The 128,562-nt window shown below is 30.7% G+C and overlaps 10 protein-coding genes and 2 long non-coding RNA genes across 16 annotated transcripts; 5 read left to right on the top strand and 7 right to left on the bottom strand.

Annotated features, from left to right (window-relative positions):
- Positions 1–1,297: 1,297 nt before the first annotated feature.
- Positions 1,298–2,847, bottom strand: LOC101213057 (dof zinc finger protein DOF1.7). The gene has a single exon (XM_031881752.1). It carries the CDS (start codon positions 2,352–2,354, stop codon positions 1,746–1,748), a length of 609 nt encoding a protein of 202 aa, XP_031737612.1. The 5' UTR covers positions 2,355–2,847; the 3' UTR covers positions 1,298–1,745.
- A 12,340-nt stretch (positions 2,848–15,187) lies between these two features.
- On the bottom strand, positions 15,188–22,389 carry LOC101212816 (serine/threonine protein phosphatase 2A 55 kDa regulatory subunit B beta isoform). Its single transcript, XM_011654057.2, has 14 exons — positions 21,811–22,389; positions 20,930–21,033; positions 20,730–20,828; positions 20,508–20,627; positions 19,426–19,614; positions 18,676–18,767; positions 18,405–18,523; positions 17,497–17,620; positions 17,244–17,367; positions 16,633–16,701; positions 16,447–16,538; positions 16,266–16,343; positions 16,100–16,170; positions 15,188–15,962 (listed from the first exon to the last, which is right to left on the bottom strand). Exons 1-14 carry the CDS (start codon positions 21,920–21,922, stop codon positions 15,823–15,825), a joined length of 1,533 nt encoding a protein of 510 aa, XP_011652359.1. The 5' UTR covers positions 21,923–22,389; the 3' UTR covers positions 15,188–15,822.
- A 1,649-nt stretch (positions 22,390–24,038) lies between these two features.
- LOC116402603 lies at positions 24,039–26,034 on the bottom strand. Its single transcript, XR_004215050.1, has 2 exons — positions 24,691–26,034; positions 24,039–24,624 (listed from the first exon to the last, which is right to left on the bottom strand). It is a non-coding gene; the product is annotated as an uncharacterized LOC116402603 (long non-coding RNA).
- A 13,305-nt stretch (positions 26,035–39,339) lies between these two features.
- LOC101206876 (inactive protein kinase SELMODRAFT_444075) lies at positions 39,340–45,601 on the top strand. 2 transcript variants are annotated; one of them, XM_011654055.2, is made up of 11 exons: positions 39,341–40,189; positions 40,392–40,633; positions 40,939–41,211; positions 41,603–41,757; positions 41,858–41,952; positions 42,061–43,103; positions 43,433–43,593; positions 43,932–44,008; positions 44,095–44,242; positions 44,387–44,536; positions 45,062–45,601. In XM_011654055.2, exons 3-11 carry the CDS (start codon positions 41,031–41,033, stop codon positions 45,305–45,307), a joined length of 2,256 nt encoding a protein of 751 aa, XP_011652357.1. In that variant the 5' UTR covers positions 39,341–40,189; positions 40,392–40,633; positions 40,939–41,030; the 3' UTR covers positions 45,308–45,601. The 2 variants fall into 2 exon arrangements, with proteins under 2 accessions (XP_004146828.1, XP_011652357.1); XM_004146780.3 differs by lacking the exon at positions 40,392–40,633 and having other exon boundaries at positions 39,340–40,189.
- Positions 45,602–47,626: 2,025 nt separating this feature from the next.
- Positions 47,627–48,666, bottom strand: LOC105435017 (PRA1 family protein F2). Its single transcript, XM_011654054.2, has one exon. The coding sequence runs from the start codon at positions 48,521–48,523 to the stop codon at positions 47,978–47,980; it is 546 nt and encodes a 181-aa protein (XP_011652356.1). The 5' UTR covers positions 48,524–48,666; the 3' UTR covers positions 47,627–47,977.
- Positions 48,667–52,289: 3,623 nt separating this feature from the next.
- LOC116402796 lies at positions 52,290–56,897 on the bottom strand. 2 transcript variants are annotated; one of them, XR_004215443.1, is made up of 3 exons: positions 56,769–56,897; positions 54,360–54,469; positions 52,290–52,555 (listed from the first exon to the last, which is right to left on the bottom strand). It is a non-coding gene; the product is annotated as an uncharacterized LOC116402796 (long non-coding RNA). The 2 variants fall into 2 exon arrangements; XR_004215442.1 differs by lacking the exon at positions 52,290–52,555 and having other exon boundaries at positions 54,192–54,469.
- Positions 54,473–57,412, top strand: LOC101206396 (phospholipase D alpha 4). The gene is made up of 4 exons (XM_004146778.3): positions 54,473–54,677; positions 54,795–55,355; positions 55,439–56,633; positions 56,793–57,412. The coding sequence occupies exons 1-4, from the start codon at positions 54,585–54,587 to the stop codon at positions 57,227–57,229; spliced, it is 2,286 nt and encodes a 761-aa protein (XP_004146826.1). The 5' UTR covers positions 54,473–54,584; the 3' UTR covers positions 57,230–57,412.
- Positions 57,413–58,685: 1,273 nt separating this feature from the next.
- On the top strand, positions 58,686–59,968 carry LOC101206630. 3 transcript variants are annotated; one of them, XM_011654053.2, is made up of 4 exons: positions 58,686–58,839; positions 59,169–59,309; positions 59,474–59,547; positions 59,628–59,968. In XM_011654053.2, exons 1-4 carry the CDS (start codon positions 58,758–58,760, stop codon positions 59,853–59,855), a joined length of 525 nt encoding a protein of 174 aa, XP_011652355.1. In that variant the 5' UTR covers positions 58,686–58,757; the 3' UTR covers positions 59,856–59,968. The 3 variants fall into 3 exon arrangements, with proteins under 3 accessions (XP_011652355.1, XP_011652354.1, XP_004146827.2); XM_011654052.2 differs by having other exon boundaries at positions 58,686–59,094; positions 59,637–59,968; XM_004146779.3 differs by having other exon boundaries at positions 58,686–59,094.
- A 3,020-nt stretch (positions 59,969–62,988) lies between these two features.
- Positions 62,989–68,136, bottom strand: LOC101212581 (3-epi-6-deoxocathasterone 23-monooxygenase CYP90D1). The gene is made up of 8 exons (XM_011654574.2): positions 67,789–68,136; positions 67,232–67,565; positions 66,700–66,849; positions 65,910–66,203; positions 65,129–65,218; positions 64,816–65,001; positions 64,599–64,720; positions 62,989–63,245 (listed from the first exon to the last, which is right to left on the bottom strand). Exons 1-8 carry the CDS (start codon positions 68,037–68,039, stop codon positions 63,155–63,157), a joined length of 1,518 nt encoding a protein of 505 aa, XP_011652876.1. The 5' UTR covers positions 68,040–68,136; the 3' UTR covers positions 62,989–63,154.
- A 4,368-nt stretch (positions 68,137–72,504) lies between these two features.
- LOC101206160 (DEAD-box ATP-dependent RNA helicase 20) lies at positions 72,505–80,748 on the bottom strand. Its single transcript, XM_004146777.3, has 10 exons — positions 80,526–80,748; positions 77,048–77,313; positions 76,680–76,859; positions 76,426–76,587; positions 76,094–76,248; positions 75,314–75,406; positions 74,874–74,959; positions 74,546–74,772; positions 73,118–73,351; positions 72,505–72,902 (listed from the first exon to the last, which is right to left on the bottom strand). Exons 1-10 carry the CDS (start codon positions 80,579–80,581, stop codon positions 72,844–72,846), a joined length of 1,518 nt encoding a protein of 505 aa, XP_004146825.1. The 5' UTR covers positions 80,582–80,748; the 3' UTR covers positions 72,505–72,843.
- A 1,742-nt stretch (positions 80,749–82,490) lies between these two features.
- Positions 82,491–89,329, top strand: LOC101205919. Its single transcript, XM_004146776.3, has 7 exons — positions 82,491–82,751; positions 83,161–83,294; positions 83,475–83,564; positions 87,847–87,899; positions 88,086–88,191; positions 88,289–88,393; positions 88,868–89,329. The coding sequence occupies exons 1-7, from the start codon at positions 82,523–82,525 to the stop codon at positions 88,886–88,888; spliced, it is 738 nt and encodes a 245-aa protein (XP_004146824.1). The 5' UTR covers positions 82,491–82,522; the 3' UTR covers positions 88,889–89,329.
- A 14,547-nt stretch (positions 89,330–103,876) lies between these two features.
- Positions 103,877–110,125, top strand: LOC101205690 (beta-galactosidase 1). The gene is made up of 19 exons (XM_004146775.3): positions 103,877–104,444; positions 104,659–104,754; positions 104,850–104,962; positions 105,079–105,145; positions 105,260–105,352; positions 105,497–105,640; positions 106,053–106,141; positions 106,272–106,377; positions 106,468–106,555; positions 106,958–107,076; positions 107,155–107,319; positions 107,470–107,648; positions 107,760–107,869; positions 108,083–108,192; positions 108,329–108,439; positions 108,537–108,647; positions 108,794–108,999; positions 109,101–109,437; positions 109,521–110,125. The coding sequence occupies exons 1-19, from the start codon at positions 104,274–104,276 to the stop codon at positions 109,629–109,631; spliced, it is 2,526 nt and encodes an 841-aa protein (XP_004146823.1). The 5' UTR covers positions 103,877–104,273; the 3' UTR covers positions 109,632–110,125.
- The last annotated feature ends 18,437 nt before the right edge of the window (positions 110,126–128,562 follow it).

The following is a 128,562-nucleotide window of genomic DNA, read 5'->3' as shown; positions in this document are numbered from 1 at the left end:
AGCTTTTAAAACTAAGCCTCTTTCATGGCAACTTTCCAAGTTTAAGTTGTCTAGTGTCTTGATGATAGTTTTCACCTAACATACTTAGAATCTCTACTTTTGAAAATTATTTTAAGCTAATTTGACCACCATTTTATTTTTTAAAAAAACTTAAAAGGCTATAAACACTTCTTTCAAGTCTAAATTTCTTATTTTTGTTTTAAAAGTGGTTTACTAAAAAAGGTCTGTTGTTGAGATTTGGGTAAGAATTCAACTTTTTACCATTAAGATAGAGGAAAATAATAGTTTGTTCAAATTATCATAGTTATGTTTGAAGTACACTCCCTTCCCTCAAATGAAGTTGAAATAGTGACAAGTGTGAGTTATAAAGCTTAGGGGTACAATTTGTGAGCCACGATGTAAATATGGTAACAAAGAAGGTCAATTCTTTGGACCAACGAGAGCCTTGAGTTAAAAACTTCAACTTCTACTTTTCAATTCCTTGGACTAAAGACACATATTGAAGGTGCACGAAAATCGAAAAATTGAAAGAAAATAAACATATACTTTTATTATACCAAACCCAAAGTTTTTTTTTTTTACAAAAAATCTAAAACTCAATTGAATTGTAAGCACAAAATGGATAAATGAACCAAAAAGAAAAGCAACCAACTTTTTAAAAATTGAAAGAAAACAAAGAAACATTGCATTTGTAGCTTTTAGAACCCTTCTCCATCAAAAGAATGAATGCCAACACCACTTATCACCTTATCTGTCCAACTCTCATTGGTCACTCTTTGCCACCTCATTTTGTACTACTATTTATCCATCAAAACAAACTCTTCTCATTTAATGATTTTATTTTTGGGACCATTTCACATTCATTTTTAAAACTCTTATCCATCTTTCATTCTCTTTTTCACATCTCTAATATTCACTACTTTTTTCTTTATCACTCTTCCTAATCTTTTACCACAATAACCATACTATTTATTATAACTTAACACCAAAAAAAAATCTATATGATTTGCAAACATTCACTATATTTATCTATATTTGTCTTTTACTACATTAGGTAAACTATACTCTTATGTATAAGGGTACTTTTTAAACTATTCTTGAAATAGCTAGAATTTCTAAAATAGAAATTAGACCACCTACCAAGAAAAAAAAACACACACACACACACACATACAAGGATAAGACTAAAAGAAGAAACTTTAGAGTAATGAAAACATAAAACATACTTTGTCTTTTTTTTTTTTTTTAAATGTTGGTTTTATAAAATTTGAATTTGGAAAAAAAAATACATTTTGAGTTTAGAAAGAATATTATACATAATATTATCAAATCTAAAATCCCAACATTTCCACACTTGCCAAAGTTTTGGATCTATCTGATAATGGTGGCAAGTAAAAATATTAACAAATTCTAGTTTATAGGTCTGTCTCTCTCTTTTTGGTTGTTCTCTATTTTCTCATTCATACAAGTTCCAAACACATCAAATTAAAATAATAATAATAATAAATATAAAAAAAAGAAAAGAAAAAGAAAAAGAACAAGAACACACAAGAACAAGAAAATTTCTTTCTTTTTTTTTCTTTTTACCTATAGAATTGTCTAATGGTTGTGGTTGGTCTTGTAATGTGTCTGTGCCACCATCTTATTCTTCTTCCTTCTCTAATCTCATCTTTCTAATTTTCCATGATCATCTTCATCACATTGAAAAGCTTAAATTCCATAAAACAATGGATTCTCTTCTCTGCTTATTGATAACTTGACCCTGGTGTGAAAATCGCAAGATCAGGCCACCCATTACTACCCCCGCCATTCCAACAATTAGAATCACCATTTTGTAAAACACCCAAATAATTCTCTGGCACGCCGGCGCTCTGTTCCTCCGCCGCAGATTTCCTCCCAGACCCAGAAAATTCCCCCAATTCCACCATTTTCACCTCCGATTGATTCGGATCAACACCCTCCAAAAGATTCCCGAATTGCCCATTTGAAGCCAGCAACGAACTGAAGCTCCCAGGAATATCCAGCCCACCGCCGTAACCCCGGATCGGGTTATGATCCGGCACCGTGATCGTGTTCGGATGCGTCGAAGATGTGGAAGACGGCGGGCGTTTGACGGTGGCAGCCACCGCACGCTTGGAGTTTTTCCGGGTGCCACCGCCGACGGGGATGTTGCGAAGAGCGCCGCCTTTAGTCCAATAGCGGCGGCAATTCTTACAGAAATGACGAGGCTGAGAAAGATTATAGTTATTGTAATAGCAAAATTTGGTGTTTGTAGAATCACAACGAGGACACTTAAGTTGTTCTTGTTCCGGAAATTGTGGTTTAATTGGCTGAAACGTTGATGGGTCTTGCATTGTTTAAAAAAACAGAGCAAAAATTAGAAAAAAAAATCTCTCTATTGTTTGTTTTTCTGAGAAAAATTGGGTTGGGTTTTCAATAAGAAATTTGGGTGATCTAAGATGGGGAACCGAGAAAGGGTTTGGAGATTTTGAAGACAAAAAAGGGTTTTTTGATGTAAGAAAAAAACAGAGACCAAATAGAGTAAAAAAAACAAACGACAAAAGTTAAAGGAAAAGCTTCAAGCCGTAGCTTTCATGGCTTCCAAAAAGCAAATCAATGGAAAAGCATGCGATTTTACAGAAGAAAAGCACAAAAATCTCAACTGCCACTTTTTTTTTTTTTGTTTTGTTTGTGTGTGTGATTTTGGATGTGGGAAAGAGGGAGAATTACCGGGGACGACGACGGGGAAGGGAAAGGGTGATATTCCGGGGAGGAGGAAATTTGTTGAGATATCCGCGTGAAAGAGACGAGTAGTCGACATATATAAAGAAATGAAGAATTTGAAGATCTTTTTATTTATTTATTTTAAATTTTATTATATTCGAATCTCTTTCTCTCTATAAGCTTTGTTTGTTGTCTTCTTGACACTCCAACTGACTCCCATAATTGTTTATTAAAAAGTAATCCAACAATGCTTTCTTTCTTTCTCTCTCTCTCTCTATATATATGTATATAAATATGATTTTAGTGAATTCAATTTTTTTAACCATACACTTTTGACATTTATTAATTAGGAAGGATTATATTTGAAGATCATCTATTTACTCACTTCTTCACCTCAAAGCTTACACTTTCAATTCATTACTTTACCAAACTTCATGCCTTCAACTTATATAATTGAATATATATAGATAATTTTAAAACTTATTATAGACCTGTATAATTGAATCGCTTTATATTTTTTGTCTAATTTTTTTTCTTTTCTTAAAATCAATTCAAAACAAATTACAATATCATTTTTCTAAAATTCTCGTTTCATATTATCATTCTTGTTTTTTCTTCTGTCAGGACAAGAAATTTCAAACTATTCTCATTTCTTGTTTCCTAGAAAAAGAAATAGAAATAGAAATTTGGTTGAAAATCATTTTGGCTTCTTATTTGTATTATTTTTCTAACATTTTCAGTTATATTTTAAATTTAAATAAAATTTAATTAGATAATATATATATAATTTAGTAAATATAAAACATTAACAATATCAGCTGCACATAGATTCAATTACAAAATTAACAACTATAATGCACTAAATTTTATTATTCATACATTTTTTTATTTAATTTAAAATATTATTTTCCATTCAAATTATTTGTTTAGATTAATTGTTTAAATTTGATTAATCAAATTAAATGATTTTTTAAAAGATTATTTACGGTTTAAATTTGGCTATCCAATATCAAACAACTTTCTTTCACAATCTTTTATATAGTATAATAATTATTTGACTTTTTTTAAAAAAATAATATATTTGACACGATCTTGAACCAAATAATAGTTTTAAAAAACAAAATAAGAAAAATAAATAATGGAAAGATAAAAAATTGGCGACAGTAGAATATCGAATAGAAAAGATAATAGAGAATGATGGAGATAAAAAATATATAAAAGAGGACAGAATAAATAGGAAGGAAGATAAAAAAAAGAAAAAGAAGAGAAAGAATTACAAGTATAAAATGGTTATAATAAAATGATTGGATGAATAGTAAATATTTGGTGGATTTGTTCATCTTATTTTAAACCGTTTAAAGATTGATAAGCAGAGGAGGTGTGAGAGGGGAAAGGTTATTGGAGTTAAGGAGAGGGATAGAAGAATAGAAGGTCGGGTGGTGAAGGCATCATTTACATATGAGTCTCAAAATGAATACCGTCCATTTGTTTAGAGTGGAAAAATCTGGAGTGTTGAAAGTGTGAAAGAAAGAGAGATATGAGAATCTTGGGGGTAATGAGAGAGGAACCACGTGTCTGAACCTCATATCATGATGCCGCATCCAGCTCACCTTTCCAACATGGATATTATTCTCATTAGTTTTTTCTTTTTTGGCTAAAATCATCCTGGAATCCTTTTTAAATAAGTAAACAAAATGGAAGAAGCTCACCAAACCAAAAATCCTTCAACTTTCACCAACCTAATCCTTCCAATCTTTTTTTTCTTTTACACTTTTCAAATAAAATTCAAACAGTTTTTTAAATGGCCTTCAATCTTGTGAATAGCGTGGGTTGCTCACTATTTGCTATTTTATCCAGAGGGAAACATATACATGTCCAATCAAGTTTGATGCAAACAAATTAGTGGAAGAAACAACTTTGACTTGTGACAAAATACAAGTCAAGGATGTGTTGATACGATATGCGTTATGCAAATGTAAGTTAAGCGATGGTGGTGGTCTAGTGTATGTAGCCAACAAGTGATCAAGAGGTTAAAAAATAGAGTATTTGTGATATGAACTAGAATGCCTTTATGTTACTTCTAGAACTAATCACATGCTCAAGAGCCAATAAGTTATAATTAACATTAAATTCTCATATTGAAATCTCATCACTAGTCTTAGGTTCAAAGCTGCATGCCAAAAACATTTAAGGAAAGTTTGATCTACTGCTTATGTGGAGTTTCACAAATTTGTACATGGAACTTTTATAATATACTATATACCAAGTAGATGGAAGTTGCACTATAAAATTCAAACAGATTTTATATACTATATACTATATATCTTTAAGACATTTTTCTTGTTTCCCCTAAAATTTCATATTATAATTTTATTTATTTATTGTATTTATCACTCTAAATTTTTAAAGATAGAAAGTTAATTATATATGTAGAAATTTCCAAGGTAAAATTCTAACCCCCACTGTTAAGTTTGGATAAGTGTGAACCACATTTTTGTTTGCTATGCGGTGATGGTTAGATATTAAAAATGCATACCTAACTTTAATTGGGTTATCTTTTAGCGTTTAACATCACTAATTTAAAGCAGTGTGTAGATTGATGTTCTTCAAAAATATAAAATTTAAACAAAAAGAAAAGTTTATCGTCTAAATATAAATTCAAAACTTTTAAAATATTAGGTTATAGAAATGAAAAACTTCAAGAATTAAAGGGTAATAACGATAAACTTCGTTAATTAATAATGCTAATAAAAAGGTATATATATTTGATGTAAATTTTTACCTTGTTTAAAATTATTGTTAGTGTATGCTTCAATCCTTCAGTTTTGTACATTTCCTTATTTTTTTTTTTACTTCGACCTTCTTTACTTTTAGGAATTTGTTTTTGGAAAATGAGATAACCAAAATATTGAGATGATTGAAATTATATATGTGAGGTATTTTTAGATAACCATGTTCGTTCTTAGAAATATTTTTGGAGATATGTGAGAGTACATGAATATATTTATGTTTGTTTTGTGAGATTTCTATCAATCTCATTTACCTATTGTTTAAAAAATGCATGAAGAATGCTAATTAATTAATTAATTAATTAATTAATAGAAGTTGACCGTTCTTTTCTCATTTCTTTTCTTAATCAAATAATTTTTGTGTTTTATTTGTTAATTTTTACAACAAAATAATATCTTAGTTTAAGATATTTATAAAAAAATATATATTAATTTAGATTTAAATTTGAATTGAAAAAAAAAAACGAAAACATTAATGAAAATGAATTACATGGTAAACAAATATTTCTTTAAATTATAAAATTAAAAGAGGGAAGAGATGAAATTGAAATTTATATGAAAAAAATAATGTTAAAAAAAAGTTAAAAATAGATATCAGGAATCTAAATAACAAAATGTTGTAAGAGGGCATCTAAAACTGTGGAAGTATCCAAACCTCATATATTATTACAAAATAAAACAAATGTGACACTCCAGATGTCAAGTGGTAGACTTCTAGAAAACATAGGAATTCATTTAAGGTGTGATATGTGATTAGTTGAGGTATATAATTAAGATGTAAGTTAATTATGGTATTGTAAAAGTCAAAGAAAGTTTAAATAATGATGAATATGAAGAAGGAGATAAATAGATACAATGTACTATGCAAACACATGGGGATTCCAATGTAGAAAGTCAAAGATTTCATGGGAGTGGTGTGACAGTGCAACACATCATCCAATTCATCCCATTCTAATCTTTCCTTGAGGATAAAAATGATAATATCAAATTTGCCAACTCAAATCTTAGCTATCATATTATTTATCAAATCAAATGTTCAATCTTCAATCTCCAACCATGCATGTTGTTCTTACCTAAAAAAGATTCACTCAAATGATAATAGGATACATCAAATTACAATCTTTATCGAGAATGAGGGAGACGATAAAGTGAAGGTAATACATTGATATTGATGGACATTGATAAGACTATTAATACGTTGATAGATATTGATAGCAATGTATTGACTATTAGTAAATATCTATATGTATCTATTATTGATAGAATGTAAAGTTTTTATTTGTCACATCATTGTCAACTATAGAATAATTCTACTAGTTTAATTAGTGTATATTACTTATTCTAGATTAAAATGTTTTTCTTAAGTACAAAAATTGAAACAGTGAAAAATCAAATTTCTGAAAAACTGCATGTGAATTACTATCGAATTGAACTAACATGTCAAAGATTTTGATTCTCTTCCTCCATGTACATATTGACTTAAAATATTAGTATGTCATTCAAAAGAATACACGTTATCAATATTTTGAAGTCTTTGATTAAATCTCAAGAACAAATATAATATTAGTTTTGATGGTGTAAAAGTCTATGCATATGACAAACTTTAATTTAGAAATTCTTTAGACTAAACCTAAACTAGATATTTAAAATTATCTAGTACAAAAGAGCAAATCGCTTAACTAAAAGTTTTGCCTTTTCATGTTTATTTAATCTTTATACTATATAGTTAATGAAATTCAATGAGTCAACTAACTTTTTATGATTATATCTATATAATTTGGAGGTTTAAATTTTTTAATTTTGAATCTAATAAACCAATATTATCAACTTCATTAGTTTAGCAATAATTTAGCACAAGAGAGTGAGTATTATATTTTGAAATTATGGTCTAAATTATATTGATCGAAAGTAACACATAAAGTAGTGAACTCAATAAACATACGGTAATTACAGATATCAACGATTATAAGAAGTGATATGGTAAAATTTGGTGATTGTTAATTTGAGTTGAGAAATATTTAGATGTATAAGAAGTAGAATAGTGTTGGAGTAAATAGTAATGAAGAAGAAAATGGGAGAAGGGGGGAAGGGGCAGCATTAATGGGGAGTATAAGGTGGGAGTTATGAAGAAGTTGGAAGGCAATAAGGGCAAAAATAAATGGAAGGCGTGAATGAAGGCAGAGCGGAGAGTAGACAGAGGCAATTGTGTTTGTCCCTTTTTTTCAAGGATTGCAATGCCCCACCCCACACTTAATCATATCTCTTTTATCATCACTTCCTCCTCCACCTGGACCCTCACCATCTTTCTTTCACCACATCAACTTATAAACCCACCCCCCACTAACTCTCTACCCTTTTTCTTTTTAATTTTTGTTAATCATATGTTTTTCAATATTAGACAATCAAATTACTATTTTCTTTTCAAAATAATAATAAAAATAAAGAGAGAGAGAGAATAAAATCACTATCAATTGAGATCTTGATTGATCAAATATGTTTGTTTGTGACATTTTGATTTAAGCCAAACCCATATCTGCACTTAGATTTTGTTGTTTCATTCAATAAATAGTTCATAGTCAAAATATTTCATTATCCATATATTATTCAATATTCTTCTTCTTTTTTGCTTTTTCTAATTATAACAATTTTCAATCACTAATATTCTCCCCTTTGGCCGACTTGATTCCCTATTTAACTTTAAATAAATAAATATTTCATTTTCCTGAATTACAAATTTACCATTTTTAAGCTTTTGTATTTATTTCTCATTTCAACGTAAAAATAATTCTCCAATAAACCTTCAATCATTCTCCTACGTCTCTTTATATTTTTGTTTAATATGTCTTTAAATTTTTAAGTTTGAATATCTATACTAGACACCACATTAAAAGTTTAAAGACTTATTAGTTAGATTTTATATCTCGAGTAATTACTTTTTTTCAAAATTTTAAATAGATAAAAAAATTGTTTGTTATAAAATTAAAATTTTGAGAATTTATTAGATACGTTTATGAACTAAAATTATACTTTCTTTAGAATAAAGTATTGCAATTTTCAATTTAATATAATTTGATATTTGTTGAAGTGTAGTATAGGAAGAAGATTACTAAGAGACAATATCATCATTTACATAGATTTTTCAAGTGACACGACAGTTTATGTCAAAAGTAGACAATATAAGTTCATTTTTTTTAATATAGGAAAATTTTCATTGATGAAAGAATAAAAAATATCAAGTCTAATTGTGTGGTGTTAAAATTTTAATTTCATTCAATTTAGTCTCAAAACTTAAAATAATAATAATAAGTAATGACCCACCAAATAGCTTCATTAAAACGTTAACGTTGATATGAGTAATCATAAAAAGAAAAAAGAAAAATTATATCGAAACAGTACTATCGCATCGAATAAAATTTGTTCTACTTTTCAAGTCAATTATACATAAATGTGAGATAAAGTTAGTTTGTTTATGTTGGATCGAATTGAGTTATGTTGGTATTGGTTCAAAACGGACCAATATGATAGAGAGAGAATATGAGTGGGAAACATGAGTGGAATTGAGAAGGCTTCAAACAGAAGAAAAGAAAAAGATGAACATTATTAGAATTGAAACAAAAGCCATTGTATGAGTACCTTATTATATCCATAAATCTTAGCAATAATATAATACTATTTAGTTCCATATTTTTAATTTTTAAGTTTCGTCTCATTTTAATTTTTGTATAAGCTACGTGTCTAAATTTAACTCAGGCACGATGAGAAAACGTTTATGTATATACTATTTTCATCAACATTTAACTGTTTTTTTGGCAAGCATTGAACGGAAGGAAGAATTTCATACTATTTTAGTATTAAAAAATTTCTCCGTAGTTAACTTTATTTTAATTTTTTTAAAATTAAAATTAATAGTTTTGATATCGTTCACGTGTTTTCATCATTTTCCCTTTAACTAGTAATTATGAAAATTACGATCTAATTATTTTAATGTGTGCCTCTCTTTTTATGTGTTAGATTCAAACAACGGAACAAAATTAGCTACTAATATACAATGTTAAACATTTAAGTCCAAATGTTTCTCATTGGTTTCATCATTATTTTTCTTCTTACTAGTTGAAAGCAGAGAACTTGTCGAGGGTTCTCACAATCAAATAATATATATAGCTATTGATCAATACAACTACTATCACTAGCTAGGTAGTATTAACGATAAGATTGAGTCGATGAGTAGGGAAGTCCGATAATTGCTTCACTATGCTTTAATTTCCTAATTAAATGGTAAATGGGACCTTGTGTAGATAGGGAAACGTGAAAGAAAAAAAATATAATATTATGTGTAAAAGTAAAGATAGTGGGTAAATGTAGTTTAAATTTAATTATGAACGCATAAATGGTAATCCGATGTAATTGGATTATTTAATCTCAAAATTAAGATATAATCAAGCATTAACCAACTTATAAACCTCAACCAACGTGTTTAAACTACCAGCTAAGCGTATCCTGATTATTAATTAAGACTATATACCTTAATTAAAATAAATGGTGTCGTCCTATTAGGTTTATTATACCATATATATATATATATGATCTTCAAACATTTTCGTTGAGAGTAAGGGTCCATAGTGACAATTAATAACCTAAATAACCTAAGTTAGTTTCCTGATTTCTTTTTTAATGTAGATAATGCTATGCATGATTGATCTAATTAAGGCCAGTATATACATCTCAAACATGCATGAATTCAATCCTACTACTTTCGCGATTCAAACAAAACAAAATGTGGAGATAACCTTCCGACTCAAATCTATGACAAAAGAAGTCCATTGGTAACTAGAGTGTCAATTCATTTCACAGACAAAAATCTAATTACACTGAAGGTTCAAAATGCAAGAAATCAAATGTAATCGAACAATAAAGATTCAATTTTCACAAATTTATATTATAATTTCTACTCATAAGCTAGGAAACTAACCTCAACGACACGTCGTGATGAATCTGGACAAAATTAACCATCATACAAAGTAAAATCATAGAGTTTATGTATGCATATGCAACCCTTCAAAAGTATTTTTGTAATTTGTTGATTCATTTTAACCTGTTTTGCACGCACTCAAGATGTCTTGATGGTTTCCTAATTAAACTCATTATCATGCATATAAGCACATTTAAACATTAATTTTTTATGAACTAGCTCGATTTAGGTTGAAAAAATAGGCCTCTTAGAGACCAGTTATCACTGGTTTATAACCTTAACTAAAGTAGATAGTTTTAAAGAAGAAAAAATAGGAAAATATTAGGTCATAAATTGAAGTGAGAGAGAGATAATGTAAAACAAAGGTGATGAGATGTAGAGAAACAACTTTCAACATGCTTAACAATAAGACACTTTTTAGCTTTTCTTTAAATAAATCTAAGGATATTGGCAGAACCGAAAGTGTGTTATCTAATCCCTCTTAATTCTGGATCATTTTATTGATCTCACCTTTCTATTTTGACTATTTTATAGGTTTCCAACAAATCGAGAGTAGGCTTTGGTGTCGTGCGTTTTGGAGCTTAAATGAGCAAAAACGAAGTCAAGGAGCATCGAGCATAGTAGAACATGAAGAAAAGAAGTCAAGTTGGTTTCTGCCTTGCACTATAAGGCAGTAGATACCTTTATTTATGAAAAGCGCACAGGACTGCGATTCTCTAAAGACGATTCGCATGAAATTTTTCGTGAGCACCACTGCGCTTATGTGCTTTTATAAAATCTCTTTTTCGCTGCCTAGGTTTGTATACCATTAATTCCAATCACCAAATTGGACAAATTTTTCTCCACTTTCGAAGTACTTTTCACTAGTTTTATGTACGTTGTCATTCCTTCATCACCCGATATGTGGATGAGAGGCTAAAGTACCATTTTCTAGCCTAGATTTCTAGGGTTTCAATCTATTTTATGGCATTTGTGAGAATTTGAACTAGGACACTGTAACGTTGAGATTTAATTCTATTTTAAATTATTCTAATTCATATTGTGGAGTACTGTATAACGATAGCTTGATTGTAGTGTAATTTTTGTTGCTGGGTGCATGGCAATTGCATGAAGCATATAGTTAGATTAGCTTGCTAGTAATTTAATTAGACATTGTTCTAATCAACCATAAATTAATCCATCCAAATAATTAACTACACACATGGAAGTCGATTGTTCAATCTAGCAGCTTTCTTTTCATATTAATGCAGTTAGGTTGATTCGAATATGCATGAAAATTCATGATCTATTCGAATTAGACCTAGTTTGATTGTTAGGACGATTTAGTTAGTTTTATGCAATAAATGTATCTAGTAATGAAAATTCCATAAACATACGTTTTGAATGGATTGAACTTGGTTAACTTAAGTTGGGTTTCTTTTTTATATTGAATGTCTCCAATTTACTTCTTTCGCAACTTACTATTTCTTAACAATTAAAACCATCAACTCCCTTGGTTACCACGGGTTAGGAACAATTTGTTTGAGAAATTTACTTGCTCCCTAGGAGTGTAAATGGGTTGGCTTGGAATGGTTGGAGAGATTTTTTTGGACTAACCCGAATTTTCGAGTTGGTCAAATTGACAACTCAAATCACTAAAATCAAGATCTTCAACCCAACTTAACCCTTAAAAGGTTGTCGGGTTATTTATTTATTTTTAAGTATATTATTTATTAACTTAAAATACTTAAGTTTCTATACGACACATTTTAATAACTAAAATTTCATAAAACTTAAATGTTAAATATCAAAATTCAACCTATCTATTACAAACTTTAAAAAAAAACTTCATAATAATATTTATAATTTATAATATATATTTTAATAATATTAAAAATTCAGATTGGGTTGAGTCAACCCTAAGTTTAAAATGTAACCCGAACCCAATCGAACCTGAAAAACATTAAAAATTAAAAATCAATTCAACTCAACCCTTACAATTTGGATTGAGTAATCTGGGTTGTTCAGGTTGTTTGGTTATTTTAACACATTCAGTGTTCCTTATGTTCAGTTCGATCTTGCCACTAATACTACTTTTTGTGAATAATTCGATTAATTATTTGATTCGAATTTGAACGTTAAAATCTACTTGATCAAATGTCAACAAAACTTTTAAAGTTCAAAGCATCATTCAAAATCAAAAGATAAGGTTATTTTTAAAGTTTCGTTTGAAAGTTCAAAAATTATTATTAACATTTTAGCTCGAAAACACAATGATAAATTTGAAACAGAATAGAAAGTTAAAGAATTTTCTTTAAATGCTAAAATAAAATACAAATATAAGAATCAAAATAATTTATTAACCTCTAAAGAAAGATGCCATTTTGCTCTGTTTGTAGTGTTGAAATGTGGAGAGACAATTGCAACAAAAAAAGTCTCTTTCTGTCTCACACTCTCACCTTCTTCAACAGTTCCTTCCATTTTCTTCTTCCCATATATTCCATCTTTTCTTCAATCATTTTTGTCCCACTTTCATCCTCACATGGGTAGGTAATGTAATTTCATACGTCGACCCAGCTCGAGATGGAGATTCAAATATTTGACATAACAGGCAAATTTATACTACTTTCATACCAACTACCCCAACTTATTATACTTTAATTTTCCTGGACCTAACATCATTCTTAAATGATCTTTGCATAGTCAATAACGAATGATAAAGTACGCATATACTATTTTAACATACCAAAATTTCCTTTTTAACTATATAATAAAAGTTAGAGGTTGAAATAATTTCAACCTTAATTCTTTCCACTCAACTACTACTATTACAATTAATAAATTTTGGATTTAAATATGAACATGACCCTTAAATTTGTTTTCCTTTGATCCCCTAAGCTATTTTAGAATTTCTTTTTTTATCCCAAATAATGATAACAATGACATGAGTTGAAAAATGTTAGGATTATATCCTTGAAAGAAAAGTTCACATTTCTTTGTTTAAAAAAAAAACTTTTAATGAAAATCAATCAATCTATTAATATTTTTTATACTTTGATTATAAGATAGGTATTGTTATCATTTTTTTTTTACTTACTTATTTGTTATTTTATCCATCCATAGAAATTTGAAAGTTTTAGAATTAAAGTCGAAAGAAACTAACTAAAATATTCAAAATTTTATTATTATTTTTCAAACGAAGATTCAATTATATTTAAATTTGTGTGATTTTTAACATATTCTTTTAAAAGATTAAATTGTTTATAACTCACATACTTACAACTTTGATATGTACATTAAATAAAAGATCTAATAGATTTTGGTAATCCATGCCAACTTCAACCAAACAAAAGTAGTTTTAAAAATAAACACCATTGGCTGTTTTCTAACCCAAAAGAGAATAAAAGATTTGGAGAACTATTTGTTCATCACCAACAAATATTTTTTAAAATACTTAAATATATATATATATATATATTCCACACTTCAAAATATAATATTTAATTATTATTATTTATAAAATGTATATGAAGACAACCATAATTGATGGATAATAGAATAGTCCAAGCTTGGTCCAAATCATCAAGGTGCTTTGCAGCATTGAAAACCACTTTACAAATATTCCCATTTTAAAAAGTAAAATATAATAATTATTATGACTTCATATTTTATTTCTTTTTAGACGGATATTTCGTTTTCTGAGATACCAATATCTCAGATTCAAATTTGAAATGTCTAATTTCGAATTTTTTTTAATACAATATTTAATTTTCTGAAAATTAGTAGATTATACTTACCACAAGCCATCACCAATTGGCATGTACTTAATTTATCAAAATTGGTAATTCCAATATTTATATACCCATCAAAGTATGTATATATATATATATATATCTGTTAAAGGTATGTTTAGGTCAACTACGATCTTTTTCCCTAAAAGTTGCAATTTCAATATCTCACAAAATTTCAAAAAATACATTTTTTTTAAAAGGGAATTTAATATCTCTTTGAATTTATATCAATTTTACACAATAATATTTATGTTTTATTTAATAATACATTTTTTCAGGAATTTTCAAATGAAAACTTATAAGAGGGCAAGAATGACGATGCAAATTTAAACGTGGAGAGCAATTTGTTGGAATTGAAGGTTTTAAGATAAAAATTGTAAGAGTATAACAAGCTTCCCAGTAAAAGTTGAACTTTTTTTCAAAAAAGAAAAAAAAGAAGAAATCATTTTGTAAATATTTACAAATATAACAAAATATCACAATTTATCGGTAATAAGTTATAATTCGTAAATAGCCAAAAAGAATATATATATATATAGACAAACATCACATGGTGGTTCCTAAAAAGAGTCATACAAGGTTAAGATGTTCGTGCTCTTCCTGAACATTCAACAAGTCATTCAAAGTTATCAATCTATGAGACCGACATGAAACGGCTTCCTTCAATGGTGACAATATATGACTACTGAAATTACACAATGTTGTGTGTGTGTGAGCGAGAGAGAAATCAACAAACCAAAGTCGGCTCCACCGTGTCAGAAAGACAGCATCTTACTACAAACTAGAATTGAGTGAAGAACTTTTTCTCAGAAATGAAGGATGTAACAGAAAGACGACTATTTTTCAGATGAAGATACCAAAAGAAGTCTCCAATCAGCAAGTTAGAAACAGCAAATCTACATAGAATTTAAAGAAAGGGGCAAGGAGGGTGTATATGTGCATGCAAAAATATTCATAGCTATATATGCTACATTCAATATAACTGTTCTTTACATAAAACTACAGTAATAAATTATGAAGAGAAAAAAAACATCCCGATGTTGTAATTTCTGAGTGACAATGAATCAATTGAAAAAAATAATTTGATGTACTGCAAGATTTAACAGCTTCTTCCCACCGAAACTTTTAGAAGTTAACTAAATGAACTACATTTGTTAATCTCGAACCTAGTGGAAGAAGATATTGAGCAACAACACTTCAGTAGTTTTGTTGCAGGAGAGCTACAATCAGGATTCCCTAACTTCAACCCAACAAAATATGGAACAGAACTAAATCTCTTCTCTTTTAGAGCAAAGAAAGGATTATGAAGGAAATAAAAAGATAATTATAGGGTTGAAAGAAGAGAAGAAAAAGGAATGTTGCCCACCTGAGGAACATAAACAATGTTTTTTTTTCTTGTGGAAATTTTGACCCCTGCAGTAATAGAAGTATGCACCAAATATTGGAGGCATATGGAACTTGATAAATATAGCTTCGGTGATGAAGGGTTGATGAGAACGGATAGTACTTTTACCGACAAAAGTCAAAAACAGTTAAGCAGATGATGTCATTTGATGCTTGGCTCCTCTTCTTATGCATAATACATGTACAAGCTGTTTGCGGCAGCACAGGCGATTGAATTTTCAGCCGGATGCCATGCTAGATGCAGCAGCTTAGTTGTGAAATCAAATGGGTTGCCATTTGCATCAACCCCTGGGCTCTCAGATCCTCCTGACATCAGTGTGTTTCACAATGTAAAAACGTAAGAAAATACTACAAAAAGAGAGGTGAGCCTCTAACTATTGTCGGGAGCAAAATAATCAAGCGATCAGAAAAAGAAAAGGATAACTAAAGTGTGGAGCAGCTACCTCGTCTCACAACTCTTGTAAAGCTACTACTAAGTGATCTTGAAGGTCTTGAAGGGGTCTGTACTTGTCTCCTACCAGCCAACACCAGTAATTATATACTTAATATAAGCTTTACAAAAATCTCATAGAACTCTAAGTTTGTGAATATGCCAATTGATTGAAATACCTAGTTGGGTTTTTGCTAGCTTCCAAAGTTGTTGCCTCAGTGCTTCCCGGAGAGCAACCAAATACTCGGAATAAATTGCTGGGATCACATAAATAACACACAGATTCATGGCAAGATTTTGAGAAGGGAAAAAAGTCTGAATGCACATAAATGAATAGATAACAGTGGAAATTATACAGACCTGTAGGAACCCGTAGTTACACGCAACCCATCGCCACTCAAACAACACTCAAACTTATCAAAGATTGAATCATTTTCATACAAATCACAAAGCTGCATATGATAATAAGAAACATCATTTAGTCAAAGTCCAAGTTTTCTAAATTTTAGCAACATGTTATACCTGAACAAAGAGATCTCATCTCACCTTGGGTCTTAAATATTCATGAACTTGGAACGTTGCAACGGGACCAGAATCCATGTTGATATCCCATAACTGAAAAGAGAAAAAGAACAGGTCAGACTTGCAAGGAACATGTCATACGAAAAGGCAATAAAAAATTAGAAGAAAAGCAACAAAAATGAGTCAAAGAGCTAAAAGAAAAAAAAACTGCTATTTATTTCGTTTTGTTAAAAGAAGAATCCTTGTTGACGTTCCAGTAACACCAAAGTAAGAAAATCAGGAGACTGGGGTTGCCAGGTACATGTTACCAAAGAAAGTCAAATTTGAGAAACTATAAGAATAACAGCACATTACTAGGAGCTACATGCCTTGTAAAAATGTGAAAATTTCCAGAGTTTGCTTTATCTGTTTAGGAGCATAGCTTTCCTAGACCCATTCTATGTTTACCTGATGGTCAAACTTTGTCTTATCCATGGGTACTGATATATTATTGTTTATCTACATAAAGATAACAAGAACCATCGCTATGGCACTTCACATCCAAATCTTAGGATGACACTATCAAATACTTCATGGCCTCATAATTGAAAGAATCAAACTATAGTTATAATACACACACATACACACACACAAACCTTAAGAGTCATGTAATCACGACTTAATATATGTCTTCCATTTGTCCCAAATTTAATGTCTGAGATTGAAGCAATTATCTCTGTGAAGAATGATCTAGAACCAGGTGCCTCAGGCTCCTCAAATCTGAAAGCAAAAGATATCATTTAATCACTAGAAGCTCATGAAAGTATAATTACCACATTCCACCCCAGAAGAAAAGAAAAGGACAAATTCGTTGGAGGGTGGGAATTTAGTCAAATTCATGACACCTACAATTTGGCATGAGAGTCACATAATGCTGATTGCCGCAGATCAACAAGGCGGATTGATCCCTTTGAACTGCTATATGCTAGCATGTTACAATGTGTAGGGTGAAACTCGGCAGATGTAATCACCTCTGTGAAAAAGATACATTTGAATAAAATGTTAAAATAAAGATTAAGAAAAGTTAATCCCAAGTAACTATATGGAATAGACCAAATTAACATGGACATTATTGAAGAAAATTTTCCACTGGTTCTCCGGCATGCTATATGGTGAAACTATGGACTCCATTCGAAGATGTATCCATGATTTTTGCTTCCCCTCCCCCCGAATTGGTGTATTGTGATATAAAGAGGCCTAAAGAGAACTGTTTTAAGAGTCGAGATTGTTGCTTTGGAGTTTCCATATTGTGAGAAATTGGGGAGCCAATTTTTGGACGTGATTAACAGCTTGAGAGAAATACAAGAACTTGGACACAGAAATCTTGGAAGAAAATTTATAGAACTCCGCACATTCCAATGTTTCTTACTACGTGTTCACGTCGTAAGTGTTCTGGAATTATCCACTTATTATGATTATTATCAATTAGAGCAGTCTCTTGTAAATTTGTGTTAAAGTTCTGTTTCTTTTTTCCTTTATTTAGATTTCTCCTTGATGTGAGCTGTTCTTCTGTGTAGGCCCTAGAAAAACAGCACAATGTACCGTGAAATTGAAAAACTGGCATAAGACATAAGAGCTTCCAAATGGCCCTTCCTCTAAACGTTCTTCTAAGGATATATCGCATTTGTATCATCCACCAACACCACCCATCAGTAAAAGAAAGGAAGTACAATGAATTCTAAATGATAAATCCAATACAAAATGTCATAATATCATTAAATGGAAACAAGCCACAAGTAAAACAGTAATGAGCCTACCAGTTAAATCCTCCATGTTAGCAGGCTTCACATCAACAATGTTGAAACTTTGATTGCTAATTTCCAGGTTCCATAGATTTATCCGCAGGTCATCCGCCGATATAAAAGTTTCACCATCACTATATAATAGAACAATAGATATACATGTAATTATTAAAATGCCAAATACCAAAAAAAAGAAGTAGCAGGAGCAAAATCCGACTGCTACCGTGATACTTTATAACCTTAAAATCCTTTGATAATTGGAGCGAGTCCAAACTTTTGGTATTACCTGTTATTTGAGATAGAGTTGATATGATAATCATGAGCATGGGCGTATACCCTACGACATCTAGCAAGAAGGCTTGACTCGTGGCTAGTTACCTAATTTCATCAAGAATAAAAATAATAGTTCATAAAATTTCCAAGGAAAATGAAAATGAATAACAATCACAATCACAAGTGTCTAAAATAATGTGACAACTATCACAAGTAGGAAAAAGGATAATGAAATCTTCCCACAGCTTTAACACTTCACAAAAAGCAAACAAATAAACCTTGGATTCTCAAAATGGCAATCAATCTTATTGCATGGTTGTAAACTAGACGTCCAGTTGGTGTAAAAAATAAAAAAGTTTTCAGATATCAAATCATAAAACTTTTGCAGATGGGGTGAGGTTGAGGAAGGGAATGCTCTGTCCCTGAAACGTTGGGAGAAATTTTCCATTTCCCCCACCCTGTCCACCTCTTGTACAAAGATTTCCCACCATGATCAAGGCAGGTGTGTGGGATCATATCCAGCTTTCCACTGGTATTCTTGGTGAGATGTCTATTACCGGATGTCCTCAAAGGGGCTTGGTGAGACATCTATTAGAGGGAACCATAAAATTAATTGAAAAATGGAAAATAGTAAAATGCACAGTTTTTACTTTTTGTCCTTTCAGCTATCTTTTGCCACTAAGAAAATTATACAAGAGGTTAAAATTCACAACTCAATATGTGAAATTGTTCAGTTAGAAACCAAGAGAGCACAAGCAACTACCACTTGTAGACGTAGTGATGAAATAGCCCCCAATAAGTCATTGCTTGGATGGTTATAACCTCCATCACAGGATCCTCCATTTGGAAGATGTGTTGTAGAACTACTTGAACTAGCTATACATCCATTGCCAACAGCTTTAGACGTGTCCACATTCATGTTGGATATTTTCTTGATCTTCTTTTCTTGCACCTGGTCAAACCTCAAAGAACAAAGCCAGATTGAATAACACATGAAATATATAATGGCATACAGAAACCTTCTACTACTCCAATGACTTCATGCAAGAGCTAAAAAATAAAATATTAAAAATTACTGCAGTCTACACCCTTTTTCCACTTCGGATGTGGTTGGTATAAGAGAAATATTCCTACTAAAAAAACTACAAAAACACTAGAAAACAAATATAATATATGTAGTGTTTCTATTATTAGCTTTTCTTTTAGTTTCTGGGTTACAAGTTATTATATATGAGCTCTTGGTTAGAAACTAATTCCTGTTTTGGAAGTCCTACATTGGCATTAGTGCTTGCTCAGAAGCCAAAACTTTGACACTTGTGAGAAAATAGTTCAATATCATTTTTTTATGAAAATAACTTTCATTGTGTAAGAATGAAAGAATACAATAAAGAAGCATACACAAGAAACAAGTCAACAAAAACAACCACCTAAAGAAAGGGTTTCGAGCTAAAGCTATGCAAGATGTTACCAAATGAATAGTTACAAAAAAGCTTCAAAACTGAAACCCGAAGAGAAACATGAATCCTCATTAAGAACCAAACCTCGCTAGGGTCCTTATCCAACCCCCTAACCACCCTATTGTTTAAACAACATAAATCTATTTGATTAGATCTTGAAAAATAAATAAAATAACAGCCACGGAGGCACACAAAAAAAATTCCACAGTAAATCAAACATATTTCATCATCATATAGTTATTAAAAGACAGATTAAACTAGGCTATCACCCACTGTATCTAGAACCTTTTTTTTTAAGACAAGATCTAGCAAATATCTTTGGAGTCTATTGGAAAATCAGTAGCTGAAGTTAAAATATTGGAAATATCATACAATGTCACTTTCCTACCTTCCAAAATTTAATGGTTTTGTCATTAGTAGATAATAGAAAGAGAGCACCATTGGCTGTTTGACACCATCTGATTTTGTTAATTTTCTCCTCTATTTCCAAGCTCTTGAGATAGTCAAACTAAAAAAAAAATGTGGGCACAGAGTGAGTACTAGAATAACATCAAAACCATTAATCTGAAAAATAAAGAATTCTGCAGATATAGGCAAAGAAAAAGATTGCCTCAGGTTCATGGCTCTGGAACTCTGTTTTATAACGAAACTCAGGATGCCTAGTCACTGAATGGTCCATTTTCTCCAAGTCCTTTCTCGTCCCTCCATTCTATAAAGACGACATAGGTAACTTCCATAACCAAGAAACCAGAACTAATTCTGTATAGTGAAAAAAGAAACAAAATCCACAGAGCACAAAAAAGAACTAACATCTTTTCTATCTGTCCTCTCAAAAAGAACCACTCGACCACCTCGATCACCAGTAGCAAGATGGTCGCCGGTTTTGTCAAATTCAATTGCTGAAATAATATCAACTGCAGAGAAGCAAAGCAACCATGTAGGGAAGATTAAGACCCAGGTGGCTCTTAAAATACTACAAGAGCTAAAGCGCAATGCTGTATCTGTGTGTTTATGCTATCAAACAGACTCTACTTCAAAGCTCATGACTAACTAATTATAAATTCAATCGGTCTCGTTCTATCATTTCCCGATTGTCAGATACAATGCACAAAATCAGCAATATGTATGAGTTCATAAGCACCATCCTCAACCGACGTAAACCAAATTCTAACTGGAATGACCATGCCTTGTAAATGGCCCAATTCTAGTTTTCAAGGTGGCCGGAGGGCCATAAAAAGATTATTTCCATCAATCACCCCGTGAATAAACGTACTTTTATACTAGAAGAGCTGAGGACGACGATACTTCAATGCATGCAATATAAATACGAACATTGAATGCAGCTGCAAGCGCGACTTACGGTATAAAAATTTCATATTACTTAAATCAACCGACAAAAGACTAATGCTACATATCTCCAAGGAAGGGTACAAACTTCATATAGAACTCTAAACTATTCAGCAACTTAAACCCGCTTATCTCCCATTTCGAGCCAAAACAAAGCACAACAAATTAGAGTACCAACTCGACAATCCACAAGATGGAAAATAAATTACTCGGAAATAATCTGGAACAGATCGAAGATGAGAAGACAAACCCTAATTGCAACTGATGCAGAGTATAGCGATTGGATCCAACAAATAAAGCATAATGGGATGCTCCAGAACAGTAGAATGTGTAAAAAAAAATACCTTCCTGTACTTCCTCGCCGGCGGTACGTTCACCAAAGACCTGAGAGAATTTCCAGTCGAGAGGCTGGGAGGAGGGGAGGGGAGGTGCGATAGCTTCATCGCCACCTTTCATATCTCCGGGAAACTAATCCAAGTGAACCCAGATAATAAAAGGGGTTGAAGAAAAAGAAAAAGAAAAAGAAAGGGAGAAAAAGAAGAGAAACCCAGGAAATCCAATCAGAGGAAGAAGCGATCGGGGAGTGGGTTTTACATAAGAGGAGCTGAAAAAATGGAAAAGAAAAGAAAAGGGGGGGAAAGGAATCTGCTAGATTCTGGATTCAGCCATGTTAGAGGCATGAGAATGAGCAGAATCTGTGGAAGAAACTTGAAAGAGGTGTGGGGGGGGAATTGGTTGTGGGTTGAAGATGAGAATCTAGGAACATGAAGTTGGAAGAGAATGAGAAAGGAACAAATATGGGGATTGAAAGAGAGTGAAGAGCAAACCGTTCGTTCTGTTTGTAGAACCAAAGAAAACACTCTCTCTGTAGCTTCTCTCGATGCCAAACAAAAATTATGGTTTCATTTTTCTCTTTTCCTTTTTCTTTTTCTTTTTCTTTATATATATATTTTAATAAACTTTTGTTCTTAGTATTATAATAATTTTCGGGAGTTCATCGTAAAAGTGACTTGCACGTGTGAAATGCCTCCTTTCAACGCATATATATACATATATATATATATATATATATATACATACATTTATATTTGGTCCAATTTAATGCTATTTTGGTTGGTTATCTTAATTCAAAAAATTAAAACATAAAACTAATTGAGGGGTTTTTTGGAATTTCGTATTTTTATATGGACGATCTTTCCAAAAATAGCTTAAAATTGAAAAACGCTAAAACATGACAATGACATCTACATGAAAAGTATAAATTTATCTTCTAAGAAAGAAGACGTGACTGACACTCTCATATATTCTTGTTTGTTTTTCTCGATCTTCATCATATTCAACTAAAATTTTTGCTCTTCGAATTTCTTTTATTAGTTTGTTTTCTTCCTCTTACTTTAAAAATGTATAAAGATAAAAATGAACGTTATGAAAGTATATTAATCCAAATGAACAAAAATTGAAATTATAGAAACCAACATGAATCAACGTTAAAATTACAGGAATCAAAATGCATGATATTTAAACTTAATATTTTCAATTTGATTATTGCACTTTTTATAAACTAATCAAAACTAGGTGCATTGCATCTGTTTCATAAAGTTGAAAATTGTTTAAGTTCAAAATAAAAGTCTTCTAATTAATAATCATTCCTTTATATTTAGAAAATTCTACATTAGTCAAAATAAATAACATGTTTCTATTATATTTATTTTAAACATGGTTGTGGTATATTTAAAATACAAAAGCATGTAAAATTAATAAAGTATTATAAACTATTCATTGGTGGGTTAACAAATTTTTTTTTTAAAAAAAGCATAAATAGTGAATCACTCTCTTCATTGTCACTTTGTCATTCTTTAAATTGGTTGAACCTTTAATAAATTTATTGAACCTCAAAAGCAATGTTTACCTTTTCACCTCTAAGTATTTGAGTAATTAATTAAGTAATGAATTGTACGGGGAAAAATCTACAAAAACATTAAAAATTTATAGTAATGTTAAATTATTTGTTCCAACCTGAAAATATAATCTTCTTTATATATTAAAAAAAATTTGTTTCCTTATAATTATAAATTTAAATTAAGGACTAACTAAAAACTAACATGGATTCCAAAATTGAAAATAAGATAAGATTGGCGTGTTTTTATCATAACTATTAGATCAAATAAGCTAATTGAGACCAAAGTCGAATTGTTGTTGCACTTCGATCTTCAACTCACGTTTTGATCGATGCAATAGTAAAGAAGATCAGTACTTGGAACAAATGCTGCAAAACATATACAGTTGAGTCGTAGAACAAGCTCTCTTAAAGGTTATTACATACCTTTTACTGTTCCTAGTTAATGTGTCATCAAATTCACATAAGTTATAATGAATTAATTCTAAAGGTTGTGTTACTCTAGTTACAGGCTTATGCAAGGTCTTTGTTACCTTAGCTTGACTACAATGTGAACATTTCTCAAATTCGTGCATAGATAACTTAGGTATAAGATTTAATCTACTCATGTTGCTAATTAGTCTTTTATTAACATGACAAAGTCTAGTATGTCAAACATTAAAAGAAGACAACATGTAAGCAGAAGATAAATTCTTATTAATTATCAAATTCAACTTAAACATGTCATCAGTAGTGTAACTCTTTCTCACAAATACATTAATTTTTGTTAAGGTAAACAAGTCTGATCCTATGGTTTGAGTGAAGCCAACCTTGTTGAGGAGATATCTGGAGACCAAATTCTTTCAAATTTCTGGAGTGTGCAGAACTTCCTTCAGCACGAGCATCTTGCCAGATGTGAATTTCAGTTCTACTTCTCCAACACCAGCCACCTTGGTTGTGTGATGATCTACCGGGTTCGTCTGTGCAGCAAGACGATTCCTATTTCTACAATTCCTAGCTAAGTGTCCAGACTTATTACAATTATAACAACAATTTGTATTATACTTATGCACTAAGGGTTGTTCTGTTTGTTGGATCCACACTTCATCTTATTTCATTTTGGCTTCAGATCCGGTATTAGCACCAGTAGACTTCTTTATGGGAATCACATTCACCTCCTCCTTTTGATCATGTTTTCTCGGCTCCTCCTATATCCTTAATCTTGTGATAAGACTTTCCAGTGAGAACTCCTTGGTTTTGTGCCTTAGAGCGTTCTTGAAATCTTTCCATAGATGAGGTAATTAGGCAATTATAATCGCAACTTGAAATTGATCATCTAGCGTCATACCTTCGCTGATGATTTAGGTGCTATCTTTTGGATTTCATGCTATTGAGCCTCCATGAATCTGCCACCTATCATTTTGTATCGTAGGTATCGACTCACTGCATACTTTTATAGTCCATAAGTGATAGAGTTTATCGTTTAGGGGTTGTTTAGGACAAAAACTAGAAGTTGGCACAACGATTTATTCTTATTATAGCTCACTTCATGTTTGAGCACCAATAATTTCAAATATTTATATCCCACCATTTAAGTATAGTAAATACTATTTTAATATTCAATTTGCTATCGTATTTACTACTTTTAATTAGTCTTTCTCTTTTATTATTTGCTAAATGTTTACTAAATTATACCCAAATAATAATAATAATAATTTACACACTAATTACAAACTATTTTAATCTATACTAAAATAGTTTACATCCCAAACACTACTTATTATAACTATTAACTATAATAACCACTTGCTATAATAATCAACTCAACATCCCAAAACACTCAAATAGTCATTTCAATTCTGGTTCTAACAGTGATATCCATTGCTACAGAGTTGAATATAAACATCAACAAAACTTGGGAATGAAAAGGTGAAAGTGGTTTGTTGAATTGAAAAAGTAGAAACTGGATGGGCCCTTTGGGCCTTTTGTCAGAGTTCCTTTCTAAATGGGCTCTCTATTAGAAGGCCTGCAGCCCATTAACAATTTAAATCCAGTTAGATTTCTTCCTAAGTTTTTTTTCCGCTGGTTTTAAAAAATAATACTAAAAAATGGTTTACATGAAAAAAAGAAAAATTAACAAAAACATTTTTTAAAAAATAGCTCATAATAACAATTTTTTTTACATATTACGAATATTTTAAATTTGCTACTTTTGTAAATTTATAAAATGTCGTAACATAAACCCTATTATCATAGTTTTTTTTTCTTTTTTTGCAAAAGCTCCGAAAAATCACTGAAGTAAATAAAAAATCTATTATACTTAATTTATTTTGTAAAAAATAAATATTTTGTTTATTTTGCTATTTTTAATAATTTCTCTTCCTTTTTTCTTGCGTCAAATATTTTTTTAGTCCTCAAACTTAAAGTATAGTTTCTATTTTGTCTATAAATTTGGATGTAACACATGTTTTAGCTTAATTTCCGTTTTGGGTTGATAGTTAGATATATAGATTTTATAATTTTATTTTCATCAACTATCGAGTCTTTTGGCATTAACTTTTGATTGATTAATTTAAATTTATTATGATGTAAACAATGTGATTAGTTTCTAACAAATCATTTAATTTTAATAGACATTCAAGTGAAAACTGAATAGTAAAAATATAAAATTTTGGAATTTGGTGAACCAAATGAAAACTAAGCTGAACATTTTAAAAACAAAAAAAAAATGTAATATATAAAAATCTATAAATCAAATACAAACTAAATTCAAAAGTTAGAGTAAGAATTTAAGATTTTAAAGCTCAGTTAACAAATCAAAACCAAAAATACTATTTTAAAGAGAAAAAAGAAAAAGAAGAAAGAAGAAAGAAGAAAGAAGTTAAAATAATTTTGAAAAAAATAAAGGAAGAGAAACCAAGGGAACAGACATACTCTGGCATAGAGTTGCATTTGAACTTAGGAGATTCTATGTCTTTGTCTATGCAACTCAGGATGATGAACAAATGATGAACAAATAATGCTTCAAAAAGAATCTTCAATTGACAGTTTCTTTTTCCCTTTTCTGCCATGGAATCAATCTTTTCTATCCCCAAACACACTATAAAAAAACACATCCAACCATGCAAATAAAAAAAAAAGGGCCCTCTCTATCATTCACTCAAATAAATCCACCAATACACAAAATAATAGCTATCACTCATGTATAAATTTATGCAAACAAAAATCGTACGTAGCAAAGTTGAAAAGGGATCGAGAGCTTTTAGACCTATATTAAATTTGCTTTATATTTAAATTGATTATTATATTTTTTTAAAAAGTTTGAAATAAACGAATTATTATTATATATGTATTGACTAGATCGAGTCTCTCGAAATGAGGTAGCACATTATTGAGGAGGGAGAAACTTGAATTATTTGAGAAACATGAATAGAGGGTAGCTTGAGGGTGTTTCCAATTAGGTCAATGCCCTACATTAATGGAGTTTGCTTCTTGTCTTCTTGTCTCCACTTTTCTTCTTCTTTCATCTCTGGATTCATGTCCATTCTTAGCATTGGACTCTTTTTTTTTTTCTCCAATAAATAAAAAGTGTTCATCGTTCATGGTAGCTTAAAATCATCCAAAGAAAAGTTTGCATGACTTTATGATTTTATTCTTTTATAAATTTATGATAAATTATTAGAATATTTAGAGTTTGAGAAACATGAAATGTTCTTTATTATATAAAAGAAGAAAAAGAATAACATGAAATATTGTTCACAATATATTTTTTGTGTGCCACAAATCCAAATATAATTAAAAGATCAAATAGAATTTTATTAAATGCATTTGAATCAGTGAATTTGAAAACAAGGTCAATTATAGATCCCAAAAATAAAAAACTCTTTATATATTTGTACTATAATAATAATAACATAATGTTGAAAATTAAAACTTTGATAATCTCTAAGAAGAGATCATTATTGCACACACACACATATATTTCACATTCTTCCACCTTATTTCTAATGAATATAGAAGTACATTTGCATTGGCAACCTGATATAAATTTATGGTTTGTATTTTTCTGAAGAAGCATACTTATATGATGATGTTTTTGTAAATCCAACTAAAGTTTCACATCGATTAGACAAGAGAATGATTTTAGGTATATAATTAGTAATGACAACTATCTCTATTGGTATAAGGTCTTTTGGAATGATACCAAAGACAACATCATAAAAGTGTATATCCATTGGAAATATTGGATGGGTTGTTGTCCAAACAGTTCTTTCTTTTGTTTCTAAATTTTACACAAGTTTTTTTTCTAAAAAAAAAGAGTTTAATTTAAAAAAGTTATTTTAAATGATAATACTTTTGAAATTATTTACAAATATAGCAAAATATTAATATGTGTGTGTCTGATAGATCACTATATACGAAGATAGATTATTATATGTGTCTATCGCAATAAAGATGAACTACTTTGATTTATCATAATATTTTGCTATATTTGAAGAGAGTTTCTAAATTTCGTTTTCCTTCCTTTATATTTATATATATGGTTTTAGATTATTTTATTCTTTCATATTTATATATCATGAAAAGTCGATCTAAGTTTGACATCATTTAACGCGAATAGTTTGAGTGACATATAACATTGCATATTGAATTTTGAGAACATTTGAAATATAGAAGCAATCATATATGATTTAGTTAATTTTGCATTGGACTTATTTTTTCTTAGATAATATAAACTTTTGATAATTCTTTCATATATATTTTAATGTAAGTTATAAAATAATCATCTATACATACAACTAAATTAGATTTAAAATAGAACAAGGAAAAAAGACCAAAAAAGTAAGGAAAAAGGATAGAACGTATGAGATTTTTATTATGTCTTCTCTTTAAAGAAACAAGAATTAAAGAAAAAAATATAGTTATTGTTGATAATATTCTTTCATGGCAAATTAATAAATTTGAAGAAGAAAAACGATATACAAAGCAAAAAAGAAAAGATTTGTGTGGTGTTTGTCACAAAACCTTTAATGCTTAGTCAATATTTAGAAAAGAGTCGAAGTAAACTAGAAATGGATAGAAGAAGCTACCTTAGGTATTGCCTACAACCCCTTAGTTATTCCGAGATGGACTTCGGGTTTTGAGTTCCAATTAAATGGATCAAGAGAATGGTAATTTAGGGCGAGGAAGGAATTTGGGTTGGTGGCATATGCCCCCCCCCGTGGCAAGTGAGAGGTTGAAGTGTAGAAGTTGAGCCCTTTTTGCCCAATGTCTCTCCTTTCCCTACTCTTTCTTCTCCCTCGGCTTATTGGTTCGTTTCCTACATTAATTTCTCATCATGCCTTTGCATGACTCTTATTGTACTATTTCACTCTTATCAGGCTTGTCTTAAAGACCTAAATTAACTATTAATTTGGATGAAAATGCTAATAATTAATTACTTTATTTTGGTATATCTATATTTGGTTAAATTAGTATTTAAATCGAATGAAAAATGATTACAGTGACTTCCTTTTCTATATATATATGAAAAAAATCCAATAAAGTATTTAAAATGTTAAACGACAAATATGGTACATTTGGGTAAAGGGAAAGTTGGAATTTACTTCGCATATTTATAATTATAATTTAGTGTTTGTGGTTTGATAAAATTTTCATAAATAATGCATTGTGTCACAAAACTTAGAGTCATGAAAGATTTTATCAAACAAAAAGTAGGTGACATTTGTTACCTAGGTTTGGAATGTTAAGCGTGAAAGAATATATTGAGAAAATGTAAAGTCTCATCAGGGTGGAAAGTTTAATTAGCGTAGGAATGTGAAAACTATGTTTGGAGTGTAAGATTAGGAAACTTGAGAATGAGGTGCAAATTTTTAAATATTAAATTTGTGAAATATCCATTTTTTATTTAATCTTTGGTATTAGATTTTAAATTCTTGATTTTGGTAAATAGTTTGTTTATTTTGTCCCTTTTTACCATCTTTACAATTTTCCTCGTTGTCTCATTATATTACTTTAAATATGTTAAATTTAAAATAAACTAAAAAAATTAAATTTCTAAGAATATATTTGTTAGTTTCTTTATTTCGAAATTGGGATTTCACTTTAATTATAATTTTATTTGATTTATTTTTATTAATATGATATTTTTATTTTACTAGATTTGCTTACTTCAAATTAAAATAAATAAGTCATTAAAGTCAATTATTGAAAAATTATAAAATTTTTATCAAACTATATTCTAGAAATATATGAGTAATCATAATTCGAAAGTTGGTCAATCACATGAGAATACAAAAGGAAGGCTTCGATACCAAACAAGAGTTGGGATACAGTCATCTCTAAGTTCCAATCTTTAAATTTATAAAAATTAAATTCTTAACATTTTCTCAAGTTTATAATTAAACATATTTTTTTTAGAAAAAAATGTTCTACTAAACTTTAGAAACCCCCACTAACCTAATTAACCAAAGATCTAACTTACTAATTCCAAAACGTTAATGATTTAAATTAACTCAATGTTTATTCTGTCCACACACCTACATCTGTTATAAATGTCACTTACAATATATAAATAGTTTTGAGAGTGACTAAAGCTATTGAAAATGCTCAAAACATATTTAATGTCTTTACATACTCTCTAAGTCAAATAGACACATTATCAATAAATAGTTGTTTATCACATGTTTGTATTATATTGTGTATATATATATATATATGTGTGTGTGTGTAAAAGACTTGAAATTATTTGATTATATAATATGGAAGATATTTTTAAAAGGAAAGAACAATGAGAAAGCTAAAAGATAAGAGAGGAAATTAATTGAATTATTTTGGGACGTAGGGTATAGGAGAATGGAAAATGACTATTGAACTTCACATGCAAATTAAATTATATCCTCTCCTACACCTACTTTGTTCATTTCAATATAGAAACCTTTTTGAGCAAAAACCTTATCTTTTTTTCTTTTTCTTTTTCTTGATAGTTTATTTTCCATTCTAGAGTTTGATTAAATAAAATGTTCCACTGATATAATAATAATGAATGTCCATATGGTTTTCTATTGTGGTAATTGGCCAAACTTGAAAAGGACCACAAAGAAGGAATCTATAGCTATCCTTCAATGCCAAATGACAACTGTGTTAGTAAAGAGGTACAACAACTTAATGATTGAGTATGGTGTATGATCCCCATTGCCCTCCATTTATTCTCATTTTTAAACATTATTTCTCCTTCTATCTATATATCTATCTATTTTAACATAATAGCTTTTATAATTGAACGAGAAATATGTGAGAAGCGGGAGAGAGTTAAGTAGATCTTGTATTTTTCAAAAATGACTTGTTACATTTTTTGTGATGATTTAATTATTGTATGCACTTCCTTATGCGAAAAGAATTATGAACAAATATTTCGAAAAGAACTTTCACAGGTTCTAATAAACTTCACCTAATGATTATGGTCCGTGAGACTTATGTCACATTATAAAAAGAATGGTTATTAAAGTAGGTAGGCATTTATGTTTAATAAAAATTAATTTTGGTCTATTTTTTAACAATTAATATAATTTAGTCGTATGTGAACAACGGGAATATTAAAAAACATCCTATGAAACTAAAATCAATAGATAAGTAGAGTTGACTAAGTCAAATGAATTTATGATTCATAACTTTCTAATTAAACGAAGAAATCAGAAATTTGAAGACTTTTTTTTTGTTTCGAAAATTACCACATAGTGCAAATAAAAATAAAAAAGAAGAAGAAGAAAGTAAATCATTTGATTCTTCAATTGTGAGTAAACCAAATAAATGGGGGTGGGACAAAAAAAATAATATTCGAAGCAGTTTCTTATTGTTATTATTCTACCCTCTCTCGTGTATATTTGAATTTAAAATTTTGTTATATATATATATATATTTAAATATTTTACCTCATTTTAGTATAATTAAAAGTAATGTAGGTAATAAAAAAAAAACTAGGTTTTATTAGTCTTTTTTAAAAAATAACAATAATAAAATAATTTTGGAAATAGTTTCTTCAAATAAATAAATTAGTGTATAAATGCTTAAAATATGTTTTTGCATACATTTGTTAAATTAATTAGAATTATTAACCTCGAAGAACACGTGTACTTTGCAGTGTCATTAGGAATCTAAATTGATTTTTTTAAAAAAATATTGAAATATTATTTTGATCTAAATAAATATTTTTTAGTTTTTTTAATATTAGGCTTATATGTGTATAAATGTTTAATAATAGTTTTTGTAATTTTATTAAATTTTAAATTTATTCTCTTAAATTATTATTTAGCAAAACTAGTTAATCAATTATAATCTTAGGAGATCAAAAAAATTAGACATTTTGATGTATACATGTTAAATTGACGAAGCCTTAAATATAAAGGTTAAAATAATATTTACATTTTTTCAAAAATCAAATTATTCATTTTCTTTTAAAAATTACCCTTTTTTTTTCTTAGTATATAAATACATATTAGTTTGTGTTTGGTAAAGTAAGTATAGCTCGACAATAATTGACATATGGTAGCAACGAAAGAGGTATTGACTTAGCTTAAAATATATAGATATACACGTCATAACTATTTAAAAATAATAATATTTGTCTCATTTGTTGTGTTAAAAGAATTCTCCCTCTTTAGGATTATAATTTTTTTTTAAATATACACGATAATATTAACAGTTTATTTTAAAATGTTGAGTATAATTTTTAAAATTTTAAAATTTATTTTATATGCTTTATTTAAGTAATTCATTAATATATTAAAATTAATTTAATTTCAATCAACCTCATCTTAAAAAAAATTTATATGTCATGTCATTCTATTAAGTTATGTCACTTTGATACGTGGTCATATCAATCTATAGGTATACATATTCTTACTTATGTTATTGTAATATGATTGACTGATTTTACAAATTGTAAAGCTTGAATAACATGTTTTTCAATACGTAGGTTTTATTTTTTCTTACATATATGTGTAGGACAACTTTGATGATATGTTTTTCTATCTTTGGCAAACATGTTAGGTGTGATGTCAAACATATATCGCAAATTTGGTAGTCTGCTTTTCCATTATTTTATAAAATATTCTTTACCTTCATTGAAGATCTTCTCACGGTTTAGCTCTATATTTTATACTCTTGTTTACTTCTTAGGGTTAACCTCTTTAAATAAAAGCTTAGACGAGTTTTTCCGAAACACTTAAGCTGAAATGTAATTCATTGTAACCATTAATAAAATATTTTTCCACTTGACACACAACCATTGAGACAGCCCGGTGATATTACACCAAACTAAGTCAATAATTTTTGTGTCATCTCATTATCTTTATTTGATATTAAATTATTAGGTTTGTCAGCTATCTTGTTACAAACACTTTGCTTGAGTATTCTTGTATTTTGTGTTTCAAGTTGATGGACAAACAATAAAAAAAAATGTTAATTTTTAAAAGTTGGAAGATTAAAATGAAATAAACTTTTTTAATTAAAAAAACTTCACTAATATATAATATAATCAAAGTTGTTGAATTGATTTAGGAACAACATCTTCATAAATGCAAGAAGATCTTTGGATTGAAATCAAAAGCAAAACCTTAATCAACTAATATCTACAATGATAAAAATACAAACAAATGATTACTCAGTAACCATACGTGAGAACAAATCTTCGAGCCTACAAACAACAATAGAACTTGAAGATTCAAACGTGTGAATTATGGCTATTGAAAGTACCCGCTTAAGTAGTGGAGCTATTTTGAGGTTGCAAGCAGGGGGGGAAAGGGGAGAGTTGAAGAAATTGAAGGAAAGGTGTGGTGTGGTTGGCATGGGCATGCCCTACATAGGTTGAAGGTTGGGGAATGTGGAAAGTGTGTGTAAGAAAGTTTAGTAAAAAATAGAGAGAGCACAAAGCACAGAGATTTGATTCCAATCAATGCCTCTAGAAATGGGAACAAAGCCAATTCCCCAAATCCTGAATTTCCCAAACATTGCTCTTTGTACTTATTACCTAAAACTATGCTACCAATACCCACAATTCCTTCACATTTAAGAACACACCAACCTAATTAATTCATTTCATATATACTAAATTACAAATTTTCACATCCCCCAAGAACATCTCTACTCTCGATAAATTCCAAAAATTTTCCTCCTTTTGTTTGAATAGCTTGGGTTAATTTTATTGTTATTTGGAATATATATGTTATTTAATATCTTTTATTTTACTTAAAATTAGAGTTCAATAATTGGGATTGTTTCGTCCAAGTTTATTTTATTTGGGATTTTGGTTCTAAAAATGTGGTTTTACCATTTTCTTTTGTTTGCCATAACCAGACCTTATAATCTTTAACTTAGGGGTTGTGATTAGGGATAATAAGTAAACGTAGCAAAATTGATCAAATAATTATCAAACGAAATCGTGTGGATATATGTTTTGTTTTTTTTTTAAAAAAATCATTTTTTTAATTGTAAAAAATGGTAGAGGGAAGTTGACCAAATATTTAAACGGTTGGAATTTATGTTCTAAAATTGGTAGTTTGTAGTTTAAAAACATATTTGATTCAACAAAGGTGGTTATTGAGGAGTTATCAGTGAAATTGAATACTATAATATTGAATCCAATAAACTAAGGTCATGAGGTTATCTCAAGTAAACTTGAACTTTATATAGATACATAAACATGGATCAAAGCTCGAGTGTCTAGCCTAAACGATCTATATTATATGAATAAGGTTGGACACCTCCTTATTATGGGAACACTGTGAATACGTCCCGTTTTGTAGTTAGTACAGACGATGTGGTCCTGAATTATTCATGTATAAACATGAAAGTGAGAGTAACCTATATAAAGAGTTTACACGTAAGACTAAAACTATGAAATAATCACTTTACGTTAAACGATGTAGTCGAGAAATTAGTTAAGAATGATAAAATGGTAAAATAGTCAAAATGTTGCTTTTGACTTTGACTAAAAGGGTAAAAAACCATTTTGTCTTTTGACTAAAGTTAGTGAAAAAATTCAGCATTTCGTTCGATAATCTCACTAACTTCTAGTAGACTATGCGAGATGCATAAGATGTTGACACCAAGCCCACTAAGTGCTTAAGTTATTGGACTTTGGCATGTAATTAGTTTATAAAATGAGTTATTTTTTAATTGAAAAAGAATTTTTGGCTATTTAATTTTGTGATGCATTTTTTGTTTAGTAAATTAATACATTAACCCATGTTTGTGAGTTGAAACATAATTTAAGTTGGGTTTAAATATTGTTGTACATATTCATATTTCCTACCCCTTGAAAGTTGAATAAAGTAAAAAGTCCCATCAATTCCTTTGTAATAAGGATGACGAGAACTAAAATAATTTTGTTTAGTAAATTGGAATTTTAGGTGAAATTAAATTACAAGTCTATTTATTAGTCTCATAAGTTGTTAAAGCTTCCCTTTCAATTAAATTTGATTATACACACTACTAATTAATTAAATATAAAGAAAAGGAATTAGAAGCTTAAAAATAGTAATTTTGAAGGTAAAATATTGGATTTAAATTTATAATCGTAGTATTATTATTTTGGTAGGTTAAAGGTAGAGAGTCAAGAGATTAGGCAATGGAAGAAGAGATTGAGATTATAAGAAAAGGGTTGGAGAAGGGGATCCCAAGGCTAGGATGAAGGATGAAGGATGGAGGATGTGTCGCAGCTGGATTGGCATCCCTATGTGAAACTCAAACTATATCTTAATTCAAATAGGAAAATAAAAATTCAAAGAATTGTCACTATTAATTTAATCATTATTTTTTAAAGGTCTCTCTAAAATATAAAATTATATTAGAAAAATGAAGCAATGGTAATATAGCATTTGGATGTAAACAATTTTAAAAATATTGAAATTATCACCATAGACATTAGCTTAATTGTAGATTAAAAAAACAACCATTTAATTGTTTAAGGAGAATAGATTTTTTTTTTTTATATATATGGGCTATTAAACATATATCTAAAATAATTAAATACAACCTTTTCATTTTAATGGAATCACATTCATTTTTGTTTTTAAATTACGTACTAAATAAGTCATATTTCCAAAAGTTATAGAGTAATCTCATATTTTAGAGTTCATTAATGAGGTGTAATGATTACGGCATTTAATTAGATGAGTACACCACACTTTAATACGGTGTTTAAACAAACAGATTACTTTTCTTCTCTAACTTATTGTCTAATGGTTAATAAGAATAATTAGGAAATTTTTCTCTTTTTAGTTTAAATTATATCATTTACTTTTTGTGTTTATAAAAATAAATTATATCTATTGGTTAGTTTTTGAGTTTTCTACAATATATTGTGAAAAATATTTCCCAAACGCCAAACTTTGTTTTATTTGATTTTCTTTTCTGTTGGCTTACTTAATTTTTCAAATTTCTCATTCCATCATCTCAATCATAAGGTCAACATTAAGAACGTAAATTTATTAAAATCAAAATAAAAAGACAAATATATATATATATATATATATAAAAACCTCTAAATTCAATTATTTATTTTATCTGTGTTTCTGCCACTAAATGTGGAAACTTTTTATAAAAAGAAAAATGGGAAACCCGTAATTAAATGAGACCATTTTATAGCTACCTTGGCTGTTAACTTTACAAATTGAGGAATATACTTTTTGCACATTAAAGAAGTTTTCTTGCTTTGTTTTTCAGTTGTTTTATCATTATTCATTTTGAACTTCAAGGTTCAGAATTACCCTTTTTTTACGCCATAAAAGCCCTCCCCTCTGGAATATAAATTTCATTTTCTTATCCCAAATTTTTAAATGATATTATCTACTGCATATACTTGTATCAATTCATACTATTATACTAATATTTACATTCATTTAAATATTAAACTTTTATAAATGTATCCATTAATATTGTAAATTAAGAATTACACATGTATGTAAGACTTTTTTAATTATTAGATTGATAAAAAGAACATTGGAATTAATACATAGAATTATTAATTTATGTTTTAAAGTGATTCAGCTCCAAAAGAGTAAATTTGTACACTGATATTTTTTTTTGTATAAGTTAGATGAACATTAATAAGAAAATATATAATTGATAAAATCTAAAATATTGTTAAATATTATAAATATTAATTTAGATATTGAGGTATTAAAATAGAAGTTGTAGAATAAAAAGAAATGGTTAATAAATCTAAATTTGTCTTATAGGGAAGTTGGAGATTAAATGATGTAATTGAAAGTTGGATAATAGAGGTTTGATAATAGTTGGAGGTGGTGTGAAATCAATATCTGCGCATCACCATAAAAATAAATAAATAAATCCACCGAACTTCGTTGAAGAAATAAAATACATTGAATTTTTAACTTTATGCTAATAATAGTTATTAAATAAATAAAAAAACAAAATAAGCAGACAGCAAGTAGAGTAAACAATAATGGATTAAGAAAATACAAAAACATGCATGAAAACGTGGCCTCTAAACTCCCTATTTTTCTTAATAAAAGTATTGGGTTATGGTTTATGGATGGGTAATCAACATTAACCACACACTAAATATGATTAATTTATTTGTGCTTTTGTCCAAATGATCAAAATAAGACGAAATGAAATAAAAAAAGAAAAGAAAAGAAAAGAAAAGTAAATAGTTTAGGAGGTTCGAAAAGTGCGACAGGATCCGGGAGAGGTGGCAGGGAAGCCGAGGACGTCAGCCGCCAAAAACGCCGTCGTCTGGTGAGGTAAATCTGTCACGGTTATGTGAGTTGAAGGTGATCGGAGGGCAGTAAGTGACTCACGCGCTAAACCCTAAAGAGTTAACGGCGTGTGATAGGTGATGAATGGTGGGTGATGGGACAGTGAGGGTGATGGGTAACGGCGAGTGGATCCCACGTGGGGCCCTGCGAATGGGAGAGTGTTGGAGGGTGAACATTTCTTAATAATGATATTTATTGGTAATGTTAAAAAAAAATGTTATTGTTGTTTGTTGTTATAAATGCATAGTTGGGAATGTGGTTGAGTTCACGTTTTTGCATTAATGAGAAAGGTTTCATTCAAAATTCAGATATGGGTTTTCAAATTTCTTGGACTAAGTGCCACTCCTTTTGCTTTTATTTACCATTTTGGGTTTTTTCTTCTTCTTCTTCTTCTAAACTTTCAAGGAAGAAACTTAACTTCTTTTTTCTTTTTTCTTTTTTTCTTTTTCTAATTAAATTAAATCTATCAATCTAAAATCAATATGAAGGGATGATTGAAAAGCAAGAAACAAACTATATATATAGAGAGAGAGAGAACAAAAATAAAATAAAATAACCAACGACTCTTCTTATTTTGAATAATGGTGTCAAAAGGCAAAAAGAATAGCATAAAGCTTTCAAAAATAAGGATAAACAAAAACTTGCTATCTATATTTAAAATAAATACAATAACTTTATTGTTTTGAATATTACCCAAATGTGTCAATCATTGATGCAAATATGAAAGCTCTCGTTTACTCAAATTACCAATAAAATAAAAATGCCTCTATTTATTATTAATATTATATAAATAATGATATCTTGTTTCTTGTAAAACTGTGGATATATTTGACTCGAGTTTAATATTATAATTGCTACGAAAGAGTCGTAAACACAAATACAATGGCATAAACCTAGATCCACCGTTTGGAGATAATAGTTGGGCTCATATTCATTTATTATTTATTTGAACACACTTTGGGACCAATCATTTCTTAGTGTGTGATGAGAATCCTTTGAATCCAACGACACTAAACAACACCCACTCTTACACAAACCTATACCTACTCTTCTTATGGTGGGGAAAGCTACAAGGTGTTAAAAACATTTCATCTACACTTTATTTCAACAGACTTTAATTAGAACTCAGATCTTCTTAGAGACTTTATGACACCAAGTCATAGAATGTCCTAACACCAAATAAGACTCATATATTTTAGACGTGTTAGGGATAATTCAAATGTACACCATAATGCACATTAAAAACACATATCCACCTTTTTATAATTTAAGAGAGGACCATTAACACCCGTTTCTATGTAGATATGAGCTAAAGACAAATATCTTCTCTTCTTTGATGGTCTTATCAAGCATGAAAGGACATTTTAATACAAAAATTTGATCATTAACGTCCTTTAAATTTATTAATTTTAGTAAGTGGTTATTGAAAGAAGTAAGATCATGAATTTTAGATTTTTATATACTTTTAACATAGTTTCATTCACAATCATTTATAAATTATCTAGGAAAGAAAAAAAAGTAAATTGAAGATCACTAAACCAATATTTTTTTTACCCTTTCTTCTTTTAAAACTCCAAAGCACTTTGGCTCAAAAATTTAGGGAAAGCTTTATATATATATATTAATAATGAAAGGCACACTTTTCCCAATATACCTAATAGTGTTACATAATGGTACGGTCACATGAAAAGTGCATCCATTCAAATTAGATGATTCCATTCACCTTTTTTTCCCCCAAAAACCATACTCCTCATATTTTTGTTTTTATCAACCAAACCTTTAATTCAAATCAAATATTTAAAAAATAACTTTAATGGGTCCCGTTGATTTCTTCCAAGTATATTCCAAAAATAACTCCTTCAATCTCTCTCTCTCACAAGAGGCAGAGGCAGAAGAGGCAAATAAGAGAAATGAACTCAAAATTGGGGCCTTGGGGTGTTAGTTTTGTAATTACAATCAAATAGGAGGGCCTTGTGAAAATTTAAGAAGCTAAAAACTTCATTGGGCAAAAATGGCAGAAGAAAGTGATTGAGGTGCAGGCTGAGACATGCTTGCATTTGCACAGTGTGAGATAATCTTTGTATTTATTCTACCCTCCCTTCTTCCTTTGTTTCCCTCTAAATTTCACTTTTTGAATTTAACACACTACTCTACCTTTTGTTTTTACTTAATTGGATTCTATAAACTTGAGGTTTCCAGATATTACAATAAAAAATCAAACTAGCGATAGATTCTATTGTTCATAGATTTACTACCAACGATATGATTTATTATTATCGATAGATATCATATTTTTAATCCAGTTGTTATATTGTCTAAGTAGATGATTATCATAGATTGAAGTTATAAAACACAATTCAAGTAGACGGGTGGCAGTAGAAGTAGATTTGAATTTTGAGAGAGTATTATTGTTAACATAAAGTTAGAATGATAGGAAGGATTATGATAAAATGTAATAAAAGTTTGAGAGGGTTATGATTGTGATACTGATTATGATGTTATCTTCCCTTGTGAATGACCCAACTTCTGAAGAGAGGTAGTTTCAAAATTTCTTTATCCTCAACCTCCTCTCTCTCTCTCTCTATCTCTCTCTTAACAGACACACACACACCACAAAGCTGATTGATTGTTCTTTTCACACAACATTTTCTCTCTCTTCAATCTCTCAAAAAAAAGTTTTGTACTTATTATCTCAAAAGGTTTTTCTGGGCTCAGGGTTGGGTGGAGGTGGTTGGCATTGGCACAAATACAAGAGAGAAGAAGAAAAAAAAACCCAATTTATGTTTTGGGTTTTCATTACTCTGTTTTCCTTTTCCCTTACAAAATTTCAATCTATCCTCTCTTTTCGGACCCATTTTGGCTTCTTTCTGTGACTCTGCTGGCTTGACGTGAAAGAAGGAGACCCATCAGAGGGAAGAGGAGGGAAAAAGTTATCCCTCGCTAAGATTTGGATAACAAGTTGTTTCTGGGTTTTGTTTTGTGTTTGTTGTGAGCAGCTTTTTTTTGGGTTCTGTTTCGATTCAAGATTTATTTGGGGGGTTTTCAATCGGATGGTGGATTTGAGCGGTGAGTTTAAAATTATTACTGTGTGCATTTTGACGAATGTTGAATGGTTTTGCTGAAAATGGTTCTTTATTTCTTTCTTGCTTGATTTTTATTCCCCCTACATTTTTTTTTCTTCTATCCCTAGTTTTCTGGCTTTGATCAGATTTAATGAAGCTTTTGTACAACAGCTTTGTTGTTTGAGCTGATTGAGTTTGTTTTCCAGCTGGGTTCTGTGTGAAGTGATTCGCCTCTCATTCATTGTACATCAACGAGAGGTGGCTTCTGTCACGTCACTGCATCGTTCCTATTTTGGTTGGACCTTAGAAGTGAAACATATTGTTGTCTGAAGCATCTTTTTTACTGAATTCCCTCAAATCCCTGTTGAGTGGGAGAGCCATTTTTGGTGATTTGAAAGCTCAGAGGAAGGTGCTTAGTTCAAAATGAATAGAGAAATCAATTCTGCATGTGGGTTTGCTTTCCTTTTTTTGTTTGTAGTTTGTTCCCAATTATCTTCTGATTCTCTCTGTTTTTAAGTTGCACAAGTGTTAAAGACAATTTTGAATATCAGAATGTTCAAAATTATGCTATGAAATACTGAGTAAGATATAATGAAAGTGTGGTAATGTATGTAGATTGGTGTGAAAAAGGTCGTGTCATTGTAGGCTCAAGTTTTACTGGCCTGAATTGTGAGCATGTCGGTCGTGAACATAACTTGAATCCAACATTGTGGGGCATATCAATAATGTACATGTTTCTGGTTTGGTCCTCAGCCATGTCTTTGAGCAGCAGTGGCGATATCTGCTTCTTGAGGTGTAAGAATTGACTTTCTAAAGTGTAATAATTTCAAAGAAACGACGAGGTAATGAGTCGGGATCTGAAGCGAGGAAAGCAGGACAAAGGTTCTGATGATGTCCAGAAGGTGATTGTCGCAGTGAAGGCTTCCAAAGAAATTCCTAAAACTGCACTGGTTTGGGCGTTGACTCATGTTGTTCAAATTGGAGATTGCATAACTCTGTTGGTTGTTGTCCCTTCTCAAAGCTCTGGTACATTTCTCCCTTTCCCTCATTTTGATTTATGCAAATGCTAGCATTTAGTGATGATCCAACCTTGGTTTCCTCTTATATTCTTCATTTCCCTGTTCTTGGTCAATCATTTGTTCATCTTCCTCTGCCTGTTGCTCTGCCTTTAACTGTTCTCTGGCAATCTTGTCACATACTTTCTGCTTCTTATCAAACACGTTTCCAGATCTTAGATTAGAAGGTGTTCCAGTATTATTGGATCTTCTTTCTCATTAATGTAGTGGTTCGACATGTTCCAATGGTTGTTCAGAAAGAAAAAAAAGAAAGTTCTATTTAGGAAAATGGGATCTGGCCACTCCAATAGTTTATTATGCTTAATTAGTAGATGGATTAATAACAGCATCATATCCTTCAGGTAGAAAATTCTGGGGTTTTCCGAGATTTGCTGGGGATTGTGCAAGTGGTCACAAGAAAGCTCATTCTGGAACAAGCTCGGAGCTGAAATGTGATATTACTGATTCCTGTTCACAGATGATTCTTCAGCTTCATGATGTTTATGATCCAAATAAGGTTATGACCTTGGCTTCCTTTTACTGCTTTTCCCATGTCTAAAGATTAAATACTCCTATTAGATGACATGCTTCTTGAAATGAAACCTTTTCTTTTGAAGATAAATGTGAAAATTAAAATTGTTTCGGGTTCACCGAGTGGGGCTGTAGCTGCTGAGGCCAAGAGAGCTCAAGCTAGCTGGGTTGTATTAGACAAGTAATTCTCTCTTCTGCTCTCTTCTCAGTTCTCTCAATTCTAATATTTGCTTCCATGTTTGTGGATTCTCTCCCTACAAGGCATAATACTATTTTCTAATTGTTTCAGACAGCTCAAACACGAGGAGAAATGTTGCATGGAAGAGTTACAGTGCAACATTGTGGTAATGAAACGATCACAACCAAAAGTTCTTCGTTTGAACCTGGTTGGGTCTCCAAAGAAGGAACCAGAAGTTCCCTCTCCGTCACCTTCTGATATATATGAAGGGTCTGAAAGCCATCAAAAAGAAAATAATGACCCTCTAGATTTTATACGGGGACCAGTTGTGACTCCCAGTAGCAGTCCAGAATTGGGCACACCTTTTACTGCTACTGAAGCTGGAACATCATCAGTGTCAAGCTCAGATCCTGGAACTTCACCATTTTTCAACTCTGAAATGAATGGAGACACAAAGAAGGAGGAATTGTTTGTTATAAAGGAAAATAAAGAACTTGATGCTGCTAGTTCAGACTCTGATATTGAGAATTTATCTGTGTCGTCTGCAAGTTTAAGATTCCAACCATGGATGACAGAGTTTCTAAGTTCTCATCTTCAATCCTCACAACACATTAGTGGAAGGTCACAGAGATGCGATGATAGGAATCAAGCGTCAACAAGAAATTCTTTTCTACTGAAGTCTTCTAAACTTGACAGAGAATCAAGTATTGGAATGTCAAGCCATAGAAGTGACAATGATTTTCACGGGGATGTACGAGATGCAGTTTCATTATCCAGGAACACGCCACCAGGCCCTCCTCCATTATGTTCAATATGCCAACACAAGGCACCAGTTTTTGGAAAGCCTCCAAGGTGGTTCAGCTATGCTGAACTGGAGCTTGCTACTGGTGGATTTTCACAAGCTAACTTTTTGGCTGAAGGAGGATATGGATCTGTCCACAGAGGGGTACTCCCAGATGGACAGGTGGTCGCTGTCAAGCAGCACAAACTAGCTAGTTCTCAGGGAGACCTTGAATTTTGTTCAGAAGTCGAAGTTCTTAGCTGTGCACAGCATCGAAACGTTGTTATGTTGATTGGCTTTTGTATAGAGGAGAAGAGAAGGTTGTTGGTGTATGAATACATCTGCAATGGTTCATTGGATTCTCATTTATATGGTAATATTTTGACTTTGACCCCTTGAAAAATACACATCTAGTAACTACATGCACATTTCAAATACAAAGTCCCACTTATATTGAAATAGGTTACATTTCAAAATTTTAGATTTCCTTTCTAGGGTTTTATACGACATAGGTGCAATTGAAGAATCCTCACACTTCCTCCCACACTTGGTTTTTTTTCCCTACGCAACAGTTCATTTTTCATGTGAATCAGTGATCTAATATAAATTCGATGAATTGCCCATGTTTGTAATTATTATATTTTTTATTTCGGTTTTTGGTTAAATGCTTTTGTGAGTAAGTTTCAATGTGTGCATTTTCAGGACGCCAACAAGAGCCACTTGAATGGTCTGCACGGCAAAAAATTGCCGTGGGAGCTGCAAGGGGGTTACGATATCTCCACGAAGAATGTAGAGTTGGTTGCATTGTTCATCGGGATATGCGGCCAAACAACATTCTTATCACACATGATTTTGAACCACTAGTATGAAAACTTCCAATCTTCAAACTGCTTTATGTGTATTCGATCTTCCATCACAAACAGCGACCATTTCAGATATCTATCAAACTGTTTCATACTGCCTTTCCCTCTATATATCAGTAACTCAATCAAGAATAAACAATGTGGATACCAATTTCTTTTTCAAATTCTGGGTGCCAGTGTTGTCAAATATATTTGCCGCTGAATGCATAAACAATTACATTACAGATAGACAGTAGTCCATGGAAATTTGTGTTCTTTTACATCTTAGGATGCTAGAATTGATCAAGGTTTTACATTTCTTCTGGGACACTGCCTAAGTTTCGTTCTTTTTCTACCAGGTTGGAGATTTTGGCCTTGCAAGGTGGCAGCCTGATGGAGATACCGGTGTTGAAACAAGAGTTATCGGAACATTTGGGTAGACATCAAATCATATCTTGTACCTTTTCTCTATTATGTATCTTTCACATATTGTATTGAACACAATTATTTTCTGTGGTTAAGGTATTTGGCTCCAGAGTATGCTCAAAGTGGCCAAATCACAGAAAAAGCTGATGTTTATTCCTTTGGGGTTGTACTGGTGGAGCTAATTACTGGAAGAAAAGCAGTAGACCTTAGTCGGCCGAAAGGTCAACAGTGTCTCACTGAATGGGTATGGTTATTGAGTGAATATAGTTCTGGAAAAAGCTTAGCATCCTACTTTAATTTTCATTTCTAACGTTCAATTTCTTCCTAGTTTAACAATATTTCAAAAGGTACCATTGGTAACTGCTTGTCCTTTGTTTTCCCAAATCAGGCCCGCCCCCTGCTGGATGAATTTCTCATTGATGAACTGATTGATCCAAGGTTGGTAAATAGCTTTGCAGAGCATGAAGTATACTGTATGCTGCATGCTGCATCATTATGCATCCGAAGAGATCCCAACGCAAGGCCTCGTATGTCACAGGTGAGATACCAAGTCTAAAACAGTCTGATTAAAAACAACTTTGACTCATCGTAGCACTTCTCTATTTCATTATACATCGGCCAATCGGTCCATGAATGGTAGGCAGGCCACTGGGTATGTTTTTTGAAGGTGAAGAACCTTGTGTAAGTAGATTTGATCACTACTTTTTCACTCGCCTCCCCAAAACCAAAAATTCTAACTTCTGAAAGATATCATGTTGCTAATTAGGGAAGAATTTCTAGAATAAGAATGTTGATTTCAATTAGGTAGAATGCAAAATGTCTAAAAGTTAGTGAAGGAGTACTGGTCCCTTCATGACAACTAATAGAGTGGCCAATTTAGATGCAATGCAACCCATCTCTTACTCAAATTCCAACCCCCTATTTTGTATTATTTCAAAAGAAGAAAAAGATGAGGGACTACTGAAACAAACTTTATCAGTATCTTGATTTGGAGGCATCAAATATGATGGACCACCATTTTCTCTAGATTTGACAATTCATTTTTCTATTTTCAACTGTCAAGGTTTTACGAATTCTGGAAGGCGACCTCGTCATGGATGCTAATTACTTTTCCACTCCCGGATATGATGTGGGAAACCGGAGTGGTCGGATGTGGACTGAGCAACAGCAGCAGCCACAAAACTACAGTGGCTTGTTATCGGATGAGACTGTAGAAAGGTTCAATGAAAAGGTCTGTGTTGAAAGTTTAAGACCAGGTTACTGGGAAAGAGACAAGACAAGGAGGACTTCCAGTGGAAGTGAATTGTAAAGTGGCTCAGCATTCTTAAGATATACATTGCACCCTTTAGTCTGCTGAATTTGTACTTCCCCAATTAATTTTTTTGGGTAATTATTTTTTTCTCATTATAAACTTTTGGTTTGTGTATAGTAGTATTAGTAAGTGGAAAATATGGTGGGAGTTTTTTTTGTAAGTTTTGTAGGGAAAAATAGTGTAGTAGTAGTAAGAGCCTATATGGCCATTTTCTAACTTCACATGTGAAGATGCTTTTTTTTTTTTTTTTTTTACCAAATCAATGAAGTTTGTTTCTGTCAAATAACTTTACCCCCCTCCATTGCCCATTCTCACTCTGATCTCTTTTGTGGGTGTTGATAGAAATGAATCCTAGCCATCAAAGCTTTATATCAACTAGATTTCTGTTGGTTGAACCACTACTAGTACATTCTTGTTTTTAGTTCTTGTGCTTGTTCGATTGTGTTTGGGTGCATGAATGTATATTATTCCAGGTAGAGATGGATCTTTTTTTTCTTCTTGAAATTCCAACGATTACCTTTTCTATATATACTAAACAGTAAAATAAAATAGATAAAATTACAATGGAGGGTAGAGAAAAAACTTAAATGATTGACAACCATACAAATAAATCAACCTTTTTGTAATGAATAAAATCAAACTTCGATTATTGTGAAGATTCATTTAGTTGCTGTGGTTTGTAATATGATCAGACTTCTTATTTATTTTGAAAAAAAAGTATTATTTTTGGAGTTAAATAAGGAAAGTATGGTGTTCTTTTTAGAAACGATGCCCCCTTTTTCACTCATAATTTAGAAAGACTGGACATATAGCATGTTACTATAGTTTTAATGAATGATGCAACTTTTTATAGAGAAGCCTCATGCTACAATTATTGCTTTCTAAATTTTAGGCAACCTATAAAATTTACTCTTTCAATCTATTTATCTTCGATCCTAAAGTGTGTATTAGATTTTGAAGTCTAATTTTAGGTTTAATAGGTCTTCAAACATTAAAAAAAAAAAAAAGTGTATTGAATGTCTAAACTTTCAATTTTGTCACTAACAATCAATTACATATTCAACTCTTAATACTTAAACAATCTATGTAATATAAAATTCTATTTTATTTCTAATAAATCATACTAGGTTGGTGAATTTTTAAAATAGATAAAGAAAACCTTTAAATTTTCTTTTGAAGTACACTCATTGATGAGATATAGGAATTTGAACATTTGACTGTTAATTATAAATTTTAAAACGAAAGATAGTTCTATTAATTTTTAAAACTTTTAATTTCTTATTTAATTTGAATTACTTATAGTTTTAAGTATGTTAATGTTTGTTAATGGATAACTAAGGTTAATTAGGAGTTAAATTGTTTCATTTTTTTTAAAAAAAACAAGAGAGGGTACCAATGGATGTTTGGAGAGGGCCAATTGGACCCAATCATATCTAGACAACAACTATATACATACATACACACATATATATATATAACTGTTTTAATATTATATACACTACAAATACAAAATTCTAATTCTTATCTAAAGAGGAGATGGCAAGTTTAGACATAATGTTGATATATGTTTAATATTAATGTTGTGCAAAGGAGAAATAGTTTTAATTAATATATATCCCATTGTTATTTCCACCATTGATTGATTAATTTATCCTATCTTTTTCTTTGGATGTATTGTTTTGGAATTACATACACTTTTCTCTCTAAGATTTGGCCAACATATATCGTTTTTTCTTCTACCTTCATTTCTTAAAAGAAAAAAAAATTCAAAATGATAATGATAAAAGCTAATACTTTTACAAAAGATTTTAAACTTTTAACAAAAAGAATTAATATAGGCATATGTTTATCTTTGTAAAAATTAATTAAAATTTTGAATGAAAATTAGAATGTGGTAGAAATAATGTGATTTGTTTGAGTTGAAATTGTGTTGTAGTCAATTCTTAGTTGAAGCAATTTACAAAGCAATGTTACAAAGTTTTTAAAGAATGAGATTGTCTTTGAACACAGAAAAAAGTTCAGCAATACATTTTATAATTTATCAATTTGTTAATTTGCTATCTAATCAAAATCCAAAATGTATCTTTTTGCAAAGTTGACCCATGCATATATATATATATATACACATAAATAGAAATATAAAAAATTTAATGTTGTAGGATCTAAATAAGGGTAAGAATATTTGAAGAATGTAAAATTTAAATCCAAGGGAGGCGATAGCATTGATATTTTTTGAGGTGTGAAACCCACAATTCAAACTTGTTAGGTCAAACACACCCAAAATGTAATATAAGAGAATGAACATAAAAAGGCTCATTGCATAACAACTCAACTTCATAAAAACAACTAAATAAAGAACATAATTCTAATTAGACTAAGGAAAAAGACATTCTTGAGTTTTCCAATTTAGAATCAAGCACAAAAAAATGTCAAGAATTACAAACCTAACAGATTAAATTACAACACAAAACAAAAAATAAAAAAAAACAAGAGGAGGAAGAAGAAACGAATGCAAAATGAAGAATTAAGTGGAATTTGAGAACGGAAATGGAATAGCATAATTTCATCAAATTTTCAATTGGCAAAAAAAAAAAAAAAACAGAGGTGGATGATCATAAGAAGAGGATGGAATTAACCTCTACAATTAACAACAGTAATGAGTTGCGATCAGGATCCAGGCGCAATCAATCCAGTAGCTTCTTCTTCATCCAAGTAAAGATTATCGGTCTTTCTAACAGCGGCGTGAGCCAAAACAAGGGCAGCGCCAACGAGCAAAGCGATGAGAATGTTGAGAGTAGCGTTAGTCAAGAACAAGAATCCGAGGGTGAAAAGGGAGAGGAGGAGGAGAATGATCCAATCTTCAAGAACGCGGCCGGCGAGAATGAGAGGCTGATCGCGGAGGAAGTAGAGGAAAAGCCAGAGAGATAACATGAGGAAGAGGACGAGGAGAGAAATGGGATGCCAGAGGAGAGCGAGGAAGAGGACAACGAGGACGACAATGGCGTAGTTCATACGGAAGTAAGTGAGGTTGATTTTGATGCGAGAGAGGGTGTCATGGAGGTTAGAAGGGAGAGTAAAGGAGTGGTAGTCGGCGATTAGACGCCATGGACGGCGGTGACCGAGGCCGTCTTTGAAACGCTGTTTGGCGCGAGAGATGTATTCGAGGTTGGCGGCGGCGGCGGAAGAGGTCGGAATGGTGCCGTAATTGGTCATAGTTTTATTGTTTTTGATTTTGATGGTGGCCGGAGATTGAAATTGGGGGATTGGAAGAGATGAAGAAAATGAATTGGGGGATCTGAAAGAAATGGAAACTTTGAAGGCCCCAATAAATTAAATTCCCCCAATTCTCCCTTTCCTTTTCTTTTCTTTTTTAAATATCAAAATATCATTTTTAATTCTTATTTTATGACAAATTCAACTTTCTTTTTCTTTTAAAAATCATTTCTTTATTACATATACCATCCAATTTTGCTACAAACATTAACATATAAACAGCACTACAACATCACATATGATTAAACACATCTTTCAATTTTTACACAAATTTCAACCTTCAACATTTAAAACATACAAGTTTTAAACTCTAACACTAAAATTGAAATCTACAATCTATTTAAAATTTTTAATGATAAATGTTAAATTATTTATAAAAACGGAAAAAGAGAAAAATAATATCTATAGACTTCTATCTAGTATCAATGATAGACTTATAGCAGTTTTAGACATCTATTCGATAACTAACAGACAATGATAGACTTCTATCAATTTCTATCCATTTATATAATTGACAAGCTTGTATCAAATTCTATCACTAATAGCGGTAAGAAGTGTATAAAATTTTGAACTTTTAAATAGTTGAATCATTTTTCTATATTTAAAAATTTCGCCAATGGTTATTTTAGTTTTATATAATTTAACCACACATTAAACCCTAAACATTAGCTTGGAATCTGTGGAGATACCTTGAATTTGTTGTCTCACGTCATGAAAGAAATATGAAATGAATTCTTATACCTAAACTAATAACCATAGGAATATGTTTCTATTTCTAAAAGGGTAAGAAAGTAATATGATTCTAGTAGTATAGTATAAAATAAATGAAATTGATTCTCCCCTTCTTGAATATAACTAACACATTGTTAATGAATCACTTGAATCTACATATTGATTTTTTCTTATTTTCTATTCTTTTTCTGTCGTTACATCTAATGTCATAACAGTGAGTATTAACGATCGATCTAAAAAACTTGTTTAATAAATAGTCGATTTGTTTTTTTAACTAATTAGATGAATTAAACCATAAATGTCAGGTAGTGATAGGATATTTGTGGAATTATTATCTGAAATGAATGGCTTTTAAAAGAAGATGGGTTGCTTAAAGTTTGTGAACAACTTAAGGAATAAGGAATCCTTCAATACAAAATGTCAAAGAACTAAAATTATCATTAAAATTTGGGATTTTATTTTACACAAATTGCTTTATATGATATACTTTTTGTAAGGTGTGAATTTTGTTTCATTTACGTGTGTCATTATTTAATAATTTATCATGATAACTATATATATTAAAGTATTTAGAATAATAGGAATTTGATCGTTTGAATGCTATTCATACTTTATATTATATATTTTTTAGTATTTAGAATCTACTAATTTAATAATTTTTATAACTCATATTGTTTTAAAAATAAAGCTTATAAATAGTAAGTACTACTTTTACAAATAAAATTTTATATTATGTAGCATCCTTTTTTCATTATTTTTTGAAAAATCAACCTATGTTCAGAAAAACAAAATAATTAACTTGAACGATATATTAATAAGAAACACATATTCTTAATCTAAAATATGAAATCATTAATTGATCCAAACATTTTCATGGGTAAAAGTAAATTGGAAATTAACCACTCATGAATTGATTACTATATTATATTATATTAATTATATATATATATATATATATTAATTTCTCTATGTTTGAATTAAAAATCAAAATTTTTATCTACCAAACTCAACTTGGATTACTACTAAATACATCAAGGTAAGAGTAATGAAAAGTAGAATATGGAATTAATGAGAAGTGATGAGCATTTATGGTAATGAATAAATGATGAAAAGATGGTTTAATAGTTAAAAACTTGTATTATGCTAATAAAAAAGGTGATTGCAATTTGCATAACATCCTTGCACGTTGGATCCCCATCCCCATCGCCTACCACCCTTTTTAGATTTGTGTTTTGATAGAATTATAATTTTAAATGTTTCATTTTCTAAGTTGTTGCACTTCGTCCTCTAACTCCCTTAATCTACTATTCTTCACGTAGTTAAATCGGATACCGATTAAGTTAACAAAACGCCTTGTGGTTAGAATGCAAAACTTTAAAACAAAAATTAGTTAGAAGATAACTGAGTTGCAAATCACACTTTCTTTAACACGTTTTGTGTCTCAATAATAATTAATCAAACAAACCTAACTTATACTTTAATTTTAAAACCAAATTAATTATGTAGAAGAGCATAGTTGGATTTGGAAACCAACCAAAATTAAAAATAATAATAAAAAAAGAATTGGGCATCTTCCTAATTTGGCCTTAAAAAGCAAAAAAAAAGGCAAAATTTGGAGATGTTAGAAAAAGTGGAGAAGGTTTGAGTTGAGGGAAGAAAGAGAGTGCATAGAGGGTTTGATGGAGATGGGCATAGGTGATTATTCCCAAAGATATGGGTTGGAATGTAGTGTGGAGAAGGGTACACTAAGATCAATGGGGACAGCAAAACCCAATTATAATAAGAAGACGGCAAAGAAGAGCCCAACAAACCCTTCTTTTCTCTATCCTTTATCTTCCCATCTTTTATTATTCTTTGTTTTCAACCCTAACTTATTTCGAGGGGTTAGAATCCGCGTCCAATTAGAATGGGAACAATGGAAAAGAGAGTTTTTATTGAAAACTATGAGAACAAAATAAATTAGTTTATTTGTTACACATTAAGCCCACCCAAAATGTTCACGATCTCATTTTGGTTTTGGATAGATTGATTACATGGTAGCCATGAAACAATATGAGCTGTGATGCAACAAATTTAGCCTACTTTGGTGTAGAGAGGAAATGGAAGGATGGATGGATGGATGGATGGAAGAGTTAAGATGAGTGAGTGATGGTCAAAAAGGAAAGTGCCATTTGTACAAAAACAAATTTAGTTGGCACTTTTGTGAAAATGTCGCCATGTGCTTGCGGGCATATGTTTTTTGGAAATATAGTCCTTGTTGTTTTTCCATTTTCAAATAATTAAATGCAACATAAATGCAAAATATCAAAAGGAAACAAACAATTTGTCCAAATTCCTACCCTCTATCCTTCCTGTTTTCTTTCCATTATTACATTATCTCAACAAATAAATAAAAGTACTTTTCTATAAAAAAATATTTGTAAGAATAAATCCCTTTACAAACTATTTGCAAAAATGAAGTTTCTTATTTGTTCTATTCATTTCACCCCTTTTAAAAAAATTGGAATAACTCAACTTCCACCGTTTCAGGGAATCTTTTTTAAAAATAGACCAAAACGCTAAAACATTTACATCGTATAGAATAATTTCAAAAACGAAAAAAGTCTCCGCATTGAAAAATTCCAAAAAATGTTCCAAGATTAATTTGCATCCGATGTATAATATATTTGGGAAACTATCCTTTGATATTTGGAGAATGATCGTTTAGGATTTGATTGAAGTCAAATCTAAATCTAAACGATTTTTTAATAATTTTTTTCTACAAGGTCGTTTAAATTAATCTAAATATTTTTTTTAGATTCTTTGTACGATTGTTTAAATTGGGCTATTTTTGTAATTGTTTAAATTTGGACAGCCAAATCTAAACTATTTTTTTTAAAATTCTTTTTACTATCCTTTTAAATTTGGCTGCTTTTCTAGCGGATCATTTAGATTTGATCATTTAAATTCATCATAACATAAATTACACATAAAGTTTTCAAAAAAACGTAATTTTTACTTCAGCACATAACTTTCAACATTAAATCTATTCTATTCAATTTCAAATTCATAAAGTCCTTATGATAACAATTTGAAACTTAGTCCTTCGAACCGTTGACTATTGAGCTCTAATTTTTCTTCCATTGGCTGCGAATCCAAATTTTGTTTAAAGGGTAACCTCATTATCTTTGATGATTGATTTCCTCTCCTCAAGCTTCTCCTCACACCTTGATTGTAAGCAAAAATTTCTCTTTCTCTTGCCTGATTATTCATGTCAATCTTATAATGGTATATAAAACATAATATGTTATATATTTAAAACATTTATGTTATACATACATTAATTGTATTGTTTTTTTTTTTTCAGCTTCTCTTTGCTGATTATGATTATGTATATATAACTATGGAACAAATAATATACATATAAAACATCAATACAGTAACATTTTACAACAATTAATATTAAATATACCTTCACGTCATCAATAATGATTGGATCATGTTTATTTTATCTAATCTTCCTATTCTTCAACCCAAAACATTTTTCAATTTAGGTCATATTAATTAAAATACCCTTAAATAAATCAGCAAGAACAATAGATATCATTAATAAGACATCAAATATATCTTCAACAAAAAAGTAAAACAACAATTGATCGTATTGAAGGCTAATATTAAGTATGAAATGCAATGGTTTATTAATAAAAAAAAATGAAAAGAAATATATTGATAATTCAATGTATCTTAAAAAATAAAATCAACAACCATATTGATAAAAGAATGTGCGTTCTAATTATTATTACATAAACATATAATCAAACTTTAAAAGAAAAAGTAAATTTAAAAACGTGTATTTTACACGTTGAATAATAACTTAAGTGTAAATATAAACCAAAATCTATTACGTATGTTTGGATTGATTTGGAAAAAAAAAAGTTTTCACCAAGTGATTCACTTAAATGCTTTTTGTCAAAAACTGCTTAGCATCAAAATACTCACAGGTTTAACAATTCTTTCTGCATACAAAATTATTTGATTTGTTTATAGTTAAAAGCATATTTATGCATTAAAAAGTTTTTTTTCTATTAATGACAAATTACTGTGATGAATGATTGTAAAATACGACGATATTATTACAACAATATTAATTTAAAATAACGATTAGAGTTGGTTGCCAAAGATGGCCAATTGGGATTGGTTACTTAGGAAGATCGTCAAAGATTGTGGTCTAAAGTTTCACCGAAATATCGATAAAGGGTTGTGATAGAAACAACAAAATAATGAATTAAGGTATTAGGAACAAATTAACATCAATACTAAAAAAACATTCTTTTATAAAAAAATTGATTTTAAGTGCATCTCCCAAAATCAACTTTTTTTTCAAAATGGCTTTTTTTCTTTTCCCTTCAAAATTAAATAAAACACATCTTCAATTAATTTTTTTTACATTTTTAAATATGTCAATAACCCAAATTAAAAAGTAGAATGACTTACTTTAGATAAAATAGTCACAAATTTAAAATTTTACATACTAAACTTGTAATTTGACCAGAACTACCTTTGTATAACAATGAAAGTTTTAAATTTTAAGGTATATATATTCTTTAACAAGAAACATGGATTTATAGTATATTATTAACATGAAAGACAATACAAAATCCAACCACTTTGTCTTAAGAAGGATACTCCAAATTGTTTATACAAATACCAGCTTGGTAATGTGATATCATAGGAAAGAATTTATTAGAATCCCACTACTAAATTGTTAATTCTTGAATGAAGCAAAAAAAAGGTCAGAAAGAAATGATCAAAGCAAACAATGCACCACAAGCAATGAAGTCAATTTAAAATTATTGATAGGATAGGAGCTTTAAACTTTTCTTCAAAACAGAGGGAAAGAACACAAATTCTCCTTCATTATAAAAATGTGAGAATAAGATTAAAATGGTTTTAAGGCAGAGCATTATTTATAATTCTCATGTTTTTCAGGGGAAGAAATGAAAAAATGTGATTGGAGTTTAAGAGACTTGGGCTTGAAGCATAAAATAGTGGACTAAAAGATTACCTCTAAGATTGAGATGGAAAATTCCACAAGTTTTTCCAACTGCCAAACAGACCCTTTGCATTGAATTCCAAGCTAGCTTTCCCTCTCCTTGATGATGTAAATTGCAACACCTGATATATAATAGCAGCTGACTTACCCATTCTTATATAAGAGACTGTATTACACAACATATTCTTCAATAAAACTTTGTCATTTTCTCCCTTTGTAAGAAAATTGTTTGAAGTTATGGCAATGGAGGTGAAGCAAAAGTTCTTCCATGGAACGCTTGAGGTTACTGTCTTTCATGCAACGGCATACGCGCCCTCTTCACCTTTGGATGTATGTTATGGATCATAAAAATTCAAATATATAATTTCAGTAAATAGTAGGCGTTTCTAAACATCCATTACAGAAATAGTTTATTTTTTTCTTTGTTTTCGTGGCTCTTTTGTGCAGTGCCTATTTGCTGGTGGCAAGTGTAGCTATGTGACAATTAAGATAGACAACAAGGAGGTTGCCCAGACAAGCCATGAACAGGACCGTGTTTGGAACCAGACATTCCGAGTTCTATGTGCACATCCATTGACTTCTACCGTCACCATTACATTGAAAACATCTCGTTCTGTCTTGGGTAAATTCTATATCCAAGCTCAACAGATTTTGAAAGAAGCAAGTTTTATCAATGGTTTCTTTCCGCTTCTTATGGAAAATGGGAAGCCAAGTCCGGAGCTCAAACTTCGATTCATGTTGTGGTTTAAACCAGCAGTATATGAATTAAGCTGGAAAAAGATGCTGGGAAATGGAGAATACAAGGGGCTGAGAAATGCAACGTTTCCTTTAAGGTCCAACTGTCATGTGACACTATATCAAGATGCTCACCACCTCCCTACTTTTCAACCTCCATTTCATGGTTCAAGTACACCAAGAAGGCTATGGGAAGATGTATACAAGGCCATAGATAATGCAAAGCATTTGGTTTACATTGCAGGCTGGTCCTTCAATCCAAAGATGGTGCTGGTAAATCAAAGCAATCAACCTACCTGTTTTGTTTCTTTCTGTTTCTTCCGGTTGGAGATGGCTAATACACTTTCAATGATCAGGTGAGGGACTCTCAGACCGATATACCCTATGCTTTAGGAGTAAAGCTTGGAGAGTTGTTGAAGCAGAAGGCAGACGAAGGAGTAGCTGTGAGAATACTGATTTGGGATGATGAAACATCTCTTCCCATCATCAAGAATGCCGGGATAATGAACACACATGATGAAGATGCTCGGGCATATTTCTTGCACTCAAAAGTCATATGTAGGTTGTGCCCCAAATTGCATCCTATGTCTCCACCAATTTTCTCTCATCATCAGAAAACCATAATCGTAGATGCTCAAACTCACATCAATGCACAAAACAGGGAAATTATGAGTTTCATTGGTGGTTTAGATCTTTGTGATGGTCGCTACGATACAGAACAACATTCATTGTTCCATACTTTGAACACAGAATCCCACTGTCGTGATTTCTATCAGACGAGTATATCGGGTGCCAAACTTCAAAAAGGAGGGCCAAGAGAGCCATGGCATGATGTTCACGCTTGTGTAACAGGTGAAGCTGCTTGGGATATATTAACAAACTTTGAGCAACGATGGACTAAGCAATCGGATGCTTCGTTGTTAGTACCGACAAGCATCTTATTAAAATTGATGCCCCAACTCGAATCAAACACAAACCCACAAAAGGATTGGAATGTGCAAGTTTTTCGATCAATTGACCATTTGTCTGCCAGTCAAATGTTCAGAAACATGACCATTGAACGAACCATCCACGAAGCTTATGTTGAAGCTATCAGGCGAGCTGAGAGATTTATTTACATCGAAAACCAATACTTTATTGGAGGGTGTCACTTTTGGGACAGAGATCAACACTGTGGGTGCACAAATTTGATACCGATCGAGATTGCGCTCAAGGTGGCTAATAAGATCAAGGCAAGGGAGAGGTTCGCAGTTTACATAGTGATTCCAATGTGGCCAGAAGGATCACCAGAGAGTGAATCAGTTGAGGATATGCTACATTGGACAAGGCAGACAATGACAATGATGTATAGACTGATTGGAGAGGCAATCCAAGAAACTGGGGAAAAGGCCCATCCAAGAGATTACTTGAATTTCTTTTGCCTTGCAAACAGAGAGGAAGAGAGAAAGTGGGACTTCATTCCCCCACACAGTCCCCAACATGCAACACAGTACTGGAATGCCCAACAGCATCGGAGGTTCATGATCTATGTCCATTCCAAGGTCATGATAGGTAAGAACACTTCATATGTTCTGAATCTCATTTTTAAGCGGCATTTTTAACAAACAGGTAGAGAGCATTTGAAAAGACACAAATATCGAATGTGAAACTCACTACCAATTAAGTTGCAAAGAAATAGAAACTAACCATGAACATGTCGGTATTTTCCAGTGGACGATCTGTACATTCTGATTGGATCCGCAAACGTGAATCAAAGGTCCATGGACGGAGAGCGAGATACAGAGATAGCAATGGGATGCTACCAAATAGAAAACGAGGGAGAAGAATTACCCAATGGAAGAGACATTTCAAAATTCCGATTGTCGCTTTGGTACGAACATACAGGAGGATTCGAAGAAGTGTTCTTAAACCCAGAAAGTTTGAAATGCGTTGAAAGGGTTCGATCGATAGGGGATAAATCGTGGAAAATTTACAGCGGAGAAGAAGTTGAAGATATGAAAGGGGTTCACATGGTAACGTACCCAGTGAAGGTGAAAGAAGATGGAAGGATGGAGGATTTGGAAGAAAATGGAGGGCATTTTCCTGATACGAAATGCCCAATTAAAGGAAGAAGATCAATGATGTTGCCACCCATTTTCACAACCTAGTATTAGTTTCAATGGGGATGAGCTAACTCTGAAATTGTGTTGAACCTCCATGAATGAGAATTTCCAACTGCTGAATTGTGGATTGAAGGAATCCTTTTCCATTTTCCATTTATACGTTTGGTAACTCAATTATTTGTAACTTCTAATTCTTTATTATTATAAAATGAATATTATCCTTTTAAACTCAAATAATAATAAAAAAATTAAAAATTACATCTTTTTTCAAACTATTTACCGAATATATTATACATAATTGAATACATTTTTGCTATATTTAATACTTCCAAATGGTAATGACTTTAGAAATAATAATTACTTTTTTTTTTTACTCAAACAACATTCAGATACTAAAAAAAATTATAAGATATTAAATATTAGGTATGTGATCACCATAAATTAAAATTATTTATTATATCCACAACTTGTATAGACACTAGTCCAAACAACGACGGTTTGATTATACATAAATTCGAACTTTGAACCTTGAATGTACATAAAAAGACCAAATATCTCTTAAACTTAAAAATAATCGTTTAAAGGTATTTCAAAGGATATATAGTCTAAATCATTGGGGTCATACTATACAACGGAATGAATTAACCTAAGAAAATTGAAAAAATTAAATTGAGGCTCATACCTATATACAATAAAGATATTAAATTGGAACCTACGCACATGATTGATTAAAAAAATTACATTAGTGGTTTCGTACACCTTAGATATTGACCCAAGTTTTAAAACATAATGCTTATGTTTTTCAACCCGGGAAATCTTGGAACAAAAATGAACCATGATTTTGAAAACAATGCTTTTATTTCAAAAACTTAGGGAATCTCGAGGCCAAAGTGAATCGAGATTTCGAAAATAATGCTTATGTTTTTCAACTTGGGGAGTGATCGAGGATTGGTGGCCTGAGATTGATAAAACAATGCTTATGTTTTTTAACTCAAAGGTTCTTGAGCATCTGACCAAGGATCATTGACATAAGTGCGTATGTTTTTTAGTTTAGTTAATCTTGGGACATGGATGGCCCAACAATAGTTAAACTAAATCTTTACAATTTTTTACTTTGAGACTTTTATGAAAAATTTGATCCGATAAGAATAAACTTCATTCTCTAAATCATTTAAGTTACGTGACTTCGACTTCTAGATCATTTAAAGTGATCTGATTAGAAGTTCTATATCGGAAACGAATAATTCACCTAGATTTCTAAATTATTATTATTATTATATATTTAGTTTGAATAGAAAAATCAATAGTAAAGAACTAAATTTAAAAATTATCAAAATAATTTTACTAAAATTGAAGGGATGAATAACTATATTTTTAAAAATCAATTTCACCTTAGCCCACAAATATAAATCTTAATTTTGTTGATTTTAATTAATTAATTAATTTTATATAAAAATATGGTTTGATTAAATTTTTAAACTCACAAGGCGGGCGGTCTACACTCATAGTAAGAGAAAGAAATAAAAACCCTTCCTCCTCCGTTTCCATTTCCGAGAACCCTAAGCAACAAAAAATGTCGTCCTTCAATTTCCTCGTCAACAATATGCGAACTCTCGTAGATGCTTTTGCCACATTGGGACTGGCGGATCATAAAGGTGATGCAACATTTTCACCGGAAATGTTTTGCCTAATGGCGGATTCAAATGTTTCCATTCACAGCGCCATTGGCCTTCAACTCTGGCCTCCATTCTTCGACCATTACTTCTGCAGAGACCTTAAAAATTCTTGGTTCTTCTTCAGTGAAATTTTCCCTCTTGCCCAATATTTGAAAGATTTCGGTTACACTTCTTTCTCCTTCTCTATCGGCCGTGACCCTCACCACGCCCAAATCGAATTCCAAGGCCCCACTAGTAATTTTTTTTTCCTTTCAATAATTAATTCCCTTCTTCTTCCCAGATTTGATTTCTTTAATTTCGTTTTTTAGGGCTTCTTCTTGAAGTTACTTTAAGGTTGGTTTTTTGCCATCTTCCGTTGCGCATCCACCAATTTGATCTCTCTGTTTTTGTTTCCATGGATTCTCAACAATTCTCCAACCTTATTTCTCAGTATCATATGTTTGATGACGGTAATTAATTCCAGTCCTTTAGTTTTTCAATTTAGGTACTAATTAAAGAATTTCAATAAGTCTTCAATTTCAATATTTTGAAAGAACATTGAAGGTATGAATAACTTTATATTTTTTATAATCAATTTCACTTATTATTAACCATGTATTATTGTTCTTTACAGTTCATGTTACTATAACAAGTGAACGAGTGATATTCTCTTATTCAACTATGCAAGAGACAATTCTTAGTCCACAGGTATAAATTTTAATGATAATGACGTGAATTAATTTTGATATAAAAGTATGGTTTGATTGAGTAGAGGGTTAATAATGTAGAATGGGCAGTGCATAATTGGAGGTTTAAGAGCACCAGATGAAGTTGAATTCGTAATAACTTTAGGTCCACAGGAAGTTTTCAACCATATAGCAAGTCAAACGAAGAGGGTATGGTTTTTTAAGCAATGTAATTCTAATAGAGGTTTAATTACGGCCCCTCTTGGATTGAATGCTCGACTTGTTGCTTTTTTTTGTGATGTCTTTGCCAATTATCGACGATCTAAATGACATCCATGTAATGGGATATTATGTCTACTTTTTCTTTTTCTTGTACACAAATAATGGCATATATTCATGAACTATAATGTTGGAGATTGCATAGACCAGATTTCACAACTCAATTTTGTTTTTAATTGTGCTTTACATATGTGTAATTGAATTTTCACTAAATAATTGTTTAAATTAAGTGTTTGATATTATATAAAATTAGTTGTAGTTAGTTGATAATAAAATATTATTAATTTATCTTACAAATATGATTGATGTTAAAAAAGATACCGTTATAATTTCAAGTAAATATTATATAATTTGCTCAAATACATATTGAGTTTGGAATAATTTATTAATTTTACATTTGACCTTCGACTTTCACATCATTTGAAAATGATACTAGATACGTCAGTAGGCACACCTAAACATCTCTATTAGATAGGCATCCTTATGCCTTCATCACCCCAATATTATATTCAATAAAGAATTAAAAAAAAGAGTTTAAGCTTATAGAAAAGCTACAGATAAAGCTAAAATACTAACATAAAGCACTAAGATTTGGTGCAATCACATAAGCTGATTTTTTTTTGAAAAGCTTGTATTTGATGGACCATTGGACAATGAGTTTGCATATGTTCTCATACAAATAGACATGAGAGTTGGATATGTTGTTGAATAGCTTGTTGTTTCGTTTCAACCATATAGTCCATGTGATGACAACCAGTAGATTGAAAATAATCACACATTTTCTAGTCTTTGTATTGATGGAGCAAATAGTGTTGATTGGTGCAGGAAGATTATCATCAGTGAGTTCCCAATCAAAATCACTCTTTGCCTTACTCCATATATTTTTCATAAAAAGGACAATGGAGGAAAATATGATATGTTGTTTCATTGTTTGTCTTGCATAGTATGCACCAATTGGGATTAAGATAAAGATTTTTTAGCCTCCCTTGGATAGTCTCTATCGTGAAGATACCTTTGTAAGCAGTTGTCCATGGGAAGAATTTTCACTCTTTAGGGACTTTTGATTTCCATAATTTCTTGAAGGGGACTATTATTTTTGAGGCAGCAGTAGGGGAGGCATTTGTGAGGATGACAACTAAAGAAAATTTTCAACTTGGAAATAAGATTTTAGGTCGTCAATTTCTTTGAAGAATTATTCTTAAATGTTGAATTTTCTTTCATAAATAATATCTATCTATTCTTGTTCATCTTTTTACATGCATTTTAATTTGAGTAATTTGATAAGTTACCATGAATGTATCTTGTTTGCTTATTTATTTTAGTTTGTTGCTTTCAAGAATGAAGGGGAATTGACAAAAATAGGCCAAAAATGGGGTACATAAAGACTTTTAGGATTGATTGTAAAAAAGTTGACATTTAGGACAAATTGGAGGTAAAATGACGAAAATACCCTCATTTCATGTTAAACATTTCAATTTAAGAACCTGCGAGATGTCTGCGAGATGTTTACGAGATGTCTACCAGATGTTTGCGAGATAAAATAATAATAATAATAAATTGTTTTAATTGTTTTATTTTTTTTTTAAAATCCGAATATGAATTGTGTTATATGTATATATATTTGCATCTTAAATGTATCAAGTTGATTTATGGTTTATTTAAGATTGTTTTAGAGATGTTTCAAATGATGCTAGCAATTTATTATTATTATTATTTTATCTCGCAAACATCTGGTAGACATCTCGCAGGTTCTTAAATTGAAATGTTTAATCTTAAATAAGGGTATTTTCGTCATTTCACCTTCAATTTGTCCTAAATGTCAACTTTTTTACCATCAATCCTAAAAGTCTTTAACTACTCAATTTTTGGCTTATTTTTGTCAATTCCCCAAGAATGAATTAGAAGCATGATTAAGGATTAGTTATTGTATGTTTTAGATCAAATTCTTGAATATATTTCCATTAACTAATTAGAATAGATAATAGTCAATCAATTGTTAGAAGTAAGCCAGCATTTGTCACAATAGTTCTTGATTCATTTGAATGCAAAATTTAATTTCCTTGTTTCAAAATTGTCCACTAACTACATATCTTATTAGGGCAACTACAGGCTTACGAATAAATATAACAAAACGGTTGAAAATTAATAAATGGATGTAACAAAGTTTTAATTTCTTTAGTGAATACTTGATGTATCACATAGATATCTATATCAATATCTATCATCAATAAAAAGTAAAATTTTACTATATTTTATATATTTTTCTAACTTTGTAAATTGAAACAATATTCACTTCTCGAAAAGGGTGGAAGTAACCAAAATTTCACGATTGTTAGATATATAATAGAACTATGTCTTTTAAATAGGAAATAGATGGGTATTTGTCAAAATATTAAATAAATGACACTGCACAATAAAAGAATAACTAAAGTGGCATGAGATTAAACTGTCATTTTGATTTTTATATTTTCAAGTAAGTTTACTCGTTGCGTGAGATTAAACTATCATTTTGATTTCTATATTTTTATAAGTTGTGTTCGATTTTGATTTATGTACTTTGAAAATGTCTAATTTACTTTAGTTTTTTTTTTTTGAATGAGTTATTCACCAAAACTGTTTAAATAACAAATAATTTATTATAAAAAAAATACATTGTATGAATATATTTTCGAAATTGATTGTAAAATGGTACAAAAGCTAAAATGAAGAGGAAAGCATGAAACTAAATCGTAGAAACCTATTTTTTACATAAAATTATTTCCTATATTTCACCACCAACGACCATCCCCTACTAAACAATAATATATATATATATCCATACCTAAGAGAAAAGAATTTGTGGAAAACTTGGGATTTGTAGTAAAATATGAATATACTAACATTTTCCATACAAACACAAAATAAATAACTTTAAAATCTCCATACCCACACCTTTCCATTTTGTCCAACAAAATTTGTGTCCCAATTTTTTCTTTTTTTTTTTCTTTTTTCTGGGATGAAAACGAGGCAAAACCAAAATATATTATTATAATAATTAAAATAAATAAAAAAATTTAAGAAAAAATCTCTCCACCCAATCTATTTATTTAAAATTTTAGATAAATCCACTAAAGACCTCTGTCTATAAGCAAAATATGGTGATAAATGATGAACGTTAATGGTATGTGATATTAAGACACATGCATCGACAACAAATGAGATAGTTATAAATTGTTATTTGACAATAGACATTAAAGACGAAGATGAACATCCATTCGATACATATTATCATAATATTTATAATAACTTTATCCTCTCTTTTCTCATTTCTTTCTTTTTCAAATGGTCAAAATTGGATGAAAATTCAAAATTTAAAGATCTCTCTTTTTTACCCAAATTGCCATTCTCTTCTTCATTCTTACTGTTGGGAAGTTGATAATATTGTCTTCCTCGGCCACCCACCTAATTAATATCAAGTTACAAGAACATTAGGGTTCATAGGGAGTAGTATATATGTGTTGTCATATAACTAATAGAATGACTTTTTCTAATTTCTAATTCAAGGAAAATAATGTGATTATAACACCTAAGAGGTTACAATAATTTTTAGAAACAATCCTTTTCTAAATCTTTATAGTTTAATTTTGGTTAAAGTATATACCATTGATTGAGAATAAATATTGGACTAGATTATGTATAGGTAAATAATTATATTGTCAACCAAAATGTTAACCATATGATATAACAAATTTTTCTATTTGTTTTTTAAATTTTGTTCAACATCTTGTAGAAAAGAGAATCAAACATCTACTATATATATCCCTTAACCATTATCGTTCACTTAAGTTTAAGTTGTTTATAATTAAGTTTTTTTTCATTCTATATTAAATATATATATATATATAAACTGTACTTATTATAAGTTAGAAAGTTAGTAAAGAAACCAAGTTCCTCTCACATTATAAAAAATTGTTTTTTTATTTTTGCTTTAATATTTTATTCCAAATTAAAACTCCATTTGGAATTTTCCATTATTCGATGATTCAATTACTCAGTGGTGGTTCTCAATCACTTGCCCCCTAAAAAAAACAAATAAACTTTTGTCTATCTCTCTCTCTAACATAAATGATTATATTTTTGGCTAATTGGCATCTTAGTTAGAGACAATGTGTTGATTACTTCTTACCCCCACTTTTCAAAGTTTGCTGAGATGAAAACCTCTCATGATTTTGCTTTTAAGCCCTGATTTTTAGTGAATAGACATATAGATTGTTGATTTGAAAGCATGCATGAATGGATATAATTTGTATGCCAAAAAGCTTCTTTCATAATTAATTGGAATTTCTTTTACATTTCTATTCATATTTGGTCAATCTACAAAACAAATGATATATTTTATAAAACACAAAACTAGTTTAGAACCCCCCAACAAAAAAGTTCCATAGCTCATATTCAATAATCATTTGATTTCTTTTTTCCTTTTAAAAAAGGAATTATTGGTTAAGCCTACTTTCACCTCTAAATTTACCCAAGTTTGAAAAGCTAACAACAATTCTAGTTTTTATATTATTTTAACATAATAGGTACACCATGAAAACGATTCTATTATTGTTCTTTTTTTATTTTATTTTTAGATTTCGACTCAAAGTACAAAATATTTTTTTAAGAAAATTAAAAAAAATTAAGGACAAAATAGTTCTTGAATAGAGAGTTAGAGAAACTGTAAAGAAAAATGTATAATTAACCCTAGCATCATCTCAGAATATTAAATGAAAATGCATGTGATGAATGTGTAATTGTTAATATTTTTTTTACCTGAATTCAGTAACGAAGTGATGTAAGAAAATGGAAGCTTCTAATCTGGCTAATTCAAGGCCTGGGCACAACCTTTGTCCTCCTCCAAAAGGACTGAAATTCAAATTATTTGAGTCTTTACCCTGAAAGATAACAAAAATTTAAATTTTCCTTATTAAATAACAATTAATAAAAAAGACCCAAAAATAATTAGGGCAATTAATGAGTGTATACTTACTTGCCATCTCCATGGATTGAAATGGTAAGGGCTTTCAAAGTGGTTTTCATCGACATGAACTGACCTAATATATGCAAGTACACACCATCCTTTTGGAATTAAATATCCTTTTATTTCAATGTCTTTCATTGCCTTTCTCATCACTCCTGTTATTATGTTTCCTAACCTTAACGTCTCTGTTATCACCTGAATATCGCCAGAATTAAAAAGAAAACGTATTATATTTATATACTCACAACCATAATTTTTTTTTTTATTATTATAGCAAATATTTGGTATATTGTCCAGTAATTAATGTGGATGTGTGTCTTACATTTTGTGTAAATGGTAAAGACAAGTAATCACTCCACTTCAATGGCTCTCCAAACTGAGTTTTCTGTCTTTTCAATTCCATGTTCTCTTCCTGCCCATTGAAAATTTTTAAGTTTAGGGAAATATATACACACATACACATACAAATATAATATAATAATAGTAAATAGTATTTTAAATTCATTGGGGTTTTGACTGTTGAAATAAATAAAATAGTTGTTGTTGTTTGTGCCACATTATATACGTTCATGAATGATATCTTTCTTTCATGATCCTTTAGTTATTTTCCATGAAGTTTAATTTTGTTTACTAAAAGAAATCTTTTTGTGAAAAAAGATGAGTATATATATTGGAAAAAGAAAGGAAAGGAAAATAAAAAGGTAAGATCATAATTAATTATGAGAGAGTGGAGAGAGAGAGGGTTATATTTTTGTATTGTTGATGTGGTTGTCACCAAAATGACAGAAACATTCACTGTCAAATGAAACACACATCATAAGGAAGAAAAGCCAAAATGACTAATTTAAATGTAACATCAGTTTCTATTTTAAAAAATACAACAAGAAAAAAAATTCTCAGTTTTAGGATATAGCATTTTTATTAAAACACATATTGTTACACCCTCTCTTAATCTCTCTTAATAGTTAAGAGTGTTAACAAGCCTGAGTAAATACAGATTTAGTTGAATTGGAATATGTATAGATTTAGATTTGAGCAGTGAGTTCAAATACAGACATTAAAATAGGAAGGAGAGAGAGAGAGAGAGAGTATGATGAAGGTACCGTTAATTGTTGAAGGGCAGAGGGAGAATCAGAAAGGTATTTAATGGCCAAAGTGATAAGGATTGGGACAGAATCTTGGCCTGGAATCATCATATCAATCATATTATGAGCTATAACTTCATCTGTTACTTGTTGGCTTCCATCATTCAACAAAACATCCACAACATCATTTATTATTCCAACTCCATTCTTATTATTATTGTGATTGTTACTCCATTTTTCACTCTTGATCTTCTTCTTCTTTCTTCTTCCTTCTATTATTTCTTCCACTAACTTCACCATTTTTCTTTTTGCCTGAAACATTTTCACAAAAATAAAATTACAAACACACCAATTTTGCTTCATTTTACTGATCTTCTTAATTTGTTGTAATTTTCAAATGAAAATACCTTCTTTTAATCCTAGGTTTTGAGTTTATTACTTAATTTTTCATTTCATGCTTAGGTTTTAAAATATTACATGTTTAGTCTTATTAAATATTTTGAGTTTAATTTGTTCATTTTAATTTAGTCCTTAAATTTCACAACTTTGCTTTTGAAATTTGAATTTTCTTTCAAACTTGATCATAAATTTCAAATTTTGATTAAATATAAACTTTTACAAGAATACTTTTAGTTTTTAGCGTCTACCAGTTAACTTTAAAAAATATTTATGATTAATTATTAATTTTGACACTATTAAAAAGTATATAGGAACCAAACAAAAGTAGATCCAAAAACTTAGGGACTGTTAGAATTATTTTTCCCCTAAATTCAATTATATGAAAACATAAAAACTTTTATAAACTTGCCTGTAATGATCTGTAAAGTGTGGTTCCTGGGATGTTTATTGGGAAAGCCATAATCCCAGCGATGAATTGATTAAACTGTTTCTTCAGAAATTCCATTTCTTCACCACTCTCCAAACTGATCAGTGTCTTTACTAGTACTTCAAAGGCAATCTGAAACAAATTAATCAAATACAATTTATATTAAAAAAAAACAGAACTTTTTTTTGTTTTTTGGTTCTCTTAATTGGGAAAAATGAAAAAGATTTGACTAATAATTATGATTCTGAATGTGTGAGCTTCTTTGGACAATATGATTCTAAGCGAACTTATGACCCAACCCATGTTTCAAATGAGAACAGTTCTTAACCCTAAAATTTTAATCATCTATTTAAGATATTCTTAATATACTTTGTACTTCGCCCAAATATATATTATTGGACTCGTTTCTTGTGAATGAAATAACGTTATCTAAAGATATATGAATAAAACTTAAGTTGATAGATTACGAGAAAGTTGACTGAATTACAAGAAGATTGAGATGAGGTATACAAACATTTTTGGCTTCATCTTGAATGTGGATAGGATTCTGTTGACAAGTACTAGTCCAAGTAGAGATGGATTTGTGAAGATATTTTTGCATGTCTAAGGTTATTTGAGCTTTGAGATGAGATGATTTGAAAAAAGCTCCAATAAGACCATGAATTCTTCTATGTAAAGTGCCATTGATAAGCAAAATAGAAGATTTTCCCATCAACTCTGTCACAGATTTTGGATAAGATGGCACAAAATACTTTGAATCACTTTGTAGAATAAACCTATTCACTTCACCATCTGTTGAAACTATTGTTGGACTTCCAAATATATGCGATTTGAAAACCTTCCCATACCTGCAAAAAAAAAAAAAGATCTCATAATATTTTTCCATGTTCTTAATCACCAAATATAGTGACCAAAGGTCAACTGACATACAAACATGTTAGCGACCAAGAGATTTGTCATTTGAATCACTATATATATCTAGGAAAAAAAAACATGAGATATGGAGTTATTTCACACGGGATGACGGTTGACGACTCTATGAAACTTTTTATCTCTAACCCAGAAACTCACCGTCGGCGACGTGTGTCCATGAAGGTGTCGGGGCGGTGAGAGTAAGCAGAAGAGACGAAGTGGAGGGTTTCACCAACGAAGGGGAGACCGAGGGAGCCGGAAGGAAGTGAAGGATTGTTGGAGGAGGTGAAGGAGTTTGAAGAAGATGACAATGGTGTGGTGGGGATGATGAAGTTTCTGAGGATTATGATTGTGGAAGATATGAAAGCTGCAGCTGTGATGAGCTGCACAAATATCCACAAAGAATCCATTTTTTTTTTATGAATCTTTTGAAGTTGGATATGTACTGTGTGTATAGATTTGGTTTGAGGTTTCGCAATTGTACTCCTCAACCCCTTTTGAGATTTTTTTTTCTTTTGCTCCTTTTTCTGATCTCTATCTCTCTCTCTCACCTTTTATATACGAATATGAAGACTCATATGATGACCACTCATCAACTTTTTGGTTTTTTATTGCAAATATGAATATGCATTGTGTTTAGGACATGCGAAAGGAGAGAGATCGTCCTTATCTTTTACGGTGCAAAATTACGATATCTCTAAATGATTTGAGAGAGAACATTTTTTATAGGACTGGAGATGTGTTTATATCATTTGAAAGTTGTATAAGTTTGAATTTTCATATTATATTTTAAAGAGAAGAGAAAGAAGGATGGACGATATTTGGCAAGAGGGATTAAGGAAGAAAGAACAACTCTCCTCCTTCCATAAAATGTTTTTCTTTTTTAAAATTTCTCTTGTGGTAAATATTTAATATTAAATATTAGCATACACATAAAATATATATATATAGAAAGAGATTATAATGGAGAGACATAAAAAGGCCCAAAATTAATTTTGATTTGATTTCAAAGTGTGAATGATTAAATTGGGCTCAATAACACATGTTTAATGGATGAGAAATTTTGTGTGTATATATTATTAGGTATATGTAACAATTGCTTAATATTAAAAAGTATATAGACCTCTACTTATTCATTACACCCTACATCTACATCTCAAACAATTAATTCATCTTTTAATACAAAATTGAGTTCTCCAAAGTAAAACTTGGATTATCCCTCCATTAATGTTTGACCATATCTGACTTTGAATTTCTTTTATCATTTCTATAATTACCCATCAAGTGGAGTAATTTCTAAAGGGTATACTAATTAAGTTTTTTTTTTTTATTTGATTAACTTTTATATTATATTATAAGTTTATATATATAACTATCATTTATCAATCAAATTTAAAAAATCAATATAATGGTGGAGTAAATATGTAAAACACTGTTTGAGTTTGTTGATGTTGAGAACAACAAATTAATTTCGTTAGTTATCTATTTCAATTTTTTGTTTTTGTTTTATTAAAAACAATAACCATTTATTGGATGTTTTTGTAGAGTGTGCATGGTTGCTTAAGAAACTCATAAAGATGGTATAGCTCAAAATAGATGTTTAACTATTTGTTCTAAAATGATCATAATTAGGTTGAAAGCAAATTGTAGCACGAGTTTAGTGTTTAAATCATTTGTTGTCGAAAGGCTAGCTTTGAACAATAGTTGGAATCAAAATGAAATATTTGAAAGAGAAATAATTAAAATATTAAAAATTTTGATAACTTTTTCTAAAGAACATACATTTATAGAAATGTAAACGAAAACGTTTTTTCAATCTAAATTAAAAAATTTTTAAAAAAACGTTTCAAATTTAATAGGTAATTAAATACACACTTGTGTAAATATTTTCATGTAAGACAAAAGCAAAAAGTTAATTTTACCATAAGTAATTCTAACAATTTACTAATCATGCTTTTTCAACAAATTTTAAGTAAGTCATGGATGTTGGTAACTTAACTTTCATTCTCAATAAAATCTATTATTATTTATGCATGGACCCTCATTAATCATTAGTTAGGTCGACCCGTAATTTGAATAAGCACAATCCTAAACGATGTATAATTCAAACAACTATCCCTCATTCTCACAACCTAAAGACATTTGAAAGGGGACCAAATTAAAGAGGGTGAAGAGAGTAAAAGAATAATTAATGAATTAAAGAAAGAAAGAAAAGAAAAAAGAAGTTATTATTGGTGGTGGTAAGTACTCCATTGTAGTGGCAGCTTGGGTGGCTTTCTCATGCCTTCATCTTATAATATATTAAATATTAGAAACTAATTCCATTGATCATCACTCCACAAAGAGTCTGCATGTGCCACCCTATGTTGATGGGAAATTTTAAAAAGAAATGTATATATATCTTTTTTAAAACAACAAATATTGAAGTTCATCATTGCCCATATAAATCTTTTTGAATCCAACCCATTTTTCTTCCACATTTTCAAAGATTTCCCTTTGACCCTTTTCTTAACTTATGTTCGTTTTTATGACCCAACACTCATTCATTGCCAATTTGTTTAATAATTAAAGTCTTCACACACTCTCTCTTCAACCCCTACTACCTAACTAATTGATATGTTTAATTGTTTATAATTTAACTATCACCAGATATATATTATATATAGTAACATGCATATTGTTTGCTACAATCATCATCATGTCATCAATCTCTCTTTGGACCTAATCTTCTCTTCCCCCTCCCTATTTGTTTTTGTTTCATTTTCAATAGAAAAAAAAAGAAGAAGAAGAAGAAAAAGATATATATCTTTGAGAATCTCACAGAAAGTTATTCGAGAGGAAAGAGTTTCTTTATGTCCTAAAAAAAGAGTCCCTTGAGCTCTGGGATTATTTTGAATCTTGCATTGATGAACTTTGTATAATCTATACATATAAAGATATAATAGACATCTTATATAGAACCCTAACATTTGACTACTTTGCATTAAAGTTGTCATGTTTTTTAGCTCAACAACACTAGATCGATCCATTTCCTTTTTCCATGGGATTGTTCTCTTCTCCTCTTGAAAGGTGAAAGAAAAACTTTAACTTGTTGTTTGCATTTCATAATTTATTCATTAGGATGAAAGATTGAACTTTCAATTAAGAATAGAGGAGTCATGTCAATATCACTGAGTCAAGCTCATTTTGACAATTTTAAAATAACAATTAACTACTCTTAATATAGTTAAACTGTACAACTATTCAATTGTGACTCTTTTGATCCGTTAATATATTAGAGGTTTCTAATAGCTAGATTTTAAACTTGTATTTGATTGATTTAGTTAACTACACAAATTTGGTAACTTTAGTGTTTATATTGCACATTGTTCAATTACAAAGTAGTATACTATTTTCAATCTAGTTCTAAGTGACTACTACAAATTTAAGAATGGGCTACTTTGAAGGAAAATATTTTTATTGACTAATATAGAAGATCCAATTTCTAATAATGTTAGCATAAGGGAATGAATGCATGGATAGATTCAAAATTAAATTGTATATGCTATCGACCATTTCCAAGTTACAAAAGTTAAATAAATACAACTTTAAATGCTGACAAACCTTTTAAACTTCTTGAAAAGATCTTTTTCAAAGCATTAGAACCTAATAAAAATTGAACTCATCATAACTTAACCTAAAATATATGCCAAAGTTAAAAATAAAGCACCAAGGAAATATAGTATTGAAAAATCATAATCCAAAATACACCCAACAAATCTTGCCCTTCAGGATTTAGGAAAACCTAGGTTAAACAAAAGACAAAACATGCTGTGTTCATACTGTCTGAAAAATGAATGTGATACAAATCAAAATAACTCATATAAGTGATTGGTTGGTTTCTAAATGATAACTTTGTAAAAGGTTTATCAAACATTTCAAGTTCCAATGAGCCTTTAACTTGAAACTAGATCTGCTATAGGAACAAAGCCAAGGATGTTAAATTAAAAGGCAACACTTGTAGACTAAGTTTCCTCATAAGTATAATTTATTCTTTGCTTTTAGTTCCTGTTCCAATGAATATGAGGCTGCCTTTTTCAAGTCAAATCTTCTGTAGTTTATTCATCATATCTCTATCATATTTTATAAACAATAATACAAGCCTAAATTTGTACTTAACAGAAAACTAAAACAAAAACTGGAATCAACACCTCAAGAAAAAATATCCTAGTGAGGAGTATGGGAGTGCATTGATTTAATTTTGGTCATAAAGGTAGCATTCAAACAATGATCTGAGAGTTATAACATAAAATAATATATCATATAATGTCATATCAAATGTTAAGTGAGTAAAGTATGTATTATTTAATACTAGAGATTTTTCTTTCCTAGCTAAGTTGCTTTGTCACACTAGGACATTCACTAGTTCATTGAAATTAGCTTTGTCACAAATGTAGGACATTCACTAGTTCATTGAAATTAGTAGGAGTGTTTGAGACACTGAATTGAATTATGAAATAAGACTATTTCGAATGCAAAGTTGTACGTTGAAATTTTTCTATAAATGTGCATAACTTCAATAATAAACATAGTATTGAAGTTGCATCGACTCATGGAATTGGTTGGGCCAAACACCCTTGAAGAGTTAATCCCATCCTAACCATGCTCTCTTGTCAATCTCTTTCTTTCTTCACGTTTGTCATAATTTTTGAAGTAAGCATGGATCAATCCATCCTTTTTTGAAATCCATATTATTACATAAATGAGTGATTATGTTGATCCAAAGTTACAGCTAATCTAGAGATTAGCTGTTTCCTAAGTTTAGGCAGCTCTTGCCTTTTTCTTCATAATGACAGATATTATACCATGTAAGATCTTTGTCAATGTCTAGCAGAGAGGTCAGAAATGATTAGGAAATTTACTTTCTAACACACTAGAAAATATCATAAGTACAGTACTGCAGCACATTTGAACAATTTGTCTACTAAATACACATTGACTTGGAACATTTTTCTTTTGAGAAAAAAATGACTCTTTCTTGTACATCAAAATCCCAGAGAACTTTCACCTTCTTCTTGTCATGTGTTAGTATGAGTGGCAGTAGATGGATCTGTTCAAAGGGTTAACTTGGTAATATTGAGCGTACCTACTTTTGCAAGGGCAACACAGTGCATGTACTAATATCAAACATGTGATTGCAGGACTAACAACTGTCTGAAATTATGGTTTAGAAAATCAACTCCATGATCTTCCTCCACCGTACCCCCTTCCACGATCTCGAAATCCCCCATGACCTGATTCACATACAGTTCAAATGTTGATAAACTCAAGAACATTCATTAACAAGCACAGATGTGTATATGTAAACTCCACCGAGCATGCACCAGAGAAATGTAAGTAATGGACCAAGCTTCTTGATTACTTTTCCTTTTATCCCTGGTGTTGATTTTTAAGAATACTGGCAGTGAAAGGAACAAGAACGTCATATCACTTGCATAGAAAAACTAACCTGACGGAGGAGGAGGCGCACCACGACCCATTGCAGCCAGTTCAGGACTAACCTTCTGCCCTGCTTCTTCAAGAATCCCTATAAGTTCCTTTGCAAATCTGGCATTAGCAGCAGTAAAGAAAGTGTATGCAGTTCCTTTTGCTCCAGCTCTCCCTGTTCTACCAATTCGGTGAACATAATCCTCCAGAGATCCAGGAAAATCATAATTTATAACGTATTTCACGTCCTTCACGTCTACAGTCAAATGACATTATTAGGAAATAAGACAGCAGTTAAGTTCATCAAAAGATGAAGCTACAAATTTATGAGACAAATACCCAGTTCCTTAAGCAATCCCAATGATTTCTGGTCCATGCAAATCTAGTGTTGGTACTTTTAGCCTTTTAATAATAAGCAAGAATATTCTTTTCCATTCATATATATAAAAAGAGCAAACTTAATAAAAAATGTATACAAAACAAGAAAGGAGATGATGCATCTGTTAGGTACCCTTTTTTTTCATACAAACAGTTAAATCTGAGGATATTTTCAACAGAGAAATTTGCGGAATAACAAATTATAAGAGTGTATGTAACTGATTCTTCATGTTCTTCCAGGTTACCCATTCCCCACGTTCTCATATTTTAGCAAGTTCTTCAGTGGGAATGAATTGCTTGTGTGGTTTCAGCTTTGGAGGAAATTTGCTGGAATAGGTAAATTCTTTTTTTTTTTTCAGTATCTAACCCTTGTTTTCATCTGGATTTAGGACTCCCGAGCTAATGCTATCTTGTCCTGGCATCTGGCTATTGTTTTACACTCTTTTAGATTATTCTCCTGCTCTTCTTTTTCCTCTCCCTTCTTGCTTCGTCTCCTCCATCTAAATGACATTTTCTCCATTTATCATTCTGAGATGGTAAAAAATGAAGGTGTTTTTTTTTTATGAAACGTGAAGGTGTTGAAGAAAGTGTATTGAGCAGCTCCTCCTAGGGAAATCCATACCCATCAACTTCATCCGAGGTTTGTTTTGTTTGCCTTCTCATCATAACCATTTACTTTCATCCTTTTGAAGCCTCACATATAATCAACATGCTATTTTCAAGAACATAAAATCAACATGGAGTTTCTGTTCAGCCCACCCAGGGATAGAAGCAGGTTACATTGGGTTTTTGGCGTATTGGCTTTTCAGCAAAATATTTGGTCCCAACAGTAAAGGCACACGTTCAGAGTGTTAGGTGGTTCAACACCTCCCTTCAGGTTTTCAACTTCTTCCTTATTTTGAGATATTACTCTGCTTATGCTTGAGATAATTTGGATCATTATCGTAATTAAGGTGGTTTGTCGGGACCCGTATCTTTAGTTCTTATTGTTCCTAATGGACATTCTGTTGAGCACATCTCTAACGACTACTGTAAAAGGCCACACCTTACAATTTTCACATCGAAGACATACCTAAACCACGAGCAGCAACATCTGTAGCCGTCATTATAGGACTCTTGCCAGACCTAAATTCTGAGAGGACCCAATCCCTTTCTGCTTGACTCTTATCGCCATGAATTGAAAGTGCAGGCCAACCATCCATCCGAAGCTGTCGAGTAATTTGATCACATCCTTTCTTAGTATCCATAAAGATCAGGATTCGACTCCCATCCATGATATCCTCTAGTAATTTCACCAATCTGAAAAACTAGTCAGTACCATTTACTTCCCATCATACCCTGACAGGCGTTTGGGGAATTATGGTCACCTAAAAAGCAAATGAACCACACAAACTACTCACTTGTTGTATTTCTGGTTTTCAGAGACAATATCGACATGTTGACGTATGGCATGGTTAGCTTTCAAATCTGGAGAACCAATGATGACCTGTGGAAATTATTTTTTATTTTTAAAAGAAAAAAGAAGTCAATAACGGCATAAGGAATGCTAAAAGACCACCTCCCTAGTCTCTCCACAAGAGAAAGAAAACTAATAGATTTATATTTTGGGGAAAGAATCTTGAAATTACCATCCACAGCAGTTATCCTGAAAAACGAAACTTTATTTCACGGTGGAATCCTTTGTCATGAATTTAAAAAATAAAACTGGTATGCTATGGAAAAAAGAGAACTAAATGAACCTCACTTTTTTTTTAGAATTTAAAAAAGAACAAGGTAAATTTTGCAACATAGACCACATTTATGTCCCTGAAGAAGGAATATGAGTTGAAGTTGTTTTTACCTTGTATGGATTGTAAAGAAACTGTCTGGCCAATTGTTCAACTTCTTTAGGCCAGGTAGCACTCCAGTACAAAGTCTGTCTATCAGGTCGAATCTGTATTGAAATAAAATAGCATTTAAGAAAATTTTAACAATTAGGCACAACACAATTAAGTGTCATCACCAACTAACCCATAAAAAATGAGCACAAGTAAAGCCACCCAAAACACACATAAATGCCTGGCTCAAAAGCTGGCTGTCAACCAGGACTGCACCAGAAGCCAAGAAAAATGAAATTCAGTTTTAACAAATCTTCTGAACAGTTGGATTGATTTAGAGTCTGCAAATTTATTATACATGATCTAATTCCAGAAATCAAACTGAGATGAAAAGTGTCACAACTAATAAATTCCTAATGAATATCAAAAGTCAGAACATTTGGTTTGCCTATTTTGAATGATTTTTTTTCTTGTCTGTTAAAAAAGGAAAAAAAAAAAAAAGTTAACAGTAGGCATAAAACCATTAGAACAGGTATTAAACATTAATGAGCGAGGCAAAAGACAATTGGACAGTAGTATAAAAGCAAAAAAAGACTACAAGTGAACACAGGACAAGAAGAATATCAAGTTGCAAAAAGCCCAAAACTGAGTTTTTGAACAAAGCAGAGGTCCCAAAGAAACAAAAAGTTTTCATTTTTACTTGATATTTTCTGAAAACTGTACCTTTGATCTATCAAACCTATGAAAATAATAAGTACAATATAACAATAATGTGATTACATTTAGAGTACAAGAACTTAAACCTGTGAAACAATTTTTCGTATTTGAGGGTCAAATCCCATATCTAGCATCCGATCAGCCTCATCCAGCACAAGGTAAGTGACCCTTCGCAAGTTTGTATGATGTGACTCCATCATATCAATCAACCTCCCCGGTGTAGCAATTACAATTTCAACTCCTGATTTTAGTTTTTTAAAAAATCAAAAAAAATCTCACAAGGTTAATTACAAAAAATCAGGAGGCGAAAGGATATCTAATTAATCAACCATGAATGTAAAGAAGAAAGTGTTCACTGACACCTCAAACTTTGGTTAGGATAAGAGTATGAACATCTTGAACTTAATTCACCATCTACCTTTTTGAAGATCACGCACTTGAGGTCCCTTGGGAACACCACCATATACGCATGTGTTCTTAATCTTTGATGATGCACCAAATTTTGTAGCTTCTTGTTGTATTTGAACGGCAAGTTCACGAGTAGGAGCTAGAACTAACACAATTGGACCATCTCCAGGAGCTGAGAAATATTATAAAACGAAAATAAAAATCATTTGATTTGAAATAAAGACCACAATTAGACATTTACTACTTTACACACTATCTCCTTACAAAGAATTGGCTGGGCATTGACATGGACAATTGCAGGTAAAAGGTATGCAAGCGTCTTCCCTGACCCCGTTTCAGCAATACCAATGAGATCTCGACCTTTGAGGGCCATTGGCCATCCTTGTGACTGAATAGGAGTAGGTTCAGTGAAGCCAGCTTTGGCAATTTCTTGCATGACATAATCTGACACACATAATATGTTCAAAAATCTTCGCATGCATTAATTATAAAAAAAGTTGAACAACTGAACATTAACAAACTCAAGTCATATAAAAAATAATGCAAATACAGAATGTAGCAGAACTGTTGAATGTTAGGATGAGAAGTCAAAATCTAGTTTGTAAAAATAAGTTTTTTCTTGAGATAAGTACCAGGAAATCCAACATCGCGGAAAGACTTGACTGGTTTTGGAACATCACGACCTTCTACAGTAATTTCCCTCCTTTGGCGATATTCCTCAACCTCTCTCTCTGTCATTGCTGCCACTGATGGTGCCTCAATGTAGAAGTTCTTCTCAAAATGAGGCAATCCATCCAAATCCAACTTTTTTGGTGCTTCAGATCCATAATAATCACTCTTGCTAGAGGAGGATCGTACTGAACCACCATAGCCTGTTGATCCACCATAACCTGAATCACTGCAGCAGCCAAAAAAACATATTGAGAGTCATTATTTAAGGGAAAGAAACAAGAAGCACCAATATGGTTATCCTAAGAAGAATAGGGAAGACAAGACATCATTTTTCCTAAAAGAACATGATGCTATAATCACAAAAAGAAAACATAGGAACAGTTAATTTAAAAGATTATTATGATTAAAAACTTCATAGATTTGTAAGTTGAAAGTACTTTCTATGCAATTGTGGAACCAAACGAGATGAGTGATTATGGCTTAAAGAGTGATTTTGTAAAGAGTTGGCATCTTCTACAAGAAGAAATATGGAAAAGATTAAACATTGAAGACTGAAGGTAGAAAGTTTATTGATCTTTTGAAGCTGCTGGAGAACATTCATGCCAGGGAAAAAATGGTGAGAGGATTAGGGATATTCATTTTCATTGTTTTGGATTTCAAAAGGGAACTTAATTCTATCAAAAAAGAAAGAAGGGAATTTTTGGAATGGGAAATGCTCTAGAAAAATTAACGTATTTGATTCTTCAGCTTCTTATTAGGTCCTAAAATCTAAATATGTCAAATAAGCTTCAGAGGAGATGTCCAATGATGGTTTTAATCGGTTGATCTCTACTTGAGAGTTGGTGAATTTTTGGATCATCAACTTTTTCACTGTCCTCATTGTAAGAAGTTATGGACTCTCTTTTCCAAATCTTTGGTCTATCCAATGAAGAACAAACATAGATACTGGATATAGGATACAGCAATAAGCACTTTTAAAAAACTAGGATACAAATACATTAAGAATACCATTTTTTAAAAATATCATTCTAGGATATATGTAAATTTAACATAAAAATACTAAATGTAATCCACTACGAAACATAGAATGTCAAATTATGGAAATAGTAAAAAATACAATACAAACACTAAAATATTATACAAAAAGCAACATTGGTGTTATTAAGATACACTTTTAAATAAATCAATAAATAATTAAAAAAAAAAAAGGTTAGTGGCACACCGGAGTCAAATCAACCCAAGAAAAATATTGGAGGGAGAGGTATGAAGAAAAAGGAAGAAGATGAAGTTGAACTATAGAAGATATTTAAGTTGGTTATTTTTTGCATGACCTCATGAGGACTCAGCCGTGAAGATAAAAATTAGATGATACTAGAGTATGGTCTTTTATTTTTTTTATTTATATTTATTTTCTTTTAGGTTTGGGCTATGGCAATGACCTTTTCAAAAAGAATACTCAGTTTTGAGTTGGGAAAGATTAGATGGATTGCTTTTCTTTAAAAAAAAAATGTTTAGTGTCCCAACTCACACGTTTGGAAGGGAGCACGCGTATTTGATATTTTTTTAAAAAATACGTCAAATCACGTAGATACTATTTGGGAAGTCTTTGAGCATATTCTATTTGGGAAGTCTTTGGGCGAATTGAAATCTGATATTGTCCGATATTGACTCTCTGCAATTAAATGAGGTATTTGTGCTTCACAGCCAAGAACTTTCAATGTATTAGAAAGTATTGTGTTTCATATGCTTTGTGGTCATAAGTTCAAGAGGAAAGCAAAGAATCTCTGGGCATGTTATGTGAATTCAACTCTTGGGTGATATGTATTGGGAAGAGAACAACAAAATATTTAATGAACAAGCAAACAATTGGAGATATGTATTTGAAAACTTAGATAATACAACCACAACATTTAATAAAAATACTCTATCTCCCAACATAAAACAAATCAATACAAGACTAAACAAGAGATAAGGCTTTTTACATAACAGCAGTGATATTGATATATCCTCAGGCAACTAAGAGGTGGGAAAATCAAAATTTTGAGTTCTCAACAGAAGAATAAAATAATGAAAAGGGTGGAGAGGCTGAAGACAAAGCCAAGTGAAGAAACAATAACTAACAAGTTACAATTGAAAGATCTTAGCATTTGAAGTTCTTTAATGTTGGTTTCTATATCTAAGAAAAAAAGAAGAATTGGCTAAAGTAAAGACAAAGAGGAAGCTAACTCCCATTAAGGAGGGCCCTAAAACAATAGATCAGACAGGTCGCTCCCCCTCCCTGTGAACAAAAGACACAGAGACCAGGAAGTTTCTTGAAAAAGCCACGAGTATAGGGAAGAATAGTTAAGAAATCGGTTTCAAGGATCTCTCAGAAAATGGCACAACCATTGTCTTCTACACAAAAGTTAATAAAAGAACAAAATTCGAGAGATAGGAAGAGATTGACTTCCATGGATTCATAAGGGTGTCCTTAGAAGCTAAACTAAAATCTTGGTCAAGAGATGAAACCCAAGAGAAGTCATGAAGCATGAGGTTCTAAACAGACCACCATAGCTACTTTAAGAGAAATGCCACATCTTTATGCATATGCACAAACTTCTTATGCTTAAATCATCCACCACAATAGATTGACGCAGTTCCAACTCACTAAATGAGACCCGAGACCCACTTCCCTCATCCCATTAAAAACCTCTCACGACCTTTTCCAAGTGTACTTTCAGCATGACGGTTATTTAAATCTGTTTTACAAATGCACTTTTGAAGATTAATCAAGTTGCTCCATATTACTTAAACATTTTATTCCATAGCCAATATTTTTGGATATTGGATGACTTCGACAATTGATTTAGAAAGATAACAAACAGAAACCCAACTGATCAATGAAGAGAAACAAGATTTATAAATAATTCTCGAAACACGTTCACACTCAAAATGAAATGTGAAGGGGGAAAAACTTCATTTTCCAAACCAAAAACAGCTTTTAAACTCAACTCCTGAATAGTGTATCTTCTGGGTAGTCACGAAATCAAAAACTTGTTGGAATACGGTTTAATCCTTGCTTTAGGAGTAATGGTTAGAGGGAAACAGTAGAATCATTTTAGGAAACTGATACAGCATTCGCAAGAAATAGTGGCACTAAAGTTTTCGCAAGACCTTATCTTCAGCAATTAATTCCAGTAAATGTTTCTGAATTCCAAAAAAAAAAGAAAAGAAAGAAAGAAAAGTTCCAGCCATTATCGGGTACTAATCAATCAGCTGCGCTGTAATAAACTTAAAGCAGCAAAACCCCATTACTCAAAATGAGAAAGTCCTCATCGTCGTGAAAATTAAGTAAGCTCGCAAAACCTAGGTGCATTAAAAAGCTTAAAATTGAAAGCAAAAGAAACCGAAACCCACATTCGAATGCGTTAACAAGGAAAAGGATGAAGCTAGAGTTACCTTCTTCGGTCGCGGTAAGAAGTGGGATCGGAGGAGCGGCTGTCGTAGCGACTCATGGCGCAGGAGTTCGCCGGAAAGAAGTTGACGAGGTGGGAATTTAAGGGTTTTAGAAGGTGTCTGTGTTGGGTGAAGGCGAAAAAACGAACAACGGAGGACTCTCTGTGCCCTTCCCTCGATCGACTTCGAGGTTTGCTAATCTTACGGCTATGTTTTTCTTCTCGGCTCACCCCGCCTATTAGAGTTCGCCACGTACTATAGAGGTGTCCTTCAGTTTTATTGTTAAGTTTCCATAGAAAATTAGGATAAATCACTCTCACTAAATAAACTTATTATATATTAAGTTTTATTGTTCAGTTTCCATACAAAATTAGGATAAATCACTCTCACTAACGTGGGATTGTAGGAAGCAAGCTCCTTAGGGAACAGACATGCAAACCAAGGCAGCATCAATCACTCAAAGAATGAGATGCAATTTTTCTAAGCGTAGGAGATAAATAATTAGATAGATATATAGATAGATTTGTGGCGATGAAGACGGAAGAGAGATTGGGAGTAAAGAGATGAACAATTTTCAATCAAAATTAGAAAAAGAGAACTATGAGACAGAAACTCTAGTGAAAGAAGAATTTAACAGTGTCCTGCAAAGTTATGAAAATGAAGAAGAAATTGAGAGGAGAATAATTTGAAGAGTACGTGAAGATGAAATTGTAGACTCAGAGCCACTCATATTTGAGTTTACTCCCAAAACAACTTGTCGTATTCAAGACACGACGAAGCTTCGACATTTTATGGCTATAGTGTTGCTTTCTTCTCATGACTTCAAGACTGTTTTACAAGACTTTGATTTGGATTTGAGGACGAATCTTTTAAAATAAGGAGATGATGATAATGAACCGACCGAGCATCAAATTATTAATTAGGTATTATTTAATAATCTTGATGTATTTTTCAGTTGTTTCCATTTTTAACACTTCTATGACATTTAAGTAGGGTTAATTAATCTTTTACCATAAATTTGAGTTTTATTAATTAAGAGGCTATTTAAGTCTCGTTATTGTGTTGTTTTAATTAGCTTTTTACAATGAATCAAATTTAGTGTTTGTGCTTATTTCAAGTTTAGCTAGAGAGCTTCTTTAATTTACAATTCATGTATGAGTTGCATGTCAAAACATTCAAGTAAGTTAGGTTATCTTATCTTATGGAATGTTCAGATTTTGTTGGGAGAAATTATGTCATTGACTAAGATATCTTAGGGCAATCTGTGTCTAACTCAATCCTTAGGGTTAGCTAGGGTTTTAGTGATCGTTGGAAATTAGGGATTCTCATTCCAAAAGGGTTTCTAACTCCAATTGGTAAAAAGTCAATATGTTGACTTTGACTTGAATTGTAAAATGACTATTTTATCATTTAATTAAAGTTAGTGAAAAAATCAAATATTTTATTGGATGAGCTCAGTAACTCTTAGTGGGCTATGTGGAGGATCGTGATGATGACACCAGACACACTAAAAGTTAATGGAATGTAAGGTGTTGGGCTTTGGTGAGTTTAAACATGAAATAATTGCATGTATTTTGTTTATTTAAAGAGTAACTTTTCAAATGTGTATTGATAGTTGATTTAACTATACAGTATTTGTTGTTTTTTCAATAATTATATTTAGAATTAGTTTTTGACTTCGTTAGAGGCATTTAAGGCATTATTCCAACAATTTTTTTATATATTTTTGGATGCGCTACTTTGTCAATTTAAATAAAATTTTGGTATTTATCAAAATAAACCTCCTATTATGCTATTCTTTAAAATACGAGTTTGTGTGAGAAAATCATAGGACTACCTTTACAAACAAGAATCATGGATTCGGCCCAGCCATAAAGTGTGATGGGCCTTTAACTAAAGACCCACATCGCAAGCAATTGAGCCCATTAGGCCCATTTAACAGCAGCAGTGCTTAAACCTCTCTGAAACCCACACTCCCATTATCAAGTAGAAAAAGAAAAATGGTAACTTTATCGGCGACTTCGACGTCCATCGTTGCTTCATGGGACACTCAACAGAGGCTTTCATACAATCCCAATGCCCCAAGAAACCCCAACAAGAAACCCAAGTCTCCTTCTTTTTCGCCAACCTCACAAGCCACCGGAAATGCCATCTTAACCGCAACGAACATTCGAACCAACCAAATTGTCTCCGACCTCCTCAACCGTCGCAATCCCAGCTCAATTGAAGGTAAATTCACGATGCTTTTCGATTTTCTGCTGGAAATTTCGAAGTTTCTTCTCTTTGGTTGATAGAAGTGTTGGGAGTTGTTGTTCAAATCGGGTTTCTATCGTGTTTTATGCATTATGGTGTTAGGAAATTGTAACTGAACTAGATTTCTGTCTGATGGTGGAATTTTTTGGTGTCATATAAAAGTAGATGCAATGCAACCGAGAGAAATGGAAGGTGAAAAGGCTTCTTATGTTATATTACACACTGAAGGCTTTTAGAAGCTAATTGATGTTGGTTTCTTAACAGTAGTAGTGGAAGACAAGGCACAATGGAACCGAATTTAGAAGATTTTAGTTAAAAGATTCTCATTGTTATTCTTCCAACTTCCAACTTTGAGATAATGGAATGTGAGATTTGTTAATTTTAGGCTGCAAATTGGAGGAGCCAGATGGTCTCTATTTGGGATATGATCAGTGGTTGCCAGATCCACCAAAGGTGCAGAAGCCCCGGTCTGTGTTCAATGCAGCTTCATTAGCATATATTGGCGACTGCATCTATGAGGTGCATTGGCAACTCTAACTTTTCGGTATTGGTGTTCTTTTTTAATTTTATGATTATGTCTGATGTCCAGATTTTGGAAGCGTTGTATAGAAATTGATTGCAATTTCATGCCTAGAATGATTTAGAATTGGAGTTTTGTTTTCATTTATGGTTTACCCTGACCGTTTCTGAAATATGCAGCTATATGCTCGCCGGCACTTTCTGTTCCCTCCGTTGAGTATTGAAGAATACAATGATCGTGTTATGGCTGTTGTACGTTGTGAAGCACAAGTACGTCAAGTCTTGCTCAAGTTAATGCTTGAAATGAAATAAATCATTTCCTAACAATGTACAAGTTCCATCTTTATAAATATTGTTCTCATATCATCTATCCTGATAAACTATCAATTTTCTATTGAGTCTCCGGTTGGCATACAAAAAGACACCGCAAGGATTGAAAGTACCTGAAGAGATAATCAACCAGAAACACAAGAATAGGGGAATAGCAAACTAGATTAACAGGGCAAGATTACTAGTCACAAACAACACCCAGCCAAATAAGAGGATTGTTTTCTCCACAGTGAACTATTGTTGAACACAAAACACATAAACCAAGATAACTAACCCTAACACAAAACAACAATTTAGATACCAATATTCTCTTGCCATATCAGCCCTCAGGACCACAGCCAACTACCCCTTTGTTCATAAAACCATTCTGCTTGTAGCAGTAGCATAAGTTCTTCTTGAGTAAGCCCCCTGTTCATTGGGGTGGTTGCGGCTCTTGAGCCTCTTTAACCTAACTAACCTCGTCCTCCGGACTCATTCATTGATCTTTTTTTTATGGGTCTCACTATCATTCCCTGTCTAAGGAAACATTGACTGCATTTGTGACTCCTTCGGAGTTACTCTTTTTCTAGCTTCTTCGAAAATTGAGATGGCGCATCCTACTCTCTTGAGAAAGCTTAGTTCCCTTGGTAACTTCCTTATACCGCATGAATTCATTCTTCTTTGTCAACCGTGTGAGAGGGGCAGCAATGGAGTTGTAGCCTGCTACAAACCGCCGGTAGTACCCAGTTAAGCCCAGAAATCCTCTCAACTTCTTTACATTATTGGGTATTGGCCATTCAATCGTTGCTATGATTTTTTCTTTATCTGCTTCAACACCCTTTGCTGTAACCCGGTGCCCCAAATATTCAATCCCATCCTTCACAAATTGGCACTTCTTTTTGTTGGGATATAAGCAATGCTTTTGCAGGAGTTGAAAGATAAGTGCCAAGTGCTCCACATTAGTTCCTACATCAGCACTGTATACAAGGATGTCATAAAAAAGACATCAATATAAATTTAAATATGGACGAAAAACCTGATTCATCAAAGATTGAGATGCTGTTGGACGTTGGTAAGGCCAAAAGGCATAACAAGGAACTCATAATGGCCCTCATGTGTGAAAAGTTGTCTGTTAGAACACTTGCTAACAAGTACAAGATCTTAATTTATTATAATAAACTATAAGAAAATACAAGATAAACCCAAGTATAAGAAATTTGGAACCTCCCTCTTGAGTACTCTCACCCAAGCCCTAAAGCACTCCACAAAATAACCTCCCTCCATTTATAACAAGATGTAACCACCCTAGTAACTAGACTTGCACAATAACTACCATTAACTTTCTAAGTATCTAATTACCCATATACGCCTAAACAACCTATACTAATCTAATTACCCTTATACAAGATAAACCCATGTATATTAATCTAGGTATCTAACATCGTCTTCCTCACATCTTCATCACGGACTTGCATTTGATGATATCCGGACTTAAGGTCAATTTTTTAGAACACTGACCACAAAAACACGGACTTAATGTCACGGACTTGCATTAGCTCGTTGATTATTAATATTGAAAACTTGTCGGGAGTCGTGGTCCTCTTCAAAGCTCTATAGTCTACGCAAAAACGGCAACTCCCATCCTTCTTCACTAGAATTATCGAGCTTGAAAAAGGGTTCATGCTAGGACGAACAATGCCTGTAGCTAGTATATCATTGACAAGCTTCTCATTCTCATTTTTTTGGGCTTGGCGATACCAATAAGGTCTCACATTAATTGGGCATGTTTATTCTTTCAATTATTAAACCACCAATTCATCCAAAAGTTTAAGCTGGTGATTGAAGGCAAATTTAATTATATATCACCAACACGATTCTATGGTTAACGTGTTGCATTGGGGGTAAACCATTGGGCATAGTGAAAATATCTTCATACTACTTTGGCAACTGCTCCAACTCTAGTTGTAACTACTCTACCATCTCTGTTACCACCAACTCTTTGTCTTCCTTTGGTCTCCATGGCACGAAAATCAATCAAGAAGTCCAGATCCTTCGATTGCCATGTCTTGGTCAACATCTTCAAAGAAACCTCCATTTGAGATAAAGAAGGGTCCCCTCTTAATATCACCTTGGCGTTTCCTATGGAGAATGTCATAGTTAGATCCTTCCAATCGACAATCATTGATCCCTATTTTCTTAACCACTTTATTCCTAAAACCATGTTGAGGTTGTTGAGTTCTAGTGGAAGGAAGTTCTCCATGATCGTCATTACTGGTAGTCCACGGTGACCCTTTTACACATTCCCTTCCCCTAAACTGCCTTCTCCAAGCCCATGATGACTCCATAATGTGTCATCGACAGGTTGAGGATTTCCAAAATTCGTAAGGATATAAAGTTGTGAGTTGCTCGACAATCTACCATGATGACAATCTCTCGATCCTCTAGTGTCCCCTTGATTTTGAACATGTCGGGTTTCGTCAATCCAATGACAGAGTTCAGCGACAACTCAACCACGGGACTAACTTCCATCATCCGTGCCTCCATGGCTTCGTCTTCCATCTCTATATCTTCAAGATCATCATATGCCACTACGTAGAGGCGCAACTCTTTGTTCTTGCAACAGTGACTTTTACTAAACGGTTTGTCACACTTGTAGCATAAACACTTTTCCCTCCTTGCGTGCAATTTCGAGTTTGTTCACCTCTGGAAAGAGTGTTCCCGCTTATTTGTTCCTCCGGTTCCAGGGTTGGTACCAGGGTGTGGAATATTTTTTGCCAAGGTGGCAGTATGCATTAAACGCTAGCTTTTGGGCCGGTTTCCAGTCCTTCCCATGTGGACCTTGGGTCATCTGAGCTGTTTCAATTTCCGGCCATTATATTGTTTAGGCCCATTGCTCTCATTGAGAAAACCCTATGTATCATCGGATCAAAACCATTTGTAAACGTATTCACTAAAACATCCTCCGCTATGTCCGATAAGGTTGCCAATAGTTCTTCAAAACACTGCAAATAATTTGTCTCCATTTCCTCTTGTTTAATCACCCAAAATCAAGCACAAGGAGTTCTCTGTTGTCACGGATGAAAACGAAGTATAGATTCTCTATTTTAACTCCTTCCATGACCTAAACCTCTTTTGATTTTCCGCTTATCAAAACCAATTCAAAACCTTTCCGTCATGTTCACAATCACAATCTTCAACTTCTCTTTCTTGTTCAAAAAATGCAGCTGGAAATAGTGTTCCACCTTGTAGAACCATCCATCCGGGCATCCCCATTGATATCACCAACTTTTTGAATTTGATCCTGTTTTGCCTTGCCGCTGATTCCCTGAGTTGGGAAGATTCTCCCTCCTCAGACTTCTCCGTTTCATCAACTTCATCCTCCGTTTGCACCTTCCTTTTTCTGGTGCTCACTTCCATTATTTTTGAGGATGCTTGTTGTTGCTGCCGGTCACCATACGTCTTAGCCAACATGTTGTGCATTTTCTCCACTTTCGTTTCTAAGGGTGTTATCCTCTGTATCTCTTGCTTAATGGCTCCAATGTCCACTTCTGTTGCATTGAGCCTCTCCTCGATTTGTTTTTGTGTCCTCTTGCTCCACTTCCTCAAAGTTCGCGACTCTGATACCACTTGCAAAGATTGAAATCACTTGAAGAAATAATCAACTAGAAACACAAGAATAGGGGAATAGCAAACTAGATTCACAGCACAAGATTACTAGTCACAAATAATACCCAGCCAAATAAGAGGGTTGTTCTTTTTAAAGTGAACTATTGTTCGATACAAAACACATAAACCAAGATAACTAAACCTAGCACAAAACAACAATATACCAACATTCTCTTGCCACATTAGGCCTCAGGACCACGGCCAACTATCCCTTTGTTGGGGGTGTGCCCTTTTCTCCCCTCCTCTTAGACATTTGCTTAATAGGAGGCCTAACTGACACTGAAAGTAGTGATATTTCACTTTCAGCTCCCACTTAGTATGCGTTTGTTATGTAAGTTGTAAGGTCAGATTGACTGATGTCCATAACTTTCCAACTCCTCATGAGTTTTCCCAACCCTCCATCCAAAAAGCAGGAAACTGGGAATGTTCTGTTCTGTTTTCTTCTAATTTGTTAACAATGGAGCCATCTTTAGATTATATGGATCTCAATTGTACAACCACATTGTATTTCCTCTTACTGATACAAGGTAGAAGACGTCTATACTCAGATTGATTTTTTTTTTTTTTTGTATTTCAGGATGTTCTACTGCAGAAACTTCTAAATGATAATTTCTTAACAGAGGCAGAGAGGTCAGTTTAAGTATTTAAGCATTTTATTACCTTGTCTTCATTCCCAACTTTAATGCATGGAACTCAGTTGTCAGTAAGAAGTGGAAAATTTAACTGCCCCTTTAATCCTCATTCATGTATATGCTGCACCCATGAACTTTTCTCCCCTGAATCCTGATTTGTTGGATCTTATAAACTTCAATGTAGGGACATCCTTCGATGGGGAAAAAATGTTGGTTCCTCCTCTAAAACACGAACCAAAAAACGTGCTGGTGCTGCAGTTTATAATCGAGCATCTTCGCTAGAAACCTTAGTTAGCCTCCTTTAACTTCTTGCTCATTTGAAATTATATTGACATTTCATCAAACAAATGTCTGAAACTTATTGTTTATATATATATGTTTTTATAGATTGGTTACCTTTACCTGAACAATGTGAAACGATTGGATGAAATCATGCAAAAACTTGGCTTCTCAACTGATTCATCCTTGCAAATGATTTCAGAGGAATCAAAAGTAAGTTTATTTATAAGACTTGCAATCCCCTTCATCATATTCTACTGGGTAAGCTTCAAGTAGGTGGATAGGCACCACATCAGCCTGTTGACTTGTGATTACCACCGGCTGAGTTCATCCTTGTTAGTAGAAAATTAAGATTGTCTGCTGTTATGTTTCTATTCCATTGGCAGTAGTAGGCATAAGAAGTTGGATTTTTGGAGAGGTCGAAAAATTGGGTGAGGATGTTTGAGAGGTGCCTAGATATAACGCTTCCTTATAGGTGTTGGTTAGTAACCGTTTTGAAAATTTTGGGGGGGCAGGGGTTATGCTCCTTGTGTTTTCTTTCAAAATTTTCTTATTGAGAACACGATTTCTTACCAAAAATGATCTTTTACTCTCTGAGTGTGAGATCATTTGTTTCCAACAGTAGTAATTCTCACACATTCTTTTTTACCCTTTTCTAACATGAACTCTCAACATTTTTTCCACCAGGTGATCAACCAAGGAAGTTAGGTGATGAAGAAAAGTCCTGATCATCGTTGAGCTAAACCATGGTACTGCGCTAATACTTCAAAACAAGATTAATCCATTGATGTCTTTACAACCGGTCAGAAATCAATTTTCGTGGCTATGGTTCTACATGCTCTCTGCATATCTTCCACCTTTCTTTCCAAGTCATAAAGTTTTGTGCAAATAGGCATGTTTAGTTGACATTTTTTGTTACTGTTTCTTGCTCTTTGTGTGAGTACTATAAAACAAAGTAATCACTTCCCAGTTCCCACTTATACCATGTTATAGTTTCTGATGATGTCTCTAATTTCTATCTGTACCAACATTGCATGGAATAGAGATTCCACACCTTATAGGAGATGTTAAGCTCATAATTTGGAATTGAACGTAATATGTGTTTGGCTTGTACAGAAGATTAGGTTATACAGACGGCAGTTTTGTTTATGTAGCTTGTAATATGTAATATCTTTCTAAGTGTTTATAAACCCTTTTTTTACCACTATAAACATTTAGAAAATCAATCCAAACATGCATGCACGGGCGGATTTAGTATAGGTCCAGGGGAAGTTCTCTTAACTTTATCGTTTTTATATAATATAATATGTATAAAGAAAACTAATTGATATTTAATATTTGTAGATAGCTTAGTCGAAACTATGCTTATTAACCCCTCACCAATCTGAGTTCAAGTTTTATTTATCTAATTTTTTTTTAGATTTTTATTTCTCTAAATTACAGCTTGAAACCCTTTTGTCGATAAATTTTCTATATCTTGGCACTGCATATTAGTAGTATAAGATATGAGTTTCATAAGACTGGACTTCTATAACTCGTACAATTATCAAATTTCTAGCTTGGAATAAGAAAACTGACAGACTAACCTACATCTACATGGGGTCTCCTTTTCTTGACTCTTTTTTCCATCCAACTCATTCAAATAATACCACTGTAGCTTTGAGGCCAAATGACCATTTTTGGATTCAAATCACACCCTAAGTAAGCCCGAGATGATCCAAACAGACAGAAATGAAGTCAGGAGAAACCCATCACTTGAAATTTGGTGAACCCTCAGTGTATCTAGAATGTGGAGGCAAAAAAAGACATGTTCCGGAATCTCTGATATATTCAAGAAGTTTCTGAAGTCAACACCACAAAGAAGATAACACAGGATGAAGTGATAAAAAGGAAGATGATGATTGAGAACTGATATAAACAATTGACTGTTTGTTGATGGCTCTAATCACATGACTCAAGTAGGCCCAACGGTGGCCAAGAGTTTTGGATATGGCTTCCTTCATTTAAAGATTAGCCCCTCTCTTGAGTGTGTGGCATTCCCATCCCATTGTCTAGGATAACTCTTACCCTTAGCCTTCCAATTCACACACACCTCTTCCTCATGAAAGAGATATGGGAATTTCAATTGGAATTGAGTTCTAAGCCTTTTTCATGCACAAACCTCATCAATGAACTATTGACGCATTACAGGCAGGCATTACATATGTTAGAAGATCATATTTTTTTCTACTTTAACATGTACTTCAGTGCCATCCGTCAATATTTTAATAAATTCCCTTAGAAAAAAAACTAGAGTTTAATTTGGATAACTTTCCAAGTGCTTAGAAAGTTGTTCCAAATAGGTTCATAATCTCACTTTTGTACCATTATCTTTATTCAACACAAAATTATTGAATATTGAATGAGATTAATGAGAATATGGGTAGTTTTGATTGAAAATGAAATTATGACAAAAATGAGAATCACAATTCATTGTCCCCCATTTATGGGACTCTTAGCTCAAATTACTTACCAAGCATGCTTTCAAGAGAGGCCACTCATGTTGTGTTCTAACATGGATAAGCATTATGTGTCATCCTCATCATCTACAATAGTGAACCATATTTTCTTTCAACAATCACACCCTTCTCTTATCTTACTTTGAACCCCCAAACATAATTTTCAAAACTATTGTGATTCTGAATTGAAACAACAAACTATTTTGTAGCAATGGGAAACAAAAAAGACACTCTTTGACACAAAAATAATAGCAACAATAATAATAATAAAAGAGTAAAGAGGTGGGGTTTCTCTCTTTGAAAACGTTTGTGGTAGAGATATGGGCTACCACTGTTTTTAAGTGGCTGAAGCTTTGGACCCCTCAAAGTGAAAGAGACTAGAAAAGGCAAAAAGGTCACAAATTTTAGAACATGGGGTTTGGTCCCATCTCCTAACCAACATATAATTTAATGAGATTTTGGAAGGGGTGAAATTGCTTTCCTTACCTTTCAATCTACCAAAGTTACTTCTAGAATTTGTGTGTATGTTTCTGTGCTGATATGAACGTCCGTTTTTTAGCTGAGTTGAATTTAAACGTTTTAAATTTATATTGAGTTTCTATCTTTTTTTTTCTTTTAGAGGTAGATTTATATAATTATTTATGAATTTTTTGTATTTATTAATGAGCACAACGCTTGAAGGGGGTGTTCGGCATGAGGAGTCGAGGAATAGAGTTGTTTGGCCCAATAAATTTGTGGTTTCATTACTCAAATACTCGCCTAGATGGCTCATAACTCATTAGATTTTCTAGAAGAGATGAAGTGTTAAATATTTCAAAGTAATTTTCAACTAATCAAACATCCCACATGGAATTCAGTTTCAATATTCCAAAGCATTTTTTCATAAATAACTTTCACAAAAATAAGTTTAGGAAATTGCGTCAAATAAAGAAAACATTTAGAGGAAAAAACAATTCATGACACCTATTATTTTGCAGATTGTGAATATGGAAAAATTAGTGATATCAGATGGCTATCAAACCCTAATCATAGGGTTGTCGACTTTTAAATTTACCACTTTTATAATTTAGAAAATACAGTGACATAGACTCTATTACTTTTGCTACTTTTACATGAGCCATCAGTTTGCTTTTGATTCATATCTTGAATTGGCTTTAAAAAACATCATTTTCAAAATGTCATTTTCATTTTTTAAAAAAATTTAATAAAAAATGCTGGAAATAAAAAAACAATTTGTTTGGCAATAAATTCCCAAAATGCTTTTGATATATACAAGTACTTTTCAGTTTGCTAAATATAAAAAAGTTGTTGATTTTAATATCAAATTATTGTAAAGAACGACTACAAAACATTACGAAATCAATAATTTAAAACATTATCTTCGATCCAGATCTAGAATTGGTAGTCGCCATTAGAACGTATTGGATGTGAGCTAGAATTAAGCCATAGGTGATAGTCATCAAACTTGGCTTCCAAAAGGAGTGGTCGGAGGTGGTCATCAAAGACAGGAGTATGTTGTCAGTGGTGGTTGTTAGAAGTGACCATCGACGAGTGATGGTACCAATGTTGAGGCATGGCGGTGTATTTTAGTAAAGTTAATGAATTATACTAATTAAGAAAAAACTAACCATTAAACACTTAAAAATAAAAGAACCTTTGAAAGGTTAACTTCATTTGTTTCTTTTAAATCAACTTTATCTCATAAACTTATATTTAACCAAAAACTATCTTTTCTTCCCAAAATATTCTTTCACTTTCAAAAATTAAACCAAACACGAAAGAAAACAAAAAGAGTTGGATAAAAAGAAAGGGCTAACACCAATATTATTTTTCATGCAATTAGGATAAGATGCTTTGGTAGCAAATTACAAAGTGCTATATTTCAAATCAAAACGTCAATTCAACAATAATAAAATAAGGACAGAGAGAAAAAAAAAAAAAAACCTTTTATTTATTTTAATTTTGATGCTTTGAAATTAACATCAAAATCACTAAAGTGATTGATTTTGATATTAATTATCAAAATGGAGTTAGGAGTCAACTTACGTGTGCCTAAATAAATAAAATTATGAGTACTGTTAATTGAAATTTTCTTAACTTGTGGTTATGAGTAATTAAAATCATCCATCATTAAATTGTTCTAAATTAAACAAACTACCTATGATTATGACCCTTTCTAATTGACATTTAAACCAACTCTTTTCCCTCCTTTTCCTCTCTTTAATAAGAATTGGCTAATCAATCAAAATTAGTTGAGAAGATAAGAGTTAGTGTGTAGATATATATTTACAAACGTTACCAAGTTTGATGGCTTAAAAAATTACCCTAAATTTAAGATTTGTATAAATTTAAATTGATATAATTATTAGTTTTGGTTTTTAAATGATACAACTCAAAATCTTGGGTATGAACAACTAAGTTAGTCAATTTCAATAGTGTTTGTTCTTAAAGTTTACACATTACTAAGAAATACTCTATATTTCCTTCTTTTCCGTCTCACCCTCCTTCCAATATTTGCAATGGTGTCACTTGCTAGTGGCCACAATTGGGGACGATATTTGTCTCACTTTGACAACAAAGTCATCATTAACGACATGTTTAAGTTATATATCACCTTTGGTAGCCAATTTTGTCAACAACAACCTCTAGCAACTCTCTACACTTGCAACTTTGTGTGTAATAAATCTTCGAATTCCATGTATAATAGATGTACAATGTATTCGAAAATTTGAAATTTTGGCTAATGCATTGGACATACAAACAAAATTTTAACAAATTTTAAAAGTGATTGAAAATGCTGCAATTCTATTGTGATTAAATATGTAATATTTTAAATTTGATTGTACCAACTTTATTTCTTGGTTTTCAATACATCAATTATAAAATAGAAGTACTTTGTGAAATGTTAGGAGTACTTTGTCACATATATAGACAATTTTTTTTATTAGATCATATGGAATCAAACCTTCCCACTACTTTATTAGGAAAAAGTAATGAAATTTGATTATGACAATTTGTCACTGTAAATGTGGAGAATTTTTTTTTTCAAATATTGATCCTAACTAGTACACCAATTTCAAACTACGTAACAAACAAAAACCGTCACTTTAAATTACTTGCTTACATATACAAATATTTATTTCATTAATCAATTTTCTCACTTTCTTACGTATTTATTTTGTTTTTTAGTATTATAGTTCGTCATCCTATGACTAGAAATACACTCCAATCGTAGTTTATTAAAGTTCAAATCATATAGAGACACTTGTACGTATTCTTTCTTTTGTCAAAATTTGTTGATAACTCAAGAAATAATTTAGATAACTTTAGATATTTAAATAATTGGACGTTTTTTTTTTTCCTTTTACCTAAAATTGTGTAGGTCTACATCATCAAAACCAATCTACATTCTTTTCCCCACAAGAAAAGGAAGAAAATTAAAGATAAGACAATTAGTATAATACCCACCATGATTTTATTAAAATAACAATATATTTCCTATTTTTTTAAAAAAAAATATATAATTATTATCTTAAAAAAATACACACAAAATGGGCCTAAAGAAGAGCCCACTTAGAAGAGAAGTAAGAAGGGCCCACCAAATCCAAGTTTAAATTGATGATGATGATGTGGACTGCAATGGGTACTCTAATTTTTGGTTGTGTGGCAAACTCATCCAAAACCCATATAACACAAACAACATAACCCCTTTCTTCTCTTTAATTCACCATTTTTCATGGAACTTGCTCCCCCTCCTCTTCAGTGGCTCCCACTTGTTCTTTTTCCTGATGTGTCATGCTGATCTGTTTGCTGATGTGTAATACCCATCCATTTTTCTCTTGCTGATGTGCTATTCTTTCCCATGCTTATCACAACTAGGCCACACGCCAATCATCAACCTGGGTTGGGTATCAAAGTTATCTTCGTTTAACTTTCACTTTACTTTTTGAAATTTATGTACTTAGTTTGTTAACTTTCGTGTATAAATCGTCTTTCAATTTATACATTTGTTTAGTTTTAATCTCTACGTCATCAATCCTTATTATAAAACTTTAAATGTTGTAATGAATTTTAATATAAAAAACTCTACTTAGCTATCGTGAATTTTGAAATGGATGGTTTGATTTTATTTATTTAAATAATGTAAGAGAATATAAATAATTATAATGACAAACTAAAGTTCTATCATTTAAAAAAATTAACAGGGAAGATTGGGGTTCTACAGTATTTATTATGAAAATATTAAAAAGAAAAAAAATGTAATAAATAGAAAGAGATATATAAGAATATTTGTTTATTGAGTGTGAAAGTGGTCGACAATTATTGGGGCATCTTTATTTAGTGTGAACAAAATTTGAAGTTTTAATCTAAAAATAAGATTCCAGAAATTGTACTTTAAAAAAAAAATTGAGAAAAGAAAAGGTAAGGAAGATGAAGGGAAAATGAAAAAAGAAATGAGGATGATGAAGGCATTGAGGCTAAAAGTCCAATGCGAAGAAGAGAGGATGATGATGATGAAGAAGAAGAAGAAGATGGAGGAATTTTGACGGGCCATCCCCTAATTATCTGGGACCCACCACATATTAAGTCTATTTATTAATTAATAGTTAATTAAATTGGATCCACTTATTTTTATTCTATTCTATCACTTACGTTTTCAAAATATAAAATACAGTGAGTTTAGGTTAATATCATAAATAGTTTGATTGTTATTATTTTATTAAGAAAAGAAAAAGAAAGAAAGAAAAAAGGGTGGGTTAAGGTTGTAAATATATTAAATGAATGAAAGTGTTTGAAAATGATGGGATTGACAAATTGGCGAGGAGGGGGCAGCTCCCACCTAAACCACTCTAATTCACTCTCTACTCTCAACCTACTCATTTATTATCAAATTTAATCCAAATAACACTTCTTCCTTCCGCGTCCATATTAAAAAGCCTCCAAATTATATAATTACACATTACTAAACTTTAAGTATAGTTTTTATTTAATTACTAAATTCTTTTCCTTATTGTATATCAAATTTCATAACATTTCGTTTTTGTTTTAGTTTCATTAGGTTTTAAGATTCTTACTTTTTAATCCTACATTTTACATTAAATACTCACTCTCAATTTTTAAATTAATTAAGAAACATAATGATGAGGTACTTTTAAAAATAACAAAATATTAAAACTATTTATAAAATATAGTAAAATTCTTTCTATTCATTTTTTTTTGTTCGAGTAAATTTGAAATTTGATTTTAATAATGATGAAAATGAATAAACCTAATTAATTATAATTCTTTAAATTTAGGATCCAAAAAACACTTTTACCTTTTATTTATTTTCTTCAATTTGGATAAACTTTTATCAATTTCAATCCATTTGACTACCTTCTCTTTTTCCACCGGCTTTAAGTTTTTAATAAAACAAACGAAAAAACCCATTGCATGCTCTTTAATGAATAAAATATATGTATGGACTTTTTAAGTTTATATTAAAAGGATCATTTCTATAATCACAATAAATAAATAAATGGACTATTATATATATCAGCCAGGATATTTTTAATGAATAAAATATATGTATCATCTACAAATATATAATATAATCTAATATTCAAGATCTACTACAAAATTCAATCCTAATATACTAATACCTTATTTATCTGTTTAGACTCAAGTACAAGTGAGGAACCATAAGTCAAAGTCTCCATAACATATATTTTTAAACCATTTTAAATTATGATTTTGGGATTAATTATGTCTCCAATAGCCTAATAGATTATACTGCATCTTATTTTTATGTGCCAACCATAGTAAAAATTGTTTGAAACTAAAAGAATTGTACTTGCTAAAATAAGAAAAACAATTTACACAATAGTATATATGGTACTTGTCAGGTACATTCTAATGCCTATGAAGCAAAAAGTACAACAAATAAGAATTTGAGTAGAAGGGTGAAGTTAGGTCTCTTCATTTTCTTTTCATAGATCACACTAGCTAATAGAAAATTGAAGGATTTATTCTTTTTTTGAGAGAATACAAATTGGGGGTTAGGGTTGGTAGAAATTTACCTATAACATGAATTATTATAATGTTGGAGAGATTAAATAACAATGATAGCAGAAAGTTAGGTAATGAAATAGATATTGTAAATCAGAGATTAGGTATATATATATATATGTATCCAATTTATAAATAAAATGTATGATTATTGACATGCAATAGAGTGGGATTATAAATTAAAAACAAATAATGTGTATGAATAATGAATAAGAAGGTTAGATTAGATCTAATTATGAAATGGAATTGACTTTTGAACAGAAAGATTTGAGTTGGGACCCATCAAATTAATTAAAATTCTATATTTTTCTTTTAAAAAAAATGTTAATTAACTTTAATAACCTTATAAACGGTGCATTATTATAATAACCTTACCACGTTAAAGTTTAACCTAATCAACTTACTTGTTTTTAGTACTTTGTTTGTTCCTTATCAGATATTAAGAGATGCTTTGAAGGGAAATTAATGCTCTCAATAAGCTTATTAATTACTTGATGGGGATTTTCTAATATTAGACAAAAAAGGGGAAAGGGGAATTAAATTAACTAATAATACAGTAAACTAGAAGAGATGGGATTTATTAGTACTATCAAATTTAAAGTGAAAGATAGTCAATTTAATATGAATAGTTTTGATCTAGAATAGTTAGTTTAAATTGAATGGTTCCTTCTATTATCAACGATCATGGGTTAACTCAATGATAAAAAATGGAACAATGTAGAGGGGAGAATAAGTCATAAGTTGAAAATGAAATTTAATTAAGATACCCTATTCAACATGAATATGGATTTTATTTTGATTAAATTACCTGACTTATTTGATCTAAACCCAGTTTATGTTGGATTTATCTTCTCTAAACTTTTCTGCCATTAACCTATTTATTTAACTCCTAAAAAAATGATTGTATTTTTAGCCCTTTTGATTAAATGTAATGGGAAAGAATTGGGATTTCTGGAAGGAAAAAAATGCTACCATTATAGAACATTGGGATGAAATCACCAACTTTTCTTTATCTACATCTACCATTCAAACCAATTACAAAATTGATTTGGACTTGAAATCTCTATGTAAAAGTAATATTTTGGTTGGGTAGATTTCATTTTTCATTTTATACTTTTTAAATTTTATGTTTGGTTCTTTCTAATTTTCTTACTATTACCTAACATTCTAACATAATCTTTTTATTTTTAGTTAAATTCTAAAATTAGAAAGGATTTTGTAAATATTATTTATTTTATAGCTTTCAAAATATAATTTATTTTTAATGAAACATTAATAGAAAACATGACCCAAATTGTAAAATTTGTAATTGATCACACCCACTTTATTCAATTTAACAGATCAATCTCCTAAACTTACACACATCTGATATGGTATAAAGTTTAAATATTAGGAAAGGTACAAAATCCTCTCTAAGTTTATAAGAATTATTTATTATGATCAAACTATAAAATTGTTATAATTAAACTCATTGTTTTCCACTTCCATTAATCTTCAACCTTTTAATAGTATTCATTAAACTATTAAGTTGAGGTGACAGATACCTCCCAAAAGAGATTAAATATGATTGGCAAAGCAATCGAGTTAAATTGCAAAAAAATGTATAATTTAAGAGATATATGAATTGTTAATGTATATAGTAAAACAATTGTAATAGCCTACAAATAAATTTAAATCTACATGCAAACACTTGATAGATTTTAGATAACGATTAGATTAATGTCGGAAAGTTAAAAGATTGGATTGATTTTCTCATAGTATTGTTTAAAACAAGATTCAACAAGGTATATATTAAAGCTGAAATAAAAACTTGTAGAAGTGTAAAGTAAAAGACACGAGGTATTAGAGAAAAACAAAGAGGTTCACAACTAAACATTTATGTGCTGTTATTAGCATAATTAATGAAAAATGTTACAGTAGCAGCATAGTGCCCTGGTGGAGGTTTTATTTGTTTATAAATGGACCATGTGCATATGGCTATTGCCCTTTCTCAAACACCAACCAACAAAGACATGACTCCAAGAACTAACATCAACATGTTAATTACAACTCTTAATTTATCCATCAATTAGTTAGAACTATAGCCTTTAATTATTTTATAACTTTGATGAGAAGTCTCATATATATATCACATTCATATATTGAATAAGTACTGGGACTTCACTTCTTATTTAGTAGGAATACATGCAATTCATAAAATAATAAGAAAGTGAACAATTTATTATAGGGTTTAATTGAAAATGGGAAATATTTGTGTTTAGAGAGAAAGTAAGAAGAATGAAGATAGTGAGTAGGGTTTTTTAATAAATAGAAAGAATAAATATAAAAAACACCGCCATTGCCAAGGGGAAGATTGCTGCAGTATTGCAGTTGGAAGTCAAAGTGGGCAACTTAAGTGCACATGGACACAAACAAGGCTAGCTAACCAATTATATGAGCTGTCAACTCTACGCCTAAATTCTTCTCATAATATATCCCCTCAATGTTTTTCAATTTATGTTTTACTTTTTCTATCTATATCTATACATATATACCCACTTTCTTCCCTATTGCACTCCCCACAACAAGGAAGAAAAAAAACACTTGGATTTGATGGGATAAAATCTATTTATATGTTTTTAAATATATGTTTAATCTTAGATTATACATAATATTTTTAACCACGGTGGTCATCGATCAAGTGGGATCAGTTTTACAAGAGGAAAAATCGACCACCAACCACCAACAGTTTGAATTGATCGATCAAACTGCTGGTTAAAGCCCAAGATCGAATAACTAAAAGAAGAGTTCTTTCATTCTGAGGCATCTTAGGGAAATGTATGTCCAAGATCGAATAAAATAAAGATAGAATTGTTTCATCCTAGGTCATCTTGTCGCCACTCAGGCCCTATATCCAATAATTAAAGGAATAATTATTTTATCTCAGGGCTTCTCGGAGCATTGTATACAACCCGATATCTAAGTTAAAGCAATAAAATTTCATCTCAGAGTATTTCTATGCAACTAAGACCTGAGATTGTAGGCTACTAGGTTTTCAATTTCACTTTTCAATATATATATAATATTTTTAAATTTCTATCGGGCTCAGTCAATGGGGATATAAATTTGGTTAGGTTGGTTTGGTTTTTTGAAAATCTCTTTCTTAAACCAATCGTTTACTGCTTTTCACAAAAACAGATCATCGAGTATCGATTTATTCGATTTCGATTGTTTGAATTTAATTTTTTAGATATCGGTACTCATCCCTAACTCATAAACTCTTTTATTACGTGTCACCTTAAACTTTCAACATGAGTTACTAGAAATACTCAACTATCAATTTTAAATGGAAACATTAGTATTTTGTTATAAAAAAATACTTTTAAATTTTAAAAAAGCTTTCAAATAACTCTAAACCCTATATTTAATTAAGGCCATTATAAACTTACTTTTACAAATAAAAACTCAAAAATCAAATCACTATATGGTGTGACATTTTAAATTTTGGAGTTATTTTTTAAAAAGATATTAACGATAAGAGTATTTTTGAAACAAAACTTAACTGTTTATATCTAAAATTAATAGTAAGAATAGTTTGTAACTATTTTCTAAAACTTATTTACACAAAACTTGTCTGCAAAACAAATATATATTTAAAGAATAAATTATAATAAAGTAGAAGCCACATTTTTACTACACCTAGAATTTAGATTTAGTCTCTCTAAATGAAATTGGAGAACATAAACGTACTCCTAACATATAATTTAAAAGAAATTGAAATATGGTAATAGTTGCAGTTACATCCTCATACTTTTAATTATAAAAATAAATTCTTAAAATTTATACCATTGTTACCGTCAATGAGGTAATCAAATATTAGATGTGGTAAAAAAATGGAATAGCATAGTAGTAGTAAATTTTATAATCTATACCAATAAAAGATGAGTAAATAAACTTTGTTTTTTTTTTTAATGCATAAAAGTACTAAATTGGTATTTCCAAAAACTAAGAAAAAGAGAAACTTTAATATATTAAAAGAAAAAAGTAGTAAAGAAAATGGGTTTAGGGTTTGGAAGGTTGAGACTGGCGGGAAATAAATGTAAAATTTTGTGAGCGCCAAAACCAAAACCAAAACCACAGCCTTGTTCTAGCTGGACCACATTTTGTATCTTCTCTCTCCACTTTCTTCCTTCAAAGGATACTATTTATTCTAACACACCTTCCACTCTCATCAACTTAAACTAACACTAACATAACATAACATTATTCTTCTAATCTTACAAAACGTTGGTATTCAAAGTAAACAAACAATTCAAATGTAAAATCATTATACAACACTTTCATTTACAACCCAAAGTGACAATAAATTTTTAACGAAAATTTAAGTAATAATGTTTGATTTCCTTCGGTTACGTTGCTTTCCATTAATTACTTACTTACTTTCCAAGTAAAATAAATATTAGTTCAAATAGGAAGCTATAGGGCAAAAAAAGAAGAAGAAAAATTAGGCAAAATATAAGATTAATCATGAAAGGTTCAAAAATTAGGGTTCACCAAATGGGAAAGACAATGCTAAAGTTATTTATTTCAAGAGTTGTCCAAAATGATTGCGACAAAGAATAAAATAAATTAGAGACCACCAAATATCTTCCTTCAAGGATATGCTTTTCTTTTTTTAAAATGTGTCCAACTAAAACTTTATATTATATAATCTCACTTTCTTCTTCTTCTTCTTCTTATTATCTTTTTAATTTTGATTATTGTCTATCATTCCTTCAACACTTCAATGACACGAAAAGAAAAAAAAATCTTTGAATTGTTTTTTTGTTATGTAGGATGCTTGCTTTTGGAATGTTTTTTTTTTCTTCTTTTTAAATTATGAATGAGGTGAAAAGTTTTTTTTTTCGTTCAATATTTTAAATTACCATTTCTATAAAAAGCTTAATTTTATTTTTTAATTATTTTCTTCACAACGTTGGTAAAATTGTTTATTTGTACTGTTAATTTCAAATAATTTGAACTAAATCTCTAAAAAAAAGTCATTGGCTTTATTTGGCTAAAGTTAAATATGTAACGCTAATTAACAGTAATGTCTAATACAAAATGTTCCTCTTTAACATGACAACAAACATATCCTATATCACAAATGGAATACTGAATTTTTTATGCTTTACGATAACCCACCCAATAAATAAACTTATTTATAAAATTAAACTAAAAAGTATTAGTTAGGTCGTCCATAATTATTTTATTTTGAAAGATCTTTTATATATAAGAGATGCCTCATATACTAGTAAGTATACTCAAAATCAAGAACCTATATAATAATAATTAGTAGGTTAAATATTGAAACTATAAACTTTCTCTTATTTACTTAAGCAAAAACAATTCCAGGCATCGTAAAGAAGTTATTAAAACAAAAATTGAAACTTAAAAATTTGAATTAAAAATAAAAAGATGTATATATATAGAGAGAGAGAGAGAGAAAGAGAGAGAGATATGTAGATTATGTAAAATGTTTATTTTAGATATGAGGGAAGTATTATATTTGTTGTATAAATGATTCACATTTCCATTAGGTGCGTAACCATTAAGGAACCTTTTCTAATCCAAAGGAAAATCTTTTGAAAAAGGAAGGGAAGGGACTGACTTGCCGGCAGGAACAAGAGAGTTGGACTTCATTTCCATTACTTTATCAGCAATTCTTTCCAAATTAAATTGAAAAGTATTTACCATTTTTAATACACATTCAATTTAGATTAAAAATTTATCCCTTTGCGACTGTTCAATAATCATTATTTTTCATAAGGGTCTGTGGAGGATATTATTGAGTGGAAGAAGATGGGAAAGGGAACATAATTGCAACGCCAATTCGGTTGTTACCAAATATTTATTCACACCCAATTTATTCATTAATGCATCTTCCATTATTAATAAGGTTTAAATTATAAATAATAAAAGAAAAAGAAAAAGAAGCGTGTAAAATTAGAAGAATGTGAAGAATAACCCGTGACCACAACTGACATTATTCTTCAAAACGACAAATTTCAATAAAAACATTTTTGGACTAATTTTATTTCATTCATCTAAAACCTTCCTTCAACTTTACTCTTAACTCTTATATATATGTATAATCTATAATTCTTTTATAACCAACCTCCCACTAAACACAACTTCCATATTGTTATTTTTATTTTTATTTTATAAAATTACAATTTTTTTTTTGTAAACATAAATAATTTAAACAAAAGGTTACATGCGTTATTATTGCTAATTAATGATACATGTATATGTTGGTATTTTTAGAAATATATTGATTAATCATGTTTAGCCCACGTATAGTATAATCCCTACCTCAAACTATGCATTATTACTACACCCTAAAAAGAAGTATATTATTAATGTATTATTATTATTATTATGCCTATAAAAACTATAAAGCTATAAAAATTCATTATTAAAGATAGTCAAAGTTTGGGTTGGAAAAGTGTTACACTCTCCCACGGTCTATAACTCCTAATAGCCTTCCTCTTAATTACTTCGGACAACCTACACACACACACACACACACTACTATTATTTAACCAATTTTATTTTTTTAAAAAAATCGTTTAATTTATTAAAAAAATAAAAAATTGATAGTTGTTTAAGTTAAGAAAGGGAACAAAGAAAAGTTGGAGGGTCATGAGAAGAATGAATAACTTTGAATAAAAAAAAGGAAAATGGAGAAGATAGTAATATTGAGTTGATAGTTGAGAGAAGGTGAGGCGGGGCATAAAGGAGAAAAGGAGTAGTAATGGGCCGGTAAAGTAGGAATGAAACCCGGTTGTTATCAATTAGCATAGGGATTGAGTTCGACAAGAATCTTTGTAATCTTACATTTTTTTTTTATATCAACACAATAACTTTTCAAATTAATAATTTAATATCTGTATTTTCAAATTCAATTTTAAATTTTGTTGAAATATGTTCACCTTGATCAAGTAACAGCAGTACCATTTGGGTGACTAAATCTTGAATTGAATTAAAATTAATGAAAACAAAAAAAAGTGTTCTATTTTGGTTTGATTAGATGAGTGTTGAAAGTATATGGGCAAATAAGAAGACGGTCCTACAGAGTTGCTTCCTCCATTTTGGAGTTGTTTTAAAAGCAGCTCAAGAGCATCTTCAATTTTTCACAAAAGACTACTCATTCTCTTTAATGCAAACACCAAAAACCCACTTCATACAAACACACGCTCTCTAATCTTTCTAATAAATTTCCCCACTATATATTTTTTATTTTCTCTTCAAAAGAAGAAAAGGTGAGGTGAGAAATAGAATAGAGTAGAGTTACTGTAACAAAAGGCCTCACCCAACCCAAACCCAGCTGGGTTCCTTTTGTTTTTCCTACCATTTTCTTTTTCCCCTTCCACAATCTCTAATTACACAAGCATAGAATAAAGCGCCTACTGGGGGAAAGGAACAAGAAGAATAACACAAAAACACCCTTCATCTATCTTCATTTCCTTTGCTTCCTTCCAAGCTTTTTGAGGGTTTGGGGTTGTTCTTCTGTTTTCATCCTGCAAATGGAGCTGGAGAACCTCAAAATGTGGAATGTGATCATGGGTTTTTTGTGTTTCTTTGGTGTTCTTTCTGTTCAAGCCTCTGTTTCTTATGATTCCAAGGCTATTATCATTAATGGGCACAGGAGGATTCTCATTTCAGGATCTATTCACTATCCAAGAAGCACTTCTGAGGTCATGTTTTAAATGTGCTTCATTCTGTGCTATATGTCTTGTTTCTTTTCTTTTTTCTCTTCTTCTTTTCTGGTTTGATGCCTATTCAGATGTGCATTCATAGATTTCCATCAAAATAATGAATACATTTTCTTTTTCTCCTTTGCATGTATTCATTTTTTTTTCTGGGCTTTCTTACTTATTTTGGAATTTTGTTCTTTTTGGGCTCCAACAGATGTGGCCAGATCTTATTCAGAAGGCTAAGGAAGGAGGCCTAGATGTGATTGAGACTTATGTCTTCTGGAATGGCCATGAACCTGAACCTGGCAAAGTAATGGACGACTATATTTTCACTCAAATTTCCTTTTCTCTCTTCCTCTTCTAGTATAGAAAACTCAACCGAAATTTTGAATCATCATCTTGCAGTACTACTTTGAAGGGAACTATGATCTGGTTAGGTTTGTAAAGCTGGTGCATCAAGCTGGGCTTTATGTTCATCTCAGGATTGGTCCTTATGTTTGTGCTGAATGGAACTTTGGGTAAGGCATCTTTACCAAAGTTTACTTGTTACTAAATGTTTCGAAGAAGAAATAATATAATAAAAAACCATAAAGTTCTAGAAATTGATCAAATGCTCTCTCATTAATTATCTCAGTGGGTTTCCTGTTTGGCTGAAGTACATTCCTGGTATCAGCTTCAGGACGGATAATGCCCCTTTCAAGGTAAGTGTTTTGCTGTTTTGAATATGAGATATCATTTTTTGTATACTGTCACATGATTCTGATTTTTTTTTTCTTTTCTAAATCAATTTTCTCTTCTGGTTTTGGACAACCCAGTTCCAAATGGAAAGATTTACCAGGAAAATAGTGAATATGATGAAAGCAGAGAGGTTATATGAATCTCAAGGTGGTCCTATAATTTTATCTCAGGTAAGCAACAAAAAACTTTGCACCGATAAGATAGATGGATTCTCTTTTCTTTCTGAATGCATTTGTTTTTTCTTAAAGTTGTCCTTGACATGAAATGACTCAGTAAAGTAATGAAGCATCTTTCTTTTTCATCATTTGGTGTAGATTGAGAATGAATATGGACCTATGGAATATGAACTTGGTGCACCAGGAAAAGCGTACTCAAAATGGGCCGCACAAATGGCTTTGGGACTTGGTACTGGTGTCCCATGGGTCATGTGCAAGCAAGATGATGCCCCAGATCCTATTGTAAGCATTAACTTATCTTCTTCTTCTTATTCTCAATGTTTACTTTAAATCTTTCACGTGTCTTGTTTGGTAGTCTAAACACTGATTGGAAATGGATTTAATAATCATTTGCTTTGCACATGGATCATGCTCGCTGTTTTTCTGTCTGTTTGTTTGATTGTTGTATTATTATATTTCCTTTGACATATGCGAACGCTTTAAACCTGTTTAAACTTCTTATTGCATTCTTCGGATTCTGTTAATTGTAGAAAAAATATATGCTTCCATTGTCACCATCTATTAAAGATTCTGATGTCACTTTACTAAAAGTTGTTAAGTCATTGTTTTAATGTTTTCTGTGTGCTGCTAGTTAATCATAATGTAAGGAATACAAATAACTACTAAGCTAAGTATATTGTTTTGGTTCTAACAGATTAACACCTGCAATGGTTTCTATTGTGATTATTTCTCTCCAAACAAAGCTTACAAACCCAAGATGTGGACTGAAGCATGGACTGGATGGTAAGTTGTCATTCTTTAATATCATGTTTTCATCTATGGCAAGATGTGGCAGGCACATTTGGATATAGTAAAAGAATCTATTACTTTCTGGCTAATTGTACTCGTCTTCTCTTTCTCTTTTCTATTACAGGTTTACTCAGTTTGGAGGTGCGGTTCCTCATAGACCAGCTGAAGACATGGCCTTTGCTGTTGCAAGGTTCATTCAGAAGGGAGGAGCATTAATTAACTACTACATGGTACGGGTTCATTGTTGGCTGCATTTGCTAATTATAAAGAATATATTTAATCAATCAACTGATTTTGAGTCATTTTTGTTACTTTTCTAGTATCATGGTGGAACGAATTTTGGACGAACTGCTGGTGGTCCCTTCATCGCTACTTCTTATGATTATGATGCTCCTATTGATGAATACGGTAAGCTCAAAATGTTTGTACTTGGTGTTACATCTTTATGAAACTACTAGTTTTTATATCTTGTATCATATGCTATGTTTGGAGAGCTGGTGCTTCAATTATTTCACCTTCACAATTGCAAGGAGACAACCAAGGATTTTCAAATTAAAATGAAAAATAATTTTTGTCCCCTGTGCTGTATTCTTCGAGTGACATCGTTTTACAAGTTCTTTTTTGGTAGTGACAAGAATGGACTCCGTTTTCCGATTTTTGAAGTAATATATCAGAAAGGGACTTCCACCTTAGGAACTAAAATAATTTCTTCCATCGTGTCTCTATCATGGATTGTATACCAAAACATTATCCTAAAATAGTACCCTAGAACCATCCATCTGAGAGATATATACTTGACTCTGAGTGCAGGCTTATTGAGGCAACCTAAATGGGGTCATCTAAAAGATCTGAATCGAGCAATTAAACTTTGTGAGCCAGCTCTTGTATCTGGAGATCCAATTGTGACACGACTCGGGAATTATCAAGAGGTGAGCATTTTCTTTTATCTGCAAATTCTAGTTGATGAACCTACAAAACTCAACTTCTTAAATTCAATATTCTTATAGGCCCATGTATTCAAATCAAAATCTGGTGCTTGTGCTGCGTTCCTCTCGAATTACAACCCAAGATCGTATGCCACGGTGGCTTTTGGTAACATGCACTACAACATTCCGCCTTGGTCTATTAGCATTCTTCCAGACTGTAAAAATACAGTTTTCAATACTGCAAGGGTAAGGCGAAAACTCTGCTAATAAATTGTCAAATGTTAAGTCTGCATTAGTTTTGGAAATTTATTTGAAATAACTAAAAGCTTAATATTGCATTTGTATTAGTTCAGCATAAAAGATTTTGAATGGATATGTTCAAATTCTTGTGTGTAGGTCGGTGCCCAAACTGCGATAATGAAGATGTCCCCTGTTCCAATGCATGAAAGTTTCTCATGGCAAGCATACAATGAAGAGCCAGCCTCTTACAATGAGAAAGCATTTACTACAGTGGGGTTGCTGGAACAGATAAATACTACAAGAGATGCTACTGATTACTTGTGGTACACCACAGAGTAAGTGATGCATACTTGCACAATTCTTTGTTTTTAACCTTTTCTTCTCGTTCGCTTTTCGATAATCATATCGGATTCTAGATTTAATCATATGTGAATCTCTCTTTTCAGTGTACACATTGATGCTAATGAAGGATTTTTGAGGAGTGGGAAGTATCCTGTTCTTACAGTCTTGTCAGCGGGCCATGCTATGCACGTTTTTGTCAATGGTCAACTAGCAGGTGTGTATAATATTATTGATTAAAGGTTCATCTTTCTCATCAGTTATATAAGTGGGAGAATTCAGAATGACCGTAAATTTATCTTCTATAACAGATGACACTACTTAACTGTGAATGTATATTCCATTAATATTTCTTAACAACATATCTTAAAGAATGAAAGGATCATGATCAAGATTTATCTCGAACTCAAATATATTTTTCCTTTTACAGGAACTGCTTATGGAAGTTTAGACTTCCCAAAGCTAACATTTAGCAGGGGGGTGAACTTAAGGGCAGGGAACAACAAAATTGCACTTCTAAGTATCGCTGTCGGTCTCCCGGTGAGTTTTCTTCTGTTGGCAGAGGCTTAGAATGGAAATTAATGCTTTTGTTGGTTCTCACTTGGTCATTTAAATGATGAAATATTATGATCGTGAATTGCTCCTTGACTTTATTATCTCTTGGAATATGATTCAGAATGTGGGTCCACATTTTGAAATGTGGAATGCGGGCATTCTTGGCCCAGTTAATCTGAATGGTCTCGATGAGGGCAGAAGGGACTTGACCTGGCAGAAATGGACTTATAAGGTATGTACTAAGTTTTTGATACTGTACTAGAACTGTTTGGTGTTCCATGCAGCATCACCATGTCTAACATTTTCCATCTTTGCACATTGTCAATTAGATTGGTTTGGATGGAGAAGCAATGAGTCTTCATTCCCTCAGTGGAAGTTCATCTGTCGAATGGATTCAGGGATCTCTCGTCGCTCAGAAGCAACCACTGACATGGTTTAAGGTAACTTATGTTTTAACCTTATCTCGTAATTCTCTGTGGTTGTTTGGGAATGTTTGCATTTGTCGCTTCCTCAAACCAAAAGAGCTAATTTAGTCGTACTAGGCTTTTAATATGCCACTTACATATCTTGACGTGTTTTTATTCAGACTACTTTCAATGCCCCTGCTGGAAATTCGCCCTTAGCATTAGATATGGGTAGTATGGGGAAAGGGCAAATATGGTTAAATGGTCAGAGCCTCGGACGCTACTGGCCTGCTTACAAATCAACTGGTTCTTGTGGTTCCTGTGATTATACTGGTACATACAACGAGAAGAAGTGCTCAAGTAACTGCGGCGAAGCGTCTCAGAGATGGTAGGCAACAAAATTCCAAAATGAACTCTCAAATCTACTTTTGAAGGTCTTCAGTTCAAACATGGATAAACTAATTGCTCTTTGATCATCTGTTTTATTAGGTACCATGTTCCCCGTTCTTGGTTAAATCCGACAGGAAATCTGTTGGTTGTGTTTGAAGAATGGGGTGGAGACCCGAATGGAATTCATCTAGTTAGAAGAGATGTAGATAGCGTATGTGTCAATATCAACGAATGGCAACCAACCCTTATGAACTGGCAAATGCAATCCTCAGGAAAAGTGAACAAGCCCCTAAGGCCAAAAGCTCACCTGTCGTGTGGCCCAGGCCAAAAGATTTCATCGGTCAAGTTCGCAAGCTTTGGAACCCCAGAAGGTGAATGTGGAAGTTTCAGAGAGGGAAGCTGCCACGCCCATCATTCATACGACGCTTTCCAAAGGGTTAGTAACCTTTAGCTTTTTTTCTACTATCCATCCACGTCACTTCTCTTGCAACTCATATCTAACTTTCCTTATTCCCGCAGACCTGCGTCGGACAGAACTTCTGCACTGTAACAGTAGCGCCAGAGATGTTTGGAGGCGACCCATGTCCAAACGTGATGAAGAAACTCTCAGTCGAAGTCATCTGCAGCTAATGGATATATGGAAGTTCAGTTAAATGTTGAAGTGATAGTTTTTTTTTGGTTAAAGTTGAAAGTGAAGAATCCATGAAAGCAAACACAAACTCATTCATTTTGGCCATTCTCCATTGGTGAAGTTGTACAAAATATACGACAGACTGATGGAAGAAAAGGTCTTGATCAGATTGGGAAATATTTGATGTGGGGATTTATGTGTAAATAGTTAGCTGTTTTTGATTGGCATTCTCACCAATCACACAATATTATTATTATAGAAAAGTTAAGGAATGAAATTATTGGAGGTTTGTTTGGGTCATGGAAGCACATTGAGGTTATAATTATTGAATCCATGTGCTTCTGTTGTTTACTTTTTCCTAAGTTGTTGAAAGACAATGGAAGCTTCTTGCTTCTAGTGAACTGTATTCTCTAATAATTTTTAACTTCATGGGAAGCAATTGTTTGTAAAGCTCTCTCTCTCTCTCTCTTTTATGTACTCTTTTCACTTTTAACTTCATGAGAAGTAATTGTTTGGGAATCTCTGTCTCTCCCCCTCTTAAATCTCTCCATTTATTTATGAGTTTAAAGATTTGAATATGATAGTAATTGAGGTTAAACAATATCTTAGACCCAATGATAGAGCCTAGAGGGTAATTTCTATATTTGGAATTTTAAATTGAAATTGAAATTGTAATGATGAGTCCAAATTAGTTTTATGTATAAAAGTGTAGGGTTTGAATAGTTGGAATTGATACAGTAACTAATTTGGAGGTTTTTTAAGTTGATATTATTGGTTGATTTTAGATAAAGCCTACAATTGTCAATTAACATCTGATATAAAGCACACATTTTCAAAAGCTAATTAAACTTTACAAGTATATAATTTTAAACAATGAACACGTTGAGTGAGACTTACAATTTTAGGGTCCAAATGAATTTTGAATTTAGGCTCCAAACGACTTGGACTCACTAGATAAAAAGATGTTCTTTTTTAAGAAACCATTTTTATTTGAACTCTTTTATAAAAATTATTTAAAATAAACTTTGAAAGTTTTTAAAAATTTTGAGCCGTTACCAAAAACTTCCATTTTTGTTTTTAAAATTAAACCCTTAAAAAGTTAAACAAAAGACACCACTAAATTCTTAGTTAAAAATATTACTTGTGAATATAATACATGCATAAGTTCTATTAAACTATTTTATTATTCCAACATCTAAAGAAATTTACATGTGAAATATGTAATAATTGATATATTAATGGCTTTCAAATATAATCTTAGTATAGAGTTTAATTTACAAAGTTGGTTCAAGATTTAAATGGATATATGGATTCAATTGAGAGAATGAATTCATTTTTTTTACAATGAAGAAAGTGTAATGGTTAATTGTCATAATCATTGTAATAAATGTTGGAAAAGAAATGCATTGCATATGTGTGTGTGTATATATAGACAAGAATTTAGTAGTGGCTGCTGCCTAAGATTTTAATGCTACGCTCTTTTATGTGGAAGAGAGTTAGGTATGTTGAATTTACTCACATTTGGGTCATGTTTATGCTTCTCCTAATATATTAAATGCATATGGTTGGGGTGTGCATATATGTGCTAATAATATTCTTTTACCATTTACTTACACTTTCATAAATTATTCATATCACAAATTTCTCGTAGTTACGTGCACGTACAATTTGAGTTTCAAGTTTACCCGAACATAAGATGAGTGTATAATGTATGTATTAGTGTGTGTTTTCATTGATAAAAAGTTTGAAACATCCTCACTTTTTAAAACATTTCATTTTTTTTTTATTAGTTTTTTTGTTCTTTAATATGCATAAATATTATTCACTAAATCTAGGCTGAGTTAATCGAATGATAATTAAATTTTAATTTGTTTTCTTTAGGTTAAATATTTGATATAATTGCAAATATAACAATGTTAATCTAAATGTCACCATAAATAACAATATTTTAAAACATTTATAAAATAAAGTAAAGTTTATCCACAATTGAAGTCTATTGCTAATAGTTTATTGTTAATAGACCGTTGTGACTTTATATCATTGGTGGTTTATTGCTTGTAGATCATACAAGTTTATGTGATAAACTTTTCTATATTTGTAATTTTTTAAAAATATTGCTATATATTCCATTTGAGTTCCATTCATTTCTTTACCATTTTGTTTTGTTTGGACTCCATTACAAACTTAGAATGAAAATAACTTAATCACTCACGTATAGAAATGTGGTTAGATATATCTTCACTTTAGAGATCAATTATATTGATCACGATTTACCATGATATTCGAATAATTTTTTTTATGATGTTTGTCCAAACCGTTGGGATGTTATTTCTGTAAACTTAACATTTCTGGTTGATATTTAGAATGAATTAAGTACTATATTTGAATCTACAATTGGGTTGTGTTTCATTTTCTTTATCCAACAGTTGATATTTGTTTTAGTATGAAGTTCTCATTCCCAATTTATATTTTTCTTTCTTTAATTAAACGTAAGGAAGCTTTGGGACTAAAGAATAAATGTGTTTTTAATTAACTAAGTTCTTTAACAAGAGTATTGAAACAAGTTTTCTAAAAAATATTTGAGCTCCTTCCACCTTTGAATACACTTTTGGAAGGGACACATACTCACCCATACACATGTTTGAATATTAATTATATTTTTGAAACAGTCACATATCCTCGAAGTCCGATGCTCAAATATCAATCATCAAGAGTTGATATATAACTCCTAACAACTTACATGCGATGTTAGAAGTTAGGGATCTCCCGACGGTTGTAGAATATTCGTCGAGAGTTATATATGATGTCTCAATGATGCAAAAGATTGTTGGAAGTTTAATTTTTTTATATAAATATCTTCGATTATTACTTTTATTTTATTTTTTATATTTGCAACCTAAACTTTTGAATAAAAATTAATAATAATTAAGCAAATCGTATTCATACATTCAAATCAAAATATCAAAAGTTTCATATCATAATTGAAACTTTGTAATTACATAACACATTTGGTTATGTCTAATACATTGAAAAAAAAAGTAACAAAGTTGTTTCTCCATCGAGTTTTAAAGATTAAAGTAACGAATATAAAACTCAAAGGCCAAGTGAGTTGCATCTTCATCCGTACCCAAAACTTCCTTCTATCCACCTACATTATAAAAATACACTCAACAAAGAAATCAACTATAGAGAATGGAGTGATTTAGCGTATCATTCCAAAGTTAAAGTTAATTAATAGACATTAGAAAATTTTCAATGTAGCCTTCAAGATATAGATAGGGTCATTTTCAATGAAAACTTTAATTAATATGCAATAGTGAATGTGAAGTTGTAAAAGAAGTTTGAGCTTAATTAATTACCTAGCATTTTGCAATGTCCCATTCAATAAATTGAAACATCACATATATGTATATATATAATAATAAAGCAACAACTAACCAAGTGAAGTGATAGATTCATCAACTTATTATATTAAGCAACAACTTCTTCAATGAATTCTCTAATTATTTGTTGAAACTTGAAAAATTATTGAAATCTTGTGAGAGAAGGAAGCAATATATATATATATATATATATATATATATATATATATATATATATATATATTTATTAGCTACTTAATTATATTAGAAATAAACCTGTATAAAAATAATTAAGAAGTAGAGCAAGATCATATTACATACCTTGGTTTTAGTAATATTATATTGAATGCATTACAAGCTAAGAGTTTTCAATTCTTTGAAACTTTGAAATAGAGAAAGAATTGAGATTTTCATCCAAATAAAAATTAAAAAAAACCTACAAAATTTATTCACATGAACTCTTAGCTATTTTCAAACCTAGCTCTACTTAATGGAGAAAAATGATCATAATCATCTCCCCAGGTAATAAACTCAAGAATCACAATAACTACAAGCAAAAGAAAATACAACTCCAAATTAACTACAAAATTTAACAATTAGATTACGAATCTACCACATTTATTTTTCTAACTCAAAATGACTTGAAAACAAAAGAGAGAGCTTATATTCAATGAAAGTAAAAGAGAGGAAAAGCATTGATGAGTTGCTTGGGTTTCTTTGCAATTTCTCATTTGCTCCGTTCCTAAAATCTAACAAATGAAGATAAACACTCTAGTTCAACAAATGAACTCAGGAGATAAAGTATCTAACAAAAATGGTGGTTTCTCAAAGCAAAAGCCACAAGTCTACCTTACAATGATAAAGTCTTCAATCTTTGGGATTCTTTTGCTCAAAAAATGGTATTTGAATTTAAGCTTTATATACAAATTTCAAATATGAACAAGAAAGCAAGTAGGCATTAGAGCAAAAAACCACAAACATACCAAATGCAAATAAACAAAATGATCATGAAAAAGTAACTTACAATTAGAATGAAACTGAAAGTCAAGTTGTTCGAAAGTGCAAACAAGAAAATAAAATGTACAAAATTAAACATGTAAATGAAAAAGCAACAATACACCATTTTTTGACGATGATGATGATGATGAAGAAGAAGAAGAAGATGGAGGAATTTTGACGGGCCATCCCCTAATTATCTGGGACCCACCACATATTAAGTCTATTTATTAATTAATAGTTAATTAAATTGGATCCACTTATTTTTATTCTATTCTATCACTTACGTTTTCAAAATATAAAATACAGTGAGTTTAGGTTAATATCATAAATAGTTTGATTGTTATTATTTTATTAAGAAAAGAAAAAGAAAGAAAGAAAAAAGGGTGGGTTAAGGTTGTAAATATATTAAATGAATGAAAGTGTTTGAAAATGATGGGATTGACAAATTGGCGAGGAGGGGGGCAGCTCCCACCTAAACCACTCTAATTCACTCTCTACTCTCAACCTACTCATTTATTATCAAATTTAATCCAAATAACACTTCTTCCTTCCGCGTCCATATTAAAAAGCCTCCAAATTATATAATTACACATTACTAAACTTTAAGTATAGTTTTTATTTAATTACTAAATTCTTTTCCTTATTGTATATCAAATTTCATAACATTTCGTTTTTGTTTTAGTTTCATTAGGTTTTAAGATTCTTACTTTTTAATCCTACATTTTACATTAAATACTCACTCTCAATTTTTAAATTAATTAAGAAACATAATGATGAGGTACTTTTAAAAATAACAAAATATTAAAACTATTTATAAAATATAGTAAAATTCTTTCTATTCATTTTTTTTTGTTCGAGTAAATTTGAAATTTGATTTTAATAATGATGAAAATGAATAAACCTAATTAATTATAATTCTTTAAATTTAGGATCCAAAAAACACTTTTACCTTTTATTTATTTTCTTCAATTTGGATAAACTTTTATCAATTTCAATCCATTTGACTACCTTCTCTTTTTCCACCGGCTTTAAGTTTTTAATAAAACAAACGAAAAAACCCATTGCATGCTCTTTAATGAATAAAATATATGTATGGACTTTTTAAGTTTATATTAAAAGGATCATTTCTATAATCACAATAAATAAATAAATGGACTATTATATATATCAGCCAGGATATTTTTAATGAATAAAATATATGTATCATCTACAAATATATAATATAATCTAATATTCAAGATCTACTACAAAATTCAATCCTAATATACTAATACCTTATTTATCTGTTTAGACTCAAGTACAAGTGAGGAACCATAAGTCAAAGTCTCCATAACATATATTTTTAAACCATTTTAAATTATGATTTTGGGATTAATTATGTCTCCAATAGCCTAATAGATTATACTGCATCTTATTTTTATGTGCCAACCATAGTAAAAATTGTTTGAAACTAAAAGAATTGTACTTGCTAAAATAAGAAAAACAATTTACACAATAGTATATATGGTACTTGTCAGGTACATTCTAATGCCTATGAAGCAAAAAGTACAACAAATAAGAATTTGAGTAGAAGGGTGAAGTTAGGTCTCTTCATTTTCTTTTCATAGATCACACTAGCTAATAGAAAATTGAAGGATTTATTCTTTTTTTGAGAGAATACAAATTGGGGGTTAGGGTTGGTAGAAATTTACCTATAACATGAATTATTATAATGTTGGAGAGATTAAATAACAATGATAGCAGAAAGTTAGGTAATGAAATAGATATTGTAAATCAGAGATTAGGTATATATATATATATGTATCCAATTTATAAATAAAATGTATGATTATTGACATGCAATAGAGTGGGATTATAAATTAAAAACAAATAATGTGTATGAATAATGAATAAGAAGGTTAGATTAGATCTAATTATGAAATGGAATTGACTTTTGAACAGAAAGATTTGAGTTGGGACCCATCAAATTAATTAAAATTCTATATTTTTCTTTTAAAAAAAATGTTAATTAACTTTAATAACCTTATAAACGGTGCATTATTATAATAACCTTACCACGTTAAAGTTTAACCTAATCAACTTACTTGTTTTTAGTACTTTGTTTGTTCCTTATCAGATATTAAGAGATGCTTTGAAGGGAAATTAATGCTCTCAATAAGCTTATTAATTACTTGATGGGGATTTTCTAATATTAGACAAAAAAGGGGAAAGGGGAATTAAATTAACTAATAATACAGTAAACTAGAAGAGATGGGATTTATTAGTACTATCAAATTTAAAGTGAAAGATAGTCAATTTAATATGAATAGTTTTGATCTAGAATAGTTAGTTTAAATTGAATGGTTCCTTCTATTATCAACGATCATGGGTTAACTCAATGATAAAAAATGGAACAATGTAGAGGGGAGAATAAGTCATAAGTTGAAAATGAAATTTAATTAAGATACCCTATTCAACATGAATATGGATTTTATTTTGATTAAATTACCTGACTTATTTGATCTAAACCCAGTTTATGTTGGATTTATCTTCTCTAAACTTTTCTGCCATTAACCTATTTATTTAACTCCTAAAAAAATGATTGTATTTTTAGCCCTTTTGATTAAATGTAATGGGAAAGAATTGGGATTTCTGGAAGGAAAAAAATGCTACCATTATAGAACATTGGGATGAAATCACCAACTTTTCTTTATCTACATCTACCATTCAAACCAATTACAAAATTGATTTGGACTTGAAATCTCTATGTAAAAGTAATATTTTGGTTGGGTAGATTTCATTTTTCATTTTATACTTTTTAAATTTTATGTTTGGTTCTTTCTAATTTTCTTACTATTACCTAACATTCTAACATAATCTTTTTATTTTTAGTTAAATTCTAAAATTAGAAAGGATTTTGTAAATATTATTTATTTTATAGCTTTCAAAATATAATTTATTTTTAATGAAACATTAATAGAAAACATGACCCAAATTGTAAAATTTGTAATTGATCACACCCACTTTATTCAATTTAACAGATCAATCTCCTAAACTTACACACATCTGATATGGTATAAAGTTTAAATATTAGGAAAGGTACAAAATCCTCTCTAAGTTTATAAGAATTATTTATTATGATCAAACTATAAAATTGTTATAATTAAACTCATTGTTTTCCACTTCCATTAATCTTCAACCTTTTAATAGTATTCATTAAACTATTAAGTTGAGGTGACAGATACCTCCCAAAAGAGATTAAATATGATTGGCAAAGCAATCGAGTTAAATTGCAAAAAAATGTATAATTTAAGAGATATATGAATTGTTAATGTATATAGTAAAACAATTGTAATAGCCTACAAATAAATTTAAATCTACATGCAAACACTTGATAGATTTTAGATAACGATTAGATTAATGTCGGAAAGTTAAAAGATTGGATTGATTTTCTCATAGTATTGTTTAAAACAAGATTCAACAAGGTATATATTAAAGCTGAAATAAAAACTTGTAGAAGTGTAAAGTAAAAGACACGAGGTATTAGAGAAAAACAAAGAGGTTCACAACTAAACATTTATGTGCTGTTATTAGCATAATTAATGAAAAATGTTACAGTAGCAGCATAGTGCCCTGGTGGAGGTTTTATTTGTTTATAAATGGACCATGTGCATATGGCTATTGCCCTTTCTCAAACACCAACCAACAAAGACATGACTCCAAGAACTAACATCAACATGTTAATTACAACTCTTAATTTATCCATCAATTAGTTAGAACTATAGCCTTTAATTATTTTATAACTTTGATGAGAAGTCTCATATATATATCACATTCATATATTGAATAAGTACTGGGACTTCACTTCTTATTTAGTAGGAATACATGCAATTCATAAAATAATAAGAAAGTGAACAATTTATTATAGGGTTTAATTGAAAATGGGAAATATTTGTGTTTAGAGAGAAAGTAAGAAGAATGAAGATAGTGAGTAGGGTTTTTTAATAAATAGAAAGAATAAATATAAAAAACACCGCCATTGCCAAGGGGAAGATTGCTGCAGTATTGCAGTTGGAAGTCAAAGTGGGCAACTTAAGTGCACATGGACACAAACAAGGCTAGCTAACCAATTATATGAGCTGTCAACTCTACGCCTAAATTCTTCTCATAATATATCCCCTCAATGTTTTTCAATTTATGTTTTACTTTTTCTATCTATATCTATACATATATACCCACTTTCTTCCCTATTGCACTCCCCACAACAAGGAAGAAAAAAAAACACTTGGATTTGATGGGATAAAATCTATTTATATGTTTTTAAATATATGTTTAATCTTAGATTATACATAATATTTTTAACCACGGTGGTCATCGATCAAGTGGGATCAGTTTTACAAGAGGAAAAATCGACCACCAACCACCAACAGTTTGAATTGATCGATCAAACTGCTGGTTAAAGCCCAAGATCGAATAACTAAAAGAAGAGTTCTTTCATTCTGAGGCATCTTAGGGAAATGTATGTCCAAGATCGAATAAAATAAAGATAGAATTGTTTCATCCTAGGTCATCTTGTCGCCACTCAGGCCCTATATCCAATAATTAAAGGAATAATTATTTTATCTCAGGGCTTCTCGGAGCATTGTATACAACCCGATATCTAAGTTAAAGCAATAAAATTTCATCTCAGAGTATTTCTATGCAACTAAGACCTGAGATTGTAGGCTACTAGGTTTTCAATTTCACTTTTCAATATATATATAATATTTTTAAATTTCTATCGGGCTCAGTCAATGGGGATATAAATTTGGTTAGGTTGGTTTGGTTTTTTGAAAATCTCTTTCTTAAACCAATCGTTTACTGCTTTTCACAAAAACAGATCATCGAGTATCGATTTATTCGATTTCGATTGTTTGAATTTAATTTTTTAGATATCGGTACTCATCCCTAACTCATAAACTCTTTTATTACGTGTCACCTTAAACTTTCAACATGAGTTACTAGAAATACTCAACTATCAATTTTAAATGGAAACATTAGTATTTTGTTATAAAAAAATACTTTTAAATTTTAAAAAAGCTTTCAAATAACTCTAAACCCTATATTTAATTAAGGCCATTATAAACTTACTTTTACAAATAAAAACTCAAAAATCAAATCACTATATGGTGTGACATTTTAAATTTTGGAGTTATTTTTTAAAAAGATATTAACGATAAGAGTATTTTTGAAACAAAACTTAACTGTTTATATCTAAAATTAATAGTAAGAATAGTTTGTAACTATTTTCTAAAACTTATTTACACAAAACTTGTCTGCAAAACAAATATATATTTAAAGAATAAATTATAATAAAGTAGAAGCCACATTTTTACTACACCTAGAATTTAGATTTAGTCTCTCTAAATGAAATTGGAGAACATAAACGTACTCCTAACATATAATTTAAAAGAAATTGAAATATGGTAATAGTTGCAGTTACATCCTCATACTTTTAATTATAAAAATAAATTCTTAAAATTTATACCATTGTTACCGTCAATGAGGTAATCAAATATTAGATGTGGTAAAAAAATGGAATAGCATAGTAGTAGTAAATTTTATAATCTATACCAATAAAAGATGAGTAAATAAACTTTGTTTTTTTTTTTAATGCATAAAAGTACTAAATTGGTATTTCCAAAAACTAAGAAAAAGAGAAACTTTAATATATTAAAAGAAAAAAGTAGTAAAGAAAATGGGTTTAGGGTTTGGAAGGTTGAGACTGGCGGGAAATAAATGTAAAATTTTGTGAGCGCCAAAACCAAAACCAAAACCACAGCCTTGTTCTAGCTGGACCACATTTTGTATCTTCTCTCTCCACTTTCTTCCTTCAAAGGATACTATTTATTCTAACACACCTTCCACTCTCATCAACTTAAACTAACACTAACATAACATAACATTATTCTTCTAATCTTACCAAACGTTGGTATTCAAAGTAAACAAACAATTCAAATGTAAAATCATTATACAACACTTTCATTTACAACCCAAAGTGACAATAAATTTTTAACGAAAATTTAAGTAATAATGTTTGATTTCCTTCGGTTACGTTGCTTTCCATTAATTACTTACTTACTTTCCAAGTAAAATAAATATTAGTTCAAATAGGAAGCTATAGGGCAAAAAAAGAAGAAGAAAAATTAGGCAAAATATAAGATTAATCATGAAAGGTTCAAAAATTAGGGTTCACCAAATGGGAAAGACAATGCTAAAGTTATTTATTTCAAGAGTTGTCCAAAATGATTGCGACAAAGAATAAAATAAATTAGAGACCACCAAATATCTTCCTTCAAGGATATGCTTTTCTTTTTTTAAAATGTGTCCAACTAAAACTTTATATTATATAATCTCACTTTCTTCTTCTTCTTCTTCTTATTATCTTTTTAATTTTGATTATTGTCTATCATTCCTTCAACACTTCAATGACACGAAAAGAAAAAAAAATCTTTGAATTGTTTTTTTGTTATGTAGGATGCTTGCTTTTGGAATGTTTTTTTTTCTTCTTTTTAAATTATGAATGAGGTGAAAAGTTTTTTTTTTCGTTCAATATTTTAAATTACCATTTCTATAAAAAGCTTAATTTTATTTTTTAATTATTTTCTTCACAACGTTGGTAAAATTGTTTATTTGTACTGTTAATTTCAAATAATTTGAACTAAATCTCTAAAAAAAAGTCATTGGCTTTATTTGGCTAAAGTTAAATATGTAACGCTAATTAACAGTAATGTCTAATACAAAATGTTCCTCTTTAACATGACAACAAACATATCCTATATCACAAATGGAATACTGAATTTTTTATGCTTTACGATAACCCACCCAATAAATAAACTTATTTATAAAATTAAACTAAAAAGTATTAGTTAGGTCGTCCATAATTATTTTATTTTGAAAGATCTTTTATATATAAGAGATGCCTCATATACTAGTAAGTATACTCAAAATCAAGAACCTATATAATAATAATTAGTAGGTTAAATATTGAAACTATAAACTTTCTCTTATTTACTTAAGCAAAAACAATTCCAGGCATCGTAAAGAAGTTATTAAAACAAAAATTGAAACTTAAAAATTTGAATTAAAAATAAAAAGATGTATATATATAGAGAGAGAGAGAGAGAAAGAGAGAGAGATATGTAGATTATGTAAAATGTTTATTTTAGATATGAGGGAAGTATTATATTTGTTGTATAAATGATTCACATTTCCATTAGGTGCGTAACCATTAAGGAACCTTTTCTAATCCAAAGGAAAATCTTTTGAAAAAGGAAGGGAAGGGACTGACTTGCCGGCAGGAACAAGAGAGTTGGACTTCATTTCCATTACTTTATCAGCAATTCTTTCCAAATTAAATTGAAAAGTATTTACCATTTTTAATACACATTCAATTTAGATTAAAAATTTATCCCTTTGCGACTGTTCAATAATCATTATTTTTCATAAGGGTCTGTGGAGGATATTATTGAGTGGAAGAAGATGGGAAAGGGAACATAATTGCAACGCCAATTCGGTTGTTACCAAATATTTATTCACACCCAATTTATTCATTAATGCATCTTCCATTATTAATAAGGTTTAAATTATAAATAATAAAAGAAAAAGAAAAAGAAGCGTGTAAAATTAGAAGAATGTGAAGAATAACCCGTGACCACAACTGACATTATTCTTCAAAACGACAAATTTCAATAAAAACATTTTTTGGACTAATTTTATTTCATTCATCTAAAACCTTCCTTCAACTTTACTCTTAACTCTTATATATATGTATAATCTATAATTCTTTTATAACCAACCTCCCACTAAACACAACTTCCATATTGTTATTTTTATTTTTATTTTATAAAATTACAATTTTTTTTTTGTAAACATAAATAATTTAAACAAAAGGTTACATGCGTTATTATTGCTAATTAATGATACATGTATATGTTGGTATTTTTAGAAATATATTGATTAATCATGTTTAGATAGAGCCTACAATTGTCAATTAACATCTGATATAAAGCACACATTTTCAAAAGCTAATTAAACTTTACAAGTATATAATTTTAAACAATGAACACGTTGAGTGAGACTTACAATTTTAGGGTCCAAATGAATTTTGAATTTAGGCTCCAAACGACTTGGACTCACTAGATAAAAAGATGTTCTTTTTTAAGAAACCATTTTTATTTGAACTCTTTTATAAAAATTATTTAAAATAAACTTTGAAAGTTTTTAAAAATTTTGAGCCGTTACCAAAAACTTCCATTTTTGTTTTTAAAATTAAACCCTTAAAAAGTTAAACAAAAGACACCACTAAATTCTTAGTTAAAAATATTACTTGTGAATATAATACATGCATAAGTTCTATTAAACTATTTTATTATTCCAACATCTAAAGAAATTTACATGTGAAATATGTAATAATTGATATATTAATGGCTTTCAAATATAATCTTAGTATAGAGTTTAATTTACAAAGTTGGTTCAAGATTTAAATGGATATATGGATTCAATTGAGAGAATGAATTCATTTTTTTTACAATGAAGAAAGTGTAATGGTTAATTGTCATAATCATTGTAATAAATGTTGGAAAAGAAATGCATTGCATATGTGTGTGTGTATATATAGACAAGAATTTAGTAGTGGCTGCTGCCTAAGATTTTAATGCTACGCTCTTTTATGTGGAAGAGAGTTAGGTATGTTGAATTTACTCACATTTGGGTCATGTTTATGCTTCTCCTAATATATTAAATGCATATGGTTGGGGTGTGCATATATGTGCTAATAATATTCTTTTACCATTTACTTACACTTTCATAAATTATTCATATCACAAATTTCTCGTAGTTACGTGCACGTACAATTTGAGTTTCAAGTTTACCCGAACATAAGATGAGTGTATAATGTATGTATTAGTGTGTGTTTTCATTGATAAAAAGTTTGAAACATCCTCACTTTTTAAAACATTTCATTTTTTTTTTATTAGTTTTTTTTGTTCTTTAATATGCATAAATATTATTCACTAAATCTAGGCTGAGTTAATCGAATGATAATTAAATTTTAATTTGTTTTCTTTAGGTTAAATATTTGATATAATTGCAAATATAACAATGTTAATCTAAATGTCACCATAAATAACAATATTTTAAAACATTTATAAAATAAAGTAAAGTTTATCCACAATTGAAGTCTATTGCTAATAGTTTATTGTTAATAGACCGTTGTGACTTTATATCATTGGTGGTTTATTGCTTGTAGATCATACAAGTTTATGTGATAAACTTTTCTATATTTGTAATTTTTTAAAAATATTGCTATATATTCCATTTGAGTTCCATTCATTTCTTTACCATTTTGTTTTGTTTGGACTCCATTACAAACTTAGAATGAAAATAACTTAATCACTCACGTATAGAAATGTGGTTAGATATATCTTCACTTTAGAGATCAATTATATTGATCACGATTTACCATGATATTCGAATAATTTTTTTTATGATGTTTGTCCAAACCGTTGGGATGTTATTTCTGTAAACTTAACATTTCTGGTTGATATTTAGAATGAATTAAGTACTATATTTGAATCTACAATTGGGTTGTGTTTCATTTTCTTTATCCAACAGTTGATATTTGTTTTAGTATGAAGTTCTCATTCCCAATTTATATTTTTCTTTCTTTAATTAAACGTAAGGAAGCTTTGGGACTAAAGAATAAATGTGTTTTTAATTAACTAAGTTCTTTAACAAGAGTATTGAAACAAGTTTTCTAAAAAATATTTGAGCTCCTTCCACCTTTGAATACACTTTTGGAAGGGACACATACTCACCCATACACATGTTTGAATATTAATTATATTTTTGAAACAGTCACATATCCTCGAAGTCCGATGCTCAAATATCAATCATCAAGAGTTGATATATAACTCCTAACAACTTACATGCGATGTTAGAAGTTAGGGATCTCCCGACGGTTGTAGAATATTCGTCGAGAGTTATATATGATGTCTCAATGATGCAAAAGATTGTTGGAAGTTTAATTTTTTTATATAAATATCTTCGATTATTACTTTTATTTTATTTTTTATATTTGCAACCTAAACTTTTGAATAAAAATTAATAATAATTAAGCAAATCGTATTCATACATTCAAATCAAAATATCAAAAGTTTCATATCATAATTGAAACTTTGTAATTACATAACACATTTGGTTATGTCTAATACATTGAAAAAAAAAGTAACAAAGTTGTTTCTCCATCGAGTTTTAAAGATTAAAGTAACGAATATAAAACTCAAAGGCCAAGTGAGTTGCATCTTCATCCGTACCCAAAACTTCCTTCTATCCACCTACATTATAAAAATACACTCAACAAAGAAATCAACTATAGAGAATGGAGTGATTTAGCGTATCATTCCAAAGTTAAAGTTAATTAATAGACATTAGAAAATTTTCAATGTAGCCTTCAAGATATAGATAGGGTCATTTTCAATGAAAACTTTAATTAATATGCAATAGTGAATGTGAAGTTGTAAAAGAAGTTTGAGCTTAATTAATTACCTAGCATTTTGCAATGTCCCATTCAATAAATTGAAACATCACATATATGTATATATATAATAATAAAGCAACAACTAACCAAGTGAAGTGATAGATTCATCAACTTATTATATTAAGCAACAACTTCTTCAATGAATTCTCTAATTATTTGTTGAAACTTGAAAAATTATTGAAATCTTGTGAGAGAAGGAAGCAATATATATATATATATATATATATATATATATATATATATATATATATATATATATATATTTATTAGCTACTTAATTATATTAGAAATAAACCTGTATAAAAATAATTAAGAAGTAGAGCAAGATCATATTACATACCTTGGTTTTAGTAATATTATATTGAATGCATTACAAGCTAAGAGTTTTCAATTCTTTGAAACTTTGAAATAGAGAAAGAATTGAGATTTTCATCCAAATAAAAATTAAAAAAAACCTACAAAATTTATTCACATGAACTCTTAGCTATTTTCAAACCTAGCTCTACTTAATGGAGAAAAATGATCATAATCATCTCCCCAGGTAATAAACTCAAGAATCACAATAACTACAAGCAAAAGAAAATACAACTCCAAATTAACTACAAAATTTAACAATTAGATTACGAATCTACCACATTTATTTTTCTAACTCAAAATGACTTGAAAACAAAAGAGAGAGCTTATATTCAATGAAAGTAAAAGAGAGGAAAAGCATTGATGAGTTGCTTGGGTTTCTTTGCAATTTCTCATTTGCTCCGTTCCTAAAATCTAACAAATGAAGATAAACACTCTAGTTCAACAAATGAACTCAGGAGATAAAGTATCTAACAAAAATGGTGGTTTCTCAAAGCAAAAGCCACAAGTCTACCTTACAATGATAAAGTCTTCAATCTTTGGGATTCTTTTGCTCAAAAAATGGTATTTGAATTTAAGCTTTATATACAAATTTCAAATATGAACAAGAAAGCAAGTAGGCATTAGAGCAAAAAACCACAAACATACCAAATGCAAATAAACAAAATGATCATGAAAAAGTAACTTACAATTAGAATGAAACTGAAAGTCAAGTTGTTCGAAAGTGCAAACAAGAAAATAAAATGTACAAAATTAAACATGTAAATGAAAAAGCAACAATACACCGAGGAAGAGGCCGTGACAGAGACGAAGAAGGAGATAGTGGTGGCGGGAGGTTAGTGTGGGAATGAAAGGTGACAACGTTGTGAGGAAAATGTAGAGTGAAAATTTAGGGTTAAAACTGTAAAATGGAAATGAGAGATTTGAAACTTTCAGATCTATTTTGTAGGAAAACTCGGGACACATTTCTTAACAACATGAAGTTTTCCTAAAAAATATTTTCTCTTTAACAAACCCTCGATCCAATGTCATATGACATTGGAGTTATGACTTACTCTATATTCTTGCTATAGCCCATTAATAAGATAATATTTCTTTCGATGTACTATCCCTCAATGGTTGTTTTGTGCGTCGAAAATTAAAAGTGATGGATTCTCAATTAACTAATTTGTATCCGTATATTGAATTATATTAATTAGTTTTAATTAATCAATCAAAATTATATTATATTTTTATACTTAATTTCATCAATTAAATTCAAACATAAATTTTGTCCCTAATGTTCTGATAGCATTTGAAGTCATCTTTAATTCTTGAATATCCTATTCTTAAGTATCCTATTATTCCTTTGCATCTTTTATTTCTAAGCGTTTCTAATACCTTAAACCAAACCATCCTTTGAGTTTTTCTAAAAGTCAATTTTAGGTAATACAATTTTATTTGATCAACCATACAATTATCATTAAGAATCATCAACAAAATATTATATTGTACATCAATTTTTATGTATTTTTTTGGGTTAAAGTAAATAAGACCCATTAATTCTTGGAATTTAAATTTTGCATTGATTTGGTTTCTACAAATTAACACTTCTAATACTAAATATTTGAATGTAGTTTATAGGTTGTCCTTGATATAATTCCAAAACTAACATGTTTTGTCCTTACTATAGTTTGATTTTTTTACGGATTTGACAAAATAAGTTTTAAAAATTAAATTTATAGTCGAGACTTTGTTACTTGTTGCAAAAAAATGACACAAAACAAACCTAACATACATGAAATGTCAACAAAGTATCGATACATCTGATACACCCGATACACACACGCTAGACTAATGACATACATTTGATGCATTGTTGATGTACACTTGATACACCTATACACTTCCTATACTATGTCATATATCTGTAAAATACAAAAGTATGCAACACACACTTTAAATATTGTATTCTTGAATTGTGCCAAATCTCCTGTATAGTTTTGGAAAGATAGTCAAATAAATTAAAGTTAATCATCATATATTCTTTTTTTCGAGAACAAGTTGACCATTTTAGTTGGTATATAAAGAACAATGATATTTAACTTCAAACACGTTATCAAAATTTGGCCTCTCAAATGACATTTATCTCGATCCGTCCCTTTATTTAGGGATCAAAATGAATAAAAAAAACTATGAAATTTGATTTTATAGTTAGAACCATCATCAAATGTTAGTAACATATTTTTAGTATGGACTTTTTCTTGGCCTACAGCACTAAAATTAAGCAAACAGTAAGATAGGAAAAATGAAGCAAATTAAAGAAGGTGAAGAAAATAATCTTCTAAAAGGAACAAAAACAAACGTACAATATTACTGTTGAAAAAAAACATATAAAAAAGGAGAAAAAAAGAGGTCATTAATTAGAGACAAATAATATACTGCTCACAACAAACGACACACTAAATTATATGATATACATTAAATTGATAGCGTAGAATGAATGGACTATTTACACATAGAATTATTGAAATAATTTCTATATGATCTGATTTTGCTTTTGTTGGCAGCAAAAATAGCTAATTAAGCTATGGATTCAATTTAGAATGGAAAGAAAAATTGAGTGCATCATTTTAACGTGCAATACTTGTATATTTTAAAAACATTTTTGATGTGTGATTGCATGGGTGTCATGAAGTTAACAGTCAAATAAAGTGAAAAAACAGAGAAAAAAATGGACACAGAAGTTCATTAACAATATATTAGTTATGTTTTCAAATAGAAGAAAATTAGAAAGGAATAGTGATAGAGTTTACGTATACATGGTGCATCCTTCTAAACCCTAAAGTCCGTGTTCAATCATTCAAAAGGTAAGATAATAGATTGAAATGAATACACAAACATACATACATAGGTAGGTTTTGGATTTTCTCTTTTATATATATATAGAAACAGCTGGATTTTGGAGGTACAGATTGTGAATGATAAAAAGAAAGATAGTCAGAGAGGGTGTTGGTGTTGTGATGTGAGTTATGTGAAGCAAAAATAAATGATGATAACCATAAATGTCAGATTCTTTTATTGAGATGTTTAATTACACTCTAAGGAAGGAGAGGGAGAAACTGTTGTTCTTAAATGGTGCCCAACACAGAAGGCAAAATTCTGGCCACTTGAAATATACATTGTTTTTGTGTGGACTTAAGCTTCCAAGATAGGCTGGAGACCTTTTTAATCAAAAACCCTACCAGTTTCTGGGGTCAATTTGATGGTAGAAGAGACTTTTGATGGAATTGTTGCAAATTATATTTAACAAGTCTAAGACATTTTAATGATCCCTATAAATATGTCATGTTTTTTGTTTAGATTTGAATTCATTGTTTTCTTACTCTCCTTTAATTAGGCTATAACACAAGGTTTCTACTTTCCACATATATCTTAAAAACTTTTTAAATAAAAACCATTGTAGAGTTAATGCCAAAAATTAAGGAAAGGATTTTATTGGTTCTCTATATGCCATTAACTTTTCTGACTAAAAAATTTAAAGAGAAGTTTAAAAAAAAGATGACATTAGAAGCTTCAAAAGTTGAATGATATTAATAATAACAAAAAAGAAAAAAGAGGGTTTGGAGGTAACATTTGATTGTTCATTTCAATAAAACTATGTTGTTGAGGAAAGCA

The sequence above is a fragment of the Cucumis sativus genome, chromosome 3 (genome assembly GCF_000004075.3).
Source record: "Cucumis sativus cultivar 9930 chromosome 3, Cucumber_9930_V3, whole genome shotgun sequence".
In the NCBI taxonomy this organism is placed as follows: Eukaryota; Viridiplantae; Streptophyta; class Magnoliopsida; order Cucurbitales; family Cucurbitaceae; genus Cucumis; species Cucumis sativus.
The sequence above is the reverse complement of the archived record's forward strand: the minus strand, read 5'-3'. Positions and strand labels throughout refer to the sequence as shown.

Excerpts from the sequence above, each read along its gene's own strand:
- LOC101206396 (XM_004146778.3), top strand. The coding sequence starts at position 54,585 with ATGGCAATGGAGGTGAAGCAAAAGTTCTTCCATGGAACGCTTGAGGTT. Across the intron at positions 55,356-55,438 it reads TCAATCCAAAGATGGTGCTG|GTGAGGGACTCTCAGACCGA; the intron begins GTAAATCAAAGC and ends TTCAATGATCAG. Across the intron at positions 56,634-56,792 it reads CCATTCCAAGGTCATGATAG|TGGACGATCTGTACATTCTG; the intron begins GTAAGAACACTT and ends GGTATTTTCCAG.
- LOC101206876 (XM_004146780.3), top strand. The coding sequence starts at position 41,031 with ATGAGTCGGGATCTGAAGCGAGGAAAGCAGGACAAAGGTTCTGATGAT. Across the intron at positions 41,758-41,857 it reads ATGTTTATGATCCAAATAAG|ATAAATGTGAAAATTAAAAT; the intron begins GTTATGACCTTG and ends TTTCTTTTGAAG. Across the intron at positions 44,537-45,061 it reads CAAGGCCTCGTATGTCACAG|GTTTTACGAATTCTGGAAGG; the intron begins GTGAGATACCAA and ends TCAACTGTCAAG.
- LOC101213057 (XM_031881752.1), bottom strand. The coding sequence starts at position 2,354 with ATGCAAGACCCATCAACGTTTCAGCCAATTAAACCACAATTTCCGGAA.
- LOC101206160 (XM_004146777.3), bottom strand. The coding sequence starts at position 80,581 with ATGAGTCGCTACGACAGCCGCTCCTCCGATCCCACTTCTTACCGCGAC. Across the intron at positions 77,314-80,525 it reads TCTTACCGCGACCGAAGAAG|TGATTCAGGTTATGGTGGAT; the intron begins GTAACTCTAGCT and ends TGGCTGCTGCAG. Across the intron at positions 76,249-76,425 it reads AGTGCGTGATCTTCAAAAAG|GAGTTGAAATTGTAATTGCT; the intron begins GTAGATGGTGAA and ends AACTAAAATCAG.
- LOC101206630 (XM_004146779.3), top strand. The coding sequence starts at position 58,758 with ATGTCGTCCTTCAATTTCCTCGTCAACAATATGCGAACTCTCGTAGAT. Across the intron at positions 59,310-59,473 it reads GTATCATATGTTTGATGACG|TTCATGTTACTATAACAAGT; the intron begins GTAATTAATTCC and ends TGTTCTTTACAG. Across the intron at positions 59,548-59,627 it reads AGACAATTCTTAGTCCACAG|AATGGGCAGTGCATAATTGG; the intron begins GTATAAATTTTA and ends TTAATAATGTAG.
- LOC101212816 (XM_011654057.2), bottom strand. The coding sequence starts at position 21,922 with ATGAAAGGTGGCGATGAAGCTATCGCACCTCCCCTCCCCTCCTCCCAG. Across the intron at positions 19,615-20,507 it reads AAACCATTAAATTTTGGAAG|GTGCAAGAAAAGAAGATCAA; the intron begins GTAGGAAAGTGA and ends AGGTTTGACCAG. Across the intron at positions 16,702-17,243 it reads GTGATTACATGACTCTTAAG|TTATGGGATATCAACATGGA; the intron begins GTTTGTGTGTGT and ends TTCTCTTTTCAG.
- LOC105435017 (XM_011654054.2), bottom strand. The coding sequence starts at position 48,523 with ATGACCAATTACGGCACCATTCCGACCTCTTCCGCCGCCGCCGCCAAC.
- LOC101205919 (XM_004146776.3), top strand. The coding sequence starts at position 82,523 with ATGGTAACTTTATCGGCGACTTCGACGTCCATCGTTGCTTCATGGGAC. Across the intron at positions 87,900-88,085 it reads TTCTTAACAGAGGCAGAGAG|GGACATCCTTCGATGGGGAA; the intron begins GTCAGTTTAAGT and ends ACTTCAATGTAG. Across the intron at positions 88,192-88,288 it reads CATCTTCGCTAGAAACCTTA|ATTGGTTACCTTTACCTGAA; the intron begins GTTAGCCTCCTT and ends ATGTTTTTATAG.
- LOC101212581 (XM_011654574.2), bottom strand. The coding sequence starts at position 68,039 with ATGGATTCTTTGTGGATATTTGTGCAGCTCATCACAGCTGCAGCTTTC. Across the intron at positions 67,566-67,788 it reads ATGGACACACGTCGCCGACG|GTATGGGAAGGTTTTCAAAT; the intron begins GTGAGTTTCTGG and ends TTTTTTTTGCAG. Across the intron at positions 66,204-66,699 it reads CACTTTACAGATCATTACAG|GCAAAAAGAAAAATGGTGAA; the intron begins GCAAGTTTATAA and ends AAAATGTTTCAG.
- LOC101205690 (XM_004146775.3), top strand. The coding sequence starts at position 104,274 with ATGGAGCTGGAGAACCTCAAAATGTGGAATGTGATCATGGGTTTTTTG. Across the intron at positions 104,445-104,658 it reads ATCCAAGAAGCACTTCTGAG|ATGTGGCCAGATCTTATTCA; the intron begins GTCATGTTTTAA and ends GGGCTCCAACAG. Across the intron at positions 107,870-108,082 it reads TGTCAATGGTCAACTAGCAG|GAACTGCTTATGGAAGTTTA; the intron begins GTGTGTATAATA and ends TTCCTTTTACAG.